The sequence below is a fragment of the Oxyura jamaicensis genome, chromosome 15 (genome assembly GCF_011077185.1).
Source record: "Oxyura jamaicensis isolate SHBP4307 breed ruddy duck chromosome 15, BPBGC_Ojam_1.0, whole genome shotgun sequence".
NCBI classification, from domain to species: Eukaryota; Metazoa; Chordata; class Aves; order Anseriformes; family Anatidae; genus Oxyura; species Oxyura jamaicensis.
The window spans coordinates 6833262-6974041 of record NC_048907.1 but is presented as its reverse complement, the minus strand read 5'-3'; the positions used below and the strand labels follow the sequence as shown (position 1 = coordinate 6974041).

Sequence of the window (140780 nt, the reverse complement as noted above, 5' to 3'; positions counted from 1 at the left end):
CGACGGGGTTGTGGCTGGAGAAGGGATGCAGAAGCCGTAACCACTGCTCTGGGCTCTTTTCCCCCTTGCCATGTACCTTCCTGATGGGATCAAACCTGCCACAGGGCACTTCTGGTGAGGGGGTGACACCATCTCATTCTGGCCAAGACAGCATCCTTCGGACGTGCCGGTAAGCCCGTGTCGTTTTAGTTCCCAATGTAACACCCCAACTCTGAGCCATCGCCCCACCGCATCCTGCTCAGCCTCGCAGCTTAGCCTTATCTCTCAAAGCAGAAAGGCTGCAGATTTTCCTCGACAACTTGTGAAATATCCTCCGTGGTCTCCATGGACTCTGACCTCTTCCTTCCCATTGCTGGGGGCCTTCCTCCTGCAGGAGCCCCAGAGCTGGTCCCAGCTCAGCTCAGAGCCAGGACATTTTTTTTTTTTTGTCCCTGGTTTGCAACACAAAACCACTGAGGTTTGGGCTGTTCCTTGGGAGGAGACAGCAGACAAGGGCAGTCCCTGGCAGGCTGTTTGCAGGCAGCTGGAGGAGAAAGATCCATACAAAAAAGATGAGGGTGGAAAGTCCTAAAGGATGCATCGGCTGTAGCAGCAGAAGGCAAGGGGAGGCACAGAGGCGCACCCCTCTTTTCTCCAAGCTGTATTTGGGGAAAGCCTTAGGGGAAAAAGGTATTAATGTTCTAGCTGTAGCAACCCATTCATCACATCTCCAGAGAGAAGTCGTCTCCACCATCCCTGCTTCTGAGAGCCTGTTGTGGGGTGCAGCAAGAGACCAAAGGGAGGAGACATCCCTGATGGGTCTCACAGGGGGACTTGGTCTGCACGTGGCAAAGGAGGGAAGAAAATGTGAATTTTCCAACTGGGGGAACTGGGTGCCAGGTGGCTGCTCAAGGAACCTCCTCAGGGGATGGGAACACTTATCCCAGACTCTCGGAAATGTTTCCCCTACAGACAAGCTGCAGGCACCTGCTCAAATCAGAGCAGCCTCCCCACAACCTCCTCCTGCCCCGTGACAGTGAGTGAAAGCTTGGGGCACCTTGGAGGCTGTGGAAGGGTGCAGGGCGGGTATATTTGTGGCTGCAGTGGGCGTCTTGGCTTCTTGGCACCCAAAGGCCAGCCGAGCCATGATTTTCAGACGAAACCTTTTGATTTCTGAACGCGTCTGTGAGCGATGCGAGGCGGCTCAAAGGGTGCTCGGCTGCAGCGGGCGGGCTTGCGCCACTCGTGCGGTATCTCTGTTGGACACGGCATGACTCGTGGACATGAAACTGAGGATCTGAAACTCTGCCTGCCTTTGAAAATCTTCACTTGGAGACCGGGTTTGAGGTTCTGAGGAACAAAAAAGGGTTTGGAGCTGCTCGGCGGCATGGAAAGAGCAAGATAGGAAGGAGAAACACTGCTCCTGGTGCTGCCTTGACTCTGAAATAAATGCCCCAAGAGCTGCTGCCCTGAGGGCCGCTGAGTATTTCTCCGCTCAGCCTTGAAACCCAATCCCCTTTTGCTTTGTTTGGCTGGGAAAAAACCTCAAGTCTTTGGGGTTTTGCCTTGTTATGGAAAACCCTTTAAAACCAGGTGTGAGGATGCTGTAGGTGGGATGGGTGCACACGGTGTGGCGCGGGGACCTTCTGCAGCACCCAAATCACCGTGGCACAGTGACAGCACCCACATCTCGCTGCCTGGGGGTGAGGACATGCTGCCGAGGCCACCGGGGGCCTCCCCTGCTGCAGCCTCCCCCGGCTGAGGGCCGTGGTCCTCCCATGCCACCGGGAGGAGAAGCCGGCCCCAGCTGGGTCTTGGAGCGCAGCACCCTGCAGGAGGAGCCCTTTATCCCCCCCCCCACCCGTTTGCATTATTATTCCCCCCCCTCTTCAAATTCATCTCCCTCAGCCATCCGGGGCTGTCCCTGCTGGAAAATTACTCTCACAAAAGCTCCCTCAGCAGTAATTACCTAAATGGGGGGAAGGGAGGGGAGACCCATTTAGAATCCACTTCATGGCGGGATTAGCTAATTAATTAACGGTTTCACTGACAACTCGAAGGGGAAGAGTGTGTTAAATAGGAAGGCTCCGGAGCTTGATTTATGTGATGTGACACCCACGGCCTCGCCGCCACGTTGCCATCCTGCCAGCCCCGCGCCGGGAGGTCCCGCTCAGGGCCACCAGGGGGGACGGTGGTGGGAGCAGGGGGCGAGCAGCCAGAGGGTGATGCTGGGGTCAGACGGGTCCTGGATGCACGTGAAGGTGTGGAGATGCCCGATGTGCCAGATGGACGGAGGGCAGGTTGTCCTTTTCCTCTGGACGGGATCCCAGCCCTGTGGTGCCACATCCCCACTGCTCCTTGGCTCATCACCTGCAGGCACCTCGGGAAAAGCCCTGCCCAGGATACCCAAATCCATGGCTGGAATGAGTTGGATGGGTCTCAGAAGGGAGCTGGGCTGTCCTGACGCACAAACCCAGCCCTGATGCACAAACCCAGCCCTGCTGCATTCAGGGCTCGCTCTGCCCTGGCTCCGTCCCCTGCCCAAATCCCGTACCCGCCGCCTGGTGCCTCTCACCTCCGCCAGCATCCTGGGGGAAAAGCAGCTGTGTGTTTGGATGGGAAAAATAAATCTTGAGGGTTTCCAGCTGGATTTGTTAATTTGTGGCAAAGGTTAAGATGCGTATTGAAAAAACACGCTTTTTTAGGGGTTAATTTGCATTTGTTTGTTTGTTTGCATTCTGCGAAGGCTGCGATTCCCCTCGGAGGGAACAAAACTGCCAAGTTTCACACCTTCGCTGGAGGTGAAAATTTCTCACGTTGGTAGCAAAACCACAGATTGCTTCGGGGAGAGGGAGGGAGGGGGGAAGGCGCCGGGACCGGGTTTCTTCCCACTGCTGCAGGGATTAAGGGGAAACGCTGACAAATAGCAGCGACGAAGCTGCCCAGCCTTCCTGCAAAACTCGAGGGGGAAAGGGGACGGGGTGGGACAGCCAGAGGGGTTATCCTAGTGCCTGGCTGTGGGATGGGAGATATTTTGGATAGGGGGTACTCTGCATAGGGGATGCTCTGGGATGGAGATGCTCTGGGATGGAGATGCTCTGCATAGGGGATGCTCTGGGTTGGAGATGCCCTGGAACGGAGATGCTCTGGGTGGGAGGATGCTCCACTGCCACCCTAAACCTCTCCCCCCTGACTTTGCTGATTGTTTCAGCCACTTGAATGCCAGAGGCAGGGAGCGGGTTAAATCTAAATAAATGTTAAACCCCAAATAAATAAATAAAGGCCGCTCCGGGGTGGGGCTGTCCGTGTCTGGCAGGCCTGCACCCCCCCGTCATGTGCCCCCCTCCAGCACTTGGCTGGCTTTTTTTGATGGCTTCTAAATAGAGGCGCCCGATCGCATCTGGGAACAAAATGAAACAGATTTCATTTTTCACACGCGGCACAATGGCCGCGCTGACAAAAGAGGAAGGCGGCCCATTGTCCCGCTCTGCATCTTCACATCCTACCTCTGTCCCCCAAATTAACCCCTTTCACCTCGGCCTTTGTGGCGACACCACTTCGGAGCCGCCGAACAAAGGCGGAAGAAAGCCCTCTCCATGTACTGGGGGGGGGGGGTGGCGGTGGGGCGGCGGGCTGGTGTCCCCCTCCTCGTGCTCCTGGCGGTGGCTGTCCCCATGTCCCTTCTTCCATCAGCCGCTCACCCAGCAGGACCCTCTCCGGCGGGGACGTCCCGTCGCCATGCAAGGAGCAAGGAGGGAGCATCCCTTAAATACCGCACTGCCTTGCTCTCCTGGGGATGGGGACACTAAGGGGTGGTGATCCCCATAACCACGTCCTCCTTTGGCATGCTCATGGGGTTCGGGGGTTCTTTGGTGGCTTTTTAGTCTTGTTACTGACTCTGAAATCATTTAGTTCTATTGCGCTTAAATCCCAGCCATGCAAAAAACCAACCAACCAAATAAAGAAAAACAAGGCTAAGGGGAAAAAAGAGCAAGGTGCCTTTGGCAAAGCTCTGGAGCATTCGGAGTTTGCCTGGGGTGATTTCCAGGTGAGCCTCATGCCTTCAAGCACAGAGCATGCCAGGAGCTGGCACGGCTGGTGAAGCCAGGACCCGGCTCCGTGTCCCCGTTGTGCTCCGGCTCGGGGCTGCAGATCCTTAAACCCGTGAGAAAACAATTGCAGCGATGTCCGAATTTCTGACATTTCACACCTTGCCTCCCAGGGCTGGGGGCCAGCTGGGGACGTCTCGCCCCAGCACCAGCCCATCTCCTTGGGGTCTCGCTGGGAGGGGGCTCTGCACTTTGCCCCCCCGATGGTGCTCACGTTTATCTGACAACCTGCTCCGTTCGCAGACGACATCTCCGCGATGAACCCTTTGATAATTCCCTCCGTCCCCGCAATTGATGCACTCGTGAGCAAAGGCTGGGTGCTGCAGCAGGGGGATTTTTATCTGATGCATTTTTCCCTTTCCCAGCTCAGCCTCCCCAGCTGGCCACCAACTCACCGCGGGGCCAGGTGCCCATTTTCTGCCTCCTTGGGCATCCCCCCCGCAGCATCCTCTCGCTCCCTTCACCCACCTTTTGAGTAGGGACAGGGATATGGGGACAGGATCAGGCCAGGGGGTTGCTGTCAGTGGGAGTCTCCTGGGGCTCCCCTTCCCTGACCCCAGCGGCTCCGGAGAGCAGGGACCTGCCCCAGCAGCACTCGGGCTCCTCGCCCTCGCTGCGGCGCTCCCGACTGCAGCATCCCTTTAAATAGCGAGGGGCCGCTCTCCCCCCCGGGCCGGCAGGAGGTTTTATAAGAGAAAAAAAACCAAAAAGCTTGCCCTTTTTTTTTTTTTTTTTTTTTTTTTTTTTTTTTTTATCTTTCCTTTTTTTATTATCTTCTTATGGCTTTAGAATTATCTTCACAGACACTACATGAATTTAGTCAGGGCAGGTAAGGTCAGGCGCAGACACAGTTGCTCATATTTATGTATAATCACCCGCCAGAGGAGATAAATGGGCAAACAGGAGGAGGGGGGGCAGCGGGGGCAAGAAGGGATGTGCCCCCCGGGGGAGGACGTGGAGGGGCAGCAAGGGGACAACAGCTCGTGGCCGATGGCACGGCCTCTGCTGGCATGCCGGTGATGGGAAGGTGGGCAGGAATTGCTGCTAGGCTGGTGGAAAGTCCCCATGCAAAATCTGAGGTTTGGTCAAGCTTCTGCATGTCTGTGACCTTAAATGGCCAGGCTCGTAAGGGTAGGCCAGGTTAGAGGCACCAAAAAGTTAGGTGAGATGGTTCTTACCCCTGGTTCTTGACACAGAAGCCAGTGCCATGCTGGGTGTCTTGGCTGGGCTCAGGCTTCCAGGTCTGAAAACATCATGGTGAGGTGGAGATGGCCATGTCGTGGAGGGATGGAAGCAAGCACATCATGAAAATATAGAGATGGAGAGATGGAGGTGGAGATGACCATGTCATGGAGGGATGGAAGTGAAAATGGCCATGTCCTGGAGGGATGGAGGCGACCACACCATGAAGAGGTGGAGATGGCCACATCCTGGAGACAGAGGTGATCACACCACAAAGAGGTGGAGATGGCCATGCCATGGAGGGATGGAGGTGATCACACCACAAAGAGATGGAGATGGCCATGCCATGGAGGGATGGAGGTGATCACACCACAAAGAGGTGGAGATGGCCATGCCGTGGAGGGATGGAGGCGACCACATCACGGTGAGATGGGCACTCTGTGACGTGGCACTGGCTGTGGCTGGGAAGAAGCTTTCAGCAGAGGTCCTGGGTGTGCAGAGCCAGGGCAGGGGCAGCAGGCTGGGCCATGGGCTCTCCCCAAGCACCCTCCCCAGGGACACGGGGACCACAAACCCAGGGTGGCTGCGGCACCCAGCTGGGTGGGCACCCAAGGGCGATGCCCCGAGCCAGGGACCCCGTCCCCGCGGCGAGCCGTGGAGGCGAGCTGCTCACGGCGGGATGCTTTCTGCGGAGCCAGGTAGCAGGGCAGAGCGTGCCGCTGTTTCAAGGAAAATATATAATGCACCTAAAGAAATTGTACAGAAATTGCAAACAAAGCATGCACAGGAGGATATAAAATACCGCGTACAAGGGCACCCACCGATTATAACTTGATTTAAAACCACTTAATTCACTAAATAACAAATGCAGATTTACCAGAGGTGTCAGGACTAAAAGCATGCCTAACAATGCATTTATTTAATAACTGTTTGCTCTCAATGTCAGGGCACTGTGTCTAGAAAATACAAGCAGCAAACTAAAGGCTGCAATTTTCTTTTTTTCTCCTTTTTTTTTTTTTTTTTTTTTTTTTTCACCCAAGGCCGGGTATATGTGGGGAGGGGGAGGTGGAAATCAAGGAAGAGAAGCCAGAAATGGTAGCGCTGAGCGAGGCTGTGCCTCCCCTTAGCCAGGGAGCACAGGAGGGGAGCGGAGCACAGCAGCTGGGAGCGCGACTTCGCCGCCTGAGCCTGCAGGTGAAGGAGAAACCCGCATGGCTTAAACGAAGCTTCATTACGTTAGCCAAGGAAAAGTGTTAGAGAAACAGCTCTGAAGTTTGCAGGTGTATTTGGTGTATCGGATGGGGTTTGCTTGGCCAAGGAAAAGGGAAGGAGCCGAACGCTGGTGCCTGTTAGGCTGCTGGTTGGGTGCTGGGGAGACAACAAGTGCCAGGCTGGGCTGGCTCACCCCCACAGCACCAAGAGGGGTCATTTTTACTGCTTTATTTATCTATCTACCTATTTATTTATTTATCTGGGAGGTATCTGGCTTGTTCCACATAGTGCATGGTTTGCTCCGTGACGTGGAGTACCTACACAGCTCCCAGGAGGAACGTGAGGGCAGCATCCCACCTGTTTTCAGCCTGGAGGTTTGCCTGTAGAAAACCACAAGATGCCAAAAGGTATTTTTCAGGAAGACTCGTCTGCTGCCAAGCCTGCAGAGAGGCACTCGCTCGAGCTTCACGTCTACACTTCTCTAAGTTATATCCAAGCAGAAAAGTCCCCCGCTGATGGCCCTGCCGATGGCCCCACATGGGGAGAGGGGCGATGGGGCCCCCCAAAGACCCTGTCCATGAGGCCCCTGTTGCCTACTGCTCTGTGCCCAGCTCAGCACAGGGAATTCAGGCTCAAATCCTTCCACACCCTCCTTCTTTTTTTATTTTCTTCTTCTTTTTTTTTTTTTTTTTTTTTTTTTTTTAGGACTTTACGCAGAAGCTCCGTTGCTATCCCTGTGCTGGTGACGATGAGCTGTCCCTTGCCCACTTTACCCAGCCCCAGCTCTTGCCTTGTGCCTCTCGGGGTGTCCCACAGGGCAATTTCCAGCAGCTGCCCAGGCACCTGCTGTGGAAGGCGATGTCAGAAGGATGCCAGGCTTTGCAAAGCCCTGTTGGGAGGTGGCACCCAGTTTTCCTGCAATTAGGGAGCAGCTGACTGGGCTCAGTGTCTACCTCTGCCTTGCTCGTCCAAACGGGGTTCGCCACTGAGCCAGTCTGTGCCAGGCAGAGCAGGGCACGCTAATTAATTCTCCTGTAGTCATCAAAAAGCCCGTGGCTGCCTTGCTGCTGGCGCCATGAGATGCTCTGTGTGCAGAGCCCGGGTCGCCCTGCGTCTCGCAGAACAGCGCTGACCCCTGCTCTGGGAAAAGCAGCACATGTACCAGCTTTGTTCCCCGCGTCCCCTTTCTGCCGAGCGCGGCGTTGACACAAAACCCTGGCGCTGTGTGAAGGAGGCGACCCGGTGGGACGCAGGGCCGGGCTGGGGGATGCCCCGCGGTGCCGCTGGGGGGGACGCAGCCCCCTGCCACGGGCGTTGCGCAGGTGGGACGGAGGGGAGCCCGCCTTCCTCTGGCTCTCCGTGACGCACGGCCCTGCAAAGCTGGTTATCTGCCCAAACCCCGCAGCTGACAAAGAGCCCCCGGCCGCTCCAGCGCACGGCGGAGGTCTTCGCCGGGCTCCTCTTCCCTATCCCCCCACCTCCTCCCCCAGCACTGTCGCCCAGCCTTATCTTCTGTTGTCTTCTTGTGGGAGAGGAGATAAAAGTAATTCTTATGGATGCTTCTCTGGCGGAGGCTTGCCTCCTTCCCCCCTCGCCTCCCCCAGCATCTCCCTGCTCCGTCCAGATAAAGGGTGAGGACCAAGCACATGTCATTTTCTTTGTGCAAAATCAATATTCAGCAAAGTTTATCTGTCCGACATAGCAGGAAGCGCTAATTTCATCCGCGTCAATTACTTTGATGAACGCTCATACTGTTCAGGGTGCGAGAACAAGATAAAAGAATTACTGAAATAAAAAGCGTGCGCCCGCCCGCGGCCCCCACCCCAAAGCCCCTCCCGGGGCCGGGCTGCCCGCGAGCAGCCAGCCGGGGTGGTAATGGGGTGGGTGTGGGTGGTTTCGGCTGGGGACACGGCAGGGACACCTCCCTGCTCCGGGTCAACGGGACAGGTAGGCAGAGGTGTGCTGGTGCAGGGATGTGCGCATCCAGCACGTGTTCATCCATGGTTTTTGGTTTTTCGGTGGGAAATGACACACGGAGGATAAGGAGAGATGCTCCTGCCCCAAACCACCCACTCTCTAGCCGTGCTTGTAGCCGCTGCGGCTGAAGTGGTGCGTAACAGTCTGATGGCATGGCTGCTGCAGAGCTGAGCGAGCAGGTCTCGGGGCCCAGGTCTTTAATTAACCATCAGGACTTGATTTCACAGCCAGGCTGGATGCGCCGCCACTCTGCTGCGCCGATGGCGTGGTCCGAAAATCTGAGCCCCTGCAAAGCCTGCCCCGAGCTGCGGGCACCAGCCTGGCCCCATCACGGGTGTCCTTGGTATTGGGGCATCATCGGGGCCTGAGCCCCGCTCCCTGCTGTGCTCAGCCCTTGGAGAACGAGGTCGTTTGGCTCAGTTGGTAGAAATTCATCCTTTGAGCACCGGGCATCATCTGAGTGAGCCCCTCTCCGTCAGCCCCATGCACAGCAGGAGCGGTTCCCGGCTGGTTCCTGCAGCATTGCTGGCAGGAGCATGGACAAATGGCTCCTGCGAGTATCTCTGATGCCGCCCGTCAGAGGCAATTTGTCACCTGCACGGGGCCGCCTGCTGCTCCCCTCCCAGCCCCGGGGGATGGAGCAGCGTGGGCTCGTCCCCACTGGTCACAGCAGGGGGACATTGGGGCTTGCTGCCCCAAAGGGGATGGCAGCTGGCACAGGATGGGGGAGTTCTGCCCCGAGATCAGCAGGGCCTTCCTGGCATAGGGACAGCTCCCAGATGCCCAGGTCAGATGAGGCCCTGGCTCCTGCCCTACCTGGTGGTGAAGAAAAATATGCAGGGGCTGGTGGCACACACACTGAAGTGATTTCCACAGCTCGGCTCGGCACTGGGACTTCATTAAGTCCCAGCAGTTTCCCAGCTCTTGGTGGTGTGATCGAGAGGTTGGCCCTGTTTCTCCACCAGCTCTGTGTGTCCCCACCACGCAGGGCTCCCCGAGCATCGTGCCGGCACCGCGATGCTTCCCCGGGTACCACCAGGATTGGGATCGCCCTCGGCATGCCCTGTGGGGCAGCTCCAGTGCAGTTTGGTGTTAAATCCGGGCAGTTTGGGCTGTTGGAGGAGTGCAATTATCGCCAAACTATTGCTCTCGGCTGGGCACACCCGTGGGGTGCCAGTGTCCCAGGGAGGATGCTCTACACCAGGGCAGGTGGAGGATGCCCCAGAATGAGGCTTTTGGGGCACGATCTGACCCCGTAGCCTCCCCAAAGCAGGGCATGGGAATGGGCCGGAGGGTGTGCACCTCTCCGGCATATTCTGGGCTGGGGGGAGCAAGAGCCCCCTGCCCACCTGGCTGCGCACAGCCTGGGCTCCCCCCTGCTCCCGCGGGCTGCCCGTGCCTCTCTCCCCACCGGCTACAGGGGGAGCCAAGACATCGAGCTACGCAAGGCGCACATCAAACCCTGCACCAAGGTCGGCGAGGCAGATGGTGACGGGGCCGCCGTGGGGACCCGCCGACAGGTTTGGGGTCCCCGAGCCACCTGCGTGGAGGAGGAGCCCAGAGGAAGCACGGCCCGGGCTGGGGACGGATCCGGAGCTGCTGGGTCCCCTGCTCAGCACCCCCAAATTCCCACCTCCGGCACCACCCAGCCCCTCTCCCCGCTACCTGCCGGAGCTGCCCGTGTGTCTTGTGCAGCAAAAAGAGGAACAAAAGGGGAATGGAAAGACAAGGACTGCACGAATGACAAATTCCTTACAAGCGGCACAATTACTGCAGGGCACTACGGTACCCTGCTCCCCAAAAAGCAATCCAACCCCAAACCAGGGACACGCGTGCAAACCAAAGCCTTAAAACCTGCCTGGTGGGAAAGGATTTAATTTGGGGGATAATTTCAAATCATGTAATTATTTGCTTGGTTTTTGTTTTTCCCCCTTAAATTAGACTTTGCTGACGGCACTTCAAGGGTCTTCCTGCTGGTGCCAAATAAAAAAGTCTGTCTAATTAGCAACACTTGGGGAAAAAAAACATCCTTTCTCATCGGGACTTGGAAGGAGCAGAGGTGGGCTGTGCGAGAGGGAGCACCTGGCCTCGCCGGGGCACACGGCTCGGATCGAAGCCTGCAGAAGGACGGGGCTGAGGCTCAACGAGGCCGTCCCGGCGCTGGGCTCCGCTCGCCCTCCCCGTGCCGGGGCAGGATCCGTCCCCATCCCCATCCCCCCCGTCCCCCGCTGCCTCCCCTGCAGCACACACAAAGCTGCGACCTGGATTATCTTCATTTCCATATGGAGGGCGATGTAAGCCAGCTCAATGCATGGCCGGTCATTTTGTTCCCAACTTTGCGGCGCGCGGGAGCGGAGCCCGCTGGGGACATTAACTATTCAGCTCATCTCACCTTGTGTGCGCACGCATAGATCAGGCTCTACAGCCCGGGGAAAATAAAGCCCGACGCCTCCTGCCCGGTGTTTCTTTGTATTTTCCTTCCCCGGGGGGTGGGCGCCTCCTTTGGGGTCCCGATTTGGGGACACACTTCGGCACGGGGGGGACGGGGACGGTTCCGTGGCCTGGGGGCTGCTCCGTGTCCCCAAATTGTCCCCGCTCATGTCCTGCTGACCTGCAGCCCCCTCTGCCGTTGATGGCTCTGGCTCACCCCAGGCTCAGGGTCCCATTTTGGGGCTGGGGGGTCACCTGCCACCCTCACCCCATCAGCCCAGCAGCCCCCTCCCTGGTGCTGTGCCCCCTCTGTCCCCATCCCTCAGGGGATGGAGTCCCGTGGGTGCGTCCTGCTGGCAGCACCAGTGGCTTTTTTGGGGTCTCCTCCCCAGAGTGAGACCAACACAGCAAATAGAGGAGAACCCAAAGGGCCAAACTCGTAGAAACTCAACCCAAAAGTCCCGTCCCACTCCTCATCTTTTTTGGGTGGCAGGCTGTTGGAAATGGGATGGGAGCGGCTCTGCAGCAGGCAATGCCCCCAGCCCCCTGTCCCCACATGCCTGGGGACCCCGTCCCCGTTCCCAGCACCCAGCACGGGGCCGCAGGGGGTTATTGAGGTTCCAGCCCGTTGTCCTTTTTGTGCCACACAATTTTAACACCAGGTGCTCAGGCCTCGTTCTGGGCAGCAGGATAATCACCTGTGAGCATGGGGGGGCGGGCAGGAGACCCCCACCACTGCAAGCCCATACCCAAAGCTCCCCCCTCAATAAATCAGAGCCCGAGCACCCCCGGGGCTGATTTCTGAGCCTGGCTGAGGGAGGAGGGTGGGTCTGCATTTCCTGGGGGAGTTCCCCATTTCCCAGTGGGTCCCCATTTCCCAGGGTGGTTCCCCATTCCCTGGGGGGGGGGGTTGCTATTTCCTAGGGCGTGCCCCCATTTCCCAGGGTGGCTCCCCATTCCCCACGGCCTCCCCAAAGCTCCCACAGCCCCCACACACCCCAGAGCACAGCCACAAGGTGCACCACCACCCCTCATCCCCCACAGAAGCCACACACCCCCTCCCCATCACCCCCCACCCCAGCCCCCCAGCCCCCCCAGCCCCCCCAGCCCCCCATCCTTCCTTTCCTTTGCCCCCCAGCACCGCAGCTCGCCCACCGCAGCCGCCGGCACCGCCGGTGGCAGCAACCTCTCGGCCACAAAGCAGCCGTGGGGAAGCCTCCTGCCGCCGTCCCTCGGCAGATGGAGGCGGGATGGAGCCCGCTGGAGATGCTGCCCACATCTGCTCCCGCCTGGTCCAGGCAGCAGCGATGCCGCCGCACCGAGCGGGAGCCTATTTTTTTTTTTTTCCCCTTCTTCTATTTTTTTTTTTTTTTCCCATCCCTTTCCCCGTTCCCCCTTCCGTGCCGCTCTCCCCCGGTGTCAATGCGGCACGGGTGATAGGACACGGTGATAGATCTGCCTCGGACACACTCTACAATAGCTCTCAGACAGTCTATTAGTCAGCAATTGTCTGCCAGGCAGCCTGGCCGGGCCCGTGTGCCGCAGCTGATAATGGCAACGAACAAAGATGGCAGCTGCTTTGTAGGGGAACAGATTTGTGGCAAATCGAGATAAAATAAAGAGGAAGGAGAAAGGAGTGTATGGGGAAAAAAAAAAAAAAAAGCGTGCAGAGGAAAGGGGGAAAGTAGGGGAGAGGGGGAGGAGGAAGGAGGCAGCGTGCGAGCTGTCAGTCCGCGGGAGCATCGCGGCGCTCTGATCTTCTGCGGGGCTGGGGATGGGGGGAAGGAAAAGCAACACGAGAGGAAATGCAGAGGCAAAAATCAAATGCGAAAATCATTTTCAGGCTCCCGGTGCCATGGGTGCAGATAAGCGCAGCCACCGAGGCTGTCAGGCTGGGGAAGGGCGGCTGGGGCTGCGTCGCCGCCGGTATGGCGGGGTGCGTGTGTGTGTGCGCAGCCGGCAGGAGCACGCCTGCCGTGCCTCCGCTTCCCCGTGCCCATGCACCCGGCCTCTCTTGGTCCCTGTGATTCTTTCCCTTGATTTTTGGGGCTGAGGGGGGAATTATCCCAGCTGGGGGTGTCACGGTCACACCGAGCATCCCTGCTGTCGTGTGCCCAGGGAGCGCAGCGTCTGCTGTCCCCGCTGACATGCCCTGAGAGCAGAGGGGTGCACGGGGTGGGCAGGTGGAGGCTTCCAGGGATGCTTTAAGCAGCTCCAGTCCTGAGAAAGTAGCGATGGGGTTGGCAGGGAGCACGGGGAGATGGACTGCCTTTCCTGGAGCCGCAGGGCTTGCACACGGGGGTTTGCACACAGGGGTTTGCACACCATGGGTTGCATGCAATTGCTTGCACACAGGGATTTGCATGCACGGGCTGCATATAAAGGTTTGCACACCATGGTTGCATGCATTTGCACACAAGGGTTTGTATGCAAAGATTTGCACACCATAGTTTGCAAGCAGGGATGTGCACACAGGGTTTACGCGTGAAGGTTTGCCTGCAATGGTTCACACGCATGGCTTTACATGCAAGGGTTTGTAGGATGAAGGAATTTGCACGCACAAATTTCCATGCAAAGGTTTGCATGCAGAGCTCTGCCTGCAGGAGTTTGCACGCGCAGTGCACTCTAGTTTCCACGTCTGACCCTGCTCACCGTCACCCTCCAGCCCAATGTTGCAGGGACGTGAGACCCTCGCAGCCCCCCCATGGCTCCCAGCTCCTCGGGACCCCCTAAAACGTGGCCTGTGGGTTTGTAACCCCAGGAAGCACCCACCGAGGGGTCACACAGGGCACTTGGGGTGCTCGCTTGTCATCCTGAGCAAAGGGAGGATCAAAGTCAATTACAAAAAATAAATGAAAAGTGCCCGTTATAATCAAAATCCAAACTTTTTTTTTTGGACAGAAGCTGGAGTTTTTAATTCGAATGAATTACATTTGGCCTTAAAAATGTAATTGAATTAAAATTTAAAGCTTAAATTATGGCAAACCTATGTTAAAGCCTACATTTAGGAAGATCTATTCATATTACAATTAAATGCATACGTACAGCTGTATGTGTGCACATAAAGATCGCTGTACATATTTGCTATTGAAGTTTTAACGAAAGTTTGACTGAAAGTCTGCTGCTAAAAACTTAAACCTTGAAGTGCTGCTGTGCCTTTTTGCTATCAGAGTGCCAAAAGTTTGCTTTTCTCTTTGGTTTTCCCTTGTGGTGTTGCTCAGTGCCCGGCCTGCCCATGCTTTGAGGCACAAACACGTTTTTTTGTTGTCCTGGCCATGCGCCGGTGCCGGAGGTGATGGGCTCGCTGCAGGCACCTCCAGCTCGTCCCAGGGCTGGCTTAAAAGGGAAAAATCATGTTTGGGTACTGCAAGACCTTTGTTCTTAAAGGTTCTGCTTGGTTAGGGTTGATAATGTATTAAAATAAAATAAAACCTCTTGTTTTTGTACATATTTAATTGCATTCTGGTTCCCACCTCGCCCGTGCTCGGTATGAGGGGGTGCATGGGGAGCATCCGCTGCATTTGGGACGGGGGGCATGCCCCACCTCTGGGACCATCCCATTTGGTGGGGTGGGGGGCACGCCTTACACTGGGGGATGGGGAACGTCCCCTGCTTTGTGGGCCGGGGAGCATCCTCTGCATTTTGGGATGGGTAACATCCCCTTTATTGTGTGACAGGGAGCATCCTCCACATTTTGGGATGGATATCATCCCCGACTTTGTAGGATGGGGAGCATCCTCTGCATTTTGGGATGAGGGGCGTCCCACGGGGCAGGGCTGGGGGGGGGGGTTCAGGCCCAGCCCCTCTCGATAACCTCCTGGTGGGCCCGTGGAGAGCCGAGCCGCCTAATCTCCTTATCGCTGCTGGCCTCAGCCTTGGGGCTGGTTATCTCTGCGGATAAAGGGAGAGGGACACCACACAGCACCTAGCTCGGCACGGGCCCCCCCCGCTAATCCTGCTGGGGCCGTTCTCCCTTTATCACCCTCCGCAAATCCCCGGCCCCCCGCGCCCCCTCCACGCCTGAGCAGCACCGGGACCCCTTATCGCCCGCACCTGCGGTGGGAAAATGGACCGAGGGGGGGGGGCACGGGGGTGCTGGGGGGCTTCCTCTGTGCCCCCCGGGCTGCCTGCCAGATAAATACCTTAATCACCGCTGCCAGCCCAACCCCACCGGGGAGCAGGATAAGCCCTGCGCATTGCTGCTGCACGCGACGCCCCCGGTGCTTCGCCCCCTCCTGGCCCCCCAACCTTTGGGTCCCCTCCGGATGCACACACACATTTTCCCATTTCTCCCCAACCCCAATATTTCCCTCTTCATCCATTTTTCCACCCCACAAATATATTGTTTTGCCCCCCACCTTCCCCCATGCCCACTTCTCCCGGCTCCCACCTCCCTTCCCTTCCCTCTCCTCTCCTTCCCCCTCTCCCCTCCCCATTTGCTCTTTGTCAGCCTGTTCTCCATCCCTCAGCCTGCCTCTAATTTCTGATTAATATGTTCTTAGCCAAGGAAAAGAGAGAGAGGGAGAAGGAGAGAGAGAGAAAAGAAGGAATCTTCTAAATAAATCATTTAGTCATGTGAGGAGCTAATCTCCAAGTGACGGCCTGTGTTTATCTAGTTTTTAGCAGTGCATGTTAAATAGTGATAGGGGACTAATTTTTTTTTTTTTTTTTTTTTTTTTCTTTCCCCCGCTGGAGCTGCTGTGAAGGGATTTTTAACTTCATTTCCCAGAAAGAAAAATGGTGAAAGCGGAGATAAGGCCCCCGAGCAGCTCTGCCCCTGAACTGTTAGCCGGCGCAATTAAACACCGCGCGGCAGAAGGGGCAGCGGGGCAGGGGTTGCCAATTACCCCACGCAGGGGGCACGGCTCTGCCCCCATCCCCCATGGCCCCCTGCCCCCTGCCACCCACCCGCTGGGTCCCCTTGGTCCCCTCGCCCCGCTCTGGGTCTCCTCTTTAAGAAATCTGCTCCGCGTGGCGGCGTCTGCCCGGGTTCCTCGCCATGGCAGAGGCGGCCAGACGTATGGTGCACCGGTCCCTGAATGTGCCCACCTTTAGGTTTCACCTCTGGGGGAATGGTAAAAGCCCCCCAGGGACTCGACACCCTGCTGAAACCTCTTGCAGGTTCTTCCTTTGGCTCGTTTTCTGGAAGAAAAGCTTGGTGTGGTCTCCTCACCCTTGCAGCAAGCTCACCGCTCCTGCTTTTGCACTGACGTGGCACCCACCCTGCCCATATTCCTGCCTAGTTTATTCTTTGTTATTCTATATATCTATAAAACTATTTATTCCTCATAGAGATGACGGAAGGGGAATGTATCCTGATCCCTGTAGGGCTGCGATGGACGAGAAGGTGCATGATGAGGAAGGGGAGTTGCGAGCCACCGGCGCAGCTCAGCAATTGGAGAGGACCCATCCTCCTTGCAGCATCTTCTCCAGGTGTTCCCCAGCCCCAGGAACCTGGGCTGCAGCAGGAAAACATAAAAAAAAAATCCCCACAGCCAGGGGCTTTCCCAGGAAGCCCCCCAGGACCCTCCCAGACCACGGGATCCCGGGTGGGCAGAGGCAGCCGATTCCCACCAGGAGCCGCTGCAATTAAGCCCCGGTAATGAGGGGCTGCGTTGAGGGGGAGGCAGAGCGGTAATTTAAATGATGGCCAGCTCAAATACGGAACGTCTAAATGTTCTCTCGGAGAGATTTATCTGTGTGCGGGCCTACCTCGCTCATTTATATCGTTAAGCAGCTCGCTATATCCCGGCGGGCAGGAGGAAGGATGCTCGTGCACGGCGCACGGCGGGGCTTGGGTACCTCTGTGGGTGCGAAGCATCCCTTTACGTGCACCCGGGGAGCCCCCAGAATCTCTTCCTTCCACCCCAGGCCCGGCTTTCCCTGCTTTTTTTCCCCACCCGGGGAATGGGAGGAGGAGGGATGCTGAGCTGGGGGGTCTGCAGCCCGAAATGTCGGGAGGTGGCCGTAGGTAGTGGCCTTAAATCCCTCCTCGCCGGTGACACCGGCTGTGCCGCCTTTGTCTGCAGCAAACAGCTTCCCACCAGCATGCCTGCTTTTTTTTTGCCTTTTTTTTTTTTTTTTTTGGGGGGGGGGGGTGGGCGGGGATATCAATTAAAAAAAGCCTGAATTCTCCAACTTCTTCTTCCTCTCCCACCGCTGGGGTGGAGGAGAAACCACGCAGGGTGCTGCAGAGGGGATGCACGAACCCCGCAGCAGCCCCACTGGAAGGAAGCACCCCCCAAAAATAAAACCAGTATGCATGGAAAAAAAACAGTGCCTCGCTCCCTTCGCCCATATCCCCCACCCCTGGGGAAGGGATGGGGCACAGCACGGGGACCCTTCCCCATGGCCACCCCCGGGTCCCCGCTGTCCCCCCGGCTGCTCCCCGCCGCCGCGTCCCTCGGGCGTGCGGCCGCGAACAGCTGTCGGAGAGCTGGGATCTAATGGCTGCCTGGAGAGCAGTTAGCGGATAATTAATATTTGCAGCACAGAGCCGTGATTGCTCTACGTCTTCCTCCCCGACAGCGGCGCGGGGATGCTGGGGACGGTGAGGCGGGGGGCTCGGAGCCCGGCCAGCACGGAGGGGGTGCCCCAGATCCTTGGGCATCCTCGGCTGGGCGTGGGAAGGCAGGCAGGAGGCTGCCACGGCTCTCCCTGGCAGCACGGGGATGGGGTAGGATGATTTTTCACCCCCCCAGCCCCCAGGCCATCCTTCCCCGAGGCTGCGGGGCTGCACGCGTGCTGCAGGGGTTTCAGCAAAAAGCAGGCTGCCGGAGGGGCTCTGCTTCGGCACCGTGGGATTTTACCTTGGTGCCAGTGAACACCCTCCTCCTTTTCTCCTTTTCCTCCAGTTGGGTTTGTTGCATGTGCAGAACGAGAAAAAAGAATAATAATAAAATAAAGAGTGTAAGTGAGGGGCCCTGGCAAACATAAAGCAGCATGCTGTCGGGATGCTCGGCGCACCGGAATGCTCCAGGAAGCACCAGGGGGGTGCACAGAGCAGGGGTTTGGGGGCAGCTGGGACAGGCTGGGCTCCCAAAAAAAAACCTCAGAGCAGCTCCTTGCTGTGGTTTTTTGTCCTTTAAGCAAGAAAAAGCACGCTGGTGCTGAGCAAGCACGGTACGGCAGCATGACTGCTGGCATCCAGAGCACCCGGACACCCCAAAAAGCAGAGCCCTGTCACAAGCCCAGCACGGAGGGGATGTGGGCACCCGGGGAGCACCAGCCCCAACACAGAGTCCTCCAAAGCGCTGCAATAAACTCGGGAGGAAAGGGCGAAGAAATAAAAGCCTCTGTGCAGCAGGCGGGGATTCTCTTATCCTTCTTTTTGCTGTTCTCTCCTGTTTCTTATTTATTTTTGGGGGGGTTGAGGAGCAATTTCAGCCATCTCTGGCTGCGAGCATGTTCGCTGCAGCTCGCAGCGTGCCGTTAATTCCCCGAGCTGTTTAATTTAACAGCCCCTGAACATGCAGACATCACGCTGCACCTTGGCTCTTTGCGGAGCGGCCTGGGTACGCAGCCAACACAGCCCCCCAAAAAATCACAGACCCTGCCCTTGGGGCGGGCAGGGATGGGCAGCCAGCAGCCCGTCCCCATCCCGTACCTGCATCCAACCCAAAATACTTCCAGCATCACAGCCCTGATCCTGCTCCTGCAGCCTGGCACAGCCTCTCCACCCCATCGGCGGCTTTGCACGGGTGTTCCTTGTGCCTCGGTTTCCCCGGGTGCACGGCGATGTGTCATTGCTTCTTGGGCATGCCGAGAGGGGTTAAAGCATTAATTTCTGCCTGGCCCCACATGGTTGGGGCTGGAGGGCGGCGCGGTGACACCTGAACCAAGCGGGGTGCCTGATTGTGCAGGAAGATGGGGCTGCTCGTTGGCAAGAGGTGACCCTGGAGGCTGGTGATACCAGGGGCTGGTGACACTAGAGGTTGGTGACACTGGAGGTTGGTGACACTGGAGGTTGGTGACACTGGATTTTGGGGTTGGTCTTGGCTCCAGTGCCTGGGGAGATGCGGGAGGACGCGGGTTTCCAAACCCAGGACAAAAAAATCAGGGCCACGCCACAGTCCCAGCTGCTGCCTCGGCCTGTCCCCAGCCAGCAGAAAATCAGGGCCGCCTGTAGCACCGCTCCCCCAGCTCCAAAAATCCCATAAAGAGGGGCCGGCTGCGGGTGGCACCGCCCCGGCGAGGGGGCCACGGGCTGCGGCTTGATCCGCCCGCCTGCGGTATTATCCCACAGCCCCCCGAGCGCCTGGGCTGGCGCACGCGGGGGTTCACACCTCCAGAACAGAGCCTTATCTCGGCGCTCGGTGCAGGACAAGGCTGTTTTACTCCTCCCTCCATAACCCTCTTAGACTTAATCCCGTCTTTAATGCCGCTTGGAAGGGGGCTTTGAACGGCTGTGCAGCCTAACCGGCTCTGACCTCTCCGGCTGCTCTTGCATGCCCATTTGGAGAACTCCCGACTCTCAAAGAGATAACAGGAGCCCGGCAAATCCTCGCTGGGAAGCTAAAGCGATTGTCACACTTAGGAAGTTTACTCGGAAAGCAAACTTAGAGCGGCTTCCTGGCCCCGGGGGCGGCAGGGGGGCAGGGATGCTCGCCCTCCCGAGCCCCACGGGGCAGTGGCACCCAGCCTGGAGGGATGCGGCGAGCGGCTTTGGGGCCCAGCAGCGAGGCGAGGAGGTGCTGTGGGGGATAAGGAGCTGGATAAAGTCATGCAGGGGATGGGAGCCGTTGCTCTTCCTCCATGTGGCTTGACCCTTGGTGCAGCGGCGCGATGATGCCTGGGGTTCCCCAGCACCGTGATGCTCACCCAACTTGGTTTCCCCCCTAAAAAATAAAACAGCACCAAAACACGCTGCTGTCACCGTCCCCAGGGCTTGTCCCCCACCTCTGGGTGCTCCCGGCCCCACCTCTGGGTGCTCCCCACCCAGCACCCCATGGCCAAGCCCTCCCCGGCGGCCCCGGGAATCGACACCTTTCTGTTCCGCTTCGAATTAATCAAAGCCACGGCCCCTATATTAATACTGCGGTGGGAATTAAAATCATGCAACGCATTAAAGATGTAATTTAAAATTAATAACTCATAATTATTTATCATGGCGTATCGGCGGGGCTATGAATTTTCTCCTCTCGCCCGGCGTTCATTTCCTTCCCTTTCCCTCTTCCTCGCGCCTCTAATAGCTGCCGGACCATTATGAATATCTGCGAGTGATTTTTGGAGATGCTCAGCTTCAGATAGACCACGCTCCATTTTTTATTTTTAATTTTTTTTAGTGCTTTTCAAGGCCGGGTGGCAGAGGAAAGCCTTGGCTGCGGTCAGTCCCTGGAGACAAAACGCTCCTGGCCCGTCGCAACGCGCTCCGTGCCCAAACGACGGCACGGCTTTGCCGGTGATGGCTTCGGATGCCTGGTGCGTGGGAGCATCGGGGCGGCTTGCACCAAAACCTGTGTGGCTACGGCAGCGGGGTGCCCTGCAGGGACCCCAGAAATCAGCGGCGACATCGAGGGGAAGGAAGAGACGGCGAGGCCGGCGCGCCCCTGCCTCGCTCGGCCGGCGCTGCTGAAGGAGGGAGCGCAAATCCCCAGCCTGGCAGTTGGTTACAGCTCGCAGGAGGGGAAAAAATAAAAAAAACAGGAGGGAAGCACGGCTCTGTCTCTTTAAAAATAAATAAATAGATAAAGACTAAAAAAAAAAAAAGCAATAAGTATATGCAAATGTGTTGAGCCGAACATCGCTGTCTGTGAAACAGATGAGGGAGAAAGTGCTTGAAGCTAGAGAGGAATGAGGCAGCCAGTGCTGACCTCGGGGTTAATAATTTTTACTTCTCCATCTCATTCCCTCCATAAAAAAGAATGCGAGGGGGGAGGAGGGGGAGCTGCTGAGCCGGGGGGGCTGCGGTGGCCCCGGGCACAGCACCCATGGGTGGGCACGGGGGGACGGGGCACCTGCCCGCACCGGTGCCTGGTGGAAAGGGAACATCTGAGGCAATAACCACGGGATTTGGTAACCACGGGATTTGGACTTCATCTCAGCTGCTGTTCCTCCATCACGTGCGTTGTTCCATCATCTCGTGGCAGGCGATGACGGAGGCAAGACGCTCGACGCCACCCGGCACAACGGCATCGCCAGCTCTCCAACGCGCTGGTGAAATCGGCATCTCGATTGATGTGACTCTGTTTAATTTTAATTTTTTGTCAGGAAACCCACCCGGCGTGGAATCCCCACCAGCTTCAGCACCCAGCATTGCGCGTGGGACCTGTATCCCCCCCGTACCCCGCCAGCTTTGCTGTGTTTTTCCATGCCGTGTTCAAATATCGCCGAAAATTACCCCAAACGGGGAGGTCGATGCCTCCGAACGCACAACCTGCTGCAGGGGAGGAAGGGAATAACGCTCCCTGTGTTTACTTGGGACAAGCAGTGATGGGATTGAGCTGCTGCCTGGGAAGGCTGAGGGCAGGAGGGACAGCCCCAGCCCCTCGGGGCAGAGCACGGCTCCCTTGTGGGGTTTTCCCGGCCAGGGTTGGCAGCGGGTGCGCAGGGAGAGGACAGGGTGAGGGGGTCCTGCTTGAGGGACTCTTGGGGTGGGCTAACGGAGCCTTCGAACCGCTGTACAAGGGGGTGACAGCTCTTGGTGGCCTCTGAGGAGGTGCAGAAGGAGACCCAGCCCCGCTCAGCCCTTTCTCTGGTGGTCTCAGGGGAAGGAGCAGGGGTGGCAGCAAGGCTCGGGAGCTGCTTTTTGCCAAGGGGGCAGCTCCAAGGGGGCAGGGATCCCTCCTGCGCTGCCAAAACCAGCGGCAGGGCCGGAGCCCAGCAGGTGCTTGGCTGTCACCTGCCTGCCCCCACCTCTGCAGCCCCCCCACCAGCCCTGGCACCCCCAGCCCTCCTCCGGCTGGTAAAGGAAAAGATCCTCACTGAGCACAGCAGCCTGTCAACGCCTGCAGCGCCTTTCCCATGGAAGCCTGCATCCCTCCCTGCATCATTCCCTGCAACCCTCCCATGCAGTCCTGCATCCCTCCCTGCATCTTTCCCATACAAGCCTGCATCTATCCCTACATCCTTCCCATATAAGCCTCCATGGGTCACATGCAAGCCTGCATTCCTCCCTGCAATTTCTCCCGAGCCTGTATTCTTCCCATAAAAGCCTGCATCTATCCCTGCATCCTTGCCATACAAGCCTTCATCCTTTCCAGCATTCCTCCCCTACAAGCCTGCATCCATTACTGCATCCTGCCCATACAAGCCTGCATCCATCTCTGCGTCTCTCCCCTACAAGCCTGCATTTTCCCCCGCATCCCTCCCCGCATCCCTCCCCTACAACCCTGCATCCTTTCCTGCACCCCCTTCGCCCCCTGCATCCCTCCCCAGGCACCCTGCCCGTTCTCCCCCTCCCACATCGGGCGCTGAGCCGCACAGCCCCTGCAGGACCCCCACCCACGCCCTCCCTGTCCCCATGTCCCCGTGTCCCCGTGTCCCCGTGTCCCCGTGCCGCGGCGGTGGCCGAGGAAGCGCCTCCTGCACCCCCGTGCTCGGGCGCTAAATGGAAGCGGCAGATCGATCCCGCGTGTGCCGAGCTGACACGGAGCCTCATTAGGGGTTAGTTTTCATCCTCCTGCTCCCTGGCAGCCTTCACATTATCCCATAAAATTTATTTACTATTTCATGAATACATAAGCAGCAGGCAAACGCCGGCTTTTTATATATTTACACTGTATATATTTCACGGGAGAGTTATGTGTGTCTCTGAGGCAGAGTGGAGGGAGCGAGAGGGGAGCAGGAGCAGAAGGAGAAAGCAGCTGTGAGGGAGGAGGGAGGGGAGACGGGGACGGATCCTGCCGGGGGTGCGGAGCCGAATTTTGAGGGTGTTCACGTCCTGCCGCTGGGGCATCGCTGACGGCTTTTTTGGGGCAAAAGGGGGGAAAAAAAACATTAGACAGGGGCTGGATGCACAGGGTTTTGGGAGCAACGCTGCACAGTACCTCAGCGCCCAACTAGGGGGTTTCCAGACGCGGGGACTGACCGCGCCTTGTTGCTTTTCCCCGGTCTCGAGGCCCCAAGAAAAGGGCTTTTAGGGGCGGCAGGAGCCAGCTGTGGGATGCCCCCGGTGAGGAATGAGCTCGGAGGAGCCCAGCTGCACCCCACCGTCACCCCTAGGGCGGCTGTGAGGTGCCGGCTTGGGGTCGTTGGAGGGGGAGAGAACAGGGTGCGCCCCATGGGGCTGGTACTACACGGACAAAGACCCCATCCCATATCAAACCCCATCCCTTTTTCCCCAAAATGTGTTCCGTGTCCATCTCGGTTGGCAGAGTTTGGGTCGCTGGGCTCGAAGGGGGCAGAGGGACGGGAGGAGGGCCAGCACCCTCCCTCGGGAGGCAGAGCGGAGCGGAGATCCCCCTTTCCAGAGCGAAGGCGAGGAAAAGAAGAAAAAAGCCCGGTGGTGCTCATTTAAACCGCGCAGCCACTTGTAGCCTGATGCCATCGGAGGAAATCAGCAGCCAAGAGCCACTCGAATGGTGTGCGCGGGGAGGAGACGAGAACGGAGGCAAAACAAGGGCTGGGAAGGAAGGAGGGGGGCTTACGGTCCCCCCATCACTCCTGGTGGAGGCAGGGAGCAGGATCGGTGCCTGGCACCGTGGCCCCCGGGTGATTTTTTTGGCAGAGCCCACTGGAGACATCGGTGCTTGGTGTGCCCCCCAGCAAGGTGTGGGGATGCACGCAAACCTGGCAGCGTCCCCAAAGGTCACCGCTGCTGGAGCCACCGCAGAGCCAGCTCCTGGCCTCCCCTGGAGGAACGAGGGGATTTAACCCTCCGAGCTGCAAGGCTGCTGTGCAAACGTGAGCTCTTTTTGCAAGGTGCCCGGTTCCTCCATCCTCTCCCCCCAGCACCACGCCGTGTGTCCCTGGGAGAAGGGAGAGGAAGGAGCAGGCGGCCTCCAGGCAAGGCTGTTGAAGGTCAAGGGGGAACGACGAGGGAAAGGGGGAGGCAGGGGAGCAGAGGAGCTCCACGAACCCACAAACCCACCCCGCAGCATTCCTCCGTGGCCCTCCCCGCTCCATCAGTCATTTCTGCGGCTGCCAGGAGCAGAACAAAGGGGGAGGATGGCCGGGCCTCCTGCTGGGGAGGTCACCGCAGGAGTGAGGCCAGCCCTGGGCAGGAGGCTGAGGTCTTGGGCACGTTTTGGACGAGGGCTGGGGGATCCCCACCTTGACGCCCGGGGTGCTGCACCACCCTTATGCCGCCGGTGCCACGCCATCCTGCTGCCACCCGTCCTGTTCCCATCACAGCGCCGGAGGTTGCAGCTCCCCCTGCTCGATTCAGGAGGTTTAGCATGAAAACGAAGCCGCTGACTTCTCCCTGCACCGTTGTTTTCCCTCTGGAGGAAGCTCTCCCTGCAGCAAGCAGCGTCACTGGGAGCCGCACACACCAGCTGAAGGACGAACGCAGCGCTTTCGGCACGCGCCCATTTTACAGATGAGGCAAGGAGGGGTGCCAGGGGCAGGGCGAGGGGACCGGGCAGGGGGGTTAAGCAGCGAACTGGAGACCTAAAAGGAGATAAAACCGATCCCCAGAAGTGCTGAAGCAGCTCCTTAATGTTTGCCAAAAAATCACGTGCCTCGGCAGCAATGCCTTCAGCTTTCCGTCTCCGTTCTGGACCCATCCTCGTTCCCGTGCGGCAGTGCTGGAGCCCCGGCTGCTGCTTCCCAACCCAAATCAATTCAGTGCTAATTTGAAAAGCAACACGTCCGCCGAGCCCCCTTCCTCCGGCATGCTCAGACCAGCCCGGCGGGCAGGAGGGGGGTTCCTGAGCACCGCGACGGCAGCTCCTCCGCGGGCAGCTCCACCACGGGGTTCGGAGAGCCGGCTGGAGCCGTGGGACGCCCTCCTGGGGGATGGCTGATGATGGCAAGCCTGGTCCTGCGCTTTTGGTGTGTGCCAATTAACGGGATGTCGCCATCGGCACCGCAGCTGGGTCCCCGGAGCTCTCACGGCCTCCCCTGCCTCCGTGGAGGCTTTTCCTTGGGCACCACTGGAGGAACGAAGCCGCCTGTGCGCGCTGCCCGAGGGATGGGATGGAGAGAGGAGACCCAGCCGGGGTGGCACCCGTCACCTCATCCCCCATCGCGTCCCGTGGGACCTTGCAGAGCGCCCAGCTTCCAGGCCAGGTTTTGTCTGCAGAAGCAGAGCCACCAGAAGGCTGCCCAGGCTTCCCGTGGTCCCAGCCCGGCCCCGTCCCACTACCCGGGCTCACAAGCACAAACCCAGGGATGTTTCCGAAGACGCAAAGCCACCGGCAGAAGTCACGCTTGGCATGCACGACCCGGAGCTCCTCTCGGCTGAATTCCTAGCACAAGCCGACGGGCGACTGTCGCTCAGTTTCCAGTGATCACAACCAAGAGACAAAACTTGGAGCTGGAATACTCACGGCCGAGGCACACGGTTGAAACAGGCAGGAAAGGTTTGTTGAATACATTCAAATAATTAATACATGTGAGAACGCTGCGATTCCCTCATTGCCAGTCCACAAACAGAAAGAAGCTAAATTCATTAGATTAATATTTGTTGAGACTTATTAGTTTAGCTCTAATTTCATGATCTGACGGCATTTTCTGGAAGTTGAAAAGCAGGCGCTGAAGATTTGCTGAGCCTAAACCACGGCATTGAAGGGCAAAGCAGCTCCGAGAGGAAAGGCTGCACGAAGCCTGGCTCCCCTGGCAGCACGGAGAGCAGCAGCTTTTCTGCCTTACCCCACCTCGGGCCACAGCCCAAGGGCTTTTAGGACTGGAGAGGACAAGTGGCTCCTCCAGCTGGGGCTGCTCAGTTTGGGGAAAAATGCCTGGATTGCTCCCCTTTGGCCACTGCTGTGACTTAACCCCCTTGTCCACCTTGGTCGTGCTGCTGCCAAGAGCTTCCTGGGCCCCGTAATTCCCCGTCCTGCCCAGCTGGTGCCTTTCCAGCCCTGCCTCCCTCAGCTGAACGGGGAGATGAGCTCGTGAGGCATCTCGGCCAGGCGTAGACCCTTGCACACTCGAGCGAGCCCCCGTCCTTCCGCAAGTCCCCGCTGAAGGTGACCGAAGCACCTCCTGCAGGCAGGTAGCAAGGCAGCGCAGCAGCGTTCTCCAGGGAGGCGGCCCTGGGATGCCTCCTGGTTTAGTGGTGGCCGTCCCCGCGCACCCCCAGGACCTCAGAAGAAGGTCCGGGTGTGTTGAACCTACCCTCGGGGCTGGCTGGGCAAGGCAGGGGCGCGCTGAGCAGTGCCCCCCAGGGCCGAGAGCCTTTGAGCTGCAGGAGCTTGCTTAAAGCCAAGCCCTCGTGCCCGAGCTGAGCAATCCCTGCCTTTCCTTCCCAGCGCATCGGGACCTCACCCAATGAACCCCGCAGCAGCGGCTCTGGCGTGGCAGCAGCACAAACCGCAGCCGCCGGCCCCGTCTCCATCGCGGTCGCTCCAAGCGTGAAATCTGCCGACCCCCGGAGCCAGGCGAGGCGTTTCGCCCCGCGCACGGCTCGGTCCAGCAAAGGGGATTTCACCGCACACCTCACGGGGCAGGGAAGTGCCCACCCTACAGCTGTGCGGGGTCCCGAAGAGGGCTGGGTGCCGGAGAGCCTACCGGGGCCGTGCGTGGATCCACAGCTGTCCCCAGAGCCACCCGGCTCCGTCCCTCCGAGGAACGATGCTCCTCTCCGGGTAGCGGCATGCAGCATCCCCTGGTCCCGGGGAAAACTTCTGGGGAGGGAGAGCTGATTTTTGAGTGTTATTATCTTAATTAGAGAGCACATTTGCTACCTCTGCACAAGCCACGGTAGGGACCCGGTGGCTTCGCACCAGCTGGGGAAAAAAATGAAAGAAAACCACCAAAAAAATTGGAATCACTGCTGAGATGCCAGCTCTGTTCCCAGGACACGAAGGCATCCTCTTCCTCCCATCACACACACACACACACACACAGACCGTGGGTGCTTCGGCCTCGAGCGCCTGGTGGGGAGGGTGAGGCCGAAGGCAGCGTGTCCCCCCCCCGGCCACCCCGCGCTCGGAGCCGCCTGACCCCCACGGGTCCCCTCGCTGACAAAAGGCCTATCTTCTCTCCGCCTAAATGATTTAAATTCTAATCAAACATCATTTATGGTACATCTCGGAGCCGTCTCCCGGGAACTGCTCCCACGTGAGCCGTTGCCAGGGCAACCGGGGGGTCTCATTTCAGAAATGTCAGATTGCATTATTGTCTTCACACTTCTCTGATAACCCGGTGTCTCTGCCTCTCCCGCCGCCGTCCCCGCGGCTCGCGCCAGCCTTCCCCCTCCTCGCCCGCTGTCCCCGGAGAAAATCGCCGGCTCCGTTTCATTACTCGCCCTGCCCGCCCCGCCGACACCGGGTCCCCTTCGGACTCCCGCTGCGCGGCCCGCTCTCGTTTTCTTGCTGCTGGAGAAGAAGAGGAGGGCTCGTTTGGTGTTGGGGTGGAAGGGGAGATGCTCCCTTCACCCCCCAGCTGGATCCCTGCATCGGCACAGTGGTACCCGGCCCACCGGGGCACCTTGGGGATGCACGAGGATGCCCTAAAAGCCACCCAGAGGGGCTCGCACCGAGCTCCTGGGTGTGCCCAGGTGAGCCCCAATCTCCTGGAGCCGTCCCAAGGGTTCCTGAGGGCACCTGCTGGCACACACAAGAGACAATTAACTGCAATCTGCTAATGGCTCCCTGGGGCACCAACAACCCAACCCAACGCAACCCAACCCAACCCAGCTCAACCCAACCCAACCCAGCTCAACCCAACCCAACTCAGCTCAACCCAACCCAACCCAACCCAACCCAACCCAACAAACCCAGCCCAAGAAGAGCCTCTATAAGCTTCAGCCTCCCTTTCCCCCACTTTTTCTGCAAGCCCTGCCAACTCTTTGAGCCAGCTATGCTTTTTTGGCCCTTCTCCATGCTGTGCATCCCACGGAGGCCCACCTCCACCTGCACAGAGGTCCTAACTCTTGCCTCCAGCTCCCAGAGGCCAATAATTGAAACCACGGTTGGCTGATGAGCCTCTAATGAGGTTTGGCTCTAAGCTGTCCAAACCCAGCCGAGCTGGGTCCAACATAGCCGTGGCTTTCACGTGCCATCAGGGACAACTGGCTGAGCTGCTGGGAATTTGGTCCTGGCTGGAGACGGTGCTGGTTTTACAGCTGCAGGAAGGGTTTGGTGCCCTAAGAAGCTGGGGACAAAATGAGGGTGCTTTTGTGACTGCTCTGCCACTGCTCAGGGCCACCGGGGGGTAAGCTGTGCGGGATGGTTGGGATGGGACCATGCATGCTGTCCCTGCCTGCCCCTGGTGCTGAGCTCCTCAGCCCATCTGCCAGCAGCTCTGAGATCTTCATCACCTTTAAATCTCTGTGAGCCCAGGAAATACTCCCCAGGAGAGTCCCCACCCAGGGCACAAGATTTGGCCCAACAGTCCCAAATCCCTTATTTTTCCCCCATTTCCCTGCATCCTGCCCTAAGCACGGTGGCTGGGAAGGTGACACGGGGTGGCCCCGACGAGCCGGGCCGGTGGCGGTGCCATCCCCGCGTGCGCTGTCCTGTGTCCATCCATCTGCCGGGCTCCCCGGCTGCCTGATAAACCCCTAATGAACTCCCGACACCGCCTCTTCCCAAAGAATAAACCAGCGCTGGCCCAGGCGGTTAATATTTAACTGAATAAGGGCCATAAATATGGAAAATGGGACTTTTAATTAAATAAGCAGCTTTTAAAAGGGCCCTTGGGCCGACGCGGCTTTTGTTTAAATATGATTGATTTGACATGTCCTTTCCCTCCCGTTTTTTCTCTCTCCCTCCCTCTCCCTGTCGGTGCAGGGATGGGAAGTGGGGCTGCTCGTCCCCGTTGTGCCGGCTGCGGGGATCCCGCTGGCCTTCCCGTGGCGGGGGCAGACCTGGAGGTGTCCTGCTGGAGCAGGGCACCAAGGGCAAGGGCACGAGGGGAGGGTTTCGGACCGAGATGGGTTCAGAGGAGCCCTGGGTGCTGCGCAGCAGCTTCTTTGTGAGCTGTGAATCATCCAGAAGGAGCTACAGCTTGCTGAATCTAAATGTTCTCCAAAGGGCCTCTGTCGGGATAAAACACCTCGACCAGAAGTGATGCCCAGAGCCAGGGCAGGGACAGCACACAGCGGTCGCTACCCTTTCCCCCTTGCTCCTTTTTAAAGGCTGTAACCCCCCGAGTTTCAGATTTTCCATGAATGCCCTCCCCTGCAGGAGGCTGAAGCCACAGGGATCTCCTGGCAAGGATCCCAAGTGTTTGCGCATGGCGGAGCCTCCTCCAAAGAGCTTGGGAGGGGAAACTGAGGCAGGGAGCGGGGAATGACTGCCCAGCACAGCCAGAAGGATGGATCCCCCCAGTGCCAGAGCACGTGGAGCTCAGCTGCCAGCTGTGCAGTAGCAGTGGGTCTTACCAGCTTTGCTGTTTTACAAACTGCTGTCCTCGTGCTGACGACTTCGAAACCTCCCAGGGGGACCCTGTGGGGGTGGCAGGGGGGCAGGTCCTGGGCTGAATGCCCACAGCGCTCAGGAACCAGCACTGGATGAGACCCTGCAGAGCCCCTGCGGCTCGAGGAGCATCTCAGGATCAGATCTGGCTCTCTGAGAAAGAGGAACTGGGTGAAAGAAGCCGAGTCACCCTGAAGCGAGCGATGCACCAGGATCTGGTGGAGCTTCGCCCAACGCTGGCTGAACTCCTCTCCTTCCCCTGCCCAAAGGCTTTCAAGGGGTCTGCAGAGCCCGACGAGAAGCCCACAGAAAGCTGCCCTGGCTCCTGTGCTAGATGCTGGGCGCGCCAGTCAGCGCAGCCCCGAGCTGGGCTGCCACCACGAGCAGTATTTGCTCCCCACCAGCTCCTTCTGCCTGTTTTCTGTCTGTTGTTCTCCCCCGTCTATTCCCCACCGATGCCGCACGCCTCGGGCTCCCTTCGTTCAGTGCAGCCACGCCGAGTTTCAGCCAAGGGAGCACAGAGTTAATTATCTCCACCAACTACTCGGGGGAAGCCAAGTATTCCCCGGACCTTGACCTGTTGCTTCAGTGGGATTTCACGTGCGATGCTGTGAAATGGGGGGGGGGGGAGGAAGGTGAGTGGGGGGTAAAAGGGCAGGTTATGCTTCCCGTCACTTCTGGGTGCCTTTGGGTGTGAAGCTTTGACCGGGGATCACTGGTTTTGAGTACTGCCAGGGTGCCCAAAGCTGGGTCCTCGCCCCGGTATCACACTGGTTTGTGGGATCTTCTCCCCCAGAAGCAGCCCCCTGGCCCCGTACCTGGCGAGAGCATCAACACCTGGGACAAACACAATTTCTCCCTTGGCTTAAGCATCCCTGGGCCACTGGTGACAACTGGAGCTGCTTCTGAACCCTGCTCAATCAGCATTTCACCTCTGATGGCAGGCTGGAGGAGCCCAGCAGCAGTGGCGTGGGCAGAGCTGTCCCCCACCTGCTGTGGCTTTGGCTCCTCCGTGACACACAAAATGAAGCGCAGGAGGATGTACTTTGGTTTCGGCTTGTTCGTGGATAAACTGAACCCTGCGCCTTAGCCTCACGCCTCCCGCAGGTCGCATTCCCCTGCGGTACCCGCGCTCGTCCAGGTTCCCTACCTCGGATGTCACCACCCAGCTCAGACCCCTCCGGGAGGCCAGCTTCCTTCTGAGCTGCCTCCCAGGGACGCACCCTTTGTAATTATTCACGCACGTTGCAAACATTTCCTCTTTTCCCTTTAAAGCACGCGCGGCACTGCCTCGATCAGCCGGTGACGGACGTGCACGCACAACAGCTCCTCGCCTCCACGCCATCCTGAGGCACCTCCAGCCTTGGGTGCCCTCCGCAACACTGCACCAAGTCCTGATTTTTCTCCCTCTGAAATTCAGGCACATCTCAGCCCCGGTGTACAACGCCTGAACACGGCACCACCGCTGGACCTGCCCCCAGTACCTGGCAGCAGGGAGTGCAGCGCCGGGGACAGCAACGACCAGGGCTGGGTGCCCACCAGGCGACACCGAAGCTGGCAAAGTGATTTTATGGCACGGGGGCTAATGCTGACACAGAAAACAGTAATTCCTAAGGAATTACTAGCAAATATTTCTGTGAATCTCAGTGCTTGGTCCTCAGCAGCACGAGGGCATCGTCACTCTGATGCTGAGGGGTCCCGGGAAATCCCAACCCAAACTGCAGCCAAAATTCCTGGCCAGACCAGGCGATGAGTGACATCGGTGGCACTTTGGGTTTGGGCACGTGAGAAGAGCAACCAGGACGTGTCCCGGAGAGCTGCTGTGCCACCAGTCCCAGGATGCTGGGCTCGTACCTCGCTCTTGGGGAGACCAGGCAGAAGGCAGAGCTCACCGTGGCGCTGGAGAGACCGGGAGGTTTTGTAGGGATTTTTTTTTTTTTTTAAGGTATGCGGTTCTCAAAAAGGAAAAAAAAAAAAAAAAGGCCCAGTGTTTGCAGCCAACACGTGTAATCTGTTGCAGTCCTTGTCAGACAAAACAGTTTTGCCGTAAGACAGCGATTCCCAGAGGGGAAAGGGGCGAAGTGAAAATACTTTATCAGCTGCGTACATATGTAAAGCGGTACCCTGGTTGAAAAGCAAAGCCTCTTTCCCTTTGAAAGCAAGGCAGGGAGAGACGGGAGGCAATTGCCTAAGAGCAGGGACAGAAATGACACAGGCACAAAGCTGAATGCGGCAAACCCCAGGCCTCGCTCCTAAAATATGCTTATCTCCCTATCGGGCTGAAATAACCGCCGGGCTGCGGGGAGCACGGATTCAAAACCAAATCCAAACAAACCCCAGCTTCGGTCAGTTTTGGAAAACTCTTTAAGAATACACGCGTGGCTTTTAATGTACAAATCGCAATCTGCTTCCAAGATTAAGAGCAAATTCTGCTGCAGTCTTTTAGGGCTGGCGGGGGACCTTGCGCCAAGCGTCCGTGTCCCCAGGGTGCTGTGCCAAAAAATGTGCTGCTCTGGGAGGGTCACGCTGCTGCCCCGTACCTGCTGCTGGTTTCAGACGAGATCCTGGGGCACAAACTCGTCCTCCCGCTCCGAATTCGAGGTCTGTTTAAAAGGTTGAGAGCTGAGACGTGTAAACCAGCCCTCTGCTTCGCGGGATGAGCAGGCTCAGCTGGCAACAGGTGTGCTCGCCGCCGAAAATCCCGTGGTTTTCTCCCTCTCCATCCATCAGCGAGTGCCCTGGGAAGAGGGAAATAAAATGAATGGCGTGCAGCAGCTACCCGTCACCCCTGGCGAGACGGAGACCGCGTCTCGAGTTTGATTTACACGGATGGGGACGGGAACAGGAGAGTTTGGGGGGGATGCAGGTGCCCAGCCCCAGGATGCAGAGCCCGGGGAGGGCAGGAGCCACGCGTGCCGATGCTGCCAGGCAGAAGGAGGTAAGCAAAAGGGCTGGGGGAGGGAGCTGGAAAAATAAAGGAGAGAAAGAAGAAAGGGAACGAGGAGAGGCAAGGGGGGGGCAGACGGAAGGAGCACGCGCGCGTGCCCATCTGGGCGCTGCATCACATTGAAATTGTCCCGCATTAAAAATTCACCAGGCAGCGAATTTTCAAGGGATTTGTAGTAATTAGATGACAAAATGCTGGCAAATCTCAGGCTTGCCAAAGATGTTACTCAGGGGTCAAAGACTCGACACTTTTGGCTGGGTAATTTGTAAGTGTCAATCACACTCAGCCATCAGAGGGAAAGCGGGGATCTAAGGGCTGCATCCTAACGAAGTCCAACGCCCCTGCCTGCAGCCACCCCGCGCCTCGCAGCCGCACTCGCTGCCTCTTGCGAGGGACTCAAGGCACAGCAGCGGAAACACAGAGGCTATATATATTGATTTTCCCCCCAAAAAACTTCCCACTTTTCGTTTTTTGGGGTCGGTTTCTAGTAGGAGGAGTGCTTGCCCTGGTTTTTGGTTACCAAGCGAGGCAGCTGCCCCGATCACATCGCGCCGGCGCATCCATCCCAGCCATCCTGCTGGGGAAAGTGAGTGGAATTTGAGAAATGGGTGTTGTTAATCCGTCCTGCTGACCTGTGCTTAAAATTGCCTACAGGATGGGCTCTGCCTTCCTGCCACCCCGATGTCTGCCCCTCGCCTGGCTCTGCCCAAACTGGCTGGGTTAATTCAGACCCCAGCGGGGTTGTCCCAAACCTGGCTGCTCCCGTGCTGGGGACCGGGACCCGCTGCGGGTTGAGCTGCCTGGAGCCTCGGGGAGAGGAGAAATTAACGGGATTTCCACTCCATCGGTGAGAAACCAGGCCACAAAATGCAAAATTATGTTCTGCCCAAGGTGCCACCAGAGCTCACTGCCCTGCCATGAAGGCTCCACACGGCCGATCCCACGGGGCCGGTCCCCTGCCCTTTTGGGGGAATTTTGGCTCGATCTGTGTGAGCCCCGACACCACTGAGGTTTGCCAAGGACTGGCTGCGATTGCCTGGAGTCGCAGGCTCTTTGAGAGCCAACTGCCCCAAAGCAGGGCCCCGTCTCCCAAGCACAGCACCCCTCCTGCCCCAAAAACCCCGGCCGAGCCCAGGATCAGCCCTGGTGTCATCCCAGCACATGGAACCTCTGCAAAGCAGGGATTTACCAGCCTGAAGCCTGGTGGGAGACAGCCTCAGGGCTGTTCCGCGATGCTAATTGAGGCCAGGCTTCACCAGCTCCAAAAAAATCCCCCTAAGAGAGCCAGGACACTTGGGTTTTCGGTCGCTCCAGAGGCAAGAGCACAAATTTCTCTCCATCTCACATGGGTTATGAGGATGTCCTCGTTCCACCTGCGAAATCCCACCTCTGGTTTCGGACCTCGAGGGGAGGTTTAAGCTGGAGGAAAGGGCTGGAGGGATGCAGGAGGGGCATGGCACAGGTGGCAAGGGGGAAAATTGCCTTGGGGAAGAGTTTCTGTGGTTTGGTTTGAGCCCGTCGCCGTTCCTTGCTGTAGGACGTTGGGACCACAATACCTGGTAACTCAGCCAAGCGGCAGCGCGGTGCGCTCCAGCCATCGTGCTGCCCTATATAAGCGAGCTGAGGGGCCTGTAAAAGTGGCTGTGGGTTTCTCCTCAATTTAAAAAGTCATTTAGCAGCTGCAAAACACTGCCTGCCAGCAGCCGGGCCTCGGAGGGGCATCCTGCCCCTAACCAGGCAGCGGCTGGGTTTCGAGACTCTATTATGCAGACTTAAATAGCACTAATTATGGACCGAGGCGCCCAGAGAGCTGCGGAGGTGCTTCTCGATATTCTTTCTCCATCTTAATGCCACAATTTCTCTGTTTTCCTTCTTTGTCAGTGGTTCCCTTCGTTTTCAGCACCAGGAGCCATAAAGCCCAGCGCAGGTTTTTCTTGTGGAGCCCCGATGCTTTATAGGAAACAACCCCCACCTCGACCGACTGCGCTGGGTGAGTGGGGACAGGGCAGTCGCCGCTGTCCAGGGCCGCTGGAGGTGGAGCAGATCCCAAACGTGCACAGCAACGAAGACAAAAAGGCCAAAAAGCAGTGGCACAACCCCGGAGCCGGTGTCCTGCTGCACGAGGGGGCTGGCGAGCGCTTCAGAAAAGGAATTTTCCTTTGGAAAAGGAACTCGCGTGCATCGGGATGCTGTGAGCATGCTGCTCCTCGCTCCGTGCCCAGCTCTGCCCCTCTCTGCAAAAAGGCAAAGGTGGGAGAAGGGACTGACCCCGTTCTCTGAGAGCCCTGGGTCCAGCAGCAGGGTGGGAGGCAAAGCCTGACCACGGCGAGAGGCTGCAGAGGAGAAAACTGACCAGCAAGGTCCTGGGGCCACGATAGAGCCCTGATCCTAATTGCGCCCTGATCCTAATTGCGCCCTGATCCTAAGTGGCACGAACTATGCACCGTGGCACGCTGGGGTCTCTGCGGGACCGTGCTCCTGCACGAGACCAGGGTGCCAAGTGTCCCACGGGATGACACTGGCCACCAAGAGCCAGCTTTAGGGGATTTGGGGTGCCTGCCCCTCCTGGGGCTCTCCCTCTCCTGGCTGCTCCCGCACCCCGCTGACGGAGCCTCGCGCTCCTGCGCCGGCTGCTTTGCATATCTCACCGATTCCGGTCACATTGCGCACACATATGCCTCAGCCAACGTTTGTTGATATTCTCTCTGCCTCTCTTCCTAGCTCCAGTTTGGGGTGAAAGCCTCCCTTATTAGCCAATTTGGATACCCATTTACTGTGAATTACTGAGCCTGATTATTATTCATGAATGGATAAGTCTGGAATCTCAAGCCCTGCCATGCGATTTCTCTCCCTCTCAGATGCATATATTTAGGGAAAACAGGAGGCAGCGTGTCCGTGTCACGCAGCAGCGCACTCCGGAGGAAGGAGAGCTGGGCAGGGCTCCTCGCTGCCCCCTTTTTTTGAACACTGGCTTGGTCGGGAACACGGTGGTACCGGGCAAAGAGCAGCGAGACCCAGGACAAGGTGCAGAGGTGCTTAACATTAAGGAGAGAAACCCACGCTCCCCACATCCCAGCAAATCTCCACCAGCATCCATGAGAAGCTTTCCAACAGCAATTTGGGCTTGCTGCTGTCCCCTCCAACGGGGGCCAGGTACCAGGAACCACCTGGGTGGCGGCAGAGCCCGTGGGCATGGTGCAAGTATTTGAGTGCCGGCTGCAGGAAGGGGAAAAGAGGTTTGCAATCGCCCATGGAAGGAGGCAGGAAAATCAGGGGCTGAACAAAAGCAAGCCCCGGCTGCCACGTAGCAAAGTTTGCAGCACACCTGCACGCCCAGCGGGGAGCTGCCTCCAGCTGGAGCTCTGCAATGGGGAAACCAAGGCAGCGAGGGGAGGTCTGAAAGCACCGCGCAGGCAGCAGCTCTGCCCCAGCACTGCTTCTGCTTGAAGAAGCAGCAGCCAAAGTGGGTTTTGCAGAGCCCAAACCTTTACTGCGTGCTCCCTGCCACGTTTTGCTCAGCAAGCCAACCTCCAGCGCACGCAGACAGCGCGCGGGGCGAGCAGGCAGCCAAGCTGGGAGCGTTGCTGCTGCCGTGCCAGCACGCAGCAAGAGGGGCTCGCGACGGCAAGCAGGGCGCAGGAGAGCCGAGCTCTTCCCAGGGCTGGCAAACGTGCGGCGGGGAGACGTGCTGCTTGTCCTCCTGCGACGAGTCCCGGAGCCCCGCTCCGTCAGCCAGCCTTTGGGGAAGGTTTTTGCAAAGGCGGCGCGGGACTAAGGAGAGGAGGAGAGCTGGGAAGCAGGAAGGAAACCACCTGGATGCGGGCGCGGGGCTCCCGTGCCCTCCTGGGAATGGGGACGAGCAGCACGCAGCCCTGCCCGGACACTCTGGGGTTCTCTGTGGTAATCTGCAGGGAGCTGACAGCCCCCGAGGCCTCTGCCAGCAGGCAGCAGCGAAGAAAAGCCAGCTTTCCATCAAAGCCCTGCGGTTCAGCAAACAGGCTGCGTTTGAATAGCATCCTCGTCCAGTTCCAAAGGAGCTAAGGAGCAGGGGGAGACCATTTCCCGTAACTACGCGGGCAGTTACAGAGTTTGCGTGATTTTATCGTTAGGATTATTTCGGATCCCCCCCCCCAAAAAAAAGGCAGTGGGGAGTGATGAATTCTGCGCAGACCTACTTTGGCTTTCGGTTTAATTCAAGTCAGTTAACAGAAATACGCTCGTTCTCGGAGAATTCCCGTTAAAGCCGCTGTCATTTTAGGGTGCGGGACGTGGGATTCTTCCTACGTAACCACGAAGCCGAGCCTCTGCTCGCGGAGTGGGAATTAACTCAAACCGTTCTCCGGAGCTGCGATCAGCACTTTCCTAATTAACGCGCGGGCAGATATCTGTACACATACACCCCCCCCCCCCCCCCGCACACATCAAACAGATTTCCTCGATACCAAATTGCCTGAAAAATTAACCAGTGTCAAACTGCTCAGCGAGATAAGTATCATTAAGGGAGAAAGAAAATCTTCATTACGTTTGAAGGTACGGAAAAAGCCCCTCGCCAACGTCCTCCAGCCCGGTCCCGGCCACGGCAATAAGGCGTTTGAAAACGTATCAAAGGGTTAAATTAATTTTCATTAAAATTTAAATTTGAGCAGGCTCCCTCTCTTTCCTCTCCTCCCTCCTCCCCCTCTGAACGTTTGACTGGCAACCATTTCATATTTCAATCTCGGCAGAACAAATTGAATTAGATGTTGAAACCAAACTCTGCTCTGTTCTCTAAAGCCTACATGCTCTGCTTGCGCTAATCCTTTTCGGCGCTGCTGCAGACCTCAGAGACGCTCAGCAAGAAACCTGCCCCGCCACAAAAGACAATGAGGGGAGGAAAAAGAGGGAAAAAAAAAAAAAAACAGCACAGGAAAATCCAACCCGAACCTGCAACCCTGCGAAGCTCTGCTTTAATGGAGGGCTGGGGGACACACGTAGGAAGGGACCTGCTCGGTTCCTCCATCCTGGGGGCAGCCCGGGCCAGCTGGGCACATTTGTTCCTCCCTCCTGCAGGGTGCCGAGCCATCCTTCTGTCTGATCCTGCTGCCCCGCTCTTGTACCTATCAAGATTTATGTATTTTTTTCTTTTCCCTCGAAGCATTTTTTCCCATGGATCTTGGGATGGTTTTCTGGCGGTGCTGTGCGCCTCCCATCCTTCCCCATCAGCTGACCTGATTCTTGTCCAGAGACGCAGAGCCCCTGCTCTGAGCTGATCGGAGACTCACCCCGAGGCACGCGGCTTTGGTGCCGGCCTCGCTTCCCCCTGGTGCCACCCCAGGACCCCCGCCAGGAACGCTGGGCAAAAAAAAAAAAGGTAAAAAACAAAGAAACAAGATTCCCTCACTCCACGTCGAGCGTACGGCCATTTCAGCCAACAGCCCCTTCCCTAACACTGCTCCACCACGTGGTGTGCCTCAGTTTCCCCAGAAAAGGGGCAGTGTTTGGGGCTGGGAAGGTGCATTTTGGGGCTGGGAAGCAGCAGAGCTCTCAAGCAGGGAGCGCCGGCTCCAGGAGCCCAGCTGGGGGAGGTTTGCAGACACCATCCCAAAGCGTTGGCAAGCGGCTGGGGGAGAGCAGGGCAGGCAGGACGTGCCCAAAAGGCCAGGCTCGCCGTGCCTCCAAGCAGCGCCGGTGCTGCTCCGTCCCCTCCTTCCTCCGCCTGGCGTCTCGAGAAGGTGCTGGCAGCACGTCCGTGCGGAGGCATCCTTAAATCAGAGCTGCTCCACAGAACAAACGTTATCTCCAGGCCCCGGCACTGACTGCAGACGCACCGTGTGAGGCAGGCAGCTATTAAACCCAGCTCGTTTTACTCCTGCGGTCGCGCGAGCACCTTCCCTTTCATCGGGAGGGCCCCGGTGCTGGGCCTGCGCCCACGGCACGAGGCGGCCCGGGAAGGAGGACGCATTAGCAGGGTTATTGGTCAGCTCCGGGCCCAGATGCGCTCGCTAGTCAGGAGACAGCGGTGCCGTGGATTTAACAAAGCCCGGTAATAGGTGGGGTTGTGGGCATCCCACTGCTGGGCGTATCGGTACCGCCTCGCAGCAACAGGCAGATAGTGCCAGGAGGAAAAGGAGGAAAACGGCCTCGGCGGCAGCGATGTGCGTCACGCACGCAGGCACATGTGGGCGAGCACGGGGACAGCGCCGAGTCCCCGGTCACCGCCACGCGTTTGGCACCCGGCTCGAGCGGCACCCTTAAAACCGGAGCCCTCCCGACTCTCCCGACCCCAGCAGGATCTGCCCAGGGGTCTCAAAGGGAGTTGGGGAACTGCTTTGGCTGTTTTCCCCCCGTGCCCATCTCACGTGGCGAGCCAAGGAGGAGCAGCCCACCTGCTCTGCCCCACGCAGAGCGAGGGACCACTCGCACCTCGGCTGGCTTCCCTCGAGGGAACGGCAACAAGCCGGGCAGCGCACCGAAATGTGCGTGCTCTCACTTCCACTTGGAGCCCGAACTGAGCACAGATCTGAGCCGTACCCCAGGAGCACGTCCCTGGATGCTCCCAGGAGCCTTCTCCTCCTCCTGGCACCTCCACCCAAGGCGTTTTGCCCTGCAGGGCCGGCTGTGCCCCGTACCCACCTGGGCGGATGGCAGGCAGCTGCCGATGGCCGGCTAGATGGCCTCGTCTTTGTTGCTCTCCTCCTCTTCCAGCTGCTCCAGGATTTCACCCAAAACCTCCGAGCGTTTCCTCTTCTTCGGGGAGCCTGGGGAGAGGAAACAGAAAGGCAAGGATCACAAGCCAGGCCCACGCACGACCACCACCAGCTCCAGCCCTCCTCATCCCCCGGTGCCGCCGTTTCCATCTCCCCAGCTGCCCCTGGCAGCATGGCACCACGCAGTAAATCCCCACACCTCCTGCACCTTTCCTCCAAAGCCTTTTGCTGGAGGCCAGCGATGCCGAAACCCTTCCCACGGAGCCCAAATCACCCCCTCCACACCCGAGAGTGCTCGCAGGAGCCCCCAGACGCACGGCGGGACGCGGACGCACGGACACCGCCACGCACACCCTTCCCCGGGGAAGGGACATCTCCGCTCCGCACCCCGCCACCGTCACCGCAGCGGGTCCCAACCCCCCCCGGGGGGCTGCCAGCCCCCGTGGCGCCAAAGCCATTTGTCCCCTGTGCCGGGGAGGCCGGGGACTGCCTTGTTTCCTCCGGGCAAGAAATGCCCCCGCGGCACGGCAGGAGCCGCCGCGCAGCCCCCGCTCCCCCCGCGCTCCCCAGCCAGCGGCTCTCGCTCGCGAGAAGCACATGGAGAACAGCTGTTTAAATCCTGCTTTCAGACATCAAAAGCCTCGCTGGGTTTCTCAAACAAACAAACATACCATAGGACTGAAGAAAAGGTGTAAAATAAATAAATGGAACAAGCTGTGCATTTTCTTTTAGTATTACAGCTGCTGCGGGAGATAAACAACAAGTAAATGTCACAAAACATCAATACAGAAGAAATTAACCTGACAAAAGCTCACATCCCCCTCCTCTGCCTCTCCCCCCATCCCCCCCCAGCTCGGAACAGTTTTGCATTTCTGGAGTTCCCATCTAATGATTTTTATTTTTCAATTAATTCCTTGACAGAGCGCCAGAGCCCGCCTCGCTCCCCGCCGGGGGCTGCGGGGACGGGCAGGGGAACGGGGCGCCGGTTGCACCCCCCCCAGACCCGAGGCGCTTGGCTCTGCCCCGCTGAGATGCCCAAAGACACAAAAATGGGATGGTCGAGGCCGGAGGAAGACGCAGACCCCGCTGTCGACCCTACCCTTTACTCTGCCCTCCAGGCTCCTGCTCCCCTGGCCGTCCTCATGCTTAGGGTTAGGAGGCGAACAGGGTTAGGTGCGAATTCCCCAAATCCGTGGCAGGTTTGGGTTTGTGCCCCCCCCCCCCCCGGCAGCCCTTCCACAGCGGACCCCAAATGCCCCTTGTAGGGTCTGTTCACTGCCCCCATCGCACCCCAGGCAAACTGTACGGGTTTATTAGGAGAGCACGAGCATGGGAAGAGGTTGGACGGCTCTAGGTTTGGGATCAGAGCTGCTCCTACCCCCAAACCCACCCCAAGCCAACAAGACCGCGGATCCCCCCGACCACAGCACCCGAACCCATCGGATCCACAAGCAGCATGGGGACAACCCCGACCCCAGTGCCCCCTCCCCAGCACCGGGGAGCCCCGAGAGCGACCCAGCGCCTGCCTAACGGGGAGGAGAAAAGGAAAATAAACCAAAAATCCAACAAAACCCAGGAGGGTGGGGAAGCGAATTGGTTCGACTTCCGTTCTGCTGCTCCAAGCTGGTTAAGGTTTGCCCGCTAACGATCCCATTTGCTTCCTTTAAACAATAGCCAAAGCCGGCGGGGGTGGGCCGGGAGGGGGATTACCACGGGATTAGAACGTGGCAGGGTTGCGGATGCCACGCTAATCCTGCAGGGTTTTACTCTCTGGCTACGGCATGTGTTTGCATTAGTTACAGATGCTCTGTAAAAAAAATATATAAAAAAAAGAAAGGAGGAAAAAAAGGAAACACAAAGGGAGCCCAAAAGGATGGGAGGTGAGGGTGGGAGCGTGGCCGGAAGGAAAAAGGAGGCGCTTCGGGGGGCCGGGGCGGAGGAGGGGCAATGGGGGAAAGGTTGTGGGGTTGGGGAAGCCCCTTCCCTTCCTTTCCCTTTCCCATTCCCTTCCCTTTCACCCCGCAGGGCCAGGCCAAGTACAGAGCAGGGCTTTCCCCACAAGCCTCCTGGGCTTCCCCCTGCAAAACCCCAAGGGGACAGGGGGTGCCCGCTCCTGCCTCGCTGCCCTCCTCTTCCTCGCCCTCTCCCACCCCAAACAAGAGGCAGCTCCCCCCGTTTCACCGCCCGCCCCATCCCTCCGAGAAAAAACCAAGCCGTCCCTTCCCCTTTTTCCCTTTGCGCTTGGCGCAAAATTCCCCATCTGTCAATTTAATTCTTTGATCGATGGGAAAGAGCAGGAAAAAACGGCCCGGCACAGCTGGCTTCCCAAGTTAGCCCTGGCAGGAGACCACCAGCCCCGCTGGTGACGGCTGAGCGAAATGTTTGCGGAGCGCAGAGAACACAAGTCGATAGCAATTTAGCTGGATTGGGAGCACGTACCTTCCCTGCACGGAGCGCGGGCTCCCGGGAGAGAGGCGGCGCCGCCTCGCTCGCCGCCGTTTCCCCGGGCTGGAGCTCGTGGCTGCAGCTGCAGCCGGCGCCCCACGGCCGGCACGTGGTGAAAGGGGGGGGAAAAAACAAGGAGAGGGGGGATCGGCGTGGATCCGAGGGCTGTAGGTGACCCGGGGAGGCAGGAGGTTGGGAAGTGGGTGCTGGGGGTCTGGAGGGGACCCCAGAGCTAGCCGAGGTGTGCAAGGCACAGAGGGGATCCGTCCCTCCCCGTGGTTTTTAAGGGTTTTATGATGCCCGTGCGCCCTGCTGTCCCAAGGGGATTGGCACAACGGGCCCTGGGGATCAGCCCCCCGCAAAATGAGGGCAAAACGAGGCTGCCGGCGGCAGGATTGGTGCAGCCAGCCCAATGCAGGGCTTGCCACGGTCCTGCTTCATGGGACGGGCTGGAATAGCAGCCCCAAAACCGACCAACCTTCCCGTAACTTCCACCCCCACCTCACTGCTGCCACGTCCCTTTATGCACAGCAGCACCCAGCCCTCCCTGCCACCCTCGTGGGCTCCGCAGCCACCTCTGGGCAGCAGCTCCTGCGTTAACGAGGCGTTGTGGGGTGCCATTAAACCCCAAAGAACCCAAGGGGGGGTTTCCCTCCCGGTCTAAGTCCCTCCTGTGTGAGGCTAAAGAGGAGGTGTGCTCAGGAACGAGAAAATGATTTAAGCTCTTTGCTGCTGAGCTCGGAGGCAGGAGAAGTGATCGGGGTCGGGCGGCGGGATCGCATCCGGCAGCATCACCGACCCCACTGCTGGCAGCGGGGGCCTCGCTTCCTCCCGGAACATTACAGAGGCACAGAAGGAGCCATGAAGAATGACCTGAAAACCGCACAAAATGGGAAAGGAGCCCACACCTCGCTTTGACCCAACACAGAGCGGCAAATTGCGACCCGAGAAGCTGCATCTGTGTAAGTGGTGCCTAGAAATCAGGTGCAGAATCGCAGCAGAGAGAAGTCGGCGGCGGGACACGGAAGATGCTCCGTCTCTCGCAGCCCAGGAAGCGTTTTGTTGCTGAGCTACAAACGGCAGGGCTGACGGGGGAGCTGCTGGGTGGGGGGTTTGGGCTGCTGCAGCTCGAGGCACCAGCCTGAAAGGTCAGCCTGCTCCTTCGGAGCTGGGATGAACAAATCTGCTGCGCTGGCAGCGAGACCCACGCGATGAGAAGGAGCGAGGTGTTCCATGGTCAAGCCAAACCTAACTTTGGAAGCTCCTGCGCATCGCTGCGGCGCCCACAGCAAACCAAAACGGCACCGAGGAAAAGGAAAAGGAAGAAGGAAAAGGAGGGGCTTTTCAAAATACTTGCGGCGGCGTAGAACTTGGAAGAAATGTGTCCTGAAATTGGTGTCAGATGGGGAGTATCAGCGCTCTTTGTCCTGATTCACCTCTTCTGTAGGTGAAAAGTCTCCCTGGTGGCTTTCATTTCTGTGGGATAACTGGGAAAAAGAGGTGGGAGCAGCAGAGCCCACGTGTCACCCTGTGTGGCTGGCATGGCACTGCCAAGGTGACGATAGAAACACGCGACACCCCGGCAGCAAGGCCAGCAGCTCCCAGCAGCACCGTGGTTTGTGGTGTTGGAGGTCCAAAGGTCCAAAAGGACCACAAAAGGCTTTCAGAGGGGAGACAAAAATAGCGGGATGGAGATGCTCAATACCACAATGACGTTTGGGGCATGGAGCAAGGAATAAAGCAGTTGGATGGTGGGGTAAAGCTCACCCCTGCCACTGCACTCTGCCTTTTGAAGGCATCTGCCTGCACGTCCTGCTCCCCAGACTTGGATGGCCGGGCAGTAATGTCGGGTGTGCTCCTCACCCTGGGTTCTGCTCGGGAAAATCAGCCTCCAGCTCCGGTGGGGAGGCAGCGGGGATGCGAACGGGCATCCCCACGGTGGCTGCAAGCAAAGGCAGCTGCAGCTTTTGTCCCTATCACCTATCACCTTCTGCACACCCAGGGCAGGGCACGGCTCCCTCCTGTCCTCGGGGCCACCGAGCGCCGATTGCAGAAACCTCAAGACCAACCGGCCTCGCCATCAGGAGAGGGCAGTCCCCAGACTGGCACCCGCAGGACGAAAATCCCCGCAGGCACGCAGGGAGGAGCTGCGCCCCGCAGCCGGTGCCAGGCGGCTCTCGTGCCCGCCCCGCAGGGGCTTTGTCCTGGAGATCTGCTGCTGGCACATCCCCCTCCGCGCCAGGATTAGCCACCAGCAGCTCACAGCGGAGACGTGTCTGTGTGTGCAAGGCAGGGCTGAAGTCACTGGATATTATTTCTCTCTCTCTCTCTCCCCTTGAGAAGGGTTGGAGAGCAGAGCTGCCTGCCGTCCTCAATCCTATTTCCAGCCCCTGAAGACGGGCGGCAATAACCTCGCTCCTGTTTTCCATCCAAGCCCCCGGAGCCACTGCAGCTCCCTCCGAGGCTGCAGCCCCCCTGGGAGGCGAAGAACCTCCTCCTACCACGCTCTGCATCCCCGCCTCGGCCAGGAAGGCACCAGGCAGGGGGGTCGGGGCGCCGAAAACAGAACCGAGGACGCGAGCTGAGCCTGGGGTAGGCGGCAGAGCTCGCCAGCAGCAGCCAGCATCTGCTGCCAGTCTGCCCTGACAGCAAAGCCAAGCCCATTCCCCCCGCCCAGAGCAGAGGAACAAGGGCAGAAGGAGATCCCCCATACAAAAGGGGTGCACAGAGCATCACACCTGCTCCCCTATCCCCCAGGACGGAGATTCACGTTGCTGTGGACGTGCACCCGCTCTGGGCTGGGTTCTGGGGGGGGCACATCCATCCCCTTCCAGCAGTGCCCATCTGCCCCTCTGCCTCCCAGCCCTACGTGCAGGGTATTTCACAGGGCTGGACACCGCTGTGCTCCTTCAGGTCTCCTTTTCAGCGCCGTGCTGGAGCTCAGCCTGCAGCCCCCAGCCCTTCCAGCTCACCACGTGCCCCTTTGCTCCACTCCTGGCCCCATCGCACCCCCCTCGTCCCTTCCCCTGCCCAGCCGCCTCTTTCCCAGCCCGTCCCTAAGACTCAGCACCACGCACACCCCGTCACCATCGTGTCACCGGGTCCTGCTGGAGCTGGGCTCGCTCAGCGAGCGAGGCTCGCTGCTTTTCCACCTCGGCGCATGGCAAGAAGCAGCCCCAGAGCTGCTCCTGCCACCCCCCAGCCATGGGCATGACGGAGAGGGGAGGCGGGGAAGGGATGCTGCAGGGGATGCAGGAGGAAGAGCATCGATCTCCAGCTCAGTCCTCCAGCCCAGGGGAGCCCTTCCTACATAAATATTTGCCAAGCAATGCATTTGTGCCTGTCGATGGCTGTCAATAGGAGCCCGCGGGGCTGTTATCTGCCGAGCTGTCATTCTCAGGCACCTGATCCAAACGGCACTCTCCGGATCTCAACCCACAGTCAAATTATTTGTCCTTTTGAACTGGGTTCCCATCCTTGGAGGGACTCCCCTCCCCTCCCAGGTGCCCGTCTGTTAGACCCAGCCCTTGCTGGGAAGCCGACGGGGTTATCTCTGCGCAGCACGCTGCGCTCACGGTGCCACCAAGGGTCCCCTGCCCTCGCAGCCTGTCCCCACCTATGGAGCACCCTCGGGCGCGAGGCAGGCAGAGCAAAAGCATTTCAGCTGGCACAGCGCTGCCAGCACGCGGGGAGTTAACAGCCTCACATGCACAGGGAGAGCTGTCAGACAAAGCATCCTGCCCAGATCCCTCCTGCTTCCCCCCGTGCAGCCCTCCCAGCCCTCCGCCACCTCCAGCTCCTCTCCTGCAGCAGAGATTTCCTCCGGCACAGCCTCCTCGGTGGGCCGTGCCCACCTCTGCTGGGCGAGACCCCCTGCGTTGGCACCGCCGGGCTCCAGCATCCATCTGGCAGCCCCGGCGCGGCGGGGAAAGGGCCGGCGCGGAGCAGTGGCGTGTGCCAGATGGGCCGGTGCCAGCCGAGAGCTGCGTCGCCGGGCCAGAAGGATGCTGCTACGTTACCGTGGAAATGGTCTGCTGTTTTCCGTCTCAGGGCCTCCACCGTGCTCTCCTCCGTGTCTGCCCACTCCAAGACCAGCCTCCGGCCATACAAATGCGTGCTGTGGCACAGGGCGTTGAAGGCTTTCTGCAGATTAAAGGAGGGGAAAAAAAAAGAAATAAAAGCAGGCTTGCATGAGGAAAAAACAAAGGTGTCCCTCCCTCGGCCCTGAATCTAAAAGGCCACCACAGGACATCCTGCTTTGAGCACTTGGCTCTGACGGGGCAGGATTCATCTCCATCACTGGCTGTGACTCCATCATTTATCTCCCACATCCTCGCAGAAGAGCAAGTACCCGTCGTGATTCCTGCTGCTCGCAGGGGAGCGGGCTGGGAGCCAGCACCTGGAGCAGCTCAAGGCTGGCTGCAGCCCTGCAGCACCCCGGGACCACACCTGAGCCAGGAACACGGGGCGATGAGCTGTGCTCACAGGCTGTGTCTGCAGGCAACCCACAGAAGCACTCAGGCAACACTGACTCAACGCAGTCCTCATTTCCTACAGGCTTCCAAGGGAATTCAGGTCTGGGCAGGATCGGGCCCGTCCCACCAACACACAAACCCACAGGTCAAATGTTTTCATCCCCAGGGGCCCAAAGTGCTCCAGGCATCGCGATACGTGGCTGGGCACGGGGCCGAGCAAAGGAGCCCAGGATGCTCTTTGAAAACCCTCAGCGAGGATCAGGTAAATACATCAGGTCTGCGAACTCGCAGCGGTGGAACAACCACGGCCGCACACGGCATCCCTCTGTCCTCACGTCTGGAGGGCCCCAAAGCAGCGCTGATGTAAGGGTAAGGCTGGAGGAGCCACGGCCAGTCGGTCCCACGGAGGTCCTGAGGGTGTCCAGCGCCACGGGCAGGAGCTTGGGCAGCAGCATGAGTGCCTTTTCCAAAGGTTTTGTTGACAACGAAAGGAAACGTGTTGAGTTCATCATCCCCACTGCTTGCTTTTTGGGGTTTGGTTGGAGCGCCTCGTCAGATTTGGGTCAACGCTGAAAGCAAAAGGTTTCCCTGCACACACGGCAAAGGCTCAAAAGTCTCCAAGAAGTCTCCAAGCGAGGCTCGCCCAGCAGTGGCTCTGGATGGCCGAGGCTGTCCCCAGATGGCACGGCACGTCTCCAATCCTCCTGGAAGCACCTTCGGGTGCCCAGGACTGCTCCTTGGCAGTCAGGGCCACCCCGGAACCCCATCCCTGGGGGCTTCAGTGCCCAGCTGCTCCACGGAGGCAGCAGAAATTCCCCGCGGGATGAAAGCTGCGCTCTCACCAGCTCGCCACATCTCCTCCCAGTCCGACTGCTAGGTGAGGGCTCCGGGCCGTGCCTTTACCCTCTTCTGACTTCCACAGATTGCACATCTCAAAAACAACACATTTCCAGGGACCAGCTTTCCGTTGCCTGCATTTTCCCCTCCTTCTGATTCTCCTTCACTCACAAATTCCCCATTCTTTATGAAAAATAGCGCACTGCCAGCTCCACCTTGCCTGACCACTCGCCGAGGCACCATCACCCTTCCACATCTGCCACCTCCCCAAACTCGTGCATGGCCACATTTTTAGGCTGTGCCGCAGCCTCACCAGCGCTTTTTGCAGCTACAGCTGTTTTTATTTGCCGCCGCTGTTGTTTTAAAGGCCTCTTTTCACTTGGAATGGTATCCAATTAGCAGAGCGATGCGTTGGCTTGAGCAAGCACCCAGGGGGAGGCGGCAGGAGGGAGCTGTGATGGCTGTTTACGTTGGCACAAAGAGCCGCTTCCATGGCCTGGCAAAGAAGCGCAGCTCAAATCGCCCAGTCCCGTTGGTTCATTTCTACTTCTTTTAACTTCTCACTACCTGCAGCACGAGGAGGAGGAGGAGGAGGGAGGCTGCAGGGCAGGATGCGGCCACGGGATTGCCAGCCCCGTGGGATCACCAGGAGAGGTCGCGGAGCAAGAAAGAAGGCTGGCGGTGGTGCCATCAGCTCGTGTTGGATGGAAATCCTGCTGGGTGAGGCACAGCTCCTGGCGGCCAGGTGACACCTCCCAGCCTGACGTGCTCCTGGAATGAGAGGCTTTGAACCCAGGAAGAAGCACAGCATGGGATGGTGGGGTGAGAGCGCAGGGACCCTGAGCTGGGGCACTGGAAGATCCACGCCTTTCAGGTGAAGAACACCTACATGTGTCATTTCCTTTGGAAAGCAGCTGAAAAATAAAACTCACATATTCGTGGCCCTGAGAGGGATCAGTACTTCTTCAGGGCAAAGCAGGAACGCATGATGGTTCAGAAGACAAAGGGAGGAAGGGGAGAAATGCTGTCCCCATGCACCCACGTGGCTGGAGACCTTCCAGAGACGAGGAAATTCGCCACTGCTGCCATTCCAAATAAACAACCGGGCAGGAGAAAATTCAGCTACAGGAGAAATCGGAAAGGGAAGAAGGCCAAGCAGAATGGCTTTCAAAGCAAGTGGGGCTGGGGGGCTGAGATATTTTTGGTGTCGTCCACCTGAGTGTCTGAAGACCAAGCTGTCAGAACAGGAACAGAGGGCTGGTGGCTGACCATAAAAATGAGAAAAGCCCTCAAATTACTGTGGCACCGCATCGTCAAAGAAAGGGGATTGGAGCAGGCTTGGCATGTTGGAAGCACCTGAACTTGGTGGCTTCAGCTTGGGCACGACCAGAGCCCGGCAGCGGATGCAGAGGCACAAAGAGCAGGGAAAAGCAGAGAGGAAGGGAAAAGGAGAGTGAAAAACGTTTGTGGGATTCCGAGGGGGAATTTCAAAATGAAAGGGGCGGGGGGCTGATGAACTTCTCTGATGCCTGGGACAAGGCAGATGCTGCTTGGGAGCTCATCTGCTGGGCCAGGGCACTGCAAAGTCAGAGATCAAGGGGCTGGACCGCTGCATCCACCGCCCCCGAGCGCCACGGCGCGCCGTCCCTAAATGCTGTATTAATTTTGAGGACAGCGCTGCTCTGCCTCCAGATTCCCCCTTGCCCTATTAAATACTCAAGCCTCAGAGCCTCGGGGCTGGAGTCATTAGAGGGACAAAGGGTCAACAACATTAGGAGATTGATAAATTTCCCTTCCTCACAAGAAACAGTCCCAACTGAGGATGCTCTCTGCATCGCCAGCTGCACACAAGGATTTTTCGCGTGCGCCTTTTTAAAGGGCTGCCTGTCTTTCCCAAAAGGGCCATTCCTAGTTGGAGACCAGATGTATCTTTATATTGACAGGGGAGAAAAGTGGAAACCAGGCTTCCAGTTAATAGTTTAAAAATAAAAACAATCCCCCACCAATTCTGCACGGGGAACTTCAGGAAACGTACCAAGTGCTTAATGCTTCCGTAACCAGAGATCATCTCTTATTGCAAAGGTCCCCTTCTCGATCCCCAAACCCCGTGTGCTCCCAGCTAGTGGTCATCTTGTGCTGGAGATTTCAAACCAAAGGCCTGGTCAGCAGGTACGCAAGCCCTTTTTGGGAATATGATGAAAGCAAGGTATAAAAACCCACCGTGTGCCGGGGACCGGGGTAGCAGCATGGTACCAGCTGATGGGGAATTGTGAGGCTGCAGCCCTGAAGCTCCCGCTGCAGAAAAACTCACGGTCCTGGCTCCTTTCTGAATCGTGGGTTCCTCCCTTTCCTGGCGTAGCACACGTGCTGGGATCTGCTCAACGCACAGCCGTGGAGGGCAAGGGGACGAAGCCCAGCCCGACGGGGTGGCCGTGCTGGCACCCCGCAGGGATTTCGGAGCAGAAGCCCCACGTCTCCCTCCCAGCTTTGGAAAAACCTCCACAGGCGCTCCCACGGCAGCTGTAATTGCTCAGAGAAAATGACAAACATGGGAGGTCACAGGCTTTAAATGCCCAACAAAGCCACCGTAACTATTCTATTATAAAAACATCATGTTTTATAAGACGCTTATAAGCAATTTCCAAATTACCACTCTGAGCAAAAATGTCATTGATAGTCCACAGCTATTCAGCTCAGAGGTCTCCGGGCCCACTCCCCTCCTCTCTCATTTCACTTAGCAATAAACTCTAAGCCAATTATGTCCGTGTTTACGATATTCAGGATCCTATTCATCAATACACGGCGCATCCTTTTCCAGACGGCCAGTGGAGTGTACTTGATGTGCCACTTGTGAGACAATTAAATCCCTCAAAGAGATGAGGGTAAAAAAAAAAAGAGGAAGGAAGAAAAGCTGCTTTGCTGGAAAAGAGGAAAAACTCACGGAGTGATCTTCCACAGGGTGGCTTTCTCACCGCAAGCTCATCTCTGGGGTCGGTGCATCCCTGTGAGCTCCGGTGGGGTGGTGGGAACAGGAGGGTCCCAGACAAGGGCCCTGCCAGAATCTCTCCCCGCTGCCTGGCTGCGTTTTTTCATCCAGGTGAGAGCAAACCCAACAGGAGACTTGGTTGGAGCAGAGGCATGTGTGAAAACCGCAGAGCAGGCAGGAGACCCACGCTTCAAGGGGGCTCGCTGCACGACGTGCTGCTGAGCAAGCCAGCCCCGAAGGGGAGGGTGAATGCTGAGCCGAAGGAAGTTTGAGGTAGGATCAATACAGGACTAACAAAGAAACTCTGTGTACTGTGGTACAGGGGAGGTCAGGCTGGAACAGATGATCTAATAGTCCCTTGTGATCCTGGATCAATGAATCCTGTCTAAAAACATAAACACCGGCGATGCTCGCTCCTCCTTCCCCTCTCCTTCGTCTCCACTCACGGTCTTGAAAATTTGGAGTGGCTGCAGGTCGCTGGAGCCCCGTGGTACCTCCTGTTCAGCAGGGACATCCCTTGGCCTGCACCCACAACAGTTCCTCTTCCAGACACCACTGGGCACCAGCAGCAGGGACAAAACCCCAAAAACAACCCTGCGTCCTTCTGGCCGTTGCATCAGGGACACCGAACTTCTGCCCTCTATGGCTCAGTTTGGGGTTTCTGTGCTGCGCTGCCTTACCTGCTGGCTGGAAGCGCTGCCCCTGCCTCCTACAAGACAGCTGTGCTGGTAGGAACAAACCCTCGCCGCGGCTAGATGCTCCTTTTCAGAACTGCTGAAAACGCATTCTTCCTTCCTAACCAGCACTGCTCCTGTCCCCAGGATGATTTTCCATAAGGTGTTCTGGGAAGCACTTGGAAAGGCGTTATATCGTGATGGAGTTTCTCGTCCTTGCTGTGAGCTGCCTCTGGTTCCCCAGCTCAAGCAGAACCATGCTTTTTTTGGGCTATGGCACCCACCTGATACCCCTGAGCCAGCAGCCCCGAGTGACAGCCCCACAGCCAAGATCCACACGTGCGCGTGGGGCGATCTGAGCTGTTTGGTAGCTGGATGCTCGGTACCACTTCTGGGAGCCCTTCCTCCCACAGACAGCAGCTTGCGGGGCTGAAAGCAAGGCACGGCACAGCACAACTGCCTGCCCCAACTGACCTTCCCCGTCTTTTCCACTGCCACAGAAGAAAAGCTGTTTGCTAGGCACATCTGGAGGGTGATCCTGGCTGTTGGTTTCACTGAGGGTGATAAATTAGCCAGATCCCAAGTGCAGGCAAAGAGAAAGCCTCTAGTGGCTGCCCGCCGTGGGGGTTTAGCTTCATTGTGGCTTTGCTGGTGAATCCAACAGCCTGCATCAAATCCGGGCTCACTCTCAGTGGAACGGAGCCTCCAGGCTCCCTTCTGGCATGAGACCAGGCGGGGATGGCGCTGGAGGGAGAGGAGACGGGGGCAGGTCTAGGTCTCACCTTGGCATCCTGCTTGGTGAGGAAATCCACGAAGCCGAAGCCGCGGTGGGAGCCTGTCCCTGCCATCTTCTTGGGCAGCCGGACGGTCTTCAGCTCTCCAAAGGTGCTGTGAGGGAGAGAGGGAAAAGCAAAGACACTGAGACTGAGGGGAGACCCACCTTTTTATCCCAAACCACGGCACCACCAGTTACGGACACGTTTCAGGCTTGCCAGCCCCGAGGGCCTTCGTGCCTTAGCAAGCTGTGGGCAGCGGCCGCTCCGCTTCCCTGTAAGCTCCACGTCCAAAGCAGGCAGTGACAGCTGAAAGCTCCGCTGGGATTTCAAAGGCCATCCTTTCTGCTTCACAAAGCAAAAACCTCCTCCTGTCTAACTGCTGTCCTTCTCCTCCCTCTAGATCTGCAGAGACCGAGGCCCCAGCCTTCGTGCCGTGCCCTTGTCAGGTGGGAGAAGAGCATCTCTGTGTCACAAGGGGTCAGATCGGATTTATTGGCACTTCAGGACACGGCCACAAGCCCCAGCGTGACCTTGTGGGGTCTTTTCCTCCTTCCAGGAGAGCTCCTCTGCGCCCAGAGCCTGTCCTGCACGCCGTGCTCGCAGAGGTCCCGCCCCTCCGCTGGGCACCATTTTTCAGACTGGATTCCCAGCAGTTTCAGAGGAGTCTGAGTGCCACCAGCACTGAAAATGGGAACGGGGGATTAAATAAAGGGGTTCCCATTTAGCTGGAAACCTTGCCGCAGCACGGTTTCCCTGCGGAATGAACACATCCCTCAAAAACCAAAGCATGCACCAGCCTGGTCCTTTCCCCAAGAGCCTGCAGCCAGACCCCGAGGCAGAGCTCGCCCTGCAGGAAAGCTCTCCCACCCCGAGCCCGAAACCCCCAGGAAATTCCCGGACAAAGCCCCTGTTTTCCCTGCATCCCAGCTCCGGCTTCCCCTTCTCCTCCCCTCGCCTCCATTTATCAACCACATCTGCACAAACTGCAGGCAATAAATATTTAACGCGGACGGGGTCTGAGGAGATGCGCTGTTGTATTTGGAAACCCGCACGCACAAAAGGAGCCCGGGATGCAGCGGTGCCAAAGAGCACCTGGGAATAAACACAGTAAAGGCCGTAAATGCTCTCGTGAAATGATATAAGCTAAATCCTGGGAGTTAACCTGCTGCACTGGCGGCATGACCAGGCATTCATCCACCCAATTTCCTCCGGCAAGGCGGTGTGTAAATGTACCATTATGAAGCCTCCAAATGAATCCGCACGCCTCCTCCTCGGCGCTTCCAGCGCTCTGCCTCCCTCCTGCCCCCTCTGAGCTGGAGCAAACAAACAAACAAACCCGCGCAGCGTGGCCTCGGGTTCCTGCAGCAGGACGATGCTCCCGGGGCTGAGCCTGGCACCGGAGCTCCGCGGATGGTTCCTCTCGTTGCCGTGTCCCTGCGGGAGCTGAGAGCCCTGGGTGGGTTAAGGGGAGGGCTGACGAGGGAGATCCCGGCCCAAAGGGGTTTAAAATGGAGCTGGAAATGAGAGTGACGGTGCTCCAACCCGCGGCACCGTGGAAAACACAACCTGCGTCACGGGCATCGCCTGTGGGGAGCAGAATGTTTGCCCAAGGACTTGCAGCACCCGCTCTGAGCATGAAACCCCCAAGTCTCCCTTTGAAACCACACCGAGAGCCGAGGCAGGGGATGGGCAAATAGGGGACAGCTGGGACGGCCCCTGGGGCTGGGAGCAGGGCACCCACGGACCCTGCGGGGGAGCCCTGGGGACACACACCGGCCTTGGCCACCAAGAAGACGCCAGCGGGGACCCAGCCTGGAGCAGCACCTCCTTGGGGCTGGGGGAGAAGGACGGCGGTGCCAAAGGGGGCTGGGGCTGTCGTAGGGGACCGCAGCACAGTGTTCAGCAGGGGGAGGAAAGCAGAGGGACAGGGCTGAACCCACCGGGGCTGAGGAGGAAAACACCCCCCCACTGCGGCGCTAATTAGAAAGCACAACACAGCAATTACCATCCGAGGAGCTGTGAATGAAGTGGAGAGCCTGGGCCTTTAATGTTCTCCTCTCCAGCGCAAGGCAGAGGCTCACACCTCTCTTTTCCAATTATTTCCTCCAGATTTGTGCGGGGGAAGAGAGGCGGGGGGGGGGGGAGCCCAATTACCCCCCACAGCACCAGGCTCCTCGTGCTGGGGGACACCGATGCCGCAGGCCACGAGCTCGGGGACGGCCCCAAAACCCACAGGAGTGGGACTGGAGGAAAGGACAGGGCCACAGCTCATCGGAGCGAGGTGGCAGGGCAGGGAGGAAGGCAGCTTTTAGGCAGGCTGGCGTGCCAGCTGCTGAAAACACAGCTCACTGCTGAGATCCCACCGATCTCAACACACAGGTGGGGATGGCTACGGAGAAGGGTGGGCTCCCAGCAGCTCAGACCCCTTGCCGCTGCCTCCCTTCCCTTCCAGAACACAGCTGTGATGTTTGCAAACCTACTGGCACGCAGAGACCGGTGTGCAAATGCAGCAGGCGCCCCAGGAGCCGGGTTTCCCCTCGGAGCTGACATCTCTCTCCTCTCTCTGTGGGGAACCGGACGGCAATCAGCTGGCACTGGCACCAAACCCCGCTGCTGGCGCAGAGCACGGCCCTGGGCCAGGCTCCTCTCCCCAGCACTGGGCTTTACAGGGCAGCCCCAGGAGCCAGAGCCAGTGTCACCTGAGCGGCCACGGACCCTCCTGGGACATGGATGCTCAGCACCAGGAGCTGAGCTCGGAGCTGCGGAGGTCAGAGGAGGGTCTTGGCTAGACCACAACCTGCCCGGACAGAAAGCCCCAATCGGCCACTCAGGCATCGCCTGCCCTGCAGCACGTCAGAGAGTTATGATGAGGATTTTGGCATCCGTTTGCCTGCCTGGGTGAAAGCTGGGGAGCTCCAGAGCCCCTGCAGCAGTGCCAGGGCTCAGCTGTGGCACAAACGCTTGTGGGCGCAAAGCCCTTCCCGAGTCAGTGAGCCCGCCTCTGCAGGAGGCTTCAGCCTCCCCTCTGCTCAATCCTGCCCTGGGCAGACCCACGGCCCTGGCGCTGGTTTCTGGCAGAACACCTCAGGTGGCATCACACCAGGCTGCTCCGAGTTCACCCGCAGCGAGCGAGCTCTCCCAGAGCCAAGATGTGCAGCAAAAACAAAGGCACCGCGCTTTGCCTACACGGCGCTGCTCACGGTTAACAAACTCAGCCTGGGAGGCAAAAGCGAAGAGCAAGCCCTTTGCCAAGGAGGCAGCAGGTCTGCAGGGCACCCAGCGACCTGCCGTGCACGCAGCCATTTCGCCACCTCCCTGCTTCCTCACCGAGGCACCGGACAAAAGCGTTTCAGAAATAAATCCCAGCCACTGCACCGCTCGGCGTCACGGAGCGCTGCTCGCACACGAGGGGGAATTCACCCACCGGAGGCGAGCGATGGAAAGCGTGGGTCAGGCTCCTGGTGGGAAGGAGAGCACGGGCACAAGCGTGGCTGGGTTTGCAGGATTTGGCCCTCCTGGCTTTGCCCTCCCCGCACACCGCAGGCGGCTCGCCAGCCAGGCTGGTGAAATCCATCCTGACGCCCGCGCTCGCTGTCCCCGGCTTGGCACACCCGCACGCTGCTGGCCGGCAGGGCTGACAGCCCCAACAAACCCTGCGACTGAGATGTTTCCTCAGCGAGAACCTTTGTTTCGTGCTGATCCAGGTTTACAGGGGGAAGAAAGGGAAACCAGTAAAAGCCTGCGTTGGCCCTGGCTGAGCAACCACCCACACGGACGCCGAACAATGACAGCCGCAACCTCCCTCGGGCTGTCACCGGCCCCAAACCCAACAGCGAGGCGAGAAGCTCCCTGAGATGCCAGCAGGGACATCCCCTGCCGTCCCTCACCGCCGGTGCCAGGTGGCATGGAGCAGCTCTGCGCGGCGCTGCGGGGCACCCACCGCTCTCCTGGCGCTTCTGCGGCCGTCCCCTCGCCTGGTCGGCTGAGCGGAGGGCGGAGAAGGAGATTTCTCCTCCGTGCTGCAGGATGCAAGCCGCGAGCTGGCCGCGGGTCAGAGGACCATCACTCCTTGGGATTGTAATTATATCCTTGTGGCACAGGCCAGCTGGGAGGCAAGTCCTTCGCCTGCTAATTATAGGACGTTGTGTTGCTGTTGAGCAGAGCGCGCTGCAGCCTGGTAGACAACACGCTGCTCACTTGGCTTCGCCTCCTTGCCGGGAGGTGCTCGTGCATCCCTCAGCATCGCGGCCAAGCACCTGGAGGATGGAGGATTAGGGAACGCAGGTGTTTTCTGGAAACCTCCCTCCCTGCTCTGCTGACACCAGCAGCGAGATGGGAGCTGGCAGCTCCCTCCGTGCCCACCGCTGCTGTCCTGCCACGAGCTCACCCCGAGCCTTCTTCGTCCGCCCCCCCCCGTGCCTGGATCCGACCCCAGCAGCCAGGGCAGCTCCTGGAGCTGCTCACACACACGCTGCACAGCTCGGCAGCGTCTCACCTCGCAGGAACACAGATCTGCCTGAACACAACCCCAGCTGGAAGGCGTCCTGGCTGCCAAACACGGCTACCCCACAGTAAGCACACAGTTTTCCAGCTCCGTGCCTGCTCTGCGCTCCTCCAGACCCAAATCCACGAGGATGCCCACGAGAAAACGAACCAGACGCGTGCTGATGGAGCCAACCCGATACCTGCTGGCCCCTTTTGCCCCGCCTCTGCTCCTAGCCCTCTTCACCTCGTGCCATTCCCTGCCTTAAAAAGGAGCACTCGAACGGCAAGCTCCGTAGGACAGGCCAAGTCCCGGTGAGCCCTGACCATTATTTTCATGTCCCGGACAGAAGTCACCGTCAGCCTGCTTGGTCTCGGCGTGCCCTGAGCACCCGATCGAAGGCTGCTTGCAAAGTTCTGGCACCACGAATCCACGCGCGTGGCTGGAAGAGCCAGCTGCTGCCCAGCCCTGAAGGGCAGCCCTTCCTGCAAAGCAAACCAATCAGCCTTACGCTTCTCCAAATGCCAACAGATGTCCCACTGCATGGGATAACCCTAAATCAGGGGAGAAAAATACACAGAGCAGAGTGGGAAGTCGGTCATGAGAACCTCCAGCAAGGCCACCAGCCTTCTCGGGGCTTGCCACCTACCGCCACCACTCTCCCTTCCTCTCTTATTGCTGCCTGCCCATCCCCAGAGCCCTGCCACCGCCTAAATCCCTCCTCGTGGCTGCTGCAGCCCTGGGATGCTCGCGGGGGTGAGCCGGGCTGCTCCTGCTCATCACTAACAGCTCCGGGCAGGGAACGGGGGGCCAAACAAGACCAAAGTCCTCCCCTTCCCAGCCCGTGCTACCTCGCCCCTCGTGGCAGGCCACAGCCACGCTTCAGCCCCCCAGAATTCAGGCAGTCTCCTCGCAATGGTCCATCCTAATTTCACCTTTTTTTTTTTTTTCCCTCCTTTTACCCCCAAAAGGACCTGCCCTCCCCCACCAAATTACTTCCCTGCCGGTCTTTGCTTCCGCGCCGATTTACTGATTACGGGGGAAAGAAAAAAAAAAAAAAAAGAGAGAGAGATAATAATGGTCCTTTTTCTTTCTTCCTCCTTTCGGAAGGCAGGACCCTGCCAAATGGTTTTGCCCCTGGGCTGAGCCGCGGCCAGTTCCACCCCCTGCAGGAGGGAGTTAATGAAATACGCAGCGGAAGGTCCCTCCCGCCTCCCGCTCCAGGACTTGGGCTGACTCCACTACGGCTAATCCCATTACAAGAAAATAACGTGGATAATTCAAGCTAATGAAATCGTTACAAGAATGTGGACAGCCAGGGGTGGACATTCAGAGCCAATTTAACACTCCTCGGTGTTGTTATCCCCGGCGCAGGAAATATCTGAAAGGAGGAAGGGAAAGGAGAGAGGGAGAGGGAAAAAAAAAAGCCCTCCTCTCTTGTTAGCTTAAATCCTGTTAGAGAGTTCAGGAATTAATCTGCCACCTATCTCCCCTGCTACCATTATCATCATCATCAATAACGTCTCCTCGGTAACCTCTGCACATTAGCAGATGAAGGCGCAGGAGGGTGAGGAGGGCGTGGAGCCCCCTGCACGCTGCCACCACCCCGGCACAGAAATGGGGACCGAGAAGGGGACAGAAGGGGCGGCAGGGCTGACGCCTGGACCCGCACACCCCGGCCTTCCTCTCCTGCAGCAGCTTCATCCTCAGCCGCCTGGTCCAGCTGGAGGTGTGCTGGGTCCCCACACCGCCTCCCAAAGCTCTCCGAAAACCACGCAGGGCTCAGCAGGACAGCCACGGGTGCTCCTTGTTCCTTCCTGCATGGACCAGCAGGTTTTTTTTTGGCGTCCTCTTGCTGCCCACGAGCATCATCTGTCGTTGGAGGCCTCTTGGTCCACTTGCCACAGAGAACCGGGGTTTTGCCTTACCTAATTCCTGTTCTTCTCCACTCCTAGGGACAGCCGGACACGAAGCGAGGAGCTCCCTGCCTCCTGCAGGTGGATGCAGCGGGTCCAGGGGCGAGATTTCAGAGAGATCCAAGCTCCCACAAACATCCAGACACCTCCAGGGTGCAGCCCGACATGGGCACGGCTCACGCTTGTCCCCATGGTGCACTGCTGGGTGGTGGCAGGACGGCTCCGACCCCGGGAAAGCCAAACCTTTCCCATCCTTCCAGCTCAGCAGCTGCAAAGCCCCAGCTGCTGCTTGCCGACCTGACGCAGACCCGCACCGCTTCAGTCCCTCCATGGAAACAGCGAGCTTTGGGATTTAAGACAGAGACGGAGCAACACGAAGGCGAGAACTTGGAGTGAGACGAAGCAAAAGCCCCGTGGCAGAAGCAGCAGAAGAGCTGGGAGCCCTGCAGAAGGGTGAGCTGCTGGAGGCCGGGCCACCAAGAGCGGCATGCCACCAGCCTGGGGCACAGAGGTGGGACATTTGGGGTCCAGCCTGGTGGCTGCCCCCTTCCCTTCCCATACAGAGACTCTGTGATGTGCCGTAGGGGGATTTTTCACCTTTGTGCCACTCGAGCACAAAGAGCAGCTCGCCCTTCCCCTTTTCCTAGGCTTTATTCTCACCAGACTCGCAGGAAATTCCCACCAGCCACATTTCCACCTTGGGCCCCACCAACCAGCCTGGGACTGACCCAGAAATTTTGGAAACCAGCGACACCCAGGGCAGGGAGGGAGGCAGTGGGACGAGCCCATCCAGGATGAGCGTCACCATCCCGTTTCTCCGGGCGCTCTCTCTTGCGCCCGTCTAATTACATCCAGACGGCGCCTCCAGCACACCTGCCGCAGCAACTGTTTATCTCGCCGCCTCCAAGAGCATCGCCTGCAAAGTTTGCTAGGGAGGAAAGCCAATTAGCATGTCGCCGGCTGGGCACGAAGATCCCTCGCGCTTTATCTCCGCCGCTCGGCAGCGGGGCCCTCTCATGCTAATTCCCCCCCTCCTTCCGCTTTGGCTCCTCCAGTTGGAAACAGGCAGGGAAGACCTGAAAGCAAAGCGGGAGGGGGATTGTAGGGTGGGGGGCAGCGGTGCCCAGCCCTGGCTGTCCCTGCTACCTTAGGGAGCGAGGAGATGCGAGAGGCGTGCCTGAAGAAGAGCCCAGGATCCGGCGATTGGGGTGACTTGTTGGGATAAATGCAGCGAAGGCAATTACAAATGATTTTTAACTGAATTTTGGGAAGAGGTGGGCACGCAGCCCGCTGGACCTGGCTTCACGGGGCAGAATAAAATGATGCCGTGCCAACAAGTGCTTGAAAAATAAATAATAAAAAACCACAAACTGGTAGATCGCCAGTGGTCAGAGTGCTGTGCTCTGGGAGCAGTGTTCCCATGTCCTTGCCCCACGCCATGCTCCAAAGTCCCCTCTCCAGCCACCACGCCAGCCTGACTCCTCTCCCTCGCTGCCTGTGCCGGGCTGTCCTCACCTCTCCTCTCCGAGCCGATCTCCTCCTTCATCCCCCATCACCCTGCTGGGTTCAGGGCTCCTCTGAAAGCTTCCCCAGGACGTTGCTCCCCCTTCTTTTCCACCTGCAAGTCTCCGGCTGGCTGATGGCTCCCTTTTCTGGCTGTCACTTCAAATCCTCTTCCTCCTACTGCTGGTGCGAGCGGGCTGCAGTCCCTCGCCTTCCTCTCCTCCCTCCCGGGACCCGTTTGGGCACGCTGTTGATGGTGGTTTCACTGCCGTGCCGTCCCGATGTGCCTTCCCCTGCTCGTTGGGTTGCCAGTAGCTCTCAGCTCCTTGCCACCGTGCTCCCAGCTCCAGAGGAGCCCCTGAGGTCCCCCCCAGCCACTCACCCGCGCCCCCTCAGCCTCACCGCTGGGCGACCTGCCCCAGGTGCTGCACTGCCCTCGCTCCCCACCTCTTCTGGGTGGGAAAAACCAAAGTTTAGCCCTTCCTGTGTGCATCAAATTTGGGCCCAGAACTTCAAAAAACCCCACAACTATTCCCAGGGCCAGAGACTAGGAGGACACAGATGCGCTTCTTCCAAGGAGCTCTTCCAAGGAGCTGGGGATTTACGCACGAGGCTCCTGCTAAGGTCCTGATTTTCCAGGGAAGCCTCTCTGCCCTCGCAGCCTCCCTCAAAGCCTCACAAAGGAGGCAGCCTTGGGCCCTTTCCTCTCCCCCCCCCCCCCCACCTCCGAAGCTGTTTCCCCCTCGCTTAAACTGCTTGCTTCAAACCGGAGCAAAACATTTCACCCCTCCTCGATTTATTTTTCCTTAACAGTTGCTTGTGAGGGACCTTATCAAAAGCTTTCTGAAATTCCAAGAAAATTAGTCATTAGGCAGGTTTTCAGAACGGTAATTAGGCCACTCCATGCCCCCGCTGTATTATTTACCTGAGAAGATATACATAATTAGGGCTCTTCTTTATAACTGGTATTACACGCGCTAAATTCTACTCCAGTCTATCGTGTAATTACGCAATTAGGCTGCACGCTAAACAGAAAGAAACCAATTCTGAAAACCAAGCAAAAAAGGGGGGGAAAAAAAAGGCCGGTAATCATTATTTTTGAAATCCGCCATCACCGGCACAGCGGCGGGTTTTAAAATTTTAATATCCCTCCACTCCAGGCGTTTCTGAACAGGTGCTAGAAGCAGGTTTGGTTCCCTCGTTTTGCCACGTCTAATCCTCGCGTTGCGCCGCAGCTTCGCTTCCTTAAAGGGATTTGCTCCAGGGCTGACGTTCCCAGGGGCTTGCAGCTCCCTTCCCGGGCCGGCAGGGATTTGCTGTGCTGGGGGAAATGGGGTCGCGTTGTCTCGCAGCCTCTCCTTGTCCTCCCAAGGATTACTTCCAACAGCTTCCCGGCCGCAGCCGGAGGATGGCGGACGTCGGCAGGTCCAGTTGCTATGGCAGGGCTGGCGCAGCGATGTAGCCCTCCAGGGCTGGATCCTACGGCGTAATCCAAGCGGGCAGCGGGGCCAAAACACCATCAGGGAGCGCTGGGGGCTGTGCAGGGGAAGCCAACACCTCCGCAAGAAAATCAGGGGCTGGGTCCTGGCTCTCCAAAGCTGTGCCCAGCCCTCGTGCACCTTTCGACGGGAGGATGGGGTGTGGTGATCCCAAATTTGTCCCCCCGTTCCTCCTGGCTGTGCCTGGCAGTGTGAGCTCTTCTCTTCTGCAGCTCCACGGCCCGCGGCGTGCTGCCCTGCTCTGTCTCAGCCCCGCAGACGGAGGAGCGCGTGCCACTGGGTGTATCATAAACCCGGGGAATTTTTTAATCTACCCGCTATTACACATCTATTTCAGAGTTGGTGAGATCAAAGAAAACTGGCCAGGACTTACCGAGCATGCTTACACCTCCCTGGGAAGACACCCGTGCATTATCCGCACGCGTTTTCACGCGTTAAAGGCTCCTCTGATTCATTAACTTCGTTTCAGAAGGAAATCTGCTGCTGCCCTAACTACGTCTCAGCGCTCAAAATTGCCAGGCACGGGGAACGGTGCAGGATGGGGAATGCCACCAGCTTTAGGGAGCCACGGGTAGGACACCGCTGGTGGACTCGCACCAAAGTTGGCGAGAGTCAAGGTTTTTGGAAGACCATCACCCTCACGTGCTGTGATTTCACCTGCCTGGGGGCTTTCTTACCCCTGCTGCCGCTTTTTTATTTGCTGTTGGGGCAAAACGTTCAGCGGAGAGACCGCATCTACCAGGACCACTGCAAGAGGACTTCTCTCGAGCCCTGCCAGCCTCCTGTCCCCGCCACCTCCCAGCACCGTGCCAGGACCCCCTGGGACAGCCCACGGCTCCTGCCACCAGCTCCCACGGTCGCTCCCACCGAGAGGTACAAGCACGGTCCTGACCCTTATATCCCAAACCCCAGGAAACCTAAATCCTCCCACCGACTTCAGCGGGAGCCTCGGCGCTCGCCGAGCGTTTTGTCGAGCTCCAGCCCTAAGCCACGCTTCTCCTGCGGGCAGCACCTTGCAGGACCAGGGCTTAGGAGCCCCCACGTCCCCCCAGTGATCACCGGCAGGTCAGGATTTCAAAGGAACCCGCAGCTCAAATAACGCCAAGATTTGGGGATTTATCTCTCCTGGGCTCCTTTGAAAATCCCGATCAGAGCGCAGCCGCGGTCACAAAGGAGTTACGCTAAAAATAGTGCTCGCAGGAGGGCCCGGCACAAATCTCCTTTCCTCTCGGATCCCCGTGAGTCAGCTCGTTTTGAAGCCAGAAGAGGAAATTCAGGCGACCGGCAGAGCAGTGAACAAGAGGAGGGAGATGCAGCCGTGCCTCGTGGCCCCCAAACGGCGTCCGACAGAGAAAGCTTTGCTGTAGGAAGCCAGGTGAGATGGCTGCACCGACAGCCAAAACCCATCTCGGCTTCGACTCCAGAGCCTCCTGCACCGAGCTGAAGAATAAATATAGAAGCAATAAGATATTTATAGGCAGGCAGCTATTTTAACATGGCTCTGCTTTAAAGAGAATCCTTGTTTAAGTCCTGGCCCTGCAAAGCTGCAGGATGACTTCGAGAAATACCCAGATTAATTATTTTCACCAGGAGAACCGAGAAACGTGTAGCGAAGATCAAATGCATGCAAATGCATTAAGGATGTGGAAGCTCGAGCGGAGTGCTCCTGTTCTGGTGACTCAAATACCACGAGGATGGTGAGATCTGAGCACGGGACAGTGCTGAGAGCTTTCCCTACCCACGTCCTGCATCTGCCGGAGACCAGGAGGAGACGCAGCAGCCACAACAGGCACACGGCTCAGCAGGGGCGCCGCCACCGACCAGCACCGTCCTGGCTGAACGTTAGGTTGTGTCACTGCTGGATGCAGCGTGAACAGAGGAGTGTTTCCAGGTGTGTCGTACAGACTCTGACAATGCTCCAATTCCTGATTCCTGCCCCCAGACGGGAGCTGGGGCTGCTCCCTGTGCCCAGTCTCTGTCCTTCAGCCACTCACCCCCGAGCTCCTGCTGGAGCTCAGAGGTGGCTTCACGCTGTGGGACGCCTTCACAGGTCACTTGGGGAAGCCTCGGAGGATGGAAGGGAAGGAGGGGGAGCAACCTCACGCTGCCAGCATCACCTGAGCCATTATGGGACTCACAGACAGCGTTTCTGCCTTCCTTGCTTCCTTAACCATGCCTTGATGTTATGAAAATGGAAGAGCATCACTCTGAGCACGGCTGTGCTGTGCTAGCTGCAGATTAACGGGACAAGCCCACGCTCCCCAGCACTGCCCTGAGGACACACACACCCCCTTAGCCTTGTCTTGGGGTCTCAGGCCAGCTTTTGAGGGCAGAGGCAGGGACGTGCCTCCCCGCACCTTCCTCGCCCAGTGCCTCACCCTGTGGGTACCCAAACAGCAGCAGTGGTCAACCTGCCTCGGGAATTTCATAAAGGGACGTGGAGGATGCTGAGCTCTGGCAGCTGGGCTCCACTAAACGCGAAGCCCTCCCGGTGCTGGGGATATCAAGCTTGTCTCCCCTCTCCCTGGCCATCTACTGGCCCCAGTCTCACAGCAACTTAACGCTGAGGGCTTCTTTCTGCTGCCAGGCAGCTGACGCCAACAGCTCGGTCATAGACCTCCCTTCCTCGGGAAGAGAGAAAAACATTTGAAAAGTGTAATCTGAAACGTTTTGCTTAAACAAAACACTCCGGTGGTGTTTCTGATGGAATCCTCTACGCACACAAGCCCCCAGTGGTAAACGTCCCCCCCGTATCCCCCGGAGAAGAAGCAAGGCGCAGCTCTCGCTGCAAATTGCCAGCAGGCAGCGAGATGGAAAGGGGCTGGCATCTTCCAGGCGAGCCGTTTCCCTGACAGATGCCTGATGTCTGCGGGAGGACTGAACACGGCCCTGCAAACCCCGGGACCTGCAAGGAGGAGCAGGGCAGGCGAGAGAACGGCTCCCACGCAGCCGCATGACGGGGAAGCTCCCTGATACGGGGAAAAGAGGATGCTGAGAAGCGTCCCCGTGCCACGTACCCTGCGGCTGACGACAGCTGGCTGTTACACACGCTGCTTTAGCCTCGCACATGGAGGTTTGGAGAGCTTTCCTTCGAGTATTTGCTGCTGCTAAGGTGAACGGGAAGGTGGGGAATACGCTGCACCGCTGAGACAGCGCCGGGCCCAGGGAGGTGGCCGTGCAGAAGGAGCCTGTTGGGGTTCACGTGTCAAGATGGGACCACAAAAAGGAATCTGAGCTGGGAAAGCATGAGCTGGATGCTCAGTGGTGATTAAAAGAACGAAATTCTTTGGGCTCATCATCTCTGCAACGTTTAATAAATATTAGAGGGCTCTGATAATGCGCAGCACCGGCGACAGCCGCCTGCAGTCCATCTCCCAGCCAGCTGCTGAGCTTGGTGTTGCTTGTAGGAAGCCAGCACCCCTGAGCCCTCTTCTCAGCTTTCAGCCTAGGGGTTAGAAATTGATGCAGGCAGATGGAGAGCACCAATTCCTCAGGAAAACAGCTCGTGAGAGCGGGCTCTGCAGGCTCGTGGGATCCTTCTGCCTGCACCTGCAGGTAGCTCCCCTCCCGAGGGAGACAGAGCCGGTCCCCCTCAAGCTTTTCCTTCTCTGCAAACACAGGGAAACGCGAGCTGTGCTGCTCCTCGCATTGCTGCATCTCACCAAGTGCTGTCAGAAGTGCAGCCACAGGGGACAGGGTGAGAGAGAAGGCAAGGAGGTGATCCTTACAGCCCGAACCCTCCAAAAACATAACAGGAGCACACCTGGCCAAAAGCTGAGACACCTTCTAGGGATGGCGACAACGCAAATTGCTGGGGGTGGTGCAGAAATCCCGCAGTGGCAGGGGGAGAGCTGCCAGCCACGAGGGCCTGGGGAGCGCGGAGCCTGCGAGGGAGCTGTCAGAGCCCCAGCCCTACCTCGTGTGACAGCAAGAAGTCCCCGCAGAGGTGACGGCGCCGGCAGCTGCAGCGAGCAAACAGCCGAACGTGCTGCAGGAAGGGGGGGAAATGAGAGAGGAGGCGATGGATGCGGTCCTGGCAGGGAGAGCCGGGCTGCACTTGCTTGTGTTAAATTTAAAAAAAATAGGAAAAAAAGGAGGCAAGTGGTTAAAGAGCAACTTCTCAGCAGCACCCCCTCCGCCTGCAGGTAGGGCAGGATGGCAGCTCCCTCCCCTCGCTGCGGCGGCCCTAATTTCATGGGGTTTTTGCACAAGCAGCGGGGTGGAAAATGATCCAGCGGCTGGAGAAGCACCCCCAGGTCCCCGGGTACACGGCGGGCGGGCAGCCGGAGCCCGGTCCTGCCGGGGTGGAGAGGAAGGAGCCTGCTGCTGAGCTCCCAAATCGCAGCCGCGGTGCGCGGGGGAGAGGGGCGCTGCCCCCCCGCCACCCTCCTGGATGCTGACGAGAGAGACAGCGCAGTCCTGCGTGACAGCGTGAAATTAATATGATTTTGGGGGAAGCTGGCAGTGAGTAATGAGCATCTGAAATACCTCGCCTCCACCCCCCCTCGCCCCTGAACTCCTTTAACCCTTCAGCCGCTCGCACAGCGGCGCGGCACCAGGAGAGCAGGCTCGAAGGAGGGGGAGAGGCAGAGCTGGGGTGGAGAGAGGCAAAGAGGGGCCGAGCAGCCCAGCTAGTTGCTGAATTTGTGGGGTAAGTCTTGGCATAAATGCTGGAGGTGCTGAGGTCAGCGCTCTCGGAAAGGCAGGAGCCGAACTGTCAAAGAGCATGGCTCTATGGGAAGGTGTGAAAAAGGGCTGGGGGGCTGGAAGGGACCGAGATTGTCCTCCAAGCCTCCTCCAGCAGGTCCCAGGAAGCCACCAGGGAGGGGAACAGTCCAACATGTCCCCACCACCTCCCCTAAGAAGCCAGGAGATCGCCTTCCCAGGGGGGCAACAAAACCTTGGTCTGAAAAAGCGCTCCGTGCGAGGGTTCCTTCCGAGCACTCCTGCAGGGTCAGTCCCCAATAAGGGTCAGTCCCACAGCACCACATCCCTGCAAAGACAAACCCCAGGAGCTTCCTACGCCTCCCGGTACCAGGTTCTCACATTTAAGCTCTCTCCTCTTCCCTGCCAGATGCCTGGAGTGGTCAGCTGGCTCTGCTGCAGCTGGGGGAGGAGGGAAGAAGACAGATGGTCAGCGTGCTGTGCCTTCGCTTGGCTTCTTCGGGGAAAGCAAGATACAGAGAGAAATGCTCTCGGCGCCACGAGCAACAGAAGCCAATGCAGTGCAAACGCCAGGGCACGGGAAGCCTTTGGGGTCTGCCCAGGCAAGGTAGGAGAGCGATTACAGCCACGTCCCGAAGGCTTAAACCCCATGAAATGGGAGGAGGTGGAAATGCTGCAGCAGGCTTGATGTTCAAGAAGAAGATAATGCAAATAGGGATGCAAATAAAGGACACGGCGTCACCCTGAGCAGCAAACTGTGATTCATTAGAGGCTCACTCAGGACCTTCACGGGAAGCGAGACTGAGAATACTCACACACCGGCGCTGGCGAGAGACAGGGAGGTGGGCAGGTCAATGTCAACGTCTGGCTAAGGAATGCGGTGGGGAAGGGCTTTAAGCTGAAGAAAATCATCAGCTGGGTGGCTCCTTGGGTGAGCCAAAAGCTAAGGCAAGATTCAGAGTTCATCCAGCTCATTTCAACAGGGCAGGTCCTGCGAGCCCCCAGCCTGACCGGCCAAGGGGCAATGCACGAGGAGAACGAGATCAGGCTATAGCCTAAGACAAAAAACCCTACGAAAGAAACCCCAGACATCTTCCCTTCTTTATATATAGACACACATGCAGTGTTCAGGGCAATTCAGACAAAAGGAGACTTTCTAGCACTCGTACTACAGCAGCCAGCCTTTCCATAGGATTTGTTGCTCCTTTCCCATCGAGGAGCAGAAGCGCACACGTGTGCCAGCCCCACTCGGCACAGAAAGCTGGCAGAAACCCCAGAGCAGAAGCCCAGAGTCACGTCTGACTAAGACACCTCAGCAGCAGCCCCTTCCCCACCTCTCCTCACCTCCCCAAGCCCACCGAGGAGCAGCGGAGCCTGTGCGTGAAACTCACTGAGCTCCCCCGGGGAGGCTCCCGCAGAAGGAAGGAGCCCAAAACCTCCCTTAATTTGTGTCGGACGGGCGGCCTGAGCAAAAGCAGGCAGCCGAGAGCTCCTGGGCAGAGGTTTCAGGTGAGCAAAAAGGGGACCTGTGGGTAGGAGACACGCGGAGTGCAGAAGAGGGGGAAAAAATTAAATATTGCAACGGATATTCAAGGCAGGGAAGGAGACGTACTGAAAAAAAAATCTTCCTTCTGCTCTTGGGAAGATCCACCTTTTAAAGCAGCCCTGTCAAGATAACACAGAGTTAAACATTTCCTTATCTATGTTCAACACCTTTATGATTCAAACTGGAAAACGGCACCGAGAACCTCTTTCGCTCTCCCCCGCCCCACGGCTCGTTTTGCGGAGCCAAATTAAAGCGGCCAGCTCCACAGCTGGGCTCTGCTCGGCATCGCTGCGCTCAGGTTCCCAGCGCGTATGGAAGAGGCTCGAAGAAGGGCCCCATCTCCCCCCAAAGTTTTATTTATGCTTTTCAGGATAGCAAGAGAAATAAACCCAACGTATCCCTGCCTGGCGGAGCAAACCCCGGGCGCTGTGAGGACGCAGCTGGGGCGGGCTGCAGGGGGGGACAAAGGCACCCACGCCCCAGATGTTGTAGGAGCATGGATTACGTGGGGCAGCACCCGTAAGGGCTGGCTGCAGACTTCTGGGGCTGCCCTTTTTGGAAGAAGGGAGCAAGCAACCAAGCTGCTTCCTAACAGCACCAAGGGGAAGGCTCCCAGCAAAGGCATGACTTTTGCAAGTGCCTTCAAAGCACACTTGCAGACTTGAAGTAGGTGAGCAGGGCCAAGCTGCGACTGGAGCACTGGGGTTGAAGGCATCGATCCCAGAGCAGCTTTCTGCAGCCTCCCCAGCAGACACCCTCCTGCTCAGCCCACTCACAGACCCCACATCCTAACTACTGAGCTGAAACCCCGCATTAACACGCAGCCGTGCGGCATCGGAAGCCCCTTCCGCTTACATCTCCCACGGACGCGGTCCCGAACTGGCTCACCGGTGCTCCTCTGATACGTGCCTCCAGGCCTGGACCTGCAGCGTGTTTTTGGGAAGCCACCTTTGAAACGGGAACCTACAGCAGGTGGGTTTTTAATCCCCTAGAGATAAGCCCAAATGGGGCAAAAGCGCTGTTGGCACATGAATCCACCTGCACGCTGCAGACATCAGGGCGCGCACACGCACCTACGCTCTTGGACACGAGCTACCAGCAGCAACGCTGCCCAGGAGCCGTCTGCAGCCTCAGACGAGTCAACAGCAGGAGCAGGAGCTCGGTGACTTTGCCCAGGCTGCAGGGTGCTGCTGGTTGGGTTCAACCCAGTTCGACCTGATGGCTGCAAACAGTGAGGAGCAGCCGGAGCTCTGCTGAGCACAATTATCGCCCTGCCCTGCTGCGGGTACATCCCAGCACTTGTTTTAATGCCTTATTCCCTCTTAGTGTCCATTTCTCATAAACCCCAATCCATGGAGGTAGTGAAGTGAGCGATCGGTGCTGGCCTGGATAACGAACAAAAAAGATTGAGCAAGGTTCCTCACCCACGGGATGAGCTTCTCTTCTCTTCTTTTGTTGATTGCTCTAGCACAGGGGCTTGTTAATCTGCCCGCACCGAGCAACGAGGGATTTGGCTGGCCCATCAGGCTGTGGAGGAGAGCAAGAGGCTCCTCCCCGGGCAGAAGCATCCTCCTGGGGAAAAGGGCTGCACCTCCTCTGGGGAACATCTCTGTGTTCGCTGATGGGGGAGCAGAAACCGCTGGCTTTACACCAGTAACCACACACGGGCAGGACAAGAGGCATTTTGCTCATCACCCCAACAGCCAGCCCCCTCTCCTCCTTCAGCTGGGTCTAGCTGCAGCCTGACAGTTGGACCATCTTGATGAAGTGACTCAGAAACACAGCTTCATCTGCTGGTGGATGAAACCCAGAGGAACAGGGCACGAACCCAGCAGTGGCTCCTAGCAGCCTTTCTCAAAGAGGGCTCAATGGTCTGCTCCACGTCCTGCCTGAGTGTGCCCAGCCCAGCGTGCCCAGCGCCTGCACAGCTAGCAGCTGCCTCCCGCTGCCCCTCAGATAACAATCCCATCAGCTTATTCACGCTGATTTAATTTTGTTTCAGCTTTTAAGGGCTAAGAACATAATAAACGGGAAGTTTTACAGTCCTGTGAATTGCAGTCGTTTGTGCACACATACCCCACACCCCCTTACCTCGGCTCAGGGTGCTGGGGGAGCTTCCAGCTGTGGCACAGCGGAGAGGGACCCGCGCTGTGCTTTAACCAGCTGTCCCCAGGAGGGCACAGGACACGCTGAGCCATTGCTCCCTGCAGCCAGCGAGGAGCTGAGCAGGCGATTTGGCCAGGACAGACCTGCCAAAGTGGGAGGGTGGCAGAAAGAAGAGGAGAAGTATTGCACCTGGGGTTCCTGGGCATCGCCAAGCCACCTCCTCCATACCAGACCTCCAGCAGGGGCTCTGCAGCTCCTGGGCTTCACCCCACCACCAGCTCCAGCCCTGTACCACGATTTGATGCTCGCTGTGCTTTCTGCAGCTTCCCCCATGCTCACAGGCTGTCTAACTGGAGTGGGGATGGCACAGGAAGAAAAATTTAAGCAGCCAAGAGGAAGCAGCAATGGATTTTGAGATATTTCTAGCACACAGCTAGGGTTTTAAAAGCAAAACCATCACTTGGAGAATGATCTGACAGACTGTTCGGCAAATGTTTGTGGCACTGTGCATCCTAGGGGTGTTTGCACTGCATTTTCTAATTAAAACTGCCCAGCACTCACTTAACAAACATGTTTATGAAGGCTCTGTTTCTTTTTTTCCTTCTTCTGCCTTTCAGTAGCAAAGATTTCCACAGCTTCAACAGGGCAACGTTAGTCCAGGAAGGAGAAATTGTCTCCAGTCATGTAGACTCCATTACTGGGAGAAAGGTGTGAACAGCAAGCATGTCTGGCAGACGGATTCATTATACCACCGTGTCCTTTATAATGGGAAATGAAAAGCCCATTCTGATAACTACACTTTATTATAATAGGTCAGAAGAAGTGAAAGGCATCATCTTATAAAATTAACTTCATAAAGACTGCCTTTAAAAAAAAATGTATCTGCCAGTTTATCCACCGCATCTTTCTTCAGAGATTTTTCTTCTTCTAGGGGAGCTGTGACTCCAAAGCCTCGTCCCGCTGCCTGTTCTCACTTTTGCCCTCTATCAGAGGGAATGGAGCTGTTTTCTCCTGATCAGCCCCAGGCACTTGTTTTGCCCGATGCTATAACGCCATGTCTTCGTCAAGGCAAAGAAAATAGGCAGCAAGGTAGTTAAGACTGAGAGACCCCAAAGGTCTTCCTTCTCTTCCTCCTTCTTCATAGGGAAGTCACAATGGAGGTAAGCTCACCCCACAGCCCTCCTGTGCTCTGACATACCTTTCAGTTGCTTCTTCATGCAACTCAAGTCCACTCTCAACAGCTGGGGATAATTTCTACGATTTAATAGCTTCTCACAATGTGTTTGGATTCGTTTCCTACAGGTGAAAGACAAGAGGTGGCCAGGCAGATGATGAAACATCTTCTAGGGGCACTGCTCTGACACCCTATCTCGCTCTGCTGAGGGTGGCTGGGACTAATTAGTCCCAGAGGAGGGCTGGAAGCGAAGGTCTTTGCAATTTTAGGAGAATTTATACTGAAAAAAAAAAAAACAACTACGTACTTTCAGGGTATGTTTTGCAAAGAAGGCAAAAGGAAAACACCATCCTCACCACACACCGCTCGAGGTGCAGTGCCAACAACTGCTCCTGTGGTGGTACAAGCATCAGGCACCAAACTACAGACAGACTCTGCAGTATTTATGTCTCCCATCGCATTAGATTGGGTGGCAATCTTTAAGACTTCTTCTAAATCTCACCTTTTCCTTTTCGGCAAAAATAAAAGGTGTCCTTGAAGTGTCACCTGGCAGTCGCAAACCAGCCTGGTTGGTAATATTCATGGAAGTTGGCGCAGGACGGAGGATAGGAGAGGACGCTATGAAACAAACGGTTAATTGGGACTTCAAATGAAGGTTGGATCTAATGTGAGAGATTTTAAAGGAGCCTAATTTTCAGAAATTGCCAGAGCTCCAATCTGTGAAAATGTGGCCTTTCACAGATCTCCAATTCAGCTTGCCACATCGAGAGTTCCTTTTGAAAAAAGTCGTGCCATAAAAGCCCCCCAATTTGGTAGCAAAAATTAGCAGCCTTCATGGGATATCAGTCCCTTTGTCTCTCCTCCCCTAACCACGGCTCTTTGGAAAGGACGAAGGACCATTTGTCTTTTGTTATTTTTACAGGTAGTGAAGATAAGAGTAGAATCTAATAAAGAACAAAAATGGTGAAAAAAAACACCCACAAAAGCTAAATCTTCACACCTAGCCCAAAAACTGCCCCTATAATTGAAAAGCATTTCTCCCTCTGAAGAAAATAACACCCATCAGGCCTCAAAAAGCCTCTCCTGACTGCATGACAGAGGCCAGCACCTCCAGCAGGAGGGGACAGAGGGACACCGAGTGCCCCGAAGCCATCGGGCTCAGGGTGGGAGGTGGGCACACGTCCACCCTGCAACCCCGATTTTGCAGGGGAAGGACTCCAGCCTTCAGGGCTGCTAACCTGAGCGCTCCTGACTTCAGCTCCTTCCTTCATCCCAAGGATTAGAACTCGATAGCCCCAAACTCCAGAATTAAACTCATTTACATCGAGTCTCCTGCGCGCATAAAGACAACCAGGGAAGGATTTCCTGAACTGCAAGTGCTGAGCAGCACGTGCGGGAAGCCTTCCAAATCTGCCATTCCAAGCATCCAACTCCCTTGTTTCGCTGTTCCAGCATCATTAACACCTACCACAGCGAGAGTTAAAAACGAAGACAGCTCCTTGACAAAGCTCAAAACACGCAAATATTGGTTTGGGGGTATAAACACACACAGTCTCCTGCCAAAGCAGCTGAGAAAAGGGGAAAAAAAAAGCAAGCGCAGAAGGAAGCAAGCTGAGAGACATCAGCTGCAGGGCTTAGGAGAGCGTGAAACAATAGAGGAGAAGCTTGTCCTGCAAAGCCTCCCACCTCCACGGGCCGGGGGCTGCTGCCCGGCGTGGCGGTGCCCAGCGGGGTCCCTGGCTGTCCCCAGGCTGTCCCCAGGCTGGCTGTCCCCAGCAGCCTCTCCTGGGCAGGCTAAGAGTGCCCCCTGCAGCCCTGCTGTCCATGCCGCCTCTGCTGCCAAGCGAGCGGTCGCAATTCCAAATAAATAAAGTAAGGAAATACAAATCGGACAGGTTCCTAAACGCAGGGAGAGCTCAAAGCTCCAGAGCAAAGGCAGCTGATTTAAAAGCAGAGAAAGCAATCTAGGAGGATGAAGTGCTGGGTAGCGCTCTGTCATGCCCGGTTTTAGCCTCTCTGAAGGGAAGGAGGAATGGCAGGGGTGCAGGGAGGGTTGTGGGTCCCTCCCCCCAAAGGCGTTGGCTTTTGAGGATGAAAACGACATCTCCGAATATCCGAGGTAAATGGAACGGATGTTCACGCGTCGCTCCAAGAACGCTGTCAGCAGTGCCCGGAGCCAGAAGCTGCATGTTCCTTGCAATATTAATCAGAGCGCTCCACTGCCCCTCCGCTCCCCAGCACTCAGGTGCCAGACAAGGCAGGAAGAAATAAAAATACCCAGACCCCTCATTCTCTGCTGGGCTTGTCTATTCTCTCGATACACATAAACCTCTCAGGTCCTTGAACATCACCCAGGGCCCTACCAGGCACAGATCCACCACGGCTTTGTTTGCTCTGCTGTTAGGAAGGACACGTTCACAGCCACGTTGCATTGAGTTACAGATCAGCGGAGCCCTGTGTGCCACCAGAACTCAGCACAGGAACTTGGAAGTCCAGGGTTTTTGCCCTGTTTCAAAAGGGCTCTCAGGGAAGTGGGGAAGCAGCAGCAACCAGGCTGCACCAGCAAGGTGCTCTTCCACAGGGCTCCTTACACTGTGCCTTTCCTCAACGTGTGCCCGACAGCTGAGTCACGGTCTGCAAGCAGTTAGAATCGAGGGCCCCGCTCCAAAACAGTGTCTCAACACACGGTTTTCCTCACCACCTTACACCCTTCCTCCATCCTGCAGGAATCAGGCTGCCAGCAGCACAGAAAACCTGTCCTTACCTGTGGGCGAGCCAGGAGAAGAGCATCACACGCTACCGAAGCGGCTCGAGTTCACTGTACACAGGGAACCGCATTGCTTCCTCTGCTCCTACAAATCCCTGCCCCACGGCTTCTCGCTAGGTAGCTCTCAGAGTGTGGCCTGAGAGGTTTCAAAGGGTTAAAGCAATTCCTCGGCTCAGTCCCTTCGGAAGGGACGCTGCTGCCCTGACCAGCTGAAGCCACCTGCCTTCTGCTTCAACGCTCAGCAGGAAAGCCTCCTCCTAACCCAGGAGTTGACCATTCCCTGTGGATAAATGCCACCACTTGCTTTTGCTGATGGAAAAAGGGATGGATGGAGCTGGACACTGATTCCCCAAAGTCCTTTGGGGATGCAGGAGGAAGAACAGAGCTGGGACCACAGCCTGGGGCAGCCAGGCACAGATTCTCATCCTGGGAGCAGAAAAGACAGCGTAAGCTGAACTCTCCAGCTGTACCTCTTTGCTGGGATGCGTTACACGGCTTAACGAGTCACTGCACAAAAGGCTGAGGGTACAAAGAAACCAGAGATCAGCCAGTGTGCAGAGGAATGCGGGCTGGGATCCTAAAATCCCTCTTCGCTGTTACGGCAGGTCTCGAGCCTGGCAAGGGATTCCTTGCTGGAGAGGCTCCGACAGGCAGCACAGCCTCACATCCTTACACAGGGATGCGCCACACCAAGTACACCAGGCACGTATCCAGGTACACAAAGCAAAACACTCGAAGGCAGAGCAAGATTTACGCGCTCCCTGTGTACTGGGAAGGAGCTACGGCACTGTGTGTGCAGGGCAGATGGAGGAGGGAGCCAGCCTGAGCTAAAACCTCTCAGAGCAGCTGTCTGCAGCGGCTCGCGGCACTCCTTCCCAGCCAGGTGTGCCAAGCAGCAGGAAAGCTGCCGCACACGGATCAGACAAGAGGGAAAAAAAATACAAGGCAATGTCATTTGGTCAACGGGGAGTGATGCCCATGCTCCGGGGACGTCTGCGACACAGCGAAGGGCCACCCAGCTCTGACAGCTCCCAGGGGCTGTAGTCACAACGCTGGCACGTGTCATCTCTGTCCCTCAGACAGAATTTCTGCAGCCATATTACCTGCTAAACCATTTCTACTTCCAGGTTTGCTTACTTCCACAAAAAAAAACCCAAACTCCTAATATTTACACTCCAGCAACAAGCTCCTGTATTCAAATCCTGCTGGCTCCCACACGGAGCACACCGCACACCCGACAAAGCGCGTTCCTACCTGAAGAGCTCCCTGATTTCCCTGACGGTGGCCTGGAATGGGATGTTTCGGACTAAGATCTTGGAAGTCTTCTGCTTCTTGACCGTTTGCTTCTTTCGGGAGGATTTCACGGCAGGCCTGTGAAGTCAACAGAAAGGGCAGGTGAGAACCACTGTGCAGCAGGGCATCTGGGCACCTTTCAAGTGAGGAGTCAGGAAAAATTAGCCAGCTGGCTCACAGCGACATCCTCACTGGCATCTTACTGGTGAGGATGGAAATTTCACAGGGTATGTCAAATAGGAATGAATGCAAGTGATTTAAATCCCACGTCTAAAAATCAAAGTTCCCAATCTGCTGAGTGCTGCCTGGTCTCAGTTGTGGTTGCAGGCCCGTACTTGCGCCTGCCACTAACTTTTCTTTTGAAGCCAAATCTTGTCTACCCAATTATCAGGAGGGGATATTATTTGTACATATGCAAACAATCTAATGTAAGCTACTTTTCATTCTTACTGGCTTAGAAAACAGAAAACAAAACTTTTTAATAGATTGTTAAATAAATTTATTTTGCTCAGGTTGTGTTGCATTTGAACAAGAGAAAAATTTACCTACAACAAAAAACCAGCAGCTTAAAGGAAAGCTTCGTACATTAAAATTCATTTAGTTGTTATCCAGACTGTAAAGTGCAGAATGGGCAAGGATGCTTCATTAAAGAGCTCAAGTACAAAGTGCAGCTCCTGAACTGTTGAATTCTGGTCCCTAGGTACCAGATTTTCAAAGGAATTTTGACATTTAAGAGACACCTCTTCTGGTAGGGTTTCCAAAGTGCCTGAACAACAGTTTCTGTGTGCTGACTGTCACCTTCAAACACCTGGATTAATTTTCAACTTCATGGATACAAGTCACCAAAATCCCAGCGGACAGGAGTCACAGACTTCAGCATTAAAGGCATAAATCTCAGTCAGTCATCCTCTTTATTTAACAGCAAGAAACACCTCCACAGAAAGGTCTGTCTGTGAGGCGCTGTCCCAAAAGCATTTGGGGAGCCTTTTCCTTGAATGCGGAAGTCTCAAGTGCCTGGTTCTCAATTTGGGATCACTTTTGGGGCCCCACCACTGCATGCTGCTTAGGGGTTTTACTTGGAAACATCTTTTACTGAGCAAACACCTTCACATCAGCTGATTTTTTTTTCCTTTTGAAGTAAGACTAAGGTGACTCCACTTAATTGTAACAAGAGCTGATGTGTGACCAGCACTACTGGTCACAACCCTCATGATGCAGAGATGCTAGCTAAGAAATGAAGAACCTACCAAGAACTGCAGCTTAAATGTAACCATGCTACAGAGGTAAATCGGCTTTACCTGATAGCTCTCTCTGAGATTTTCACCTCCAGCTTATGGCCATCTACAAGGCAGCCCTAAAAGTCAAAAAAAAAAAAATAAAAAGGAAAAAAAAAATAAGTCACAACAGCTTTCATGCTTCCAAGGTAGTGGCACAGCGCTTCACGTCTTTGCTCTTTCCCATATATTCCTCCCATTCTCCCCATCAAAGTTTTTCCCTGCTGAACACCGTTCAAACAAGGCCAGGTTTCTGATATGAGGCTGGAGACAGCCTGACCGACCGAAGCAGCAGCCCGCGTCCCTGATCTCCCTGCCGATCAGCCTCAGCTCTGCCACTAAGCTGGCAGAGGCGAGTCACTTCACTGCCTCCGACTACTGTTTCCTCTCCCTCTAGACTGCAAACTCTTCAAGGCAGGGAGCGTCTTACTGCTTGTTCTGGAATGAGCCAAGGATGACTCATTTGCTGTCAGTAGCCAATACAGCAAAAAAGAACTCTGCAAAATACCCGCTTTGCTGCTTTCTCCCTTCCCCCAGGATTCTGATTTCAAAACAATGGGGAACGCAAATCTAATCCCAAGACTCTGTGGGCTGTGGAACGTGAAATCACCACCTGTTGAAGGTGGGACCCACGGACTGCGGTCACGGAGCACGAACAGATTGTACAAACCCAGCAATTTCTTCAAACCTATCTAGAAAGGGATCGTTCCAGCTGTCTGGCCCGCTTCGCCCAGGTAATGCAGACCCGAGACTTGAATGGTGGTGTTCTAGCAGCACAAGGAACAACTTATTCCCTTGGAGGGCAGCCAAGCCCTGTGGCACATGTCATGGAGAAGGCATAAGGCTAGAAAACCCTGAAGCACTGGCAGATTTACAGAAGATAAAACAACTCCACAGCACTAAGTACTGAACAATATTTATTCTCATTTTGTGAGGGTCTGGGTCTCTGTCACCTCTGCAGAAGAAACCTTACAGAATAAAATCTCATTAAATTTGCATCTTCCATCATTTTCTGCCACCTCCACGTTGGATCAGTGCTAACAAACACCCTTGTGAACAAGCTCGTCCCTTAGACACCCCGTTCAACTAGATTTTGAACCTCGCAGCTCATCCATGCCTTTGCCCATCACCTCTGGAAAGAAACCTGGACAGACGATGCCTGAGCTTACCTGGAGCTGGCGCAGGGCTTTCTGAGCACCCTCTGGCTTCTTGTACTCCACAAATCCAAAGCCCATGGAGAGCAAAGTGCCTATGAGGAGAGCAAGGGAACTTCAGTTAGCAGGAAACGATGCTGTTAAACAGGAGATTTAAAGACAAACCAGAAGAAAGCGCTGTTGCTCGCTGATTAGACTAGGGGAACTCGCTGCCACAGCATCACATGCACTCACACCATGAATTGTGGTGCCCTGCACTGGCTCTTCAACACGATGCAGGGACAATTTGAAGCACAAGAAGTCTCTGAATCGTTGATTGTCAAAACTGGGGAGACAAAAAGTAATACCCCAGGGAAGGGGCCAGCCTGCCCATGCCCTGAAGTCAAAGGCCATCAAGGCTGTGCTTGCCCTAAGCAAAACCTTTCCTGTGTCTAAGCCCGTGGAAAGCAAGCAGGCAATGCAACAGCCCCAGCCACCTGTCCCTGCAGCACGCCAAGACCGATGCAGGCAGGGAGATGGCAAACGAACCACACTCAGCACAGCGCTCAGCCAGGGATTCTCAAAGATCCCGGCTGCTGCTGTGGATTAAAGCATGATGCCCTGCGATGATTCAGCCAGCGCATGACGCTGGCTGCTTTCTACTTGCATCTTGTATGGTCCTGAAGGAGTTGGCTTCTCTACGCACATCTCCACAAAGCCCACAATCGAGCTTAACCTTCTAGACTGAACCCCGGTGTATTTTTGGTTGCTGTTTTCAGCCATTTCAACAGGCGTACTTCTAGAAACATTACAGACTTCGCCAGCAAGAACACAAACGCTCATCTAGATGAATGCTAAAGCAACGCCACACCTGAGCCCTCAGCAACCAGCCAAGGGAAGGAATTGAACAGCAACATCTAGAGTACCTGCTTTGTCTTTCTTCTTGGATATCGTGCAGCTCTTCACAGCTCCCACTTTGGAGAATGTCTGCAAGGAATTCGGACACGTGACTCAGTTCTCTTTGTCACAGGCTTACAGCTCAGCTTGAGTGACAACGTGGCCCTCTTCCAGAGCCACGAGCACATGCTTACGAGCCCACCTCCCCCCGGCACACCTGAGCAGCAGTCAGTGCAGCTGCTTTTTCCATTATAAGATTGCTTCTGTGCAAATACACGTACAGAATTAAAAAAATGAACAGAAAATTAATACAGGTATTCTTAGAAACCCTCCTCAGAACCTCTGAGATGGCTCTGGAAGACCACTGCAGGTTACAAGATGCCCTCACCCAGGCAGGGACCTTAGGGTTGGGCAACTCCAGTGGTGCCCCAAGAAAACAGCTCCTTCCAGAGCCAAACAGGAGGGGCTGCCTTAGAGCAGCACACCAGCTATCTGATTCTCTTCTAAAACTGTAGCCACAAAGCAGAAAAAAAAGGAAAAATGGACAAGTCCCAGTCCTCCTCTCATATTTGTATTTGTTCCCAGAGCCCCCTGGATCAGGTCTATAGCAGTACCACAGTCCCAAGGCAGAGGAGCACAGGTCCAGAATGGACTAACACCCCACCAGCATTCCTGGGCCATGAAACATGGCATTGCACATGGCTACAAAAATTAGCAGGGGTGGGAACTTCCAGCTGTTTCTCCCAGCCTTGCTATTAACATCCCACGGGGCTTCAGAAATGCCACAATCCCTCCCAAGTGCTTTGCTGAGGTAAAGCAGCTCCGCGTTAGTAGAAACTTTAAGATGAAAAAGCACACCTCAGTGAAATGACCATTTATTTATTTAGCACACGAAGCAGTATCACAGCTGCTCAAGCTGAACCCAAGGAGAAGCACGTGAAGTGAGGAGTCTTAGAAGACTTCCTACTGCCTCCACCTGTCCCAAGGTGGAATTAAACCTCATCAAAACCGTTCCAGAAATGCTTGTCTAATTGATGCCTAAAACTCTAAGTGGAGGTTTCCAGCCCCAGTACAATCCAGGGCTCCCTCTTCTTCCCTTCATTAGCCCGTTTGTCTGCAACTGAACTCCTTTGGACACTATTCTTGGCACAACAGAAGTGGAGAAGAGCTTTCCCCTGGCCCTCTGCAGCCCAGCAGAGCCCTTCCTTTCAGCCCCTGCAGGCTGTAGGGGTTTTACTCCAGCAAGCAGCCCAGTCTGACCTCCAGCCCACTCCCATCCCACCCGAGTGGCCTGTGCTAAGTAAAACTCAGTCCCCCCTCTTTGCTTACAGCTTACCTCATTCAGTGTGTCTTCTGTGGTGGCGAAGTTGAGGTTTTTGATGAACAAGGTACACCCTGGCACGCTCTCTTCTTCTTCCTCATCCTCTTCATCCTCTTCCTCCTCCTGTGCTGCTCTTTCCTCTGAGCCCTCGACAGCTGTGGCCGTGTCATCACCTGATACAACAAGAACAAACACAACGCTGTGAGATGTAACAAAGCCAAATTTGGGTCGAGCTTGCCCCAGCTGAGAGTCAGTGTTCCAGCAGGGACAGAACAATCCTCTCTCGGCTCTTTGTGGGTGAACAGGGACTGAAGCAAGCTCAGCACACGGTATGTGAACATGTCAGCTGTGGAAACAGAGATACTGCCTGTCCTTTGAAAGCAGAAACTCCACAAACCTGCTTCCCCAGCACTCAAACGCCCTCACATCTTCCCTCACCAGACACTGCTGAACTAGGCAAGGGGCCTCAGCCTTGCTCGAGCATGCTTCTGCACTGCTCTACCTCACCTCTTGCTGACACTTATCTGCAGGATGCAAAATCCTGACTTCCCCATCAGCACACGAAGGCACTCGCTAGACAACAGAGTATACACACAAGCCATCATCCATTGGCTCTCCAACTCCTTTTCTTGCTAAACAACTCGGATTTTCACACTAGCTTCATCCTCTACAGCACAGCTGATGCTGTGCTCAGGAGGACCAAGCTAAGCACCTCCCTTGGGCATTACCATCATCCCCTTGATGAATTTCTAGGCGACGTCTCTCTCACTTTGCATGATAAACCTGTATGGGGTCAGGGGTGCTCAGAGAGCCCTCGGCTCTATTTCAAGAGCTGCCTTTCCCTACAGGGCTCCATCTGGTTGCCCTCCCTGCCCCGACACCATGCAGCCCAAACCTTTTTGGTCGGGTGGCCAAACTCTCCTCATCCCAGCCCGTGAGGAATCTGCCGACAAGGTATGGAAAAACTCATCGCCTCTGAAGGCAACTTGTCGAAGGAAGGGGGAGGGAAGAGATTTATTGGGACCGGGTGGGATGAAAAGGTGCCTCCATCTGTGGCTGGCACAATGAGAGGCCGCCACGCGCCGCCGCCTGAAGCCCTTCTGTGAGCGAGGCGAGGAGTTTACTGCGCATCCCTTCCCTTCCCTCTCCCAGATGCAGAGCGCCAGAGGCTGGCTGCAAAGACCATTATCAGCCCCAAGCAGCCTTCCAGGAGCTCCTGCGCTTAAAGCCCTTTATCTCGAGGTGAGGGTCTCGGTTACAGGGAGATAAAGCAGCCCCCCCGGCTCCCCTGGGCTCCGGCTGTCCCCTGTGACCCACACGCAGAACAGCAGCCCAGGAAGAGGCTTTTCATCAGCTTTTCTTGCCCCTCCCCAAACCTCAGAGTCCCAAAATAGCTTCCAACAAAATAAAACCTACATAAAGCCACGCTTCTCCGGCCTTTTTTTTTTTTTTTTTAAAAGGTTTAAAGGATCTTGAAAGGTTTTAAACATACAGGCAACATTTAATTGTTATAGCCCCTGTGGGAGGAGAAAGTCTGCTGGTGGAGGGAAGGTTATGCCCTTGTGGCAGTGGAAAATCACCCAGACAAAGCATACAGCAGGGCCTGACACAGGAGCACAGAGAAATGAGCACAGGGACCCTTGATCTGACACAGGCACATCTCAGCTGCCTGTTGTGGCAAGCTGGCTGCCCACGGACAGGGACGGTGGCCTTGCACAGCACGCAGCCACCCCAAAGCCACACTCCGGGGGGCAGGTCGGGCTCAAAGAGAACTGCTACAGCTCTCCTGATGGCTGCTGTACAGAGCAGACCAAAAATCTCCTCCCCTTGCCCAGAGCATCAGCCCAGGCCAACTGGATCATGTGCTGTGGGCAGCACCACACTGTCTGCGTCTCACCCAGGAGGTGGGGAGTGCAGAGACAGGATGGAGCCCAGTGCTTGTGTGGGACACACTGCGGGTGTGTTCTTAGGGGACCCTAAAAACCACACTGAGGACACAAAGAGAATGTTTCCCTACCAAACAGTTCAGGAACATCAGCATTGCTGCTTCAGATAGAATACAGCAGGGGAGTGCCCAGAGTTACCTCCTAACCCGAAGTTAAAGCTCTTACCAGGTGCCAGGCTTGCTTCTCCCTCCTGTTCTGGAGTCGCTGTGTTTTTTTTCTGAGGGGCTGGGCTGGAAAAGACACCCATTGGAGCCCATTCCAGATACAGTGGTGTGGAGTGAAACTGAAGAGAACGGAGGAGAAACACAAAGAGCATTAGGTAAGGCATGAAAACAGCTCTGCTCTGAGCTTTTCCACTCAGACACACTTATGGAAAACAGCTGTAGGAAAGCTAAGCAAGGTTTTTGCCTGGTTCAACTATCTTACCCTGAAGGAGAATCAGTATCCACCAGACACAGGGCCAACCTGCCAAATGGCACCCAGAGGTCAAGGAGCAAGGCCACAGCTGGGCAAACAGGCTAAAAGAGGAGCTCTGGGCTTCAGTACCACACACCCCTATTGCAAAAAGTACCAGAAACCCTCTCGCAGGCCACAAAGGAATTATTATAGGATAGCAGTGACTGAGAACTCACATCCTCTAAAACCTTTTAACAAGCACTCCTTTCTGCAGCTCCATAATTAGCCAAGACCCACACTCTCCAGGCAGCTGCCTGCCCCTGGCCATGCTCACCTTGGAGTAAGCCAGCCTGGTGAACGCTTGCTTGGCCTCAGTTGGCTCCAGGAACTCCACGATGGCTGTGATGCCTCCTGCAGGGAGCAGCACCCGGCCCAGGCTGCCGTGCTTGCCAAAAAGGACCTCCAGCTCTGACACGCTCGTGCTGGCGGGGAGGTTCTTGACCAGGATCACGGTTTTACTCCGCTTGCCAGCGGCCTGCCATGTTGGGTGGGGGGAAAAGAGAAAGGGGAGATGGGATTTTAGAAAGCCACACAGGATGCATTTCAACTATCCCAAGCACAGTTGCATTTGCAAGTGTTCAGAAGGTTTCCTAACTCTTTTAAGAGTTCAATCCTGCAAGATGAGGATTAATTAATAATTTCAAAGAGAGATGAGGATGTCAGGACTAGGCAACCATAGAAGAGGCATGTCCAGTTTGCTGCCTCCAGCTGGGCATCTCACCTGACTGAAGGAATCCAGGCTGACTCCATTTTCAATTAGGAACCGGCGAATTTCCTGCACCAGCTCGGTTTCTCCCAGAGCGACCCTCACTGCCACGCTGTCTTTGCTCTCCTGCAGGCAAGAACATCAGTTAGAAACATGACAGAGGTCAAAGCAGGGAAGCAAAGGGCCTGATCCAGGAAAGTACTGAGCAACTGTTGTTCCTGCTTCTCTGAGAAGCATCAGGAGCTTGGAAGAGAGCTTGAAGGCAAAATGCTCCCGCTCCTCTGAATCTTCTGGGAGTAGCTAAGTGGCAGGGTGTAAGTTTTTATCAGCTTCCAGCCACATACGAACTCAAAATTCAGCCACAGAGAAGATATTGTGGGGAGGGGGGAGAAGAATGTCATTTTGTCTTCCAGTGACAAAGGGATTGGCCCCCACAGAGAAGCTACAGGACCACTGATCTTTCAGCCTGTCCAGTACTCATGATGGCGCAGCAGCTTTTGCTGCACAAGACCATCAGGCAGGTTCTGGCCCTTAGAAAACAGGTGGGAAAATGATCTCCCATCCCCGCTGATCAATAACCAACTCACGTGATCCAGCACTTGGCTTTTTGAAGCGTTGTACTTCTGAGCAATGGCATCAGCCACAGCATTTGTCCCCACAAACAACGTGTTCCAGTTGTGAGAGCTGCGGAGAGAAAAAAGAGCCAGGTTCGAAGCCCTGCAGTCTTCTTCCACTGACAACTTCTACTCTATGGTCCTGGGAAAAACAGCTTTGAACGCCACCGCTATCAGCCAGGGTACTAAGTTAGAGGGGGAGAAGGGTAGAAAACCCTTAGAGAATGAAGAGAATAAAGCAAACATGACTGGAGAGCAAACGAAGGCAGCAGTGCTGGCACCTTAGCTCTTCTTCCCTAGCAGGTCCTTGGGCACAGCCATGCAGTTACAGCTGGAAGTTCAGATCTTAGCTCAGAGGAACACTTTTCTTTTTTTTTTTTACCTGGTTTCCTAAAAACACAAAGCCTGTGCAAGCAAGGCTGCACTCCTCCCCCATAAAGTCTGAATATATTGTAAACTTTCGAATCAATCTGTTGCAGAGGAAAATAGCCCCAAACTCCTGCAGGTTTTAGAAATACAGGTGGCCAAGCAGAGAAAGACCAAGTGATCTGAAACCAGTACCCCCAAAGAGTTACAGGACCAGACCAACTTTTGAGAGGCACCAGACAGACTCGTACACAGAGCCACCGAACCCCATGTTTCTCTCAATTTGTGCTACTCACTAAACTACCAGAGCAACTTGGAGAGAGGAGTCAAGTAGATAGGAGATACAAGAATCAGAAAGGTGCACAATAAATGCTTTATTGGCTCTGGTAACCTCTACATCCCCTGCAAAGATGCATTCTGGCCATTTGGGAATTTGGCAGGCTGTATCATCATACCGTGCTACAAGACACCTTTGTACCTGGCACTGTTGGCCTTTTCCTTGGCCTCTTTCTGCTTTTTGTAGGAGGAAGACTCGTCTGCAACCTCATCTTCAATTTTTTCCTTTTTGATTGTGGAGGGCAAAAGATGCATCATTCTACCCTAGAAGGAAGGAAGAAGAGGTCCAGAAGCTCTGAAATAACCCAAAAGAAACTCACGAACTAAGTAAGCAAAGGGAAGAAACTTTCAGGCACCTTTCCTAGTCCAGTGAACTAGGTGAAAGAGGGAACCTTCCTCCCCAGAGGAGGCATTACTGCACTAAGTGTAGCCATGTAGTATGAGAGACTCAGGCCTCTTTTCTCTTAGCTCAGATTTTGGTGACCCTGAAGCTGTTCACACCAGGCTGCCCTATCAGAAGGGACTGTTCTCAGAGCAAGGCGGAATTGCCTCTGCCCCTTAGCACCCAGAGGAACCCCGTTAAGCAAAGCACAGGAGCAACAAACACCCTCCCAGCACAGGAAACCCCTTGATGGCTGTACCTGGAACACCTGCCCGTCCATTTCCGCATAGGCCTTCACCGCGTGCTCGGGCATCATGTAGGTGATGAAAGCAAATCCTTTGGGCTTCTTGGTCAGTCTGTCTATAGGGAAATGGATGTCCGAGAGGGGTCCTGCGAGAGGAAAGGCCTTTCCATGAGAGTCGTCATCGCACTGCCATTGCTCCCAACAGCACTTTGAACTGGCACCTCCCGACCAAAGAAATGCAGCTGCTTAGAACTTGCCTTCTTTATCTTAAGTCAGGAACAAGGATTTCCACAATCTAACCCTCCGACTCCCCCAGGACACTCTAATGCCAAGAGAAAGTTCAATTTACCTAACTTTAAGCAAAAAGGGAAGCTTGAAGCTTCCACCTCACATGCCAAACATTAACAGGAATTTGGGGTACTCAGAAATTCAGCTTACCTACAAAACCTAGAAGTGTCCTGCATGATCAGTGTTTCATGCAGCAGGTGCTTTCCGCTACCCTCTCCTCCTTCCTATCCCACCAGGACTCTGAGACTGACTGGCAAGAGCTTTTACTGCTGCCTTGGAGATGTGATGAGGAATGAGGGCACACACACAGCTTGCTTTGAGCTAAGCGCAACAGCACCAGGATCGGTTTCAAAGCCAAGCAACCACACCCTATCACACCGGGCAATAAAGATGAGGTGTAGGACACAGAGCTTCACACATCCGCTCCCACCAAGCAAACCTCTGTCCCAGCCCCGCAGCAAGAACGTACCATACTTGGAAAAGATCTTCTCTAAGTCCTCCTCAGTGCTGGTAAAAGGCAGATTCCTGACAAAGAGCCTTCCTGATTCAGACAGGTCCTCTTCTTCCTCATCGTCCCTCTTCCTTCGTTGCCACGGCTTGTCATCAGTTTTTGCTGGAACAGTTTCTTTTGGGGTATTCCCACACCGGAATACCTCGACGTATTGCCCACCTAGTCCACAAACACAAGCACGTTAGATGCTTCCCATGGCCATGGGAAATTTATATCAATGAGTTAAGAGTCTGGGCTTACAGCAGTGACACAGGCAATTACAACTCGAAAAACACGAGCAGAACTCTGCCTGATTAAACAAAAGGATGAGGGCTGCAAGAGATTAGTCTTCATGAAAAGCAGAGTAATGCTTGCTAGCCAGCTGCACAGCCCCCTTCCCCTTCAGAGCTCCAACACTTCTGCCTCTGCCAGCCTCATTCACTGGCTTCTAAGCCTGTGTTCCCATCCTACATGGTTTTTTTTACAAGTATAAGTTGAGCAGTTCCACTACAGACCAGGCCAGGAGCAGCTTTCAAACACAGATTTACAGAGTCATTTCTACAAATCCCCTGCAGTATCCCACCTAGATTTAAACAGTATTGTTTTTATGCCAAGAACAAGATACACTTCAGGCACGTGGCAAGAGACAAGAGCCACAGAGCACACGGCTCAGTCCGTTGCCAAGTCTAAGCTGCTCCTGATGGCACTGACATAGCACCTGGTTATCCCACGTCAGCAGCACAGAGCAAACCACCCCCACCATCTGCCTGGGAAAAACTGAAGCAATGGGAGATTCTTTCGCAGGGAACACTTCAGCAGCTGAGCACCCTGCCATCGGCAGCAGCCGGAAAGAGAAGGAACAAACAGCCCTTACCTAGGTATTCTTTTTTCCGTTTCAAGGCCCTTTGCACTTCTGCTTCACTCTTCAAGTCAACAAAGACATAACCTTGGAGGAAGGAAAGGTTCAGCTGAGCATCATGTGGGGTGCACAGAGTCACTAATTGGCTAATTAAGGGTGAATCAGGCTTTTAAAATATAGATTCCTATAGATAAAGCATTCAGGTCCCATTAAAGTTTCAATCCAGCCTGAAAAAAGCCCCATCAGACGGGAAGGCTGCCTTTTAATAGCTCTTTCTCTACATACAAACCAAACAAGCCCAATTTAACAGCTGAAGTAGGCTTTCACAGGTGTCTCCAAGCCATCAAGAGCAAAGGAAAGGTGCATCGGCTCTTAGGCTATGAAAGAAAAACAGCATGCGAAGTTCCCTGCCAGCTCCGAGGACCTGCTCTTTCTGATGGGTACCTCCAGTAACTGCAGCCCATCAGAAGCCCACCTGGGTTACAGATGGATTTTACAGATGGATTAGCAGCAGCAGCCCTTCCCAGAGGAAGGGACCTTTCCTTGGCATGGTTTGGGAAGTTTAGGAAAGTTCCAGGGGCAGATGAAAGAACAGGCTCCTGCTGCTGTATGCTGCACTACCCTAAGGGAGCACAGCCAACATTACTCTGCCCACGGCATCCTATGGATGGCAACTAGGGCAGGTGAGCTGCAAAGTCACAGAAAGGTCTATAAGAATCAGGGCACGAGCCAGCAATTTAGAACTACAGATGGAAAGAGCAGTGGTGTGATTCAGAGGTCCTCCAAGTCACAGATCCAACTCCCTTCAACATTTATACATTACCTGTGTTTTTCCCCTGGGCATTTTTTCCTATCCGGATTGCCACTGGCTTCAGGGGCAAGAAGAATTCTCGAATCTTTTGCTGCAGGAAGAATAAGAATTGCTTAAATGAGTTCTCAGATACAGGGAGCAGGTTTCATACTCTTTTACAAGCACTATAAAAACACCACATGCAACATACAGCATTTCTGCACAAAACCAGGTAAAAAGCTTCTCTGTCTGCCCATACAACCCTCAGCACAGCTCCACTGAGTGAAGAAAGGGGCCTCTTAAAAGATTTGGTTGAGTTACAAACTGGGAATACCCAGTAACGCTCATTCCCAGCTTGGGAACAAAGCTCACCTCAGTAATGTTCAGAGGAACACCACGCAGTTTCACTGTGTATGGCGTGCTTGCTTCTCCCGAGCTGACCTGGTTCTTCTGCTGCATGGAAGGACAGGAAAAAAAAGCAGCTGAATGAAAAACAGTAAAAGTCACAGCACAACAAGCTGATTTCGCCCAGCAAACAGGAGGTGTGAGATAAAAACAAAGAGATTCTCTCAGTTGCCTCAGCCTGGGCAGGAGGTGCCGGATGAGGGTGCAAGGTTTGACTGGGATGTTCAAACAACTGCTAAAAAGCAACCTCTGCAGAAGAACATTCCCTGCAGACAGAGACGGGAAAGAGAAAAGCCTCTGAGGAGTGCACTAACAGCACTTCTTAGGAAGCCCTAGTTTCATAAAAATGGAATTTAATCAGCACTGAAAAGATATCTGGCAAACTTTTTTTTAATGTCTCCCACCCAGTAGACCAACAAAGCTGGTACCTGGGGGTCTTGCAGATTTCAAGCTCTCAATCTCATTCCTGGAGCAGCCAACAAAAACATACTACCCCATGAAATTCCTGCTTTAAGACAGACAAAATATAATTCAATAATACCTCTACTGTGGAGCCTTTTTTCTTCTTCTCTGCTGGTGACTCTTGCTGTGGTTTTGCCTTCCCCCTTTTTTCTGTGTGGGTGCTGACGGTTTCTGTAGTGTCTGAGTCCTCCTCACTCTCACTCTCCTCTTCCATCTCTTCACTGTCTGTTTCTTCTTCTGTGCTAGAGGAGGACGAATCCTTCACTACTTTAGATTTCAGGTAATCCATATCCGAGAGGTCTGCCCTGGCAGCTGCCTTCTTCTCCTGTCCTTTCTTTGCTGTCAGAAAGAAGACCAAAGAAGTTTTGCACACAGATACTGCAGCTTTCTCCTCAAGCACGTAAAAGCTGAGAACAGACACAATCACTAGAACCAATACTCTCCTCTTCCCTTTCTGCATGAAGAAAAGATTTGGAAACAGCAGAGCAAATTTAAATCAGCACTTCCACACTGACATGCCTGGAGTACTGTTTAAGCAACAGTTCATATATAAAATAAATTAGAAAGGAGCTTGAGGCATTTCATGAATTATTTTGTCTCCACTTTAACTAAATACTTCAAATGGACTCCAGAGAAGATTTTCATTTGTTCAGTTTAGTTCTGTATGGTAAAAGACAGAGGAAGCCATTTCGAAAAATACCATCCCAGAGATCGACTGACCACACCTACATTTTAGTTACCCAAACAGAGGCAAATAAGAGCAGGCAAGATGCCGTTTACCCCAAAAGAACATAAGGCAATACCACACAGGGAGCAAGAAAGGCTCCAAAACCACATCCATCACTGGTGCAAAGAACACTAGAGACTAAAAACACCAGACTACAGCCCAGATTTCTCACTCTAAGTCACCCCAGTGCTCCACTAGACACATTTTTCCTTCTAGGACCTAACACACCAAACTCTGCCCATTCCCATCAACTCTGACAGTGCCCGAGGACACACCAACATTTTCAGAAACATTCAAAGGCAGACCATGTCCACAGAAATCAGTTAAAGGCTTCTAACCAAATGGAAACCACATCCAGCTTTGGAAATGCTGGCAATGAAAGGGGCCATAGGCTAGGTCGGCACTAAGGGAGAGAGACGTTCGCGCTGTTACTCTTCCTAGGCTTGCAGTTAAGGGCCCAGGAGAAAGCACAAATGTTATCCACTTAATACCAGAAACTGCATTTCTCCACATTTGGGGAGGTAAACCCTAAACCTAAAGCGTACAGAGCAAGTCTCACAGCGGGGAAGCTACCTAAGGACCAAAGATGAGCAAAGGTCGTTCCTTTTGGTACCTTTGGTTTCCTCCTCATCTTCGGAGGGCTCACTCTCATCCCTCTCCTCCTCGCTCAGATCCTCGGACTCGTCTGAATCGAAGTTCAGATAATCAGCTGCTGCCTTTGATTTTTCCTTCTTGGACTTTTCTGCCAAAGTGTCGTTAGCCCAGGTGGCCACCTGAGACCGTCTCTGGTGAACCACCAAGAATTCCTGGAATGTTTCATCTCCTTCCAGCTGTTGAAAAATAAACCAAGCAGACAAACTGTGAAGACAGACAGAAGAGAGGCAGTAGCAAGTTTGAATTCAAAGATAGCTCATTTCCAGCAACATAAAACTCATAAAGGGGAAGCCACTTTACACAAGGTGAGCACTTAGTCACTAACATCTTCCCCATCTCTCAGCCCGACACCTTGTTGTTCTCATTGTTTATAAAGCACTTTAAGGAAAAAAAGAAAACGTTAAAGGAGAAAGTGCACAAGGCCAACATAACAAAACTTGCATGTGGTTTGAAAACACAGTTGTTGAAACAGGGTTGTCCTGGACGCAGTGTTTGTTCACAGAGGAGTAGTTAACAACTAAAAAAAAAATCAATTTAAAATGTTGGGATTGTCAGAATCATGGTTTGTTGCAGCAGAATTGACTGTCGTGGAATTCTTTACATTATATAACTTGTCTGAATTGACAGCTATGAAAGCAATTCAGAAAAAAAGCTATATTACTCCTGCTTTTAATGTAAGTTAGCAACAATGTAGGGACTGGAACTAAAACTTAACTCACCTTCTTTAAGTCTCCTGCGGGGTCTGTCTTCTTTTTTTTCTAGGAAGATAAACCATATTTAGAAAGCCTTATTAGAAGCAGAGGCAATATCACTTCTCAGGTAACCTAAGGGTACAGGGAACATAGGTCCCAGGGCAAAAAACGCCAGAACCAGGCCTCCAGCATCAGCTGTCCCAGCTGCTCAATCCCCTTTCCCACACACCCGGCTATCCTCTCTGCCAAGTCACTGACGCACGCCAGATTTTTAATGGAAAAGAAAAAAAAAAAAAGCAAGACTTACTTTCTTTGTGTCTGCAGGAGCCGCGCTTGTCACAGGTTTCTCAGGCTGCTTTTCCAAGGCAGGGACCTTCTGAGAGTGCTTACTCCACGCTTTGGGTTTTGAAGGGTCACCAAAAGACTTGCATAACTCCACCTGAGAGGAATAAATCAAGTCTTTAAAAATAAACAGTCTGGTTGAAACAGTCTGAACAGCGCTCAACTGAACAGTCAAGTTCTTGTGTCTATGACAGATAGCCCTCTGCCTCATACAGTAGGATGAAACACTTTAAATAAATTAAAAAAAAACGAGCTCAAATTCACAAGTTCAGATGATCACAGCTCAAAACCTGACGTTGATGTTCCTGAAATCACTGTTGAAAATCACAGAAGACAGACCATCCGTATCGGCTACCTGCTTAGGACACCAGCAAAAAGGCCTGACATCAGGCTTTGCTGTTTTGCTGCAGAGAACTTAAAATTCAGACTTTTTTGCACGCTAGCTGCTCATCAGTAAGACTACCAAGACCTCCAATTATCAACTTTATTCTGAATCAAAAGAAGGTATTTTTAAGATCAACTCACAGTGATTCTGGAGGTGTCTATGAAGCTCCTGTTGAAGTGGTTCAGTGCCACCTGAGCTTCTTCTTCAGACTTGTAGCCGATGAAGCCGAATTTCCGGAATTTGCCATCCTTGGTGAACTTCAAGCAGCAATCGGTCAGTGTGCCAAAGGCTGCAAACAGCTTCCGAAAGCGATCTTCCTTCATCTGGGAAATGAGGAACAGGAAAAGAAGTCAGCAATGTGATATAACCACAGAGATGCTTTGCGGACACATCCAAACAAAAACACTTACCAACAACGGACTTCTGAAAAAATAAAATCACGTTGTATTGTGGCAGGGCTGATAAGAAACACACAGCAACTACGAAAGCTCTTCATCTCCCCTGCAAATTCCCTACACATACATTTCTGTGCCTCCAACAGCTCCCCACCCAAACACTGCACCCAGGTGGGGGGCTGCCCTCAATCCAGCACCCACAGGCAGCTGCCTGCACCTCCACGAGATCCCTGACCCACAGCACCCCAACCACTGAGGGTCCTGTCCCCCCTCCTCCAGCACTCCCTCACGTCCTCTAGCCAAGCCGAGGGCTCTCTGTGCTAGGACATAGAATCAGAGAACCATTAAGGTGGGAAAAGCCCTTCAAGATCACCTGGTCCAACCATCCTCCTACCATTTCAACCACTAACCCCTGTCCCTGTGCACCATGCCCGACCTTTCCTTAAGCAACCCAAGGGACGGTGACTCCACCACCTCCCTGAGCAACCCATCCCAACATCTGACTGCTCTTTCTGAGAAGAAATGTCTCCTCATTTCCAACCTGAGCATAACCTGAGGCCATTCCCTCTAGTCCTATCGCTAGTTACCTGTGAGAAGAAGCCGACCCCCAGCTCCCCACACATTCCTTTCAGGCAGTTGTAGAAAGCAATAAGGTCTGCCCTGAGCCTCCTCTTCTCCAGACCAAACACCCCCAGTTCCCTCAGCCACTCCACACAGGACTTGTGCTCCAGGCCCTTCACCAGCTTTGCAGCCCTTCTCTGGACACGCTCCAGGGCCTCGATGTCCTTCTGGTAGTGAGGGGCCCAAAGCTGAGCACAGCACTCGAGGTGCGGCCTCACCAGAGCACAGGGAGACCATCACCTCCCTGCTCCTGCTGGCCGCAGTACTCCTGACACAAGCCAAGTTGCCATTTGCCTTCTGGGCACGCTGCCGGCTCCCTGCTCGCTCCCTGCTCCCTCCCCGAGGCCTCCCCGGGACCCCACCGGGGCCCCCCCGCTCCCAGCAGCCCGTACCCGGCCCCCCAGGCCCCACTCCCCCCGAACACCGCCCCGCTGAGGCCGCCACCGCCGCTCTCACCCCGTTGGGGAGGTTCTTCACGATGAGCCTCGACATGTCGGCGACAGAGAGGGGCGGCGACAGCGACCGCGACACGAGGAGGGCCGCGCCGCGCTCAGCCGGGCGCACGCCACGCCGTGGGCGCCGCCATGTTGCCGCCGCGTCACGTGGGCCTGGGACCGGCAGCGCGCAGGCGCGGAAGTGAGAGCGGGGCAGAGGGGAGGGGCCGTGGCAACGGGCCCTAGCAACGCCCATAGCAACGGGCCCTAGCAACGGGCCCGAGCCTGATGGGGCCTGGGGGGGGGGGAAAGGAGGGGGATGAAGGTGGCCATGAGGGACAGTGAGGGGACAAGGGGACACGGAGGGGACAAGGGGGCCACCAGGGGGTGTCACCTCCCCGGGGGTGTCCTCTCCCTGCCAGCCCGGGGACACAGCCCCTGGGGCCATGCAGCCATGGTGGGGGCGACACAGATGTCCCCAAAGAAGATGGTGTCCCCAAAGCAGGGGACCCTGCTGTCACCCCGCCAGGTCCACCTGGTGCTGCTCGGAGGGGCCGGAGGAGGGAGCTCCGTGCCTGGTGCTGCTCCGAGCTGAGAGACCCCGAGGGCAGGGGGAAGGAGCCCCCCCCAAGCAAAAGAACCCAGAAGTCAAGGATAAAAATCCCCTGGTGTTTCACGGTCCCCTTGGGTTACTGCTGGAGGTGACTGTCCTTGGGGAAGCAGGATGGCCTCCTTCCAGCATCCCCTCTCACTCTGGGTCCTACAGCCCTGCTCGCTTTGCTTCCCGCCTGCCCCAGCAAAGGGCAGAAACCTGTGCAGGCAGCAGGCTTGCCCCAGCCACACCATGGCTCCATCCCAGTGGCTTGGTGGGACTGGAATGCAGGCTTGTAACTGGGGAGCCCAACCTGACCCTCCCCAGGTGAGCAGAAAGGGAACCACTTGCATTTTCCAGGCAAGAATTTGGAGAACGGCCAGGCTCAGTGCTCAGGAGAGAATGGGATGCCCTGGGATAGCCATCCTATGCTCTGCTTGAAGGAAAAACACGTGGCATGAGTGCCCAGGAGGAGATGCTCCCGCTCCCATCACCCGGCTCTTTGAAGGGGTCTCCACAAGCCGTTGTGGTGCTGGGGACCCAGCTCCCTCCCCCTCGCCCTCTGCTCCTGCCTCGTCCTTGCCGTGCTGTCAGCCCTGTCACTGGGACGCAGGCTGGTACTGACAGGGCCCCGCTCACACCGTCACTAACACGTCCAGACCATGCCCTTGTCACTCCCGTCCTCTCCAAGACGCTTGTCCCCCTCTCTTCCTCCTCACCTGCTGCTTGCAGCCGCCAGCAATGCCCAGCTCCAGCCTGTGCTGTGAGGACAGCTCTCTCCTTGTCCTCCTAACCAGTCACTGCTGGGACAGAACTGTCCCCAACAACCAGCCATCCTGCTCCCCATGTATCCCACACCTCAGGGGATGCAATTTCCCTCCAACATCCCCTCCTGCAATTAGGGTTTATCCTCGCCAGGTGAGAGCGCACAAAGAAGCCTCAGTGTCCATGAGGGGACAAGGCTTTTGCCAGGGCTGTGGAGATGCTCCCCTTTGCTACTCCCCCTCCTTTGCAAGTAACATATTTCAGCCTCCCCAAATGCAAAGATCCAGCTACAGAAGATTTCATGACTTTAGAGTTGATTTCCTTTTTACTTTTGACTCCCCAGCCTACCTCTGGCTCCAGTTTTTATGTTTGCAAGTGTGAAAGCTGCAACATCATTTTATTTTTTATATATTTGTTTATTTTTCTGGAAAAGTCTTAGATTTCTAGGGCATCAGAAATAGGTGGCTCCTTCGGTGGGTGTTCCTGCTGCCCCATGGAAAGCCCTGCCCCAAGGTAGGCTTGTTCCTGAGCAGAGATCCCAGCCCCAGGCAGAAGAGAGGGAAACTGAGGCCCTTGTATGAGAAGGCTCAATGAAAGCTTAGGAAAGCAGCTCCCAGCGCTGGAACACCTGCCCCCAAACCAGCCCTAACCCCTCTGCTGCAGGCACGCAGCGTCGGTAGGGGATAGGCCGGGTTCTGCCCTGCCCCAGAACAGAGACTCAGGATTAGACTGAACACAGCACATTTTTGGGCCTTTTCTCTATGAAAATACATCTCAGGTGATCCCACGGGCATGCCTGCGGGGGGAAATTCAGCCAAATCCAGGAGGGTAGCTGGCAGGTTTTGCACCTGGTGAAGGTGATGTTTGATCCACCTGCAGCCTGGGAGCCAGCTGACCCAGAACCAAGTCAGGGTGTCAGGGTGGTGACAGGGTCACGGTGCTGCCCACCCCCTCGTCCTCCCTCCTCCAAGGTCCCCCGTGCCTGGCAGGGGGTGACAAGCTCTCCGTCCCATCCCACCGCCGACAGGAGGAGAAGATCGGCCCCTCGGCTGGTCCCAGTGGAGCTGTCACAGCGCGTTAGGCGGCCAGCTCGTCCGCCAGCCGGACAGGGCCTTGCACAGCGCCAAAGAGCAGGGGTCACCTTGCTGTAAAACACTGTTACGGGCTGCCTGCAGCCGAGCAGCTGAACTTTGGGCAGCAAGGGCTGCAGCGAGGGGCGGAAAGGAGAGAAGGAAAGAAGCTGCTGCAGATCCTGTCCCTCCCTGGGTGCATCGAGGGGTCAGACTCAAAGCATGCCATGGTTCTGGGGAGATGTCTCTCTGCCTGGTGTCCAAAGGGGCACCAGAAGTTTGTCACCAGGTCACCCAGGTGCCACAGCATGGCTTGTCCTGCTGAAAGCCCTGCCTGGGAAGGACACACACGGCCATGAGCAGCCCTTCATGCCTGTCTGATCAGGAGCACCTCGTCCCTGCTGGGTGCTGGGCAGGTGGGGGCTGCCCGAGCTGGGGTCACCCTCACTGGGATGGGAGATAAATCACAAATGATAAAGCACAATTCAAAACCATGTTCCTCCATGAGGGGCTGCAGGGACCTCAGCATCGAGCTCACAAACTGCTGGGATCGGCATGGGCTTAAAAATGAGGTTCATCTGGTGTTCCTCCTGACCCCACAAAGCCACGGGAGATGTTGGCCGTGCCCTGCTGGCCACGCAGCTGCAGCTGATCCTGGCCATTGCTGTCACCCAGCAGTGACACCGCTTCCTTCAGGGGACAGAAAAGGTCTGGCCCCTTCGCAGCACACGCCAAGGCAGCCTTCAGCACCTCTCTCGTGACTCACCAAAGGCTCATCACCAGCCCTTCTGGTGGCCGGGACCCTCCGCGAGGAGGAGGGTTCCTCCTGCTGCCACCCCTCGCCTGGTCTCTCCTCCATCCATCACCCCCTTCCACTGCCTTCGCTTTCCTTTGTGTTTCTGTATTTTTGGTTGTGTGTAAATGGACTCAGGGGAGGGTCCGGGCAACAGCTGCCTTTGATCAGCGCAACATGTGGGAGATGGAGCACTTCAGGAATGCCGACTCCTGATCAAAGGTGGGAACGCAGTGACAGCCGGGGCTTGGCAAGGGCCCTAATCCCCAGGGGGGTAGGACCAGCAACCCGCACAGGCTGCCCGTCTGTCTGTCCGTCTGTCCATCAGAAGGGGAAAATCTGCACCCCAAAGCGTGGAAAGGGGCCAGAGGGCAGCCTCCAAAATTTGGTGCTGGCACCCAAAGCGGCAGGAGAAACATTGAGCAGCTCTGGGGAGGGCACATGAGTGAAAATTGGGCAGCGGTGCCCCAGCACGTCACCTCCATAAACGTGAGGCTGGGTTGGAAGGTCACTTGTTATAAAAACATCAGGAGGAAGAGGGAGGAAGGATCACCCTTCCTGATGGGCAGACGGGGTCCACAGGAGGGGAAAACGCAGCTCAGCCTCCCCTCCTGTGTGTTTGGCAGACCCCAAGCCTGTCCCACGGCACCTTCTGCCACAGACACTCTTATCTGCTGTCTCTTTCCCTGATAACCCCGGGTGCTGAGCTGGGAATCCCATCTGTGCAGAGCAGGTGGACTCAGCAAGGTGCTGGGTGAGGGATTACATGCTCCCCACGATGCTGCTCCAACAGGGACCCAGTCGGGGGCTCCCCAGTCGGATGCTCCCCTCCCAACCTCAGCAAAACCATCCCTCGTCGCACGCAGCATCCCTGCCCCATCTCCGTTTGGGTGCTTCTCAGACAAGGCTCCTCTGTCGTGTCAAAATGGGAAGCTTTTAGAAAGGGGCTGATAAGGGCAATTCCCTCGGGGTCGCAGCGGGCAGGGTCACGGGTCGCTTCCTCGCGGCGCGCTGCCCGATAACGAGGCGATCGGGGCCGGGGTTATGGAGACGGCATTTATCAGCAAGCCCTGGGAAAATAAAGACCTGCAGATGCCTGCTGGCCTGCCAGCCTGGGGAGATGGGGCAGGGATGAGCACCGACGTGTGAGCGGGGGGCTTCAGGCGTGGGAGCCCCCCACCCACAAGCGGGGGAAGGAAGGGTGGGGGGGGGTTTGGGGAGGTGAAGAGCAGGGGGAAGGGATGGGAAGATCAGGGGTTTGTTCCCTGCTTGCTCCCAGAGCAGCGATGCTCTGCACCATGATCACAGACATGTGGTAGGGCTGCCACAAGCAAATACAGAAGAGATGTCCCTAAAGCAGGGAGATGCTGCATGTGGGAGCCGAGCCCTGTACAAGTCCCAGCCCCAAGAATCCACCTGCCGTATTTCCCGCAGGGTGCTTTTCTTCCCCCTCGGAGCCACCCGAGGACTGTCTCCATCTCCAGCCAGCTCAGTCTCAGCTCACGGAGCATGAAAACCAGGAGGGCAGAAAGGGAAACTGAGGCAATGGGGTGGTGAGAGCCAACATCTGGCAGCACAGCCAGGATGAAGGCACAGCCTCCCGCATAGGGAGCAGCCCAGGGACTGTGCCGAGCTGCTCATTTTTTGGGGGGGTCACGGAGGCAGCAGAAAGAGCCCTTGCTGCTGCCCCTTCCCATCCCGAGCTGGGTACAGCTGAGGGGAGGATTTGGGGGAGCAGGGGAAGGGAGAGCAGGCAGCCGGAGGGATGGAGAGGAAAGCACAGGGCGCGTGGGCACAGCCTGCCACGGCCCGGGGTGCTGCGTCGGTGCAGGGTGACAGGCCACCGCCGACACCTCGCCACGGCAGGCACGGGGACAGGCAGCACGGGAAGGGCAAGGCACAGCAAGAGACAGCAGCTCCTGAGGTTTAACTCCCTCCTCCACCAACACGCATCACTTTTCCCTTACCGGAGAGGCTCGGCAGAGCGAATATTGAGAGCACCTGCCTGCCTGGGCCAGGCACAATTATCCCCGACCAAATGCCGCCGTGCAAGAATGTAGGGCACCCTCTCTGCCTGCCCGCCCTACGCCAGGGCACAATGCAATTAAAACAAGCAGTGCCAGATGGTTTATTAGCGGCTGCAGAGCTGGGGGCTGGTGCTTTGTGTCCCAGGAGTGGCTCTGCTGCAGCTCCCTTGCATCCCGGGCTCGGCTCTTCCTCCCACCCCACCAGCAATGTCCCTCCTTTCCTGCTGTGTTGCAGTCCAGCTCCACCTGCTCAGGACCAGCATGCCACACCGCAGGCTTTTTGGTAGCCTTGCAGCAGAGCCAACCGAGCTCCTGAAAGGCAAAGGGCAGCCAGTGCCCTCCTGCTTTTTTTTTTTTCCTGAAGGAAATTTGGTGATTTCAGCAGCGGGCATGCTCTGCATGCTTTGGCACCACCGTGGGTGCCTGGTTTGGCAGAAGCAAGGGCGGCTTCAGCACTGCGTGCCCCAGGGAAAGAGCCTCTGCTGGTGCAGAGCCTGGCCTGAAAGGTGTGCAGCTCTGAAATCCTACAGGACAAACCAGGAATATCACTAGGTTTTGACACTAAATATACAACCACTGTGGGGACACTGCGTGCTTGCCTCCCCAGCCCCTCTCCCACAGCTTCTGACCTCTTGGGCTTTGCAGAGGTGCTAAAGCTCACATTTCTGCTGTGGCTTTCACTCCCCTGAATGCCTTTTGTACAGCACCAACCACTCGGGGCACATCCCAGCCATTCGTTACAAGCAGAAAAGTTGGTCCAAGGCTGTGATATGGAGTAAGGCAGGACACAGCTCCTGTGCCACCTGCCAGCTGGTGATGAACAAATCAAAAAAACTGCCCCATGGCTCCAGCCCCACAGTTCACGTACCACACCAGCCTGTCTCACTGCTGGGAATGGGGTTTTTGGTGCTCTTTTAAGTCCCTTGAAGCTTCGCAGCAGAGCAGGCAGCGAGGGGATGGGAACAAGCTGTCGCAGCCTCACCCAGCACAAGGGCTTGGCGAGCTCCACGCGAAGGCCTGCTCCATCCCTGGCTGCTCACACAAGACAAGGAGCTTTGCATGGAGCCACGGAGGAGCTCAGGGGCCGCCCAAGCAGCAGCACGTCCCTGCTCCATCCCAGGGACACGCAGGGAGCAGAACAGCAGCAGAGATCCAGTGCAAAGAGTTTAGTCCCAGCTGGCAAGGCAGGGTGCACCCCGAGTCGGCTCCATCCCCACACAGCACCCATAGTGAGCGGGATCGGAGCTCCTGTGGTCCTCGCCCCATCCCCAGAGGGGCCCCAGAATTTATTTTGGGTCCTCCCCAGAACAAATCCTCATCCCAGCTGCAGCATAGCTCCCTTCTCCTGCAAGGGCTTCTCGCTTGCGCCGTTTGTTTTGCTGCTGGCAAGGCTGGGTGCTGGAAGCTGCCAGGTGAGGGGCTCTGCGAGCACGGGGACTACAAAGAGGGCTGACACCTCTAATGAATTGCAGTAATACCAGCTCGGGTGAACTCTGAAGTGCCTGTTTACACAATCACTGACCTCCCCTCGCCCGCTCGCTGGTGCAAGTCCCCCCGCCTTGATGGATCGCAGCTGAAGGGCGGCAGAGCCCGGTGTTTATCGTCTCCCAGCTTGGAAAGGGAAGAAATAACAGTATTTCCTGGCACGCCGGCCACCACCGGCGATCAAATGCCCACCCAACACTTGCTCTGGGAAACACCCTCTGCAGGGGCTTCTTTACAAGCCCATTTTTTGGGGGGAGGAAGGCCTGATGCTTGTAGCTTTTGCAGCCAGACCTTCCCCATGGCCAGCAGAGGTGCTCCCTGGACCAAATCCTGCTCCATCACGTCAGTCCCCAGCCAAGGGACAGAGCCTGGCTGGACATCCTCGTGTCCCTGCTTGGGTTCATGAGAGCAGCCCCCAGTCCTTCCTGCAGCCCTAAACCTCCCGCTGGCGCAGGTGAGCACCACGAGCATGTCTGGGTGATGCCATCCGTGGGGAAGCAGGTCCCTCCTTTCAGCACACACCAGGGTTTGTAGCTGGGACAACAAGATGTCCCTCTTGTCCAGGCTCCAACCATACAGGGTAAAAAAACCCAAACCCTATTAGACAAGGGGTGTGTGTGTGGGGGGGGGGGGGGGAAATGCAGTTAGAAGTCTGCAGCCAGCCAGCAGGAGGGAAGGACAGGAGGATGCTTTGTCACCCGGCCACCCTCGTGCCTCACCACAGCTCATTTTAGCCCTGGCAGGAGGGGAAAGTCTTCCACATACCCCAGCTTTCCTTCCTCGTGTACTCAGAGGGTGAAAACTTCAGTGCTGGCCCCCAGGGAAAGCACTTCTCCATTCCCCTGCTCACCCCCCGACCTCCTCATTTTGTTCTGGAGTTATTTTTGGCAGTAAAAAGCTTTCTTCCTCGCCCTTCCCCTGGCCCCCATCTTTCTGCCAGCCAAAGTGGCATTTTAAGCCTCCTGCCCGCCCGAGCAGAAAAATGGTGGCTGCGGCGGGGCAGAGTTAAACCTCTCCACCTGCCGAGGAAGCTGGAGCCTTCTCGACCCATTAACCCTCCACCAGCTCAGCCACCCCAAGAGGAGCTCTCAGACCTCGCTGTGGGCCAGACCTGACCCCATGAGGGCCCACGGGCAGGAGAGGAGAGCTGTGACCCCCAGGATGGGGACTCGCCCCCCATCTCCTCCCCTGCAGCGCTCTGAAATCCATTTAACCATAGCACCGTGGTCTCCGCAGCCCTCCATCACGTAGAAAATCCTAGCTGCACCCCAAGTCCTGCTTGCAGTCAGAGTTGGATGAATTCAGGAGGTCCTACCCCCAAAAAAGCTTTGGGAAATCCACCAGAGACCTTGTGCCACTCCAAAAGAAGTGAATGAAGCTAGCTTCACATAGACAAAGGTTTAAAACACCAACAGCAGGGAAGCAGGCAGCACGAGATGTGCAGCTGTAAGGCTTGAGCTGTGCAAAGGGGGATGCCAGGACCAAGGAACAAATGCCCTGAGACCCGAGGGCACCAAACCCCAGCATCACCTCACTCTTTGTCTGTAGCCCCTCGGTGGGTTTTAGCCCACAAGGTAGGACAAGGGCTGCAGGGCATCCCTAAAACGGAGGCACTCTGCGGGGCACGGACCTGGGAAAGCCTCCGACCTTTGGGTTTCTGCCCAAGCAGCTCCTCCAGCACTTCCCACCACTCCATTCTTATGCCACGGATGAAAAAGAAAAAAAAAGACACAGCCGGTGGGGAAACCTCGCAGCAATGCCCTGGCAATCCTGGCTTCAGCCCGAGGTGCTCTCGCCCCAACGCCGGCCCCGATTTGAGCCGAAATGGCCGAGCAGCCTCTGCTGTTGCAGCAGCATCACTGCACAGCCCCGGAGAGGAGCCGCCACCACAAGATGTCACCCGCACCCTTTGCCCAAAGCCCCCCAGAAGCCCCCATAGGGCCGCCTTGCTGAGCGGGGCTGGGGGCAGCCTGCCCCAGGGCCCCCCTCCCCAGCCCCCGTGGGGTGCTGAGACCCCGGCACCTCGTCCCCTGCTGCACGGAGGGGCACCAAACCTCGTCCCTAACTCAGCATCTCCCCATCCCCATGGAAACCCCCTGGCTGCAGCATCCTCCGGGGACCAGCGCTGGACCATGGGATGCTGCAGGTGCTCAGCCCCAGGTCCCAGACCCCCCCGTGAACCGGGATAATCGTCCTTAAAGTTCTCACCCACCCAGAGACCTGCAACCCGGATCACAAATGGGTAAAAGAAGTGGTTTTCAAGCTGGCAAGGAGCAGCTTTCTGGCTCAGGAGCACGATAGGAGGTCTCTGTGCAAGATTATAGCACAGAGGGGGTTCAAGTGGTGTTATCCTGCCCCAGAACAAAACATCCCTGTTTTGTAAGTCAGTTGGAAACTTCTTTAATCCATGGACTCGTCAAGATATTTTGCCCTAAAGTAATTCAGCTTGAATAAGAACCTCAACAACTGAGACAGAACTAAAGTGTTTTAAGAGGCTGGATGGCTCCAGAGCAGTTCTGAGTCAAGGGGAAATGGAGTTTACTGAAACTGTGGGAGCACCAAGCCCTCTGGCACAACGTCCCCGTATTGCCAAGCCTGTCTTATTTCCAACTGCAGACATGGGTGAGAACTGCAACCAGCACCAGCCTCAGCACATGCAAGCCTTAAATGTTTTCCACAGCTACCCATTTTCCTTCCGAGTCCTGGTAGGGAGCAGAAGAGCATCCAACAGGTCAAACACAGGCAACAAACCTATATAACACCCAGGAGATCTCACCAACTCCTGGAGAAGGAAACCTTCTCGAGGGGGATCCCAGAAACCCTACACCCCAGGCTCCAGCAATAAACCCAAGAGGGTTTAAAATGACTGGCAGTGTTTTGGGCACTGCAGCAGCAACCAAGTGCTCTGGAAAAAAAAGCCAGCCTGAGTCTTTTCCTCCTTGACCTCCCCTGCAGCAGTGCATTAGCCTCCCTGTGCATGCTCCTCGTGCTGTAAGTGGGATGCTGCTGGGTTTATTCCAGAAGCAGAGGGGTCGTCTCGGCTCGGTCCCGAGGGCTCGGTCCCCCATGGCTGCTCAGCTCAGGTTGCGATGTTTAATGGACTGCTCTACCAAAAGCACGTCTGTTGTGAGCCCCCGCGGTGCCTTATAAAAGCCAGCACCACCAGCGAGCCCCGAGCCTGGCCACGCAGCTCCGCGGGCAGGTTATTGCTCATAAAACCCCGCGCTGGAAGGAGCCACGCTCCTCGAGGGCGAGCCAGCGCTGCCTCGTGGTTTGCTCAATAAAAAGCCCCCCGTGCTCGACTCCTTTCCCAAGGAATATTTGAGATCTGCTGCTCCGGGGTGTCCAGAAAGGAAGAAAATTACTGGCCCATTAACAGCTGCCCCTTGGCCTGTTTTTCCACATTTAAAACAATTGGCAGCTGGGACAGCCGAAAACATTTGTTTTGCCTCGGATTATTTGCAACACCCCGTAAACTCGGTGGCTTTTCACTCCCTCACCACGGGGACTTCTCCTGTGTGTTTTTCCATGAGCCTCCAACATATGGAGCAATAAAAGCCTAGCTCGTGGCTGGTGTCACAAAATATTTCAGGGGAGCCCTGGGGAGGAGGCGTAGGGCTCGGGTGGAGATGACCTGGCGGAGACCCGGGGCTGAAGGAAGCTCGTGTTTTTATGAGCCGGGAAATTGCAGGCTCAGCTCAGGCTGTGCCATTGTCTGCTTCCTAACCAGGGGCTGGGCAGGGGGAAACACCCAAAGGGACATGTGGCAGCTGCCAGGAGTGGTGGCTCCCAACACAGGGACAGCCAGGAGGGAGAAAAAGAACCCATCTGATTCATTTTTGTCATTTCAATTCCCTGCATTGCCAAAATGCTGGTGAGTTGTGTGCTAGTGGCTGTATGCCCCATTCTCTAGGGGCACCGAGGACCCTGGAGCACCTCCCCGAGCCGTCTGCCAGCACAGGGACCAGACCCCACGCCCAGCACCAGCTCCGCAGGGAGCCCCGTTCCCCAAACCTCCGACAGGATTCACAGCGAGGGCAGGCGGGGGTGGGGGCTGCCGGAGAGGGAGGGCAGGGGAAGGGGTGTGCACGGCAGGAGCCGAGGATGGAGAGCAGCTGAGTCAATGGGAAAAGGGAAACAACATGCACAAACCCAAAAATGAGAGGTAGTGGAGACCTGAGGAGCACCCAGAGCCTTTTATCTGTATATCAGAGTTCGTTCTTGTTCCTCAAACACATTGTCTAAACATTTCACCTGGTAATGGCTCTACCTTACTTAAGCAGTTGCCAATTTGTATCATATTTCCATAATTTCTTATTACAACTCTTCATATTTCATAATCTTATAATTTAATCACTGGCTGGTTGTGAGGGAAATCATGGTTAAAGCTGTGCGGGGTTTATGGAGAGGGAGGTTTGACCCCACAGCCCGAGGGATCACAGAATCACTGAGGCTGGAAAAGACCTTCAAGACCATCTGGTCCAACCACCCCCTACCACCAATGTCACCCACTGAGCCACGTCCCCTAGCGCCACGTCCAACCTTGCCTTGAACACCCCCAGGGGTGGTAGATGTCGAGTGGGACAGGCGAAGTGGCAGGGCTGTCACCGAGCCAGCCTGCAAGGACAGGTCGGGGAAACGCTGCTTGGCAGATGTGATGGGGAAGGAGCAGAGAGCTGGGGAGCTGACAAGGGAGGATGGAGGGCGTGGGGAGATATACAGACCTGAGCAGGATGCACCTGAGCCATGGGGGATGGCACAGGACGGGCAAGGAAAAGGGATTGACACCTAAAATGGGAGATGAACAAGCCTGGAAGGGCTGAAGGGGAGGCAGAGATGTTCCTTTTGGGAAACCCCACTTCTACCTGCACAGCCTGCTGATGCTCCACGTGCACATCCCACAGGAGAGCAGCCCGCATCCAAAGCCCCAGCAGACCTCAGCCCACAGCAGGGGGGGCACAGCATACAAATGTCTCAACCAGAAGGCGAAGGCAGCTCTCTGTGCCCCCCTCGCCGGGGAAGGCGAGGGGGGCTGGAGCGAGGGCGAGCTGAAGGCTGGAGTTTGTAACGCCGTGCCCAGCTGTCATCACCGGTGTTTGTCAAACGAAGTGACCACTCTCGGGACAGGTACTATTTCAAAAGTGGACATCGCTTTAAAAAAGTGCTGATGTACAAGGCTGTCAGGTCCCAGCCTCGGGAGCAAGATCACTTCTCTGATGTTCGAGGGGAGATAAGGCTGTCGGGAGGGGCAGCAGCCAGGGCTGTCTCTGCTTGTCACTCCACAGAGCACTCGGACCTGGCCTTCCAGATCAGTTTGGCCAAATGCCTCCTCCTGCCTGAGGCTGGGGAGCTGAAGTGTAGATGCTCAGGTCAGTCCCCATTGCTACAGCACCACATATTTCAAGTCTCCCTCTGAGCCATCTGCTGCATCAAACTAATTTTATAGAGCACACATCGCTGCTCCCAACGCAGAGCGCGCTGCTCTCCAAGGACTCCTTCACCCAAAAGATTTGAGAGTTTTCCCCCAAAAGAGGCTGGTGGAGAAGGACCAAGCCTTTCCCTGGCACCCATCACCCCCAGCCAGGGCACAGTCACCAGCACATCACCCGCACCAGGCACGTTTCAGCCCCTGCCTCACCTTTTTTAACACCAGCAGAGACGATGCCTCTCCTCTTGCTTCTACGGGGCTGCTCGAAAACAGCTTACCCGTGTCATTTTGTCCACCTTCTTTTAGGAGAAGGAGGAAAAAATACACTTAAAACTAAAAATATCTAATTCTTACTTTCTCTTCTGGAGACAACCAAGGTCTTCTAGGGTTTTGTATATTATCCACCCAGTCCCCTGGGTTAGCACCCAGCTGGAACAGGACTTATTCCCTCTGAGAGCCTCAGAGCAACCTCAGCCTGCAGATAGTCCCCACTATAACCCCTGCAAGTATGATTTAATCCTGCCTCTCGGTCTCTGGGGCACTCTACTGCAGCCCCATCCCACACCAAAGCCAGACACCTTCCCTGGCACCAGCAGCACCCAGGGCAGAGCATACCTCTCCCCAGACCAGCACCACCAAGGAAGCAACACCTTTCCCCCCAAACTTCCCCAAATTCCCCCCAAACACCCCCCCCCCCCTTGCTGCCACCCAGCCAAAACCACCATCACAGTGACCAGCCTGCTGTTGGGGCTTATATCAGCTCCACCACCCAAGGAATGGGCAGCCCTGCCCTTTCCCTAATTACCTGCAGGTTGCTCAGCTAATTAGCCCTCCTCAGGTGTGGATCTTCAGCAGCCGTGCTGCTCAGCACATCCTGCTCTGGGGTGCAATCAGAGGAGCCCTACAGCTGCTCCGCAGGGCAGGCTCAAAGCAAATAAACCACAAAACGTTTTGCCATCTGAACCAGAACCTTACTGGGACGCGGGGAAGTTTCCATCTGAACTGAAATCTGAGGGGCTTTTCTGACTTCATTTGTAACCTATTTGGACCATTGATTAGTATCAGCATTAATAACCCTGGTAATTAATGTCAGCAGAGGGATTTTTCAAGGAGACAGTTTGCATGGTAACATGTTGCTCTTGATTAAATTTTGCAATGGGTTAAAAAAAATAGTTTGTTGTGCTAATGCCATTTGGATGGCTCCTGTTTGTTTCTAGAAAACTATCACTTTTTCTCTGAGTGATGTTACGTTACATATAGCAGAGCGTATGACACCTGTATAGCATAGACAAATGGGAACAAAGAACCAAAACAATGCTAGAGAAACACCGCGGGTGCCTTCACCACCGAACATTTTCATTGTTGGTTGAAAACAATCATTTTAGGGAAATTCCGTGGGAAAAGATTTTATTCTAAATCAGAATGTGTGGGGTTTTTTTGGTTGTTTGTTTTTTTACATCAAAATTTCCTATCCATTGATAAAAAAATTTATCTATTTATTTATGAAAGAAATACAAGCGCCCATTCCTTATACACAAGGGGCAGGGAATAGTTTCTCCCAGCACAGGCAGCTTGCTTGAGGGACTCCTGGCTAGAAGGAGCTTTAATTCCAAGTAATGAACATAATAACTCTGTATAATCTATTTGTATTAATTTGTTGCGTTTACCCGGTGGTCCTCCAGCCCCAGGGACAGCGCTGCCTGGTGCTGAGGATACCGAGCTCTCGGAGCAGCAGGAGCACTGGGATGTCCGGCGGTGGGTGCCTCTGATGGCAGGGCTTTGGGGCACACTTTAAGCTCCCTACAAACTTCCACTGGTCCAGGGCACCCTATAAATTACCTACAACCTTCCACAGGTCCATGCACTTTTTGGTGAGAATTAGGCTGGAAGTATTTCATTGCCAGCAGCCTTTATGATCTTACCAACTGCACAACCCTTGAAAAATTCTTCCATGCAAACAGAAATGCCCCAAGCCACCTTGGTTCCACCCCTCCCTCCTCTTTCCCGGAGCCCCCATCCCATCCCATCCCATCCCAGCAGACAGACCCATCCCATGCCACCGTCCTGACCCGGCCCACTTCCACCGTGCTCTGCCCGCAGAACCCCATGGTTTTTTTTCTTTCTTTTTTTCTTTTTCTTTTTTTTTTTTTTTTTTGGCAATGCTGCAGGGAAATATCAGAGGCACCCACGCGGCCTCCGCTGGCTCAGAAACGAGGCACTGGCTGTGGAAGAAACACCCAATTATTTAGCAGCTGGCAGGGTTAAGCTCGGTAACCCCGGGGCCGGGGAAGGCTGGGTTTTGTGTGTGCACGGGGGAAAGCATCATCCTGACGGAGGGCAGCCCAACCAACACGCCTGTCCCAGCGGTGGCACGCCGCTGCCCGGCAGGACGCCGGCTTTTTGGGCCATGAAAAGAAGCTGGGGATGTCCTGGCCGACGCCGGCTTGGGGCGAGGGGCAGACGAGCTCTGCCCATTCATCAGCACCCGTCAGGCTCCCCGAGCCGGCCGCGGGATAAATCAAACCGCGAGAGGGGAAGGGGGAAAAAAAAAGCGTCCGGGGGGAGGTGGGGGAGCGAAAAGGCAGCGCGAGGGAGAGGAAAAACCAGATCAAAGGCAGAAATTCATCAGAGATAACGGAATTATTTATTTTTCCTGCTGCTAGTGGGGATTTTTTTTCCCCCTTTGAGGCCCCCCAGGCCTTCTGGGCTCCTACGTCTCCAGGCAGTCTGTTATTCTCTGGCGTCCCATCACCCCAGCCCAGCCACAAAGCACCACGTTCACTTCATCACGCCGCCCTGCTCCGCGCAGCGAGACCTTTTGATCTCCATCTCTCCAGTGTTTATGTGTGACAGTGCAAGAAATGTATTTACAGTACCCAGGGCTCTGTTAGACACTGCCCGCCTGCGTTTGAACATTAATATTGGGAGCAAGGGGAGGTGGGGGGGGGGGGAGCGGGGAGCAGCTCTCCTTTAATTCACCCGTCATTTATTAAAGTGTTTATTTGGAAATCTGCAGGCCCATTTATCTGGTTATTACTCAGCGCGGGATCAAATAATAACTCAGGTTCTGCGTGTCATGCCAGACAAACCAAACAGCCTCTCAATGAGGTCTTTCCACGGCCCGCGTGCCCAGCCGCCCCCCTGGCACCGTGCCTGCCGCAGGGCCCTGGGTGGGCTTGCAGGCCCCTAACCCAGCTTTTTGTCTCCATTCATGGGCACAGATCCAGCCAGGGCCTGTTGCTACTGATGGTGGTGGCCCCAAAGCCCCCCCGAGAGAAATTGGTGCCTGGTTGGGCAGGGGCAGCCCTGTTAAGGGCTTTGTCCCAACTCTGACTCGCACCCTGCTTTTAATGCCGCCTCCTTCCATCTGCAGTGCCTCTCCCAGCAGAGGGGTGTCCTCAGGGGGACCAGGCCACTGAGGACCCCAATGGGTTTGCTGTCACGTGTTGGTAGGAGCTGAAGAGCTTGCAGTCACCACAAAGCCTCCGTTCCCAGACCGTGAGACCAGGAGAAGAGCCTTGGGTGTTCCGGCGGGAACCCTCTTCTTTTTGGGGTGAGGATAAGGCAACAGACACCGAGCCCCAGTGGCTGCCCTGCCGTCTGCTTTGGGCATTGCCTTCCCCACCTCACACCTTCTGTTTTGTGTCGGGTTCCCCGACCCCACCACATGAGGAGGGTTTGAGAAGTGCTAAATTCAAGCACCCAGGAGCATAAAACTGTCCTACAGGGCCACGTTTCAATGTTGTTAAGCACTCACGTTGCATGTTTCTCAGACTGTAAGAAAACATTTCAACCCCTTTCAGGTGGTTCTTGGTTGGCAAGAAGGCACCTTGCCAAGAGGCTTTGGTGACAAAGTGTCCTCACGAAGGGACCAGTTTCACATGGCCACGGTGTGTGGAACAGCCAGCAGGGTTCCACTGGCAGCACCAGAAGTGAGGCCAGAGGTGCCAACACGCATCAGCCTTTGGAGAATGTTGGTGCCTGATGAAAGGGGTAATGGCAGAAACCAGCTGGTGGGAGGAAAGGACAGTTCAGTAGTTTGGTCATGCCCAAGCTCTGCACCTTGTGCACCTCGCACTGCTGCTTCACGTCCCTCCTGCACCTTATCCTTGGCTGCAAATGATGGCCAGCCCTGAAATTGCAGCTCTTTGTTAGTGCTTGATGTTGCAAAGTGCTTTCCATCAGCAACCATTCACAAATTCTCTTTTAAAAATGCCTTGTGGTCCAGAAGGCATTGAGCAGGCATTATATCAAACCCAGCTTGCATGGGATCACCAAAGAAACATGCTGGGGGCTGAGGAGCGATAGAATAAAACACACTGAGTCTAGAGCAATAGGTGTGTACTTGGCCTGAGCAGTGCCTGGAGCCTCTCCCAGAGGCCTGTGCTCTGCTACAGCACAGGCAAAAGCTTTGTAAAGAGGCAAAGGCAGTCAGCGGAGCTCTGAGAGCCTCTGCAAGCCACCTGCCTCCTGGCATCACAGGAGGCATTTAACCAGGAGATGCCTCCATCATGTGGGTCCCATCACCCAGCCCATCTCCAAAGCCCACAGGGTAAAGCCTCTATGGGGTTAGAACAGCCCCATCCTAGCCTGTGACTTTATAAAATCAGTGGGGCTGGATGCCCTGCCCTACCTCCGAGTGGGAACAGCCCGTAGGAAGCATCCCTCCGGTCAGCAGGATCCTGCCACCGCCCCGCGGGGAGCAGGGGCGCTCATCAGCCAGCTCCAAACTCTCATTTTTAATTCCTGCTTTCTCTACACGTGGATTTAAGATGCATATGATAAGGTGTCATAAAAAGAGCTGACAACAGAGGAAACGTTAAGCTGCTACGGGCATACTCCTTTGACACTATTTGGAGAGTTGTCTCTGTTAAAGCCCTGAAGCCTGGGATTCCGTAACAGGAGCCAGCGGAGGCAGGCGGCGCAGAGGTTCCAACCCCCCTCTGGATCTTGGTATCAGCCCTTGTATAAAACAAAACAAAACAGAAAAAACAAACAATCAAACAATCAATCAGACAACAACAACAAAAACAAACAAACAAACAAAAAAAACCCAACCATTTCAAAAAAAAGACCTTTCTGGTTAAATTATATTGGTCGGGATAAAATTTTGCTCGCATTTTCAGAGCAAAGATTTTTGTTCCTAAATTCAACAGATTTTTCATTCTGAAAGAGGGCTTGGTTTTGCTATTTATACAAATGTGCACAGAGAAAGAAAGAAATTTCAGTTTCTAGCATTTGCTACACAAGCATATGCACATGGTATGGAAGTGCGATGTTTTGACTACTTAAAAACCGATTCAAACGCCCTCCTCCTTTCCTGCCTTATGCTTTGTCAAAAAAAAAAAAGTTTGCACCTTGGCCTCCTAACTTCACTTGCAATCATTTTATTTCTCCCAACCAAAGTTTTCCAAGGAGCAACCATTCATTTTGCAGCCCTCGCTCCTGAAATCTTGCGACGATTTTAATCCTTCCTGTGCAAAACTCCCTAATAGCACCAGCACAAGGCCTCCCAGAATAAAAATTCGTAATTAACGATGTAAAGAGGCTTTCATGCGTTATTTCATTTTACCTTCTGTTTCGGTCCTAACTCTGCAAAGAAGTGGTGAGTCACGGCTTTGAAATCCGCGCTGGATGCCAGCTGAAAACAGAGGCTTTGCACGATCAAGTTGACAGATGATGCAAAGGCGGCCCTGCTAGGCACAGACTCATCCATATTCCGAGTTAAAAGAAATATTGCATTTTTAAGGGTAAAGAAACATATTTAAGAGATAAAGGAAAAGAAAAGTTTGCTGGTCATCAATTATAATAATAAAACAGAGGAAGGGGGAGAGAAATTCACTTTAAAGACAGGCTAAAGCCCCTAATCTTCAAAGAGCTAAAGGCCGGCAGCTGCCCTTGAGCCAGCCCTGCCGGCAGGCGGCGGCCACAGAGCCCAGGGAAGAGAAAAACAGTCAAAATAGTCCCGGGGGAAACCTGGACTCAGCCTGGATGGGTTCAACACGGAACAGAGAGGGAGGAAAAGGCAGGCAGAAGGGCACGGTGGTGGGAGGTAGCTTGTGGGGTGGCTGGGAAAGACCCGTGAGTTGGGGTGGCACCAGGGGAGGCAATGGGCAGCCCCATCGTGTCGTCCTCCCTCCAAATCCTGCTTCTCCTGCCCCAGAAGCCCCTGCCAGGTGAGCACAGGCATGGTTTGGGCTCGAAATGGCTTAGGAGGAGGCAAGAAGTTGTGACTGCTGTGGGCCACCTGCGGGACCTCATCCACAGCCCCCTGAAGTCAACCAGCTCCCTTTGGGTTCGGGTTAAGCCCTTGGGATGTTTTGATGTCTACCAAGGGAAGGAGCAGAGAGATGAAGAGTAGGGAGGTGAACTGAGATGGTACGTACCTACAGATCCCTGTGAGTGAGCCCAAGGTGGATGTGCAGAGCCCGTGGTCCTGTGGTACACTGGGAGAGAACTGCCACGTCCCTACGTCTCTGCTCACTGCTGTGCAAGCCCAATGTGGGCTCTTTGCACAGGGTTACTTTTGGAAGATGCCGTAAACATGTTTCCTGCTTTTCTAGGTGCATTCAGACAGCAAACACTTGGAAACCCATGCTCTAAGCAGCCCTCCACAAAGCCTTGCTTCCAACCCACACCTGTGAACTACATTTCATCATCCACCCGGTGGAAGAGACTTTTGCGCAACACTGAAGAATTCCCTTCTACAAAACCCTGCACTTCACATACTCAAATTGTCTAAAAGGGAAGCTCAAAAACCCCAGCAGAACCACAGGATGAACAACAACACGGCCAGGTGTGCTGGGCTCCTCTGCTGGGAAGGGGACGTGCATTACAGTCCTTTGGAAGAAATCAAGACACTTCAGAAGCAAAAATGAGACCACGGGCACAGCCAAGTCCTGCCCCCTGGTTCAACAGTGGAGGCACAGAGATTTCAATCCATTTGCTTAGCTTTTGCTAGCTGGCAGTGGTAAAAGGATTGGAACAGAGAGAGAGGGGACAAAGAGACCTCGGATCGGAGTGAAGCAGCGTCCTCTCTGAGAACAGCCACCAGTCATCAGAGGGAAAATAAGACTACGTGGAGATGAAGACCTGCATTCAGCACAGGGAGGAGATGCCGGCTATTTGGAGAGCCCCAGTGTGGTGGAAGGACATCAGCAGGTCAAGGTGCCCATCGCTCCCAGTTCCCTGGGGGTGAGAAAATGGGAATTCACTGCAGCATGCCTGGATCATAGAAACTACCTTGTACCTGCAGTTTACTGGGTTATCAATGTTAAATTATGAAGAAAAGAGGTGATATCAACTGGTGATATATCACCTGGGTGCCAATAACACACAATGTAAGCACCAGAGTCCCAGCTAAACCTCTGGGATTTGGACTTACAGTCTGGGCCATTTTTGCTGGAGAAGACCTCTCCATATGCCTGGCTGCCTGGTGAACTCAGTCTGCAGCAGGGAAGAGCCAAAGATGTGTGAATACGGATACCTGGAGTCCTTTCTCTTCCTTGGCTTCATGGGAAGCTGCTCTGGCAGTATAGTTGGAAAAAAACAGTCCAGAAATGGAAGAAGGTGTCTATTTATTTCTACCAAGTGGAAGGAAGATGGAAGTGAAATTACCCTTGGTATGGCCGTGCAGACAGCCTGGGGTCAAGGCACACAATGAAGGGGATGTTGCCATAAACCCAGCTTTCGTAAAGCATCTCAGGAAATTCCCTCTGCTTGGAAGGCACCACAAGTCTCCTTCCAGCCCTGTTAAAAATCCCTCTAACACCTTGCTGGATGCTCCCAGACGTACTTCCAATCTATCCATCAAGCTGGACTGGGTCCCATTAACTGCTCATCGCGATTTTTCAGGGTACCCTCTCCTCAGCAGAAGGAAAACTGATCCATCTGCACCACAAGCCGCCCAGACCCATGTAACAGTCTGGAGAAAACCCCGATGAAGTTAACTCCAGTTCCTGCCCCCAGGCACATCCACAGCACAAAACCCGTTTTACACATTTGAGCCTATATTACATCAGAGCAAAGCTGGACAGAAACCCACCAAGGACAGATGATGGCTGGCCCACCACAAGCTATGAGGAATCCCAAAGCATCCAAGCAAGGTGTAAATAAGCCAGTCTGAGCATGGAAATAGCTGGACATGTGTGAGTTTGGCTGATTCACCTTATTCCTCACGCATGTGGCACAGAGACCAGCCCCAGGGAGAAGATGGATGCAGGTGGCCAAGCTCTGGAGAGCCCCCAGCAGACTGATCTCATCCTGCCCCACATCTCTCACCTCACCCTGGTGCTCAGCAGGCTCGTGATGTGCCAGCCTTTCACCCTCTCGGGCCCTTGAGGCTTTTAAAAGTTGTTTCCAATCTCGGAGCCCGCTACAGCGCGGAGACTTTATCACAAAGTCCAACAGCAGAATTTTTCTTCAGCTTGCAAGCCAAAACTAACATAAACAGCCGGCTCCTCATTCGTTATTCTAATTCTACCATAAAACATGCCAAAGCCAGTCCTGACTGAGGTTTTAGCTGATTTACTGCCTTTTCAACAGGCAGTGTCTAATGAATTGGGTGAGCTCGCGGGTCAGATTTATGCTGGAGGAGCAGCTGTTGGGCAGCTCACCGCACCGCAAGTGGCAGAAATGCCACTTGCCTGGCAAAAAAGGGGCATCTCCAAGATTTTCCTATTTCACCATGCCCTTCCAACATGTTTCTGTTAGCACTGAAAGAGAGAGATGCAATGGAAGGGTTTTTCATGTAGCCCTGAGAAGTTTCACTTGGCCAAAATAACTCCAGTGCACTACTTATCCCCCCGAAATCCCAGCCAGGTCTGCTTCCAGTTGCTCCAAAGCCCCTTACAAGGCCAAGCAGGATCGCAATGCCATCTGCAGCACATATCACAGCCTGGTTTTCCTCCAGCTCTCCCCACCGGAGCCCCTCTGAGGAACGGGGCCGGCGGTGGATGCTCCCGGCGAGGTTAATCCCCCTCGAACACAAGATGCGTGCCATTTTCTTTATTTTTCTATATCAGTTTGATAAACTGTTTCCCAGGGAGGGTGGCGCACAGAAAGAGGAGGAGTTCAGCTAAAACCTTAACCCTTTGGCAGCCCCGTGGCTGGCATTTTGGAGTTCATTGAGGAACTTTCTTACCCCTTAAGATGCTTCTAATTTTACCCGCAGCCAAGCTCAGAGGTAAACAAAACAAAACAAAACAAAAATGAGCAGCATTTGCAAAGCCGCACAAGGTCCAGACAATGACTCCAGCTCCTTTGCAAGAGCACCAATCACCTATTCCACCTCCTGGGCTGCAAGAGGCAAGGACAAAACCAGCCCCAAACCACCTCCAACATCACTTTGACCAGAAAATCAGAGGAAACATGCTGTTATCTTTACCAGGGAGAGCTTCCAGGTCAGCAGCAGATCCTGCCCAGAGCAAGATCAGGCTGACTAACTGCTGGCTGCATAACATTAGGACCAGGAATTGGGGTCCTTCTTGGCCTTCAGGTCTTGTAGATCTGCAAAAGCAAGTTGGAAGTACCCGTGGAAGTGGCCTGTGCGGCTCCCAGCACTTTCTCCTTGTTGGAGCACTGGGGGATGCAGCTTTCTTGCTGTGTGTCCAGGCTGCTTGACAGTAGAGGAAAAAAAGGAGAAGAAAAACAAAGCCTTGCCCAGAGGCAGCTGTTCCTCTGGCTTGGCTAAAATCAGATGTGAAACCAGTTCAAGGCTCAGAGCGCGGAGCTCCTGGGGATTTAGCTGGGGATGTCAAAGAGGTGGCCATCCTCGGTGCCCCTGCACACAGGAACCATGCCTGCAGGACCTCTGCTGGGGGTCCCCAGCCACCCAAGCCTCTTGCACAGCACCCACAAGCAGGAGGAAAGCCCCTGAGGCTTCCTTCAGCACCAAGCACAGAGGTGGGTGCCCCTCGCCTGCGTGCCATGCACCCCCTGAGCTCTTCCTCTATCCCCAGACACCTGCAGGGCACCCTGCTTTGCTGAGATGCCCCAAGAGCCATCCTTCCCACTAGATAAAAAATATCTGGGGAATGTTCCTTGGGTTTTCTCTTTGCCTTGCTGGAGATGGGAGGTGCTGGCAGCTCAGCACCACACTGCCCCAGGACTGCTGCAAGCTCAGCACCGTGTCAGCGGCATCGGTACCCTCAGGTGACCAAAACCCTTCTGCCCCTGACATTTGTCCCTCCAGCTGTATATAGAGGAAGGAAGAGGCATCGCAGCACGTTCATTAACCAGGCGATGCTCAGATCCAGCTGCCTCCCCCACCTTCCTCGAGGCGCAAGCGCTGCTGCGATTTAAATTACGTGGAGGGGCAGGATTTAGTGCGCTGCTGGGAGCGGGCTTGGCGCACAGACCCCCAGACCTGGAAGGGGCCTGTCCTCTGTGCACTGCCGTAGGAGACAAAGGCAGAAGAAAACACCTGGAACAGTGAGGCCAGGGTGGGGGGGGGAGGGAAGCAATGTTGCCACGGCTGCTTACGAGATGCAGGGCAGATTTATAAAGGAATCTGCAGACCTACTACCGGGACCTGTGCGTCCTGACTTCAAGCAGCCTTCTGATGCCCAGCAGCATGGGATGGGCTCACCCATGGTCCAAAATCCTGGCTGAAAGCCCCCCAAAGACCCACGGAGCAGTTCTGCATTAGGGGCACCACGTCCTGGAGGCTCCATGTGCCAAGCAGGATTGGTCCCTGCCTGCAGCCAGGACCACCTCCCTCCATGGGTGCCGACAGGGCTGTACTCAGGCACCTACAGATCCATAAAAATGTGCCCGGTGGGACTCAGACAAGCAGATGACTCCCACGGACCTCGCAAGCTTGCCCCCCCCAGACCCCCCCCCCCCCCCGCGCCAAAAACCCGCGCCGCTTTTTTACCCATTTTTTTTTTTTTTTTTTTTTTTTTTTGGCCGAGGCATGAAATGCTCGCGAGGAGCCAGAATCCAGCTCTGCTCTGCCCGTAGCGTGTGGATGTCTTCTGCAGCCAGGACGGATGTAACAGGAGAGGGAGGAGAGGAAGGATGGATGTAACAGGAGAGGGAGGATGGAAGGTGAGGATATCGCTCTTCCCTGCTGCGGAAATCCCCCATCATGGGCGTGAAGAGAAAGATGAGAGCTGATAAAGCCCTCCCTGCCCCACTGCAAGCACAAAACGTGAAAGCAGAAATTTGGAGAGCAGCTGGGGGTCCTGCCACAAAGCCCCCAGCACCAGGGCAGGGTCCATGCTGGTGCTTCCCCCCCCTCAGCCCCACCTGAGCATTGCTGCCAGGTACCGGGGGCTTCATCCCATGGGCTGTGCCACCTCCCTTCCCACCGGGAGAGCAAGGGGAAGCCATGGAAACACGCAGAGCTGGGAAAGACATTGCAGGTCCTCCCTAAGAGCGCCTGGAAGGCGCGGGGGGAGGCGGGGAGGCTGACTGACAGCGTGATTTAGGACCTGTCTGCAAAGCAAACAAAAGCAATTGAAAACTGCATCATCTAGGCAAACTTAGTAGGTTGTATTTTCACAAGTGAGGACTGATGGTAAGACCAGCTTAATCCCCCAGCGGACTTTCCACACCTCCGCGGGCCGGCTGACAGGGCCAGCTGTTTTGTCTTGCAGCTGATTGCTGAAATAACATCGCTGGGCTCGTGCTATTGAAACAGGACGGGCCGGGAGGGAGCGAGCAGCCACGGGGGCAGCCGGTATTAAAACAAATACACTCAGCTGCCAAGCCTCCTGCTCTGTGCCCCCTAAAAACCGGGGCACCCCTTGGTCCTGGCGGCGACGAGCAGCGATGCTCCAAATGTTCACGCCGGAGCAGTCTGTGCTCATGGGTGTTTGGAGAAGAACCCCAGGAGAAAAATCTGCCCGGGTGTTTTTGGCTGATTTGGGGTGAGCAGGAAATGCAGCAGAGGTGGATAATTGCGTGTAACTCACAGCCTTACCCGTCCTCCAGGGGACTGGCCTGGGGACCTGCTGAGCTGAATGCGAGCTGCAGCCTGGCTCACCAGCTTTTAGGGGCTCCTCCAGACCACAGATACAAAGAGTTAGAGGGAAAGGGCTTCAAAGATCATGGCATTACATGCACAAAGACAAAACAAAAAACACAGCCCAAGCCAATCTGAAGTTCTCATGATGTTTCCCTTCACTTTGGGTTTGAACAAAACCACAGGTTTAGGTTCCCACATCCTAAATTCCCAGCAAATACCCAAAATAAGAGACAAAATACTGCCTTGCACAGAGCAGGGGATGTTCAGTGCCTTCTTATTCCCTTCCCAAAGCCATCATTGAAATGATGAATAGAACAACATACCTCTTTCCAACGTCAAACTTGTTAACAGAGAAAAATAAAACATGTTTTAAGGAGCTTAACACATCTCCTGCATGCATCAGGCACGCAAGCGGAAAATGAATGCACCAGTTTTACTGATCCTTGCTTTCTTTTTAGAGAAGATGAATGAACCTGCCATCTGCTCTGGGACTGTTCAAAGGGACAGATGACAGACCGAGGTCTCCCCCCACACCTAGGCAATGTGTGCAGGACTTGAGAAGATCAGAGATCAGCCCTCTTCTCAGCTCCTGGCACGCAGCAGCGCCTGCAGGCGAGCATCCTCCGCTCCCCAGCCCCTGGGAATCCCCTTTGGCTCGCTGCTGGAGCAGGAAGAGTCTGCTGCTCATCTGATGGGACAGGTTACCAGCAGAAAAAGCAGATCTGCAGAAGTTGCAATGTTTGGCAGAAATGTTGGTGATATTTTCACCATAAGTTTACCCGCTTCCTTCTAATAAGAGTCCAATGCTTTAGTTCAGGCAGTTCAGTTCAGCCTTTCACTCTGCCCATGCTGTTTCATTTCCCTGCACTGTGACTTAAGCTGAATTCCAGTTTCCATTGACAATTAGGTTACAGCAAAGCAGCTATTTGGGAGCTTGCACTTGGACTCAAATGGTTTCTACATTACCAAAACACGACATTAAAACCCAACCCACCAAATACTCCGATGTTTTCAAAGCAGAAAGTTTCTCAAATTTTAATTCCAGGGCAATGTTTTCTTTTAAAATAGTGTCCCTGTTTGCAAAGAAAACAGATCTCAGAATGAAGCAGCCTGGCCCTCCTTACACCATCTTTGTTCCTCGCATGCTCAGGTCTGCGCGCAGCCAGCAGGAAAAAGGGCCGAGCACTGGTCACCTCACTTTTCCTGCTCTGACAGGCAGAGAAAAAAATAAAGAGATGGAAGTATTTAAGTCCACCTCCACCGACTGGGCTTTTGTCCTGGAATGCCATCTCCAATTCCTCCTGAGCCTCAATTAAGTAAGTCAGCTTGTTGAAATAGAGACGGGTTAAAATTTCCCAAAGACTTTTCAACTATGGTAAAATCAGGGAAGCTTGAGGATTGAGTCAGGGAAGGTTACGGAACAGAGCAGAACCTCCGATACCTGTTTCCTGCAGTTATGAACTCATCCAGGATGAGTGATCCATCAAGTGAGTGCTCTCGAGGCACAATGAGCTCTCTGCTTTTGGCTTCTGTAACATCTGCACCCCCTGCAAAAAAACAAAAAAAACAAAAACAACAACATGGCTTATTTCAGACACACCATGCTGATTGCAAAACGTTCCTTCATATCCTTTTGAGCAAAATCTGGAAATTTTAGGGATAAGAGAGACACCCTTATCCCACCACACCATGCAGGGCACCACAGGCAATTTGGGGGGATGCTCTCAATCTGTGAGGGGGACAGAAACCCCTGAGCACCTTCAGAGGCAGTGGCAGAGGGGCTGGGGAAGGAGCACAGGGAGTTCACAACATTAACATTTGAGGCTGCTTAAATACAGACCCATCACCTTTGCCTGGGGGGCAGGATGGATTTAACCCCCTCTCATCCCCGCACCTCCCAGCAAGGTTAAGAGGCCGAGCACAGCACAAAGGCATTGCAGCTCGCATTTCCTACCCTCATCACAAGAAACCTGCTGACACCCAGCTCTGGATCTTGCTGCCAGCCCTTCAGAGACAGACCCCATCAGCCCTCCAGCCCCAGCGGGTGGAGGGGAGCAGGGAAGAGGCGCTGAGCCCCGGGGAGCCAGGCTTTGCTGCACTTTTGCTGTGAAGGAAGGGGACAGAAAAGCAACAGCCCCAAGGAAAAAATGCCCCCACCACCCGCACCTTTAGACGTCTGCCTGAAAAATGGAAAAAGAAGATTAAAAAATAAGAACGATGCCCAGGTCTCACATTAATGGGTTTCCAGGTGCAGGCTCCTGTTTCCTCCCTTGCTGCTTATTGAGCAGGTCAGTGCTGGAGAGCTGCAGTGCTGCTCCCACCAGCAAGGACCATGCCCCCGTGCTGCCAGCAGCCCCCAGCCCCAATGGGGATGGACGAGTGATGGGTGCTTGGTTATTGCTGCCTGCCCCCCACAGCCCATGGCTCTGTGCCCCGGTACGTGCCCTGGCCCCGCTGCAGAGCTGAGCACCAAAACGAGCTGATTTCTTCCCAGGACTGTCAGTTTTTCCTAGGCCATGCCACACATCCACTGTAAATTGAAAACGGCTCATTCAAAACCTAAAACACATTTATTTTCATCTTTCCATCAAAAAAAAAAAAAAAAAGAAAGAAAGAAAAAGAAAACAAACAAACAAACAATCCCCAAATCAAAACCACAACAACCCAAACCCCACAGAAATTTTCCTCTGTGGTGGATACAGGGGAAAAGCAATTAAGGATTTTTTTTTTTCCCACCAGCTTTAGCTGTGACGCATTTGCTCACATTTTCCCAGCATGAGCAATGCCCTGATGCTGCTGCTAGCCCTTGGTCCTGGTGCCACCACAGGGATGGTGATAACCTGTGCTTCCAAACCACCAACAGCATCGCCTCCGACGCACCTCTAAGAAAGTCCAAGAAATTGGGCCATTCACTGCTCCCTCCCACCTGCTTCCAGCAAGCATCCTGCCTCCCCAGCTGGATTTGTGCTAATAACCCTAATTCATGGAGTTTAGCCCCAGATGCTCCCCTAGGAAGGCATCATCACATAAGACAGGGCAGATTTGGGCTGAATTCATCCCATATCAGTTCAGTGCCTTGGTTCATGAAACCCCAGCCCTGCAGTAGAGGCATGCAAAAAGCATCCTGTACCCGATCAGCGCACAGAGAACTATTTTCCCCTCCTTGTGCCATTCACACAGCACAAAAGAAGACCAAGGAAATTCATTGCAATCACCGCTAGCAGCCTGCTCAATCAGTTTTCACACCCCAGGCTCAGCACTGTGGGGCTCAGAGCCTGCTGCGGGCTGCTCCCCCCATCCCTCTCCACCTCTGGAGCACCAGGAATTTCCTTGGCACACCAGTAAATCCATTTACTGGTCACATCCCGGTGCCCCGGCCAGCCTGGCACAAGGAGCATCCTGCCCTGTGTAACGGCCAGCGCCGGCTGCCCAAAGGCTTCGGCCACAAACCTTTGTGGGGCTGCCGGGCACCTCCTCCTCCAGGGAGCCAGCCGCAGCACTTCAAAAGGAGACTTCACCCAAGGGTAAAAGTCCTTTAAAATGGGATTAAAAACCTCACATTTTTGCCCCTTATTTTTTTTGATGTTTCCAATCAAACCTATCCTGAGACGGATACAAGGACCAGCTTGGCTCACTGTTTTTCCATGATAGGACCATTGGTTTGGGGAGTCTTTGGTGGGTATTTCTAATACTATATAAACTATATCTACTTCTAATACTATATATAATATATACTTTTAACACTCTTAAGAAAACTCTGTATGAAACACCTGACTAAAGTTAAAAATATATATTTAAAACAAAAATGAAAGCTTCTCATTAATTATACATGTGTATATATGATATAAATACTGATATACTAATGCATATAAATGCATCAATCATATATAATATATGGTATATACTATGTAAACTATATACAATGTATGGTATATGTTACAGAAACTATATACAATATATGGTATATATTACATAAACTATATTTATACGATATAAATAGTATAATATATCCTATAATATATACAGTGCACATGTGAATATGATCATATATGTACCCATATCCTCCCCCCAGCATTTCAGCTGATGCTTTCTCACCAGTCTCACCCAAAATCCAGCCGCACCACAGCCTCTCCTCTCCCACAGAGCTCTCCATCCAAAATCCTGGCCGGGCTCAGACGATGCCCAGGAGCCCTCTGGGGCCCTCTCCCTGTGCTGGAGGGGTGCCGGGACCCCCGGGGGCAGGTGGGTGCCCTTTGATCCCCCAGGGCAGTGGGGCTGGGGGATGCGGCGGTGCGCAGACGGGCTGGGCAGCCAGCCCTGCTCTGCTAATTCCCTTCTGAAGTGCTGGAGCCACTGTCACGTCTCATTACAGGAGGCCAGTGCCCTTGTTTTAATTTCTAACCGGAGCGAACGGGATAATAATATTAACCCCAGCGGGGGGCAGCAAGAGAAGACACCTCCTCGCTTCAAATGTTTGGACAAAAAATTTGCTCTCATTAGGGCAGAAGGCCGGGAGATGCTGCCTCTGTAGGGAAGGCAAGCCACGGGGCTTTGTTGTGTTTGAAGTGCACCTTGGCTCCTCCCGGAGAGCCCGGGCTGTAACTGGGGCTGGGCAGGGACTTGCTGGGACCGGAGGGAGACAAAAAAGGGAAGGAAGGCGTTAGGTCCCCCCAGCAAAGGAGTTCCACCCGGTAAACCTATATTCTGCTGGAAAATGGGCTGCCTTTTCTTGCGGAAAGGAGCTTATCTTGCAGGTTACCCAACACCAAGTTCAAGGATCGTAGCATCTCCCCAAAGCCACACCAGGGTCCAGACCAGGAGCTGAAACAAGGGTGCAAGGAGACACGTGGGAAAAGGAGCACCACGAAGCAAGAGCTGGCACAAAATGGGCAAAGAACTGGCCAAATCAAGAAGGAAAAGATAATAATAATAATAAAATAAACACTGTGCACCTTCCCTCTGCCAGGAAGCACATTGCTAGCCAAAAAGTTGCAAGTTTGGTTCAGCCTCGGGTAAGGGGGGAAATTAAAGAAAGTGTTCAATTAATTCCTCATTTATGACCAAATTGTAGGAATATTGCTTCCCTTGTTCCCCAAATCGCCCACTATCAGTATGTTTAGAAACAGGTTGGAAATGAACATTCTTCCTGCCGGTGGCTGCCAGAAAAGATAAGGGATTTTTGCGGAGGGTCATTTTTTTTTGTTATCATGTTATCATTACTGCTACGTGAAACCCACAGAGCTGCTCTGGGTGCTTACAAGCCCAGAAGCCATTGATTCAGACCTGAAAGAAGAACCTGAGCATGGCACTGAGCTCCTGAACACGAGGGACCCATTCCCACCCATTGCTCCAATGACAGCACAGCGTTTTTGCTTGGAGGTATCAAGGCAGTATTTGGGCTGAGATTTGTTCTTCCAAGTAAAGGAATATGTAAGTATGTTTATTTGTTTTCAAAAGAAATTCAAATGAAAAAGTCAGATTCCTAATGCTCCCTTTCCGTTTTGATTATTTTTAAACTTCTCCGCATACCAAAAATGGAGTTATTCACTCATTCTGTTCAGCCTTGCCGAGTACTACAGAGATTGCCCCAAAGGTGAAAACAGGCACTTTAAAACAGAAACCCGTGCTTCAGCCCTCAGAAATCCAGCCAGCAGCCCACCCGCTGCCGATCTATTGAAGGTAACTCGATGGGACAAACCTGACCCATGACAGGACAAGTGACGATTGTCACACTGTCCTGAGAACGCTCCTTCTGACACCAAGATCAGGCAGAGCCTCGGGGAATGGGATACAACCTTCGTTCAACCCCGCGTCCTCTCCAGGCCGGTGCCCTCCCTCCGTTTCTGAGGGCTGAGCGGAGCCGGAGGGACGCAGATCAAAAGCAGTCGGTCAAAAACGTTATTGATGGAGGCCAGCCTTCCAAAACCACAGCTGGACCCAAATCAGAACTTTTTCGCAATAACCTGTCAATTTCTACAATTTTTTTCTGAAGTGAGAGGGTCAAAGCATTCACCTCGACTTCTCCAAGGGCAGCGCTGGAGTGTTATATTTCATTTTTGACACTGTATTTTTGGAACGCTCTCTTTAAAATATACTAAAATATTTAATGCCATATTATTACATATTAAAGGCAATAATGTATTTTATGATGTTAAATTTGAAATACCTATACAGGAGTCCAAACAAAATATTTTCTCTTATTAAAATGTCAGATTTTTATGTAAACTAATGGATTATTTTTTTCTTTTAAAAGTGTCAGGAAACATTCGAGAGTTCCAAAAAAACTAGTTTGCCTTTGTCCAATTTTTTACTGCATGAAAAATGCTGACTTTAATTGTTTTTCAGAACACACAAACTTCCTTCTCAGTTGTTTTCAGACTAAAAATTGCAATTCCCAATTAGCTGTCAAGTGACTGAAGTTTCTCAGATTTTTCCCCCAGCCCTCAGAAGGAAATGGGGAAGGAAAGATGTTTGCTTTCATCCATTGTTTTTTGAGTTACCAAACAAGCAAAAATTGCGGCAGTTAATGGCAGAGATTTCAGCCTCTGATGACCCAAGAAAATGGAACCAGTGACAAGCATTTGTCTTTTCTTAAAAAAGGCAAAAAGTTGCAAGTGAAAAGGACCTTTGTCCATCGATCCAGACGGACACCTGCCCACTGGGTAGGGTCTCCTGATGCCATGATTCCCAGCCCATTTCCCTTGTTTCCAGCCCTATTTTTCAGGCTGTGGTCAAAGCTGGATCATCCTCAAGCCCTGGATGCCACTGACCATCAGATCTATTTTAACCTTTCTGGGACAGAAGACATTTGGGCCCCAGCCAGCCAGGGCTTTAGTTGCTGATTTCTGTTGGTACCTGGGGGAAGGACAGGGAACAAGCCCTCAGAGCGTGCTTACACTTTGGGAAAAAGAACAAAGAAATGCTACAGCTCCTCGTGGGGAGTGCTGCATCTGTGGGAGTCAGCGGGCAGGGGACAGGTGACAGTTATCAGCTGATAACAGAGCTTACACCACGGCTGCAGACAGCCTGCCCCAGGGCTTGTCAGGAGCAGGGATAAAGCTGGCACATGGGGAAAATCTGTACTCGTGTTCTGAAAATCTGTACTCGTGTCCCACCTGTGACACCAGACTCCGACTGCAAGCTCGTGGTGCTTTTTGCATCCCTTATCTCATATAAATGAAGCTGAGGAGAGAGTTAAAAACAGTGGTGTAACTGTCCCCCTGTACTTACAGCCGTGCCTGCTCGTGGAAGTGATTTTACAGAAGTGAAAGGCAAGCCTCTGCTCTTAAATGCCCCTAAAATTCATAGTATTTCTGTAAAATCACACAATAAATCAGTTCAGAAGGGATCTCAGGACACCTCTAGAGCATCCCCCTGCTCAAAATTAGGGTGACAATTCAGACCAGGTTTCTCAGGCTTTGTCCAGCTGGTCCTTGAGTACCAAGGCTGGAGATCCCATCACTTCCCCTCCTTTGGTCCTGCAATGAGCATCCCTCAGAGTGAAAACTGCTTTCCTCAAAGCCAGCCAGACCCTCTGGCCCCAGTTTTACACCTGCTGCTTCTCATTCTCCTTCCACATGTTAGCAAAAAGCGTTAGCAAAAGGCCTTGCTCCATCTTCCCCACAACCCCTGGCAGGGACAGAGGAGTGCTCCAGGGCCCCCAGCCCTGGCCCTGCTCCCCCAGGCCTTGCTCATGGGGCACATGGTCCAGCCCCCAGTCCAACAAATGTAAAACATAGGGGGAAAATCCCATTCCTTCATTTTCTGGCTGTGCCCACAGTCATGTAGCCCAGGATAACACCAGTCCCCACTGCTGCTACCACCCACAGGACAACCAGGTCCCTCTCAGCAGGGCTTTAAGATACTCCTCCAACATTTTCAAGCCAAGAAATAATAACAAATAAATATAAATCCTCACCCTTTCCCCAGGTGTTTATGTTCATACACGCTTTCCCTTCATAATAGCTTTTTTCAGTGCTTTTTGGTGCGACAGGGACTGCCAGTTCCCAGACCACCAAGCACTACAAGACATCAGGCTCAGCACCCCTACCCAGAACCTGACCCGACAGCAGCGCCGTGCTGTCACCCAGCCTCGGGAGCCTATTTTCCCAGCTGATGATTCAGCCACCAAGCAAAACGAAGGACACAACGCGATGATGTGCTCACCCCGCACCGCCTGCCAACGCTGCTAGCAAGGCCATTCACATGACGTGTTTCACCCAGAGCACACAGCAAAGTTTTTATTGGCACAAGGCTGGTCTGCCCGCATTACTCACCCTCTGGGAGAGCTGTGAGGCATTCCCCGATGGACTTGCTGCATGCTAGTAAGCCTCTTACTCCATTATTGACTCTTAATTTTATGGCACCACCAAGAGAAGCTGCTCGAGAAACTCTTCCACTGGACTCCACAACAGCATCAGTGGGAGCTGGGAGGACACTGCAGGAGAACAATTCCCACTCTCAGTCCCCCACCAGAGCCCTGACCTTGCTTTATTTTTCACATCCCTGCTGGAGATGCCGTTTGCCAACAGCAGCTGGGTGGCGTTGGCATCACCCCGCTCTTGTTCTCCAGGGCAGAGCTATCGCTGCGTGCCCACACAGCAGCTAGAACACCTATAAAGGTGTGACATCCTAACGCTGGGTTGTGGCTCTCTGTACACGGATACTTCAGGAAGTGAGGAAAAGGGCAGGAGGACAGTTATATCCTTGGGGAAGGAGGAGCTTCACTAAAGAGCTGAGCTGGAGGCTAGAACCAAAGCAAACCCGAGTGAGAGCTTCCCAGCATCTCCACCCTGAGATACCCCCCCCCCATGCTCCTCAGAAAGCTCTTGGTTTATTAGAAAACTCCTGCCTTCAGCCTAGTTAAACTAGGAGGGAGATTATTGGCCAAAAAAATCACAAGTCTCCGCTTTAAATGAGGGGGGAAAAAAAAAGTAAAGAAGCTTTCTATTGAATGGGTTTAGGATGGAGACCTCTTGAATGTGTCCAAGGAGGACATCAGCCCCAGGTGATGAGATACTCCTGGAGACAGCATGGAAGATATCTGTGCTCCTGCTCCTCTTGGGGTGCTGGCTGCAGGAGGAGCAGTGCCCACAGCCAAGGTGCCACTAACACCTGGGGGCTGGCGGGTGTCTGTGCCGGATAGAAATGCTCCTCACAGCCTCAGCTGGAGGCCTGATGGCCTCTCAGTTCCACCACGAGGTCCTGAATGTTTTCATTATTTTTTCATTTGTAATTTTATTTCATAATAGAACAAGACTCCCCGGGGCAACGTGTTTCCAGGGGATTATTGCCTTCAGCTTCTTGTTTTATGACACATGCCATAAGCGCAAAGCAATGTACTACCTGTCATATCTCGTTATTTAAACACGGGTCATATATCCACGTACTAGGTGTGAAGGATAGGCCAGGGCCATAAAATTATATGGATATTTGGTGGCAAGACTTAGCCTGTGCGAGCCGTTCCCAAGAACGGTTTGCAGCTGGGATAGTTCAGCTCGGACAGCTCAGCTCAGAGCCATCCTCAACTGCAGAGCTCCTGCAAGTTGTTTTTGCTCTTACTGTGCCCACAGAGCCTCTGCAGAAGGTGTGTGAGCTAATTCTGTGGTCTCCCTTCCCCTTGGCGAGGTGTGCGCTACCTGCAGACACTGCCAAAAAAACCTTGCAAAACTCAAAGTCGAGATGAAGACAGAGCAGGCTGGAGGGGACTGTGCTGGAAGGCTGCAAGGTGCAAAACCCTTTGTTAGAGGGGCTGAAATCCTTTTGTGAGATGCCAGTGGATCTAAGAGACAGCAGAAGAAATCCCTCGTATCCATCCAACTGCAGAAGGCAGCTAATAGGATGCTGCAGGAGGCACTCCTACGCCTTTGCCGTGTGCCCACAAGGGCCTTTCTCTGGCTGGGGATGCTCACAGTAAGGCTCTGAACGCAGGACCTCCAGGAAGATCATTAGGAGGGGTAAATTCAGATTCACGGGCTGCCTGGCAGGCTCAGCTCTTGCCACTTGGCTCTGAAAGACAGCTCTGTGCTGGCCCGAGCAGCTCACACCGCTGCAGGTCTGCCAGCCCAGTCCACCCTGGAGGCAACCCAGGACCACAGAGAGGCTCAGTCTCAGCTCACCTGGGCTAGGACGGAGGAGAGGGTCCGTGCCCAACCACAAAGCTCAGCAGAAACAAGAAAAACTCACAATGTGGCTTTTCAGCTCCAGGGATGTTCAGCTCACCTGAGCTCCGGGACAATGCCATGGGGATGGGGCTGTCCTTGGTCCAGGCAGCTCTGGGGCTCACAGTTTTCCGTGTGCTGTTCCTTTAAGCTCGTTACACTTCTGCCTTAATTTCCAGACAGCAGCCTTTTTGTTCCCCGGTCTGCTGCAACTTGCAGATACACGCACCGTGCCCTCTTCTGCAGGGAGGGTTTTTTTGATCTTTCTTGCTGTTCTCCGTAATCTAAAGCGAAAGACATTCGGGATAGAAATAAATGGCTAAGATCCCCCAAGTGCCAAATCAATTTATTAAGATATAAGCTACAAATATACACCGCCGAATGCTCCTCTTGGATACATGGAGACAAATCCCATTTGCTGCTCTCCTCGGATGGACACCCCACAAATAAAGTGCCTACCTCGCTGCTGCTCTACCCGCTCACACTCAAGTTTCCCTTTATTCTCTGCTCAAAAGCAGCGAAACATAAATCTTGGTCTTCCTGGTAGCTTCTAAAGGTTTTTCTCTGTGCCAAGTTTCCTCCCAGCTCCCGGAGGGCAAACAGCAGCCACACAGCCCCTTTTGTGCTCCGGGGCTGGGCAGGCGAGGTGCCCTTGGCGCTGCTCGGGGGCTGGCAAGGCATCAAAGGGGGCTTTGAGCAGGAGCTGCTGCTGCTGGGTCTCTGGTGGGTGACGGAGCAGGAGGGGGCTGCAGGGTGGGTTTGGGCAGCCCCAGGGTGCTCGGGGTGCCTGGGGAGATGCTGCTTGAGGGTGGGAGGCTGCGGGGCACAGGATGCCCCCCTGGGTGGGCAGAGCTGGCTTCTCTCTGCTTCTGTTTGCAAAGAGGAAAAGGCAAAGCTGAGTCTCACCCGGCCCAGTGAGAGGAATGAAAAGCTGCAGCTTTAGAAATGGGACTTCTTCGCCCTCAGTGTCCCTGAGAAGTACAAATTCAGAGCCAGAGGCAGGGTGTGGGCAGGTCCCAGCTCCTCCCCACATCCCCCAGACCTCCCTGTTCTGCTCTGCCCTTGGAAGGGGCCACATGGACGCTCCCTGTATCACAAAATCCACCCAGGGGACAATCAACAGCACTTTAAACCCACTTTAAAGGATGCTCCTGTGTCCTTTTCTGCAGGGCACCCATGAGGACAGCACCTTCCAGGAGGGAATGGTTGTACCAGCACCCAGCATCCCAGAGCAGCTCCAGCCCCAACAGCAGCTTGGAGGGCTCAGACAGGGCTTGGGCTCCACTCTTGGCTGCTGATGGCCACTGGGGTCTGCCCTGCACCATAAAACTCTTATAGGGACCACAAGGAGTTGGTGAAATCCTGCCCAACACCTCCAGATAGGTCTGCAAAGGATGGGCTGACAACAGCTTTCATCCTCTCCCACAGCATCTTCTCCCCTACCTGTCCCTTCGGAGCTGCTGCAGGGGTTCGCACGCTGGAGATGCCATCTGGGGCAGCCGACAGGCTCAGGAAGCCTTTGGTTATGATCCCGTTGAGTTTCCAGCCCTGGGAGTAACGCATTTACTTACAAGTGGAAAATGAGCCTGATCACGTCGAGGATGAAGCAGGTCCTGACAAGTCACACCAAACGGCTCCCGTGGGCACAGGGACCAGAATAGCAGCATGCAGCCCGGGGCTCTGCTGGCGGACAGATTAGCTGCAGCAGGACACTTTGGGAACATGCTCCAGGAAGAGCAGGGTATTTTTGGTTTCCAGACGGTCCTTGTGTATGAGGACAAAAGGAGAGAGCAATGAGGAAGTCAGACAAATTGTGCCATGTATAATCCTTCCAGCATCCTCAGAAATATGCGATGATTTTCCAGCCTCTCTCTTTCCCCTACATTTCCCAAGGCCCTTCGTGGAGGGAGGGCCTTCTATCAGTCCCAGATCCTTTCCCTTTACAAGCATTCCCCCATTCCCTGAGCTTGTCTTGCTTTTCTGGTCCCCAGCTCCTGCACCTCCCTCTTGGCCACATCATCAGGAGGAGCGCTGGGTTTTTACCAAAAAATGTGCATTTTACCAAAAATAAAATAAAAATACATCTTGACTGGCTTCAAATGCATTTAAAATCAAGCTGGGGTGCATTCCAAGACAGCCTCCCTGCTTCAGTTATTATCACAACTCTCAAACCTGAGATTCCCAGCTTGGGGAAAACCACCCCCCGGATGGGAAAACAACTCGCAGAGGCGCAGGCGCATCCCGGTGCGCCCGGGGGCTGCAAGCCAGGTGCATTTCCCACAAAACCTCGAGAGAAAAATAAAAATAAAAAAAAAAAATACACCCACCCCAGCCGAGCCCCGCGGCCAGCTGTGCGGGGGGCAGCCCAGCCCAGGCGGGGCGAGGCGGTGCCAGCTGCCGGAGCCTTGTCCGCAGGGACCCCCAGGGACCCCGCAGGGCTCCCCGAGCATCCCCCAGCACGGTGCGCTCCCGGCCCGGCCCCGGGGCCGCTAGAGGGCAACAGCGACTTGTCCCAGGCCAGCACCCGCTGACAGCAGCCCGGGGGCAGCGAGGGATGCTCGAGGGATGCTCCGGTGTCCGCAGGGAAAGCATCGGGGCACCTTTTCTTTCCTGGAGGTAATAAAGGCGTTTGGGAGGTTTTCTGGGGGAACGGGAGGCGCCTTCGCGTTGGCAGGCAGCAGCCAGGGCAGCACGGATGCTCGTGGGCTGGCGTAGTACAGAGCCATCCCTCCAGCAAAGCAGAGAGCTGTGGGCCCAGGTGAGCCGCCTTTTATCCCCTGCTGATTAGGCTAATTAGGGAAAACCTGTTCCCACCCACGATGGGCAGGTGCCAGCGGTTGGTTCCCCATTGCTAGGAGCACCAGGCTCTCCAGCACGCCTCCCATTCTCCCAGGGATGCCTTTCCTCGCTCCCACGACCCACCACATCCCCCGTAGGGCACGTTCCCTTTACCCCAAGCCTGGGGGCTCTCTGCCACCCATCAGGGAGGGGCCTCCCCTGCTGTTCCCATTTCCGTGGGCTCCACACCTCCACCACATCCTCAGCAAGGCGGAAAAATGCTGCAGCCCCTCCGGCTTCGCTCCCATCCCCAGCTCCGGGTGCTTCCCCTGGGTGCCACCAGCACCTCGGTTTATCAGGCCGAAGCAGTGGGAGATAGGGAGGGAGCCGATAAGCCCTCAAGTGGCAGCGTGCTGTAAACATTCCCACTGGTGCTGTTAGATTACAGTGCTGGGAAAATGCCTCCGCCCCCCCCAGGCCACCAGCGCGGCGGGCAGGGCCAGGGGGGCTGCAGAGCTGTTGAAAAGCTCATCAGGAGGAGCTGTGTTGGGGCTGAAGTGCTTCTCTGGAGGGCTGCGGGGCTGCTGTGCCTCCCAGGCTCATGGGGAGAGCCCAGGGAGCTCCGGCAGCTCGTGCCCTGTGTGCTGGGGGATGGTTTGGGGAGGGAGCCCAAAGCCTCCATCAACCCGTCGTGGAGAAGGGGCTCTCTCCTGGCTCAGTTTGAGCCTTCAGAGCCTGCAGTGCCAGTGGGCTCCGTGGGGTTGGAGCCCCAGGTTATAAATCCCTGGGGATGACGCCTCTGCGGGGAAGAAGAGGTGGGAAGGGGTCTCCTGGTCTCCTTTAGGTGGCTTTCCAAGGACTGATCCAGGCACAGCCTTGCTGTCACTTGTGCAGCAGACCAGCCTGAGGAGGTGACAACCTGGCTAGGTGAAAGCTGTAGGGCATGAAACCATGGGCTGAGGGTCATTTGGAAGGAGGGGACACACTTTTGGCATCCCCAAGAGCTGAGTGCTCGGGGCCTCATCCAGCTCTTACCCACGTCCGTGCTTGTGTGGCCTCCTGCTAGGAATCAGCCTTGCCGTGCGCCTTCGCTTTTCAGAGGGGTGAGCAAGGAGCCCAGATCTGGAGCCAACCCATTTTGGTGGACGGCAGCTCCCTGCGCACCTCTTCCTTTCCTCACTACCATGGGAAAGCCCCAAAATGCTCAGGCACATCCAGCAGCACTGGAAGGCAGGTGCTGAGCCGGGCAGGAGGCAGCCTTCCCTCCCGCACCCATCCCCGGCACCTCCTCGGCTTCAGGCAGCTTTTGGAGCTCGCAGGCAGGCAACGCTGAGCCACAGGAACCTCCCACTCCCACTTTCTCCCTTATATTTCCACAGCAAGTAAATCTCCATTCTTTCAGGGCTCTCAAATCTATTATTTTTACATTTGCAGTGGATTCCCTGGCCCTGTTATTAATGAAAACCTCCAGGAAAGCTCCTCAAATACAGCTTTGACATTCTGCCCAGGACCTGTGGACAAGGAAAAAAAAAGAAAAAAAAAAAAAAGAAAAATAAAAAAAAAGGCAAAGCAACATTAATAAAGCAGGAGGTTTCTATTAAGTCTGAGGGACTGGACTCTCTGGCTTTCTTGGATGCTGAAATCCTCTAGTGCAGGATAAATCTTATACACTTCATTTTCCCAATCTCTCTTTCAATATATTTTAAGGGAACGTTGCTGGTACCAGAGTAAATAACGTCCTAGCTGCGAGCGTGGGGTCTGCAGTGGCGTGGGGTCAGCCTGTGGGCTGGGGCAGCCTCCCCTGCGGTCTGCTCGTGGTCTCAGCCCTCTCGGCAATCAGTGGCTCGAGCTAGGAGAGGTTTTAATTAGCCACCCATACAAAACCCCAGTGATTCCTGGGAGGCTGGGGGAGGAAGCGGGTGAGCTAATGGAGCAGAGACGCGGGCTAATTCCCCAAATATGCAAATGGCCAGGCACTGCAAGCAACGCCACCTTGGTGCCGAGCCTCCAGCAGTCCTTGCAAGGGGTTTTTCCCACTTGGACGCGAGGGAAATCCCTGCCAGCAGGATCTGCCAGCATCTTTGCACAGCACCTGCTCCTTCTGCCTCTCGGTACCTCCTAAAGATGCCAGCTGTCTCAGGGAAAGCTGTTATCTGGAGGTGTGCATGCCGGCTTTCACTGCAGAAGGGAGTGAGGCCAAGGTTGGGTGGGATGTGCCTCACCTCCATATTCCTCACCTCTGCTTTTACACCTTTCATTGCTCCATGAAGCAAGCTGGAGGAGAACTAAATGCAGTGCTGGTGGTGTAAGGGGGTGGAGGAGACCCTCAGGGGCTTGTTTCAGCACCGAGGGCTCGCACGCAGCCACTGAGCTGTGCAGGCTGTGGTGGATGCTGCAAGCACAGACCCCAGAGCTGCATTTTGTTTGCACTCCTTCCTTCCTGAAATGCTGCGCAGAGCTGGCGATGTTGTGCTTGCAGGAGACGTGAGGAACTTACTGGTGCCTTGGGCTGCACGGGGGAATAATTGTAGGGCACTTTGCTAGCTGGAAAGGCACAGCCTTTCTTAGGAGCAGCACCTTGCGTGCTCCTTACAGTCGCTCCTGCTGGTGGTTCTGACCCAGCAGAGCTCTCAGGTGTTGCTGCAACACAAACGCCTGTGTTTTTTGATGCACGGTATCAAAGCTAGCTTTCTCCTTCCTGAAAAATGTCAGGCCAGCCCCAATCTTCAAAGGCAGCAGGGTTCAGACAATGTAAAGCTGAGGCAGCAGCAGGAGCCTCGAACCCACTGCATCTCACTGCTGACACATGTGCAACCAAAGCCCCCTGCAGAAAGTGGTAAATGAGAAAAGGGGATGGCACTGAGTCAAATTAATAACATCCAGTGTAGATTATAAGACTGACCCGGGGCTTTAAAAGCTTCTTGTGAAGGACTCTGGCCCAAAATGGGGAATGTGAGGCTGGAAAGCACCACTTGGACAAGAGGCACCGATCCACTGGCAGTTCTGAGTACCCGAGAGAGGGATATTTGGGGCTATTTATCCAGTTCAGAGGCCACCTAGTCCGCAAACACACCCCAGAGCCCCTCTATGGAATCAAGGCATTCAGATCACAAGGCAGGTTTAAATCACACTTGGAAAGCCAGAGTGGCCCTGCTCCGGGATGTGCTGCCTTCGTCCTATATAACACCAGAAACCAAGGGGTAACCACAGCTTTTTGGACACAAAGGTGAAGAAAGACCTTCTTCTCCAGCTGAACTTTCCTCCGGTGGAAAGAGGCATCCAGGAACAGCACTGGGATGGTCAGTTGTAGCTCTTGGATGGAGATGATGCATTCTAGGGCTGGAGCAGCGTGGATCCGCTCCATTCCCAGCCCTGCCAAAATCGGAATAGGCTCTGGCTGCTCCTTGTCTGGCCAGCACTGGGAGAGGCTGAGAACCAAGCCTGTAAGCAGTGATCTGCAAAAAGCACTCAGTTTTGGGGACAGGTTTGCAATTTCAGATGCTCTGTGGCTTCAGACATGTGGTCAAAGCTCCCTTTTATTTCCCCTATAGCCAAACGTGCATCCCATCCACGGCACTGTCGTCATCCATCCTGGGAAATCGGAGTGTCTTCTCAATTAATGAAGCACAGTGGTAACAGGATCTTTGTAAGGGCCATCCTCCCTGCCCTCTGCCTTACCAGAGCCATCACAGGTCAAACCCAGCACCATCAGGATGAAATACACGTCCTGCTGCCACTGGGGATGCGGCCTTGTGGGCGCCCACCCTGGGTCGAAGAGGCGCAGGATGGGGCCCCTCATGGATGGGACTGGGAAATCGTCCCACCACATCCCTGTGGTGGCTCGGCCAGGTGGGACTGGTGGCTTGGAAAGACATTTCCTCCCCGCAGGCTGCGGGAAGCCCAAAATTGCTCTGGTTCCATCCCCCTGCAGCAGTTTTACGGGTCCCAGCAGGGCCAGCATTCAGCGTAAGCATGTGAATTTAGGGGAGGGGGCAGACAGAGAATAACTCCCTGCAAGTGGCCAAATGTAATAAACACAGTCACTAACCGCTTTTCAGAATACACACATAATAATATGTGGTATTTATATTTTTACCACCCCAGCGGGACTTTGGCAAGTAAATCGCATTTTCCCACCCTGACCCAAATAAACGTTCAGGAGTGGAAATAACAGATTGCTTTTGCCTGAAATAACCACGCGCTCATTCCAGGGGGATGTCAGCTGAGCGATCCTCGTTTCTCTGGACCACTTGGACCTTCCACAGTTTCCCCCTCTCCTCTCGAAGCTGAGCGAGGACCCACTCACGTTGGGCCTGATCCAAATTCCACCGAAGTCAATGGAAAGCCTCCAGCTGGCTCACGCACATCTCAGCAATCCCCCAGCCACCGAAATGCTGAAAAGGATGCATGGGTAGAGTCCAAGCAATTCTGGATCTTGTCAGAAAATCTTCGCCCGTGTTTCAGCCCCCAGCCCTGAAACGTCCCTCTGACTTCTCTGGATTGGCTTGAACAAGTCACCAGTGGGAACTCTGCTTTCTTCCTTTCCTTTCTTTTTATATACCAAACCCAAACCACGCTCCTCCTCCCTATGCTGCTTCATATAGAGCAACAGTGGGGAATTAAAGCAAAATCAGGCAGCACCACGTTTTTCTGTCTCCCAAAGGCTCTGTAACCACTTGCACTGGATGCACACTTTGTGCAGTGTTCTGTCCTGCAGCTCCCACGCAGGTGCAGTGCCTTCTGCTGACACACAGCTGCATTTCCATTCGGACCTTCCCCCTTGATTCTTCTGGTTTTGGCTGAAGACACCGAGCAGAACTGCTCTTACCCCATCCCACTATGGCTGAGTTCCTCCCCGGTGCTTTTGGAGTGGACCTGTCCATTTTCTAAAGCACATGGGCTCAGCAGGATGACCAAAAAAGTTGAACCCTGTCATCACCTCCTAAAAACCATGCTCTGCTTAAGCTAGGTGTTCTTTGAAGCCTTCAGGGGCTCAATAGGTTTCAAGGCCTGCAGCATGGGCAAAGGCAGAGGATTAAGGAGTGAGACATGGTTGCCTCTGCGGTGCATGGAGACCTCAGCTGGTTCATCTTCAGCCTGGTGGTCCCCCACCGCTCCTGGAGCATCATCATCTCAGTTCGGGTTCCATAGCGCTGACAACAGGAACAGCTGTTGTCCCTGTTCTCGCCCTTGATCAATAGCATCCCAATCTCATGTTTGATGGCATAAATTATTTATTTCTAATTGGATCGGATGCTTCCTTGGTCCTAGAGAATCAATTAATGAGTATTTGCCATCAGGGTTCTCGGTGCCCCCCAGGGAGACTTGTCACAGCAGCACCGGTGGGACCTGGTGCTGGAAAGGCAGGGGGAGCAGAAGGGGAATCTCTCGGGAGTTCTTCCTTGGGGGAACACTTGGCTGCAATCCAGTCTGGAAAAGGAGTTGCAAGACATCTTTCATCTCAATGCAAGACCTTTCCTTGAGAACCAAAGCTCCTTGAGATCCATGTGAAACACAGAGAAAGCTCAGGTCAGCCTTGCTGACACCACATCTTCACCACCTTCCTGTTCTGCTTGTAAATTCACATTTTCCACCCCAGCTTTAATACCATCAAGGTACTTTTCAAGGGCAGAAGCCATCTGTCCTACTCATCTCCTAGCGTGCTTGGGGTTGATGATCCGGACAAGGATGTGCTCACACTGATATGCTTCTGGGTAGCACTGATCCACTGCATGCTGCCAGCTGCCTTTGATAATGAAGGATCTTCCTTTTCAAAGTTCCCATTTTACGCTCCGTCAATGTTTAAGCATGTGTTAATGGTTTAAAGAAGCAACCCACTAGAGAGTCTCATTTGTCAGGAGCAGTTCCTCTAAATTTCATCATAACCAAAGTAAGGCAAACCAGAATGGTGCAAGCTAGAGCGAAGACAGGAGCACTGATGGATGTTTCACACCAGCTGCTAAAATGGTCCTTTGAAAGCTCCTCGAGCTGAGGTTCTGCAGACCAGCATCAGTGACTCCTGAGCAGAAGCAGGCAGCTTAGGAGGAGGAAGGCTGGGCTGGATTTCTGAACTTATTGGGCAGACCCACACATCAACACGATGCCTGATAGCAACGCCCCTCAACCCACCAAATAATCCGTATTGCTCTATGAAATCAAATGATGTGCTGCCATGGATGGCGATGACTGCAGAGACTCAGATATCACCTTCAGAAGGGCAGCGTAGCTTCTAGGACTGCTCACTTAAATATAGAAGCAAATCCACCACGGTTGCAATTCCAGGAGATCTTCGGCTAAGAGCCTTTTCTGTATTTTTAGCAGCGAGGCTATGAAATACGCCTGCAGTCCTGCTTTCCTGATTCCTTGTACTCTGGTTAACTGAAAATGCTTTTAAAAAAAATCAGAACACCGGGTCTAAATAATAGCTTAATGCCCCTGTGACTGATACACGTGAGAATCAGCAAATACACGGCAAGGAGGTGGTCCTCCAGGCTACAAACAAGGAGGGCCCTGGAGATTAGGTACTAGTGGGGCTAGTCCAGGAGGGAAACCGAGTCAGGAAGTCACTTGTAAATTCATCCACAAGCTTGGTTCCTCTTTGAGGAAGCTGAGAAAGCTGAGGCTTTTGTGGCAGCCAGGGCAGAGGAGGTTTCAGCGCAGGACAGGATAAATGGTAAGAAGATCCTGTACCTTTCTGGGCTTGTGAGGAACTGGAGCATTTTCATGTGAATACATCTAGATTGGCACTTGGGTATGCTTCAGAATTTCAAAATATAGGAGATGGCACCTTTGTCCTTCATCATGGCAAGCGGGGTGGTGGCATACTTGTTGTGCGCTGCGAGGAGCTGCGCCCACACTAGAAAGAAACCACCTGGAATAAGTGGTAAAAAGGGAAAAGACCCACCTGAAAGTACACAGCTGGACAGCCCTGGGACCTGTAGATGTGGGTGACTGACATCCTCACCGGCTGCGTCGCACGTGCACGGCGCCCGGGGAGCAGCAGCAGCACCCAGGAGGGCAGAGGCATTGCTCTGCCTGCGGGGGAACACATTCCCTGCTCCCATCGCGAGGCTTTTTAGCATCTGCACCAGCCCTCTCCATGCTGATTTTCAACAGATGTTGTGCTAATGAATAACAATGTAATCTCAGTGCCTTAATATAGTGCCGGGGTGTGATAAGTCCGAAATTGCTGTCATCGTCAGTGTGAGGACGATCTGGTCATTGTTCAGAACTGTCCTCCTCTGATGATTACATGAAGGGGAATTTATTTTCTTCCATCTACTCCCACTCCACTTCCAAATTTAAAACTATTCAGGCATTAGATATAACTATTTTTCTAAGGGCTTAATAAGAGGCCAGGATGCAGATGTTCTGATAAGGCCATGACAAATTACAAGCGGAGAAGCCACATTAAACCTGACCTATTGCAGGATACCAGACTCGGCTCTGCCTTTAGAAAAAGGCCCCGGTAGCTCTGCTAGACCAGCTGCTACCACCATGTGCAGCATCCTAGCGAGGGCAGAGGAGATGGCTTCCAGCCCACGCAAATACTGCTACTCCCAGCTGAAAGCCAGAGCTGAAATACGGGGCTTGGGGAGGGAGCCGACGGGTGAGTGAGGAAACAGCTCGGCTTCTTCACTGGTTTCTGGGGGTATCACACACCCCAGCTCAGATGAAAGCCTGGGAAAGGTTGAAGAGATGTCTCCAAATACTTGAAAACCTAAGGAAATGAAACAAAAAAATTACAGCTTTTTTTTTTTTTTTTTTTTTTTTTTTTTTTTGCAGCAAGGGTGGCACAGGTGAGACCCCAGAGAAGCCACCCAACAGGCAGGAATTTCTTGGGTCTGAACATCTCCCACCCTAAGGGGCTTGGGAAGAGATGCTCCAGGCAGCTCTTGTCTCCCAGGACATCACCAACCCTGATCTTGTGCCCATCAGGATGAGGCAGAGCCTCACCATCCGTCACAGGCACCAGGCTCCCCCACCCCATTGTGATGGCTCTGCTGGACTTGCCCCAGTGTGCCAGTGCTTTTCTTCTGCTGGGGAGCCCCAGACTGGCCGATGTGCTTTAGCACAACCCCCTGTATTTGGGGAATGGTCACAGACTTCAGCCTGCTGCCTGTACTCTTGCTTGTACCACCCAGCTCATCTTGTCTTCTGAGCAAGGGCTCACCACCAGCTCCTGCTCAGCTTGCTGTGCACAGGAAGCCAGAGAAGATGGCCCCAGCCTGCCCTGCCATGGGGCTGAGTCCCTCCTGCAGGCAGGGGTTTGTCTTTATTGATCTTCAGCCTGTGAAGGCTCTAAATAGCAGCCTTGTCGCCCAGTGTAGTGGCTATTTCCCCCACATTTGGCATCTAGAAGCAAAAAAAAAAAAAAAAAAAAAAAAAAAAACCAACAAGAAAATGAAAAACAACAACAACAACAAAAAAAAAACAGTAGGTACTGATGCAGGGACCTGCAGGGACCAGCTGCTCCAGGAGGGTGGCTGTGGGCTGACAACCTGGACCAGGCCAAAAAAATGCCAGAAATCCCAACTCCTGAAGGAAGACAGGGCCTGAAGGGATGATTTCTGTGCAAAGTCACCTCCAGAAAATAAGGAAAAGGTCCATAAGCAAAGGAATGCACTGGCCCTGCTGCTTTTTGCATAGCACATGGTGCCACCATGCCAAGAGCTGCAGATGTCACTGCAAACACTCATGTCCTTCCCTGCTGCACCCGGGACAGAGCCTGGCCAAACCCAGGGCACATTTCCATAACAGACCATGGGCAGCTGCCTGTCACAGGCTGCTTCTGGGTGCCAAATCCTCCAGGAGGAGGACTGGCTGGTCGAGAGGGGCCGTGGGCATCCTGGGCCACACCAGAGGCTGCTCTTGGACAGCAGGAGAGCAGAAGGGACACCTCAGAGTCAGAGCCAAGCCACAGAACTCAGGCTGCAGTTTATTCTTTCATAATCCTAAAAATCTGCTGCTAAAACAATAAATAAATGAGGAGGCAGAGCTCAAATACTCCAAGCTTTGGTGCTCAAGACATAACTTGCATCCACAAGCTGTTTTCTTTAAGAAGTCTCCCCTGGACATTATTTCCTGGCTGTATCTCCCAGTTCCAGTTGCACACAGACCAGCTCTCACACAGAACACAGCCAGTCAGCGAGGACTGTTCAGCATCTACCAGCATTTGCCAGCTTAAAGGTAAGAAGCCATGAAAACACATACACAGCCCTAGAAGCCCAAATTCACCCTGCCAGAGCAGCCTGGGAGGAGGTACATCCACCTGGAGGCAGCTCCAGGGTCTTTCCCCTTCCTCTGCAGCTTCACTTGCACAAGAACAGCTTCACACCCGACGTGCTGAGCCCACACCAGCTCCCCTTCCAAACTCCAGAGCCCTGAGGGTTATTCTGGAAGCCAGCAATTAAAATCCCACAGCCCAGGCTCCCTGCAGCATGCCGGCTTTGCCAGCAGCCCCCTTGCTGGCGGAGGAGCCAGCAAGAAGCCCAGACATGCCTCTATTACCCAGGGAGGGCAGAGAAGTGGAGATTCATCTCATTCTACAGTCCCGGGGACTGGGGAAATGCTAGCTGCTCTCCTTTTCTTCCGGACTCTGCTGGACAGCTAAATCCCATTCTAAGCTTATGAAATATCACCTGCTCTTTACTTGTACCTGATGTATTTGCTGACGGCCAGACCCGACATCTCTGTGGAGCCCTCTTCCCAGCCACACAGCCTTTGGTTCTGAGCACAGCCCTAATGGAGCAGATGAAAATGCAATGGTAACTCAATCTACCTCGCTCAGTGTAAAACGTAATAAAAAGAGGGCCCAGAGCCCAAGGCTGGGGCTGTAAATTTTCTGCTAGCACCACACCTGTCATCCTGCTCGGGGCTTCTGCTGCATCTCCTCCCTGCTCTGCCTGCGCCACGTGCTGCTGCTTTGCTTCTCTGAATCAGGCAATTCAAAGGAGCTGAGGCAACAGGGCTTTCATTCTGGCAAGGGTAAAGTGACCAGAGGAAAAGGGAGGTGGGGGGGAAGCAGGGTAGGCTCAGGCTGTTTTTGCCAAGATGCAAGTGACTGGAGCAGGTCTGGCAGGGAGCACGGGCTGTGCTCTGCTCCATGCAGACAGCAGGGACAGGCTTGGCAGCACTCATCCCTGGCTTGTCTGCAGCAGAGGAACGCCACAATAAGATGCTAATTACTTTAACGTGGCTAATGGGTTTATTAAATACTGGGGAATGAAAAGCCACATGTGCTACATACTGTCCTGACTTCTCTGTCTTGCATCTGTGTCTGCTTTGGCTCATAAAGGAGTGGATTTAAGTAACAAAACCTTACCTGCTGCTGACTCCACATCACGTGTGCTCTTACTTCAATACCCATTTTCACCTCCCTTGCCCAGAAATGAATCAATACCACATCAGTTCACACCTTGTTCTGACTGTGCCGTGTCATCAGAGATGGCCAGCACGTGTAGGCAGCTGCTGCGATGGGTCAGGGCTCAGGAAGTCACAGCTCAGTTCCCCAGGCTGCTGGGGACACCGCTGCCACCTTCCACGGGAGTTGCTTGGGTAGCCCTGCATTCCCAACCCGAGTGCCTCCTCCCCAGGGGAGCACCTGGAACACAAAGCTCCATCTCCAGCCAGGAGGAGGAAAAAAACAAAACAAAACAAAAAAACTGTGGAAACCATCACACTTTATCTAGAACTGATTTTTTGTCTGTTTGACTGAAGCTTTCCTGTAGCCTGGTGGATGAACGCAAGGGAAGGGGATGCTGCTGCTCAGTGCAGTCCCCTTAATTATGCAACAGAAGAGTTAAGAGCTGGGGACCCTGATTAGACAGTGGAGAGAAAAACAATCAGCTTCTCAGCTCCCTAACACCCCCCTTCCATCCCTTTGGTGCCTAAAATCCCACAGGCACAACATCCCAGCACCCCCCCTCCCCAGGCAGGGGCAGGGACCCCAGCCCACATCCCTGCCAGGTCTTTCACCAGCCTTGCAGAGACGGAAGCATCTCTTTTCCCTCAGTTCCTACACAAGGATTGCTCAGCCCTGCTACCAGGATCACAGCTCTACAGCTTCCCTTTTGCTGTCAGCCCCTCAGAGAGCCTGGTGCTGAGCACCAGCCGCTTCCCCTGCCTTATCACATCTCTGTGCCCAGCTGAGCCCTCTCCAGTGATGGTGGCAGTGATCCAGGGCTGCGATGCACAGCACCTGCCTGCACCCACCCTGGCCATTACCAGAACCCAGGCACAGCTGTAACTGGGGAGAGACGGAGCCAGGAGATCGAATGTCCCAAATCACATCATCCCCATTGCTTTGCATTAAAACATCCTGTGACGCACACAGCAATAAACGTGCAGCTAAAGAGCTGTTTTAAAATGTGATCCCCACAAGCTGTTCTGAAAAGGAAGTATCTCAGCGGAACGCTAGCTAGAATCACCCCTGGTGCTCCATCCTCTTCTGCCTCCCTCGCTGGTATGGCCCTGGCCTGGTACCTCCTGATTTATGATGCTCAAAGGCACTGATAAGCTTCATTAGGTAAGCTGGTTTTAAAGCTCCTCCTTTATAGCAACATGGATGTCAGCCCCAGACTTGATCACCAGTCCCATGACAAGGCTGTCACCGGGTACAACATGTCTTCTGGGGGCTAAATACCCCTCCAGAGAGGTGCTGGTGGTGCAGGAGCATCTTTGGTCCCTATCCTGGAACACCTGTCTTGTCCTCAAGTCATCCCTGCCCTGAAATGCTCAGCTCCATCCTAAAGATGATACTGTAGTTAACCAAGAGCTGGTGAAAAAGAAAAAGGAAAAAGAAAAGAAAAGGAGAAAGAAAAATAAAAAGAAAAAACAAGGTTCCTTCTGAAAATGGGGTTTTGGGGGTGGCAACTGATTTTCTGCCATAAAGTATTTTGATTGACCACAGTTTTTGGTTTCATCATGCACAGCTCTGCTGGATATAATGGGGCTTGAATTGATACTTCATAGCAGATTGTTAAATTTGATTTTATTTTTATGTTTATTTCTGTTACTGGACATGTAAAAATTTCTAGCTGGATGGTATTTGGAATAAAAGTTTGGCTCAGTTTCTGAAACTTGCTGTTTCTCAGTCAAATCCCTGAAGTCAAAATCATTTAATTTAAATGAGTAGTATTTCTGAAATGTGTACAACTTCCATTTAGTAACCAGTCATCCTGTCATCTGACCCTTTTGTAGCAAAGGATGGAATTCCACTTCAGTTCAAAAATGGGAAATACAAGATGTAAAAAAAAAAAAAAAAAAAAAAAGTTATTTTTCCTCATCACCTTTCTTATTGTCTTTCCATCACATAGAAACACTCCTAGAATAGAATAAAGAACAAAAATAAGTAAGT

The 140780-nt window shown here is 54.9% G+C and overlaps 1 protein-coding gene and 1 long non-coding RNA gene across 3 annotated transcripts; both read right to left on the bottom strand.

Moving 5' to 3' along the window:
* Window positions 1-31346: 31346 nt before the first annotated feature.
* Window positions 31347-91521, bottom strand: RBM19 (RNA binding motif protein 19). Of its 2 annotated transcripts, none has more exons than XM_035340649.1 (25): window positions 91376-91521; window positions 90044-90226; window positions 89484-89615; window positions 89204-89242; window positions 88444-88660; window positions 87183-87442; window positions 86609-86689; window positions 86270-86348; window positions 85462-85533; window positions 84567-84767; window positions 83825-83955; window positions 83326-83447; window positions 82455-82551; window positions 81883-81993; window positions 81436-81636; window positions 80871-80988; window positions 78775-78932; window positions 77468-77528; window positions 76578-76657; window positions 75433-75488; window positions 74096-74212; window positions 51189-51294; window positions 45454-45577; window positions 38916-39040; window positions 31347-32094 (listed from the first exon to the last, which is right to left on the bottom strand). In XM_035340649.1, exons 1-24 carry the CDS (start codon window positions 91409-91411, stop codon window positions 38949-38951), a joined length of 2874 nt encoding a protein of 957 aa, XP_035196540.1. In that variant the 5' UTR covers window positions 91412-91521; the 3' UTR covers window positions 31347-32094; window positions 38916-38948. The 2 variants fall into 2 exon arrangements, with proteins under 2 accessions (XP_035196540.1, XP_035196541.1); XM_035340650.1 differs by having other exon boundaries at window positions 86609-86686.
* A 21979-nt stretch (window positions 91522-113500) lies between these two features.
* LOC118175013 lies at window positions 113501-121482 on the bottom strand. Its single transcript, XR_004754848.1, has 3 exons — window positions 121183-121482; window positions 116926-117031; window positions 113501-114264 (listed from the first exon to the last, which is right to left on the bottom strand). It is a non-coding gene; the product is annotated as an uncharacterized LOC118175013 (long non-coding RNA).
* Between the last annotated feature and the right edge of the window lie 19298 nt (window positions 121483-140780).

Bases quoted from the DNA above. Each gene is read 5' to 3' on its own strand.
- RBM19 (XM_035340649.1), bottom strand. From the start codon at position 91,411: ATGTCGAGGCTCATCGTGAAGAACCTCCCCAACGGG. The intron at 90,227-91,375 runs GTGAGAGCGGCG...CTCATTTCCCAG, and splicing joins TGAAGAACCTCCCCAACGGG to ATGAAGGAAGATCGCTTTCG. The intron at 83,956-84,566 runs GTACGTTCTTGC...TTCCTCTCGCAG, and splicing joins GAAGATCTTTTCCAAGTATG to GACCCCTCTCGGACATCCAT.